At 42.2% G+C, this 144179-nt stretch overlaps 6 protein-coding genes across 8 annotated transcripts; 5 read left to right on the forward strand and 1 right to left on the reverse strand.

Annotated features, from left to right (window-relative positions):
• Positions 1–13205: 13205 nt before the first annotated feature.
• Positions 13206–75065, reverse strand: TACC1 (transforming acidic coiled-coil containing protein 1). 3 transcript variants are annotated; one of them, XM_069945214.1, is made up of 13 exons: positions 74943–75065; positions 64038–64133; positions 47819–47895; positions 34332–35145; positions 26545–26605; positions 23841–24000; positions 23709–23755; positions 19357–19433; positions 19235–19278; positions 18614–18774; positions 18415–18521; positions 17443–17563; positions 13206–16706 (listed from the first exon to the last, which is right to left on the reverse strand). In XM_069945214.1, the coding sequence occupies exons 1-13, from the start codon at positions 75011–75013 to the stop codon at positions 16638–16640; spliced, it is 1905 nt and encodes a 634-aa protein (XP_069801315.1). In that variant the 5' UTR covers positions 75014–75065; the 3' UTR covers positions 13206–16637. The 3 variants fall into 3 exon arrangements, with proteins under 3 accessions (XP_069801315.1, XP_069801332.1, XP_069801323.1); XM_069945231.1 differs by lacking the exon at positions 64038–64133; XM_069945222.1 differs by lacking the exons at positions 64038–64133; positions 74943–75065 and adding an exon at positions 56235–56536 and having other exon boundaries at positions 13207–16706.
• A 16252-nt stretch (positions 75066–91317) lies between these two features.
• Positions 91318–93103, forward strand: LOC138784097 (nodal homolog 3-A-like). Its single transcript, XM_069959615.1, has 3 exons — positions 91318–91549; positions 91789–92495; positions 92951–93103. Exons 1-3 carry the CDS (start codon positions 91318–91320, stop codon positions 93101–93103), a joined length of 1092 nt encoding a protein of 363 aa, XP_069815716.1.
• A 2936-nt stretch (positions 93104–96039) lies between these two features.
• Positions 96040–97594, forward strand: LOC138784104 (nodal homolog 3-A-like). Its single transcript, XM_069959622.1, has 3 exons — positions 96040–96280; positions 96505–97229; positions 97442–97594. The coding sequence occupies exons 1-3, from the start codon at positions 96040–96042 to the stop codon at positions 97592–97594; spliced, it is 1119 nt and encodes a 372-aa protein (XP_069815723.1).
• A 4079-nt stretch (positions 97595–101673) lies between these two features.
• LOC138784109 (nodal homolog 3-A-like) lies at positions 101674–103284 on the forward strand. The gene is made up of 3 exons (XM_069959627.1): positions 101674–101914; positions 102142–102869; positions 103132–103284. The coding sequence occupies exons 1-3, from the start codon at positions 101674–101676 to the stop codon at positions 103282–103284; spliced, it is 1122 nt and encodes a 373-aa protein (XP_069815728.1).
• A 17417-nt stretch (positions 103285–120701) lies between these two features.
• Positions 120702–122974, forward strand: LOC138784117 (nodal homolog 3-A-like). The gene is made up of 3 exons (XM_069959635.1): positions 120702–120930; positions 121883–122610; positions 122822–122974. Exons 1-3 carry the CDS (start codon positions 120702–120704, stop codon positions 122972–122974), a joined length of 1110 nt encoding a protein of 369 aa, XP_069815736.1.
• A 5704-nt stretch (positions 122975–128678) lies between these two features.
• Positions 128679–129857, forward strand: LOC138784126 (nodal homolog 3-A-like). Its single transcript, XM_069959640.1, has 2 exons — positions 128679–128922; positions 129199–129857. Exons 1-2 carry the CDS (start codon positions 128679–128681, stop codon positions 129855–129857), a joined length of 903 nt encoding a protein of 300 aa, XP_069815741.1.
• Positions 129858–144179: the final 14322 nt, after the last annotated feature.

The raw sequence follows: 144179 nt of genomic DNA on the forward strand, positions 1-144179 counted from the left end.
ACCTCTCACTTTAAAGGGGCACTCCAGCAAAATAGTTTTTCTTTCAAACCAACTGGTATCAGAAAGTTATACAGATTTGTAAAAACTCTCGTCTTCCAGTACTTATCAGCTGCTACATGTCCTGCAGGAAGTATTCTTTCCAGTCTGACACAGTGTTCTCTGCTGCCACCTCTGTCCATGTCAGGAACTGTCCAGAGCAGTAGCAAATCCCAAAATCTCTCCTGCTCTCCAAACTTGAAAGAATACCATTTCCTGCAGGACATACAGCAGCTGATAAGTACTGGAGCACTGGAGATTTTTTTATAGAAGCAAACTGAAAATCTCTGCCACTTTCTGGCACCAGTTGATTTGAGCTCGTTGAGTACCCCTTTAAACATGGCAACAGTTTTGATCGGTTAGTGTCTCTGATCACTAGAACGAGCGAGGAGAGAAGTGCACGGCTGAGCGCTTCTCTTTGTGTATGTGACTAAGGCAAACGGACAAAATCTGGCCTGTCTTAGTGATCAGTCGGGTCTGAACATGTCAAAAGTTTTTTTTTTTATAAGTGACAGTGCCCACTCCCCACCCCCAGAATTGATAGTGCTGTGAACCCCCATAGAGTACACGGATTGTCAGCATTGTCCACAGTGTGATACATTTATTAGTCGGATACAGGGAGTAGCCACACTGCTGGCTTTTCTCTATACTTTCAGTCATTTATAGACATAAAAATATGAATAAAAAAATCTCAATCATTTTTGTATTTTATAAGTCAGTCTAGTGACATCATACACATATATAGCGCTATACATACATATACTATACACACATATCACCAGACCATGAGCTACAAGCAGCAAGTAACAGCCTAAAGGCTTAGGTCACAAGAGGGCGACACTGCGGAAATCCTGGTACACTGTAACGAACACACAGCTTACTGGGCTCTATGGTATACACATTGAAGAAGAGGATCACAGGTTTGTAGAAATAACGTGCGCAATTTCTAGTGTTCAGATGTAGCAGAGCTGAGTGTGTTATTTTGCACTAGCAATGCAACCCCAAAGAGCACAATGACAAATTCAACTCTGCTACATCGGACACTGTGTATTCCTTCTATGATGGTGTTGTGGATTGTAACCTCATCCCCGCTGTGGTTCCACAAAACCTGTCGGTCACAAGGAGGAGTTCTCGGCGAGCTTCACAGCTTGACAACATTCCCATACTCGATCACAGGGGTCTCATGATCAGCAGAGCCGTAAATAAGAGGACGGGGGGCAATGCAGGGCAACTGGCAGAATTCTTCAGGCCGGAACTGTTGCCCTTGGGCGGGCCATTACAGTCATCTGTGAAACAGCATTCGACTGTAGCGCCATTTCCACTCTGCTGAGCGTGGTCACAGAATGACTTGTAGGAGCAGGACTTGATGATGCTGTCTGGAAAGAAAGGACAGGTCAGAATCATGGTATAGATTGGTCTATGTCATACCCAAAACCCAAGTGACAAGAGGATGTGGCTCGATCATATTGGTCCGATGGGTTATGATGGTTCTGTCCACTTTATCAAAATCTGTAGGGTTTCTTCCCTAAATTTGTAAGGTGTGTTGGGGTAATGTGGTTTACTGTGCCTTTAAGAATCTGCGATGCTGCGTGCAGGTTGTGCTGTTTTCTTTGCAGGAGTAGAGAAAGGGTATAACCAAAGGATAGAGAAGGGGTACAACCAAAGGGTAGGGAAAGGGTAGAACCAAAGGGTAGAGAAAGGGTATAACCAAAGGGTAGAGAAAAGGTATAACCAAAGGGTAGAGAAAAGGTATAACCAAAGGGTAAAGAAAAGGTATAACCAAAGGGTAGAGAAAGGGTACAACCAAAGGGTAGGAAAAGGGTACAACCAAAGGGTAGAGAAAGGGTATAACCAAAGGGTAGAGAAAACGTATAAACAAAGGACAGAGAAAGGATATAACCAAAGGATAGAGAAAGAGTACAACCAAAGGGTAGAGAAAGGGTATAACCAAAGGGTAGAGAAAAGGTATAACCAAAGGGTAGAGAAAAGGTATAACCAAAGGGTAAAGAAAAGGTATAACCAAAGGGTAGAGAAAGGGTACAACCAAAGGGTAGAGAAAAGGTATAACCAAAGGGTAGAGAAAGGGTATAATCAAAGGGTAGAGAAAAGGTATAAACAAAGGACAGAGAAAGGATATAACCAAAGGACAGAGAAAGAGTACAACCAAAGGGTAGAGAAAGGGTACAACCAAAGGGTAGAGAAAAGGTATAACCAAAGGGTAGAGAAAGGGTATAATCAAAGGGTAGAGAAAAGGTATAAACAAAGGGTAAAGAAAAGGTATAACCAAAGGGTAGAGAAAGGGTACAACCAAAGGGTAGAGAAAAGGTATAACCAAAGGGTAGAGAAAGGGTATAACCAAAGGGTAAAGAAAAGGTATAACCAAAGGGTAGAGAAAGGGTACAACCAAAGGGTAGAGAAAGGGTATAACCAAAGGGTAGAGAAAAGGTATAACCAAAGGGTAGAGAAAAGGTATAACCAAAGGGTAAAGAAAAGGTATAACCAAAGGGTAGAGAAAGGGTACAACCAAAGGGTAGAGAAAAGGTATAACCAAAGGGTAGAGAAAGGGTATAATCAAAGGGTAGAGAAAAGGTATAAACAAAGGACAGAGAAAGGATATAACCAAAGGACAGAGAAAGAGTACAACCAAAGGGTAGAGAAAGGGTACAACCAAAGGGTAGAGAAAAGGTATAACCAAAGGGTAGAGAAAGGGTATAATCAAAGGGTAGAGAAAAGGTATAAACAAAGGACAGAGAAAGGATATAACCAAAGGACAGAGAAAGAGTACAACCAAAGGGTAGAGAAAGGGTATAACCAAAGGGTAAAAAAAAAGGGTATAACCAAAGGATAGAGAAAAGGTATAACCAAAGGGTAGAGAGAGGGTATAACCAGAGGGTACAGAAAGGGTATAACCGTCCGTTTTATAGATGTATGTACAATGTATGATACATGTGTCCTTCACTATATTTTCAGTTACATAGTAAATTAGGTTGAAAAAAGACAACATTCCATCAACCTATAACCCTACTGTTTTGATCCAGAGGAAGGCAAACCCCCAATGAGGCAGATGCCAATTGCCCCATCACAGGGAGAAAATTCCTTCCCAACTCCAATGGTAATCAGAATAATCCCTGGATCAGCGTCCTATCACACGTAATCTAATGCCCCAAAGCGTCCAGGCCTCCCTTGAACTTATTTAAAGGGGTTGTCCACTTTATAGTAAAATAGTTCAGCATTCAGTATTAGTAAGTGTACGCACTGCATATACTGACAGCAGCTCCCTGTGTACCTCATAGAGCTAAAATCAGACTCCCCTCCTCCAGGCTGGACTGTCCTACTCTGTGGTGTTTCTGTTCATAAGATGGCTGACACGGAGGAGCATGTGACCATGCTCCACCCCCAGTGTATCCATTGGCTTATACAGGCTTAGTGGTGGACACTGGGGGTGGGGCATGGTCACATGCTCCTCCATGTCAGCCATCTTGTGGACAGACTCACCACAGAGCAGGACAGCACAGCCTGATTTTAGCCATATGGGGTACACAGAGAGCTGTTGTCAGTATATACAGTTAGTACAGTTACTAATACTGTACACTGAGCAATTTTACTATAAAGTAGCCCTATAGGAGACTATAGGTAAGAGGCACCATGGTTGCGCCACTGTATGTGGGGGGAGAGTCATTGACCCTATCATTGTGGTTGTTCAGCTTGTGGATTGTTGCTAAGATGTCAGACAGATGCAATTGACTGTAAGGACCCCTTTAAAGGACAAGTGCCATGAAAAGCTTTTTCCCAGTAATTGAAGCACATTACAAAGTTATATAACTGTGTAATATGCTTCAATCACCTATCTGCCTCCCTTCCCTGTCTTTTCCCCCCTCCATCCCCCCACCAGGAAGTGTCCTAACTCACACAGACCTGATTACTGTCGTCACCGTCACCAAGCTCTTCTCTCAGCTCCTTCTCCTGTTACACCAGCCTCCCCCCTCCCCTGCCTTGTCAGGTGACAGGCTTGCTCAGCTCCCATTGGCTGAACAACTGCAAGCCATCACTTGTCACATGTCACTTGCTTATCTTCCCTCTGACTGACTCCGGCACATAGGCAGCTCCCCCCTCTCCTCATACCCTCTCTCCTGCTGCCGTGGACTCAGTGAAGGAGTCATGTCACTAGAGAAGATAAGCTGAGCAAGCAGAGTCACCTGACAAGGAGGGGAGGGGGAGGCTGGTGTAACAGGAGCTAGAGCAGCCCTCCTGCTGATGACTCATCCTCACAAGAAGGAGCTGCCTGGTGACGGTGATGACAGTAATCAGGTCTGTGTGAGTTAGGACACTTCCTGGTGGGGGATGGAGGGGGGAAAAGACAGGGAAGGGAGGAAGATAGGTGATTGAAGCATATTACAGTTATATAACTTTGTAATGTGCTTCAATTACTGGGAAAAAGTTTTTCATGGCACTTGTCCTTTTTTTAATATAACTTTATTAAAGGAAAGGTAGTTTTATATATTTTTGCATATACACTACTTAGCAGCCAGGGGTGACAGGGGCTCTCTGCTGCCACTAAGGGCTGCAGCTCTAGTGATAGTGAGCCTCCCCTGATGTCTATTCTAATGCATGTTAGCATTACAATGGAGAGTACACCTGGGGAAGTTGTCTGTATCTGGAGCGCTGCAGTCACGGCACAGTGTAGTGCTATAGGTGCCATGACTGCAGCGCCACTGACTCAGACAGCTTCCCCAAGTGTAACCTCTATCCTAATGCTAACATGTATTATATAGATACTAGGGGAGGCTCAGTATCTGCATGCAGCAGCACAAGTGATATGTAACTGCAAAGAGACCAGGGCCCTGCAGTTCCTGACACAGCCATTGGTGGCAGCAGAGAGGCCATGTCACCACTTACTGCTGCCAGTCGATGTAAACATTTTATAAAATAAGTATATAGTTACCTTTTCTTAAATGAAGTTATAAGGTTATACTGTTGTTGTGTATTGTTAAACACTAATAGTTGAAAATGTTAATAATAAAATCTGATTAAAAAAAAAGTTTCACTACAAAGTTATAAAACTTTATTAACAAAAGAAAAATTCATAATTTTAGTTAGAAAGCAGGAAAGGTTTTCTATGGGGATTTGCTACTGCTCTGGACAGTTTCTGACATGGACAGAGGTGGCAGCAGAGAGCACTGTGTCAGACTGGAAAGAATACACCACTTCCTGCATGACATACAGCAGCTGATAAATACTAGAAAATTGGAGATTTTTTTTTTATAGAAGTAAATTACACATGTCCACCAATAGAAAGAGAATATTTTTCTGGCACTTTATGACACCAGTTGATTTAATTTTTTTTACTTGAGTACCCACTATGTTAACTGTTTAGAGATGTTTCTAGACTCGGACGTTCTTTTCGGCCAGGATGACAGATGTGAACACTTATTATTACACATTGTCTATTATCAGCAGAGCTTTCTGCATCTCATGATGGGTCTAAAAATACATGGCGTGGCCCCCAGCACCAGGAATGTATGGAATCTCCTAGATAAAGACACTTTGTACATCATGTGTCAATTACAGAATGTAGAAGAATCGCAATATTTCATGGAAAGAGGGATTGTGAATTCTGGGAACCCCCCCTGGAGCAGGGCTGGAGCAGTGGGTGGCAAACTGGGCATAGTCTAAGGAACTTCCAAGGTAGGGGCCCTCAGAGGTGACCTGAGAATAGAACATGTTATCCTTCTATGACCCGGACCGCCAGGGATTTAATCATTAAAGGGGTACTCCGGCAAAAATCTTTTTCTTTCAAATTAACTGGTTTCAGAAAGTTGTATAGATTTGTAATTTACTTTTATTTAAAAATCGTACTTATCAGCTGCTGTATGTCCTGCAGGAAGTGGTGTATTCTTTCCAGTCTGACACAGTGCTCTCTGCTGCCACCTCTGTCCATGTCAGGAACTGTTCAGAGCAGGAGAGGTTTTCTATGCGGATTTGCTGTTGCTCTGGACAGTTCCTGACATGGACAGAGGTGGCAGCAGAGAGCACTGTGTCAGACTGAAAAGAATACACCACTTCCTGCAGTACATACAGCAGCTTATAAGTATGGAAAGACTTGAGAATCTTAAATAGAAGCAAATTACAAATCTATATAACTTTGTGAAACCAGTTGATTTGGAAAAAAAATAAATCTTATTTTGCTGGAGTACCCCTTTAACCTCTTCACTATTTGGGAACCCCTCAGAGAGTTGGGACTTACTTGGTGTGGTGATGGTGGAGCAGACCTCTGCATACTGTGGACACACGTGGGAGCCCTGTCTGTAGCACTCCTCCTCGGTGGACGCCACGCAGCTGTGACATCTCAAGGTTTCACCTTTACAAAAGGAACACGAGAAAACAACTATTTTAACCATACAGCATTTTCTTGGGGTGGAGTCCTTTCACTGGTTGTAGAGTAAAAGGGTGTGGCAGCAGTGAAGAGCAACACAGCCGCTCTGCTGCCACCAATGGCTGTGTTGGGAACTGCAGGGTTGCTCATGCCTTGATCCTGGCACAGTTTGCTACTATTCACTACTTATAGAGGCTGCCGTCCAGATATTGCTGTCAATGCAGAGCCTTCCCCATGGTATTGTATATTCTAATGCTAACATACATTAGAAAATATAATACAATGGGATAGGCTCTTTATTGCTAACGCTGTGTGAGTAACTGTGTCGGATTCAGGCATGAGCAGCCCTGCAGTTCCTCCTTAAGGAGTTATGACTTACAGATTGCAGCGATGAAGAAGCAAAAAAAAAAGTTTGATGAAAATTAGATTAGACAAGAAGCGATGGAAATGGCCGCTATTCACACTTTTCAGGATTTTCCACCCATCTATGAAGGTTAACCCTAAGATTAACCCTGTCCCCTATGTACAGTGGTACCTTGGTTTAGAGTAACTGGGATTAAAAGCATTTTGCAAGAAGAGCTCACAGTTTTTCAAAATCGTAACTTGGTTTAAGAGCTCTCCGTACTGGGAGGGACTGTGCCCACATATAGCCTGCTAATTCCTTCATACTCCCTGCAGGCCTTGTGTTTCCCATCCTCTCCATTCCTGTTATACTCTACCTGCACTCACACTCAGCTGCTATACACACTGCTGCTATAATGTGCCTGCACTCACACTCATATATACACACTGCTGCTATACTGTGCCTGCACTTACACTCAGCTATACACACTGCTGCTATAATGTGCCTGCACTCACACTCAGCTATACACACTGCTACTATAATGTGCCTGCACTCGCACTCAGCTATACACACTGCTGTAGAAAAGTTTCTGTCACTGTTCTCCTGCACAGCTCTGTGATTCTCACTTCCTGATTGGTCCATGCTAAACACACTCCCCTCCCTATTGCTGCCATGTGACCACACAGACCTCTGAATTATGCTTGTAATCCAAGGCACCACTGTACATCCTACTAATGCAGATACTCCAAGATGGAATGTTTGTATATACATCAGTCTGTCTGGATACACATATAGCTGACCTGATAGGAATACAGGGATAACACGCACATATTTTACCAATTGTTTTCAGATGAAGAGATGTCCCCTTAGGTTTCTGGAGTGCTCAATGCCAATACCTTACACAGTCAGGCCGGGTTCACACTATGTAAGACACCGTGCGTTCTGTGACCCGGCCGTGTCAGTGACGTGTATAAACTTCCATTCTATTATGTGTATACACTATGGCCAGGATCCCATTGACTGCAGTGCAACGTAATTTTTGTATAAATCATGGCCGCTGTTGCAAATTGGCAACAACGGCCGCAATAAATACAAAACTTACGTCGTGTGAACATAGCCTAAGAATGTCTTGCTTCAGTATGCGGAATGGTAAAACGTCAGCAAGTCTCCATTATGTCTTGTTTATAGCTACCCCTATTGGTGACAAGGATAATGGCACTATATAATAGTCTATAGGGGATATGTGGTGTGGATTTAGAGGGTGTAGTAGAAAATATAGGATACAGTCACATGTGTGAGCATAGCCTTTCTGTTTTCAATCCACTCCTGGTTTTGGTTGCAAAATACTGAGCAAAAATACTGTGTGTGAACATAACCTAAAGGCCACGTTCGCACAATGTAGGACACCGCTAGTGTCAGTGAAGTTTATTACTGATTAATTTATTACGTGATTATTACGTGATTAATTACGTTTATTACGTGATTAATTTAATTTATATTGAATTGGGATGCATGCACATCCGTGTGCATCCGCATCCCAATTCACCATTGCACACAATGGAAAGTGCGGCCAGAGCCGCACTCTCCATTGTGTGACCTGTTAGGCTTGTGCAGCTGCTAGGGATCCTGGCCGGAGCGTATACTATATGTATACACTCCGGCCGTGATTCCATAGACTGCAGCACAATGTAAATTTTCTATTAATCTCGGCTGTTGTTGCGAATCAGCAACAACAGCTGTGATTGATAGAAAATTTGAACATGGCCTTACATTGTACTTTGGTCATTGTATCTGAATACACCGATCAGCCATAACATAAAATATTCTAGAAACATTATATTGTGCTGCCAGGACAGCTCTGACCCATCGAGACCTGGACTCCACAGGTGATCGATCAGATTGAGCTTTGAGGAATTTGGAGGCCAAGTCAAGGCCAAGTGTACTACATGCTGTAGCCAATTCTGCTTCATTTCGCCATGTTCCTTACTATTTTCTTAAATATGTGAACCCCACTATCAACACATAAAAATAAATTTATCAACATAATCTGCTGTGGATTTAATGTTGCATATTTATGTGTTTCTGCAGCATCAAACCCACAATGGATTAGGTATGTACGGCATAAAGGGAATCTGTGAGGTCTACACCAGGTAGAGAGCTGTAGAAAGGTGCGGGGGGAGATACAGTATAATTTACAGGACCTTTAGTCCGTTGTAAACTTTAATAATCCTCCTTTTCATTACCAGCTGAAGTGTCACAGAGGCGGAGCCGAGCCACAGCCGCACCTCCTGCTGTCGCCCCTTCCTGCTCTGACTGATTGACATACATGGCGGTGCTGCAGCTGTCATTGTGACACTTCAGCTGGTAATGAAAATGAGGATTAGAAATGAAGCGATTATAGTGCAATTACATCCAGTGACTCACAGGAGGCGTCTTCTGTTCTTTTCGGATTGTGCGGATGATAGTGATGTTTTGGCAGAAGATGGTGGCTATTTCCTGCTTGGCTCACATGAAGGCTTGCCCGACTGCTTGTCCGACTGAAACTCCTCTTTGCAGGATCTACTGGACAAACATTTTAGGCTCCTTGCTCCAGCATCATTCACATCTATATACAAACTGTATTGCTTTACACAGTAACCTTGCTTCCTCTGTGGCCCCCATTAGCAGTTCCACCTTTGAAACATCCCCATATAGATTACCCCCCTTGTAACATCCCCATATAGAATATGCACCCCCTTTGTAACATCCCCATCTAAAGGACCCCCTTGTAACATACCCATATAGAATAGTTGCCCCCCCACACCCTTTGGTAACATCATCCCCATATAGAATACCCCGCTTTGTAATATCCCCATATAAAAGCCCCCCTCTTTGTAACATAACCATATATAATAAATGCCCCCGTAACATCCCCATATAGAATACTTGTGTCTACTCCCCCTCCGGTAACATCCCCATAAGGATTTGGTACCTTTTTGTAAAATCCCATAAAGAATATGCACCCCCTTCTGCGCAGCCCCTGTGTGAAACAAAACCAAAGAAAAAGACAGCATGCTCACCTGTCACATCGCTCCCTAGTAGTGTTCTTTCGGCTCCTGTCATCAGCATTCTCTGCTGCTGCCGCTCGAGCAGTGTCTTCTCCTCTGCGGCGTGTCCAGAAGTGACTTCAGCCATCGGGGTGGGTTGTAGCAGATGTGCCTGCGCCCAGCATGTCTGCTAAACATAGGGGTATTGTAAAGAGGCAGAGCAGCCTCTAAGTGCTCTAGGCAATGGGTAGGCATGGGGGCCAGGGGCCATGGGCGCTGATATGGGAATATGCTGCCCATCCCAGCCTTGGAAGAGCTGCTGAGTGAACAGCGTGACGGCCGCCACGCTATTCCCTCAGCAGCTCTTCCAGGGTTGGGATGGGCGGCAAAATCCCAAGTCAGAGCGGCCGAGTGAATAGCGTGGCGGCCGGCCTCTCTGTTCTTGACCGCTGCATAGGGCCGCCGGTGCAAGTATGCAGCAGGACCAGCGGCCCATGGGCTGATAATCTTGGCGTCCCAGCGGGCATTTCCCTGACCACCAGATTACCAATCCAGGCCTGTTCCTGAACAATCCCTGCAGTGTGGCAGAAGCATTATCCTGCTGGCCGCTGCCATTAGGGGGGTCCTGCTGCCATGAAAGGAGTACTTGGTCTGTATAACGGTTAGGTAGGTGGCACGTTTCACAGTAACATCCACATGACGCCAAGGTCTCCAGCAGAACATTGCCCATCACACTTCCCCCTCGCCAGCTAGTCTTCTTCCCATTCTGGTGCCATCTCTTCCCCTGGTAATTGACGCTCCCGGCTGTCCCCATAATGTAAAAGACAATATGATTCCTCAGACCAGGCCACGTCCTTCAATTACTTCCAGTTCCGATGTTCATGACACATTGTAGACCATTGTTGTGGTGGACAGGGGTCAGCATGGGCACTCTGACCAGTCTGTGGCTATAGAGCACCATACACTGTAAGCAGTCATGTCCCAACACACATCAATGAGCCTTGGGAGTCCCTGGTTCACCAGTTTTCCCTTTCTTGGAGCACTTTGGTAGGTACTAACTACTACATACCAGGAACACACCACAAGACCTGCCGTTTTGGACATACTTTTACCCAGTTATTTAGTCATCACAATTTGGCCCAATCCTTTTTTTTCCTATTTTTTCTTGCTTCCCCCTCATCAGCTGATCACTTGCTGCTTAATTTATTCCACCCCTGATGGACACCATTGTCACTAAATAAACAATGTTATTCTCTTTACCAATCTTAATGATATGGCTGATCGGCCTACAATACAATTATAGATCCCCTTACTAAGGTAGCTGACCTTGGGCACAGCTCAATAGCTATAACTCAGCCCACAAACAGGGGCGTAGCTAGGATTCATGGGACCCCATAGCAAAAAATTGTATGGAGGGCCCCCCTCCTCTACGCACAACACAAAGCAATATATATATTATGTATATAAATATATATATATATATATATATATATAGGCTCAGTGATGTGGCTCTCTACTCTGACTGGCAGAGTAGAGAGCCAGTCGACTGTATTTGACTATAAGGGAGCCCTTATGGTTAAATACATAGGTGCAGGAGTAGATTACCTTATGTTTTACCCCTTAAGCACTGCTGCGTGTAAGTGACCCAAAGTTCACTTACATGCTACAACACTAAAAAGGGTTAAAAAGCAGAAGACAAGGAAATCTCTGCTTCACTCTGCTTCTCCAACCAGTGATTTTCCAGTTGTTCAGGCATGGTGGCAATTGAGTTATTTCAACAGATAGAGAGCTAGTGGTATAGATACACAGGTTAATAATCTATGGCTACCTTACTGATGCAGCACTTTGTCATATAGCCTATTGATACGTCCTGCTAGGACCGATGATAAACCTGCAGCAAATTAATAAATGCATCGCCAATAGGAAGTCCATGGTGTTATATCCAGGTAACTACAAATACATCCTCACGCTTATGGTTCCTTTTGTTCACAGCAATGAAAATTTCCTCAAAACCTGTAAAGAACACGAGGACAATACTTACTGTCCAGAGGTAGTGAGAGGACCAGGGCGAGGAAGAGCAGGGCCTTCATGGTGTCCCTCGGCTGCCGCAGGACGTTCTAGGAGAGGAACTGGAAGCCAGAATCCTGGTGTTAATGTCTTGTTATAGGATTAGACATCTGACCAGGACACGATTACATGACTAATACCAGCACTAAGAGGAGGACGAAGCAGCGGCCATCTGGGTGCTCAGAGAGTCTGCACCAGCGCAGTCCCTCATCCTGATTAACAAGTATTACATCCTCAATGTAATGTTCTGCAGAGAATTCTGATTGGACCAGCATGTTATTATATAGACTGGAGCCCTGGGCGTCCATTACCTCTGTAATTTACGTATATGCTGTGAGATAGGTGTCCTACATATTTTCCTACAGAGAGACAGATGGATATATACATGTACGCACTCCATGGAGGCTGCTTGTATGCATGTTTTAGTTGTTCCCATGACAGCTCTTAATAGTCAGGGAATATTCCCACTACGGAATACGGACAGAGACTTCAAGCGGACTCTGCCGTGCAGCTTCCGCTTGCAGTTCCGCCCGTCCCATAGACTCAATGATATTCACCAGCAAACTATGCCGTCCGCCCAAAGAGTTGACATTCCCCCCCAAAAATTCCTTTGGCCCTTGGGAGCTGGTGTTCCCTCCATGTTGTAGGTGCAGCTAACATAGCAGGCAGGACCATGGTACCCCCCCCCCCCCCCCCCCCAATACCTCCTTGGGTCAAAACGGCCACTATGTCACCACCGTTCCTAGATCCCAACCTGCCTTGAGCATAAACATGTGTCTTGTAGGCGCTCCTGAACCCTGAGGCATTTGGGGTACAGTGGGGCCTACAGACCTGTGAGTGCTACATTATGTCCCTGAACACATGGCTGTGTCAGTACAGTATTGTGAAGATTTAAAAAGATTTGGAGCTCCCGGCACCATGATGCAACATAATGCTGAAAGGTCCATGAATCCGGTCCGTAGCACATCTTCCATGCACGGACCATATTCACGGAACATGGGAATAAAGCCTTAAAGGGGTTATCCAGTGCTACAAAAACATGGCCACTTTCTTTCAGAGACAACACGACTCTTGTCTCCAGATCAGGTGCGGTTTACAATTGAGCTCCATTCACTTCAATGGAACTGAGCAGCAAAACCCCGCCCAATCTGAAAAAAAGAGTGGGGATGTCTCTGGAAGAAAGTGGCCATGTTTTTGTAGCACTGGATAACGCCTTTAAAAAGGGATGAATGTAGTGTGTTAAAAACTCAAATTCGATGACACATTAGTTTTTGGTACAATTTGCCTACTAAATCCCCCCGCCCCATCGAATTTACATACTGATGACGACAAAATAAAAACTCAGAGTCGTATCGGAAACACCATTTATACATACACAACAAACAAGGAAAATATATATATATATATGTCTTCATATATTAGTCAATGCTTCTTCTTGTTTGTGTGAGAATAGTCAATTATCTGCACATATATATATAAAAAAAAGATTTGCTGTATATAAAATATACTGCGGTTAAATATATATATGTATACGTTTTCGAAGCCAGATTGTGTTATTTCCGAAACAAGCTACAACTTGCAAAAAAAAAAAGCTAATGGCTATTTGGCTTCCACATCTGGAAAAATATATCCTTTAATATAGATTTTATTTTATTTTTTTGCAAACAAGGATAGCAGCAGAAAGTTCATGACCCTTAAAGGTCACCGTCACTCTTGAAGTAGGGCCGGTATGAGAAGGAAGGAACTTGAAGTTATCTTCTTCCAGAAACAGCGCCACTCATGTCCTCAGTTTGTGTGCAGTATTGCAGCTTAGTTCTACAGAAATGAATTGAGCTGTAATACCACTCACAACCTGAGGACAAGATTGTTTTTTGGAGAAAAAGAGCCAGTCTAATCCTAAATAACCCCTTTAAGGGACTTGTACAGGTTTAGGAAAAAAAGCATCTGGTGCCACTTATAGGATGTCCGATACTGCGGCTTTACCCCAATTATGTAATTAGGGATGGCCTGCAATACCATGCACCACCTATAGACATAAGTGGCACTATTTTAGAGGGGGGGGGGAGAGGGGAATAAAAAAAAAAAATCATACTCTACTCTATCCAAGATGGCCCCTTTACTATATGGTAAGGAACTCCTTTACACTAATGTCTAAGCTACAAAGGCAAAGATGAGATGAAAGATTGAGGGGTATGAGAAGTCTCCAGCCATAGAGGCTATTTATACTGTGTTTGCAGTGTATGTTGGATCTTGAAGGATGGCTCAGACGTTTGGCACTGTATAACTATATAATGGTATACCTGGCCGTAAACATGTTAGCCGCGGTATAGGTTTGTTTACTGGATGACTTTGTATGGAATCCCACTGCGGATTACAGTATTCTATACAAAAAAGTAATACGGACATATACCAGGAAACTCTTTTGCCGCGTTTTGCCTGACTGGGATTCTATGCCAACACGTAGGCCCATAGGAGCTTTAAAGGAATGGGAAATAAAAGAATAAGGCCCAATTCTCAACCACAATATCTTAAAGGAGTATTCCAGCCATTTTTATGCTTAAAAGTGCTTAGAAAAGAATAGTCTGTACTCACACCAGCCATGATCTGCCTTCCCATTGTTCCACAGGTGCCCGCTGCTCTCCACTTCAACACAAGGAAGTGCCCATCCAGCAAATTACAGGCCACAGCGGTGAGCCACCCAGTGACTGGCTAAGCAGACGAACACTTGGAAGTGGTGACTGGCAGGGACAGGGTTACCAGGGAAATGGGGCAGGGGATGGCAGGAGGTTACAGGCCTCAACACTTATAAATATCCTTTAAGTTAATGTCTTGTGTCATCTTGATAATCCATTTCTATACGCCCTACTAGAGTATGTGACATCATAGCCTGGGGTCCACCAGACTAGGTGGGTCTGTCCTGTTGGCTATTCGTCTGATTCTAATTATACATTTCCCCAACAGTGGCTGCTGTAGGGAAAATATAAGGAAAAAAAGGCAGTTTTTCCAAGAGATAAAACAGACTGAGGTTTCTGTGATCAGCCATCACTGGTATGGAAAATGGTTTATCTTAATGACAGAGACCAATGGGTCCAATCATGATGTTGAGGTTCTTTTGACCTACTTCCAACGGTTCCTGAGCCTGCATGGAGATGGTATCCTGATGCACCCAATCTACTGTCTAAATAAATATTTCCTCAGTTAGTTCAATTAACACACGGATGGGGGACCTCCGGCCCTCCAACTTTTACAGAGCCACAATTCCCATACGGTCCAGTAGAGATGAGCGCAGCTGCTTAAGTCCGATCATTCGTCATTTGATCAACAGTGGCTGAAAGAGTTGTAAGCATACCTAGGGAGTCCTGGAAAAATTGGATACAGCCTGTGGCTCCCTAAGGTGGCAACTTCTTCAGCCATCAGTATTCAATTGCCGAACAATCGGACTTGGGCATGCTCGAATTGTGCTCATCTCTACTTTCCAGGCATGATGGGAATTATAGTTTTGCATCAGCTGGAGGGCCGAAGGTTCCTTGTCCTGTCCTAATAGTGGATGGATAAAGACGACTCCAGTATTCGATGGAGGTTCCTAAAATGTGTGGTTGCAAAAAAAAAGCTGCTAAGAAATCCCTACAACCTCCACAATACTGATTTATAAGTAAGAAGAGTGGATATCAAGTCTATATGTACAAGATTTAAAAAAAAAAAAAAAAAAAAAAAAATGATGAGACTCATGGAGACGTAATGGGATTTGGCCTTATTCTGTGCAAAAATACTTCCTACAGTATAACTACTTGGCCTTCCACTTCTGAACTGCCCTTTTAACTCCGAAGCATCAATACATGGACTTCTCTTAGTACTGAAGAGAGTGCCACCAATAGAATTGGGAAGATCAAATGCATGGCTACGAAGGCATCTACTGCTTGCAACAAAATGGTAAAGAAGCCCATCGTAATCTGATCATCAGCCCTTCTCTGTCTGGTGTTGGATACAGTAGACCCTATAAGCGAAATTGCAACCCATTACTAGACTCAGCCCTTACTAGTTCGATCAAGTAGGTGGATCCCTTTAAAGATTATACACATTATTTGTCTTCAAGTTCAAAGTCTGTGCGTTCCCAGGTCTTCGACGAGACCCCAAACTGCACTTCAAGACGTCTATTGGACCAGCCAATATTGTATGATCATGGTTGTCAGCAAGTTGAGTGCACTGTCATGGCAGAATTTACATTACCCCTTGATGATGGCATGGACACTGCCCATAACAAACTGTTAGTTCCTCTTCTTATATACAGTAAGTACTTGCCAGGACCCTGTGGGTGGTAACATTATACTACAAGGAGCCTATTGGCAGTAGAGAGATTAATAACTGCATAGTACATGCCTTTTCCTGTAGATAGTGTTAATGTTGCTGCTTAAGAGGCTTTTACCTAGGTGGGCCTTAGCTACTGCTCATAGCGGGCACCTAATGGACTCCATGCTATGGCCACACAGCAGGTGTACCTGGGTTATTGGCAAGCACAGTATCAGCAGGACCTATTATTCTGATGCCAATATATGACAGTAGTGGCAAAGCCTGGTAACACAGGTTTGGTAGCAAAACAAGGAGGGTCCATTGATAAAAATAGAAATCTACACCGAGGATGCTCTTCCTGCTGGGATCAGAAGCCAGGAGCGATTGCTAGGTCTCGTAGGAAGAAAGAGTCCATAGTCTCTTACAGTTACAGGGCTCATGCTGCTTGGGAGCCACGTGACATGTAGTAGGTAGGGAAAGATAATGTGAGCCATCGCAAAGGAGATCAGTCGCTCTTTCCCATCTTGGCGATCAGCTCATCGCAGATCTTGGTCAGCTCTTCTATTTCTTGGTTCTGGAAAAGAAATGAACTCAATAACATTGTATAATCTGAATGGAAAAGGGACTCTCTAGTCATTGTCATTGTCCGCTCAGATTCTTTCTGGCCCTCGAAATAACAATTTTCAGGGTGTTCTGTGCACTATACTTTAGGTCCTAAACACAACTACCGCTCCATGTTACTGAAATGTACAGCAAAAGTTGACAGCATTTTGTCCTTTTCTCTTTGATATCACTTCCTGCTCTGCAGCTATTGGCTGAGGCTGTACCTCACAGACGTTCCTGCTCTGCAGCTATTGGCTGAGGCTGTACCTCACACACTTCCTGCTCTGCAGCTATTGGCTGAGGCTGTACCTCACAACTTCCTGCTCTGCAGCTATTGGCTGAGGCTGTAGCTCACAGACTTCCTGCTCTGCAGCTATTGGCTGAGGCTGTGCCTCACAGACTTCCTGCTCTGCAGCTATTGGCTGAGGCTGTAGCTCACAGACTTCCTTCTCTGCAGCTATTGGCTGAGGCTGTAGCTCACAGACTTCCTTCTCTGCAACTATTGGCTGAGGCTGTACCTCACAGACTTCCTTCTGTGCAGCTATTGGCTGAGGCTGTACCTCACAGACTTCCTGCTCTGCAGGCAATGATATCCCTCACATATACACACATCGCTGCCAGCAGGAATATAACCATTGCTGAATTTGGTCATGTCTATTCAATCAGTGGGTGTAAACAGAAGTGAACACTCGATATAGATTCGGCACCTTCTGTTGCAGCGCTCTCTCCAGAGACTCCACTTTCATCTGCTCCTTCCTTAATCCTGCTGTCAGCGCTGCACTCTCTGCTTTGGCCTTCGTGCGAACCTGTGCGATCTCCTCATTGGCTCTGAAAGAACAGGAAGAATCTGAATTAGCTCTGGGTGTGTGCAAAGTTTTTAAAGTATCCAGATAGCTAGAGGTATCGAAGTCTCACAAGGTCTCCGAACCTGAACATTTGACTCCCCGTATCTAAAGAGGTTGGAGCCCTGGAAAAATGGATACAGCCAACTTCTCCAGATGCCGGGAGTCATATGGCAAGTGTTCAGGCTTGCAGAATGTTGGCAAAGTTGAACAATTCGGCAAGTCTGCTCAACACTACTCCTGGCTCCCCCATAGACAGGCACATTTTGCACAGCCCTACACACATGTTCTCCATAAGGAAAGGATAATCAGACTGATTTATGCTGCCTTTAAACGTAATGATTATCGTGCGAATTTGCGCAATAACGATCAAATTCCAACGATAATCGTACGTGTAAACGCAGCGAACGATCAAACGACAAACGAGAAATCGTTCATTTTAATCTTTGAACATGTTCTCAAATCGTTGTTCGCAAAAAATTTGCAGATCGTTCCTTGTAAACAGTTGTTCGCCGATTTAACCAATGTGTGAGATAGGCTTAAGCGATCGCAAAATGATTTTCCGTACGATATAATGTACCGTTTAAATGCTGATCGTTATGAAAAAAAATCGTTACTCTGACATAGTTAATCGTACGATCGGGCCAATTATCGTTTCGTGTAAACGCAGCATTAATCTGTCTAATAGAACAGATTTAAGCCCCTATTACACAGGGCGATCACCGGGAGAAAGTGAGTGCTGACCTGTCAAGTCACCGCTCGCTTGCTCCTCGTAGTGCAGGTAGTAGTCATAAAGCCACACAAAGTGTTGTAAGAAGGAGGTGGTGGATCACTCACTTGTTCAGCTTCTCTTCCGCGTGCACTTTCAGGGCTTGGTACCGCTGCTCTTCTTGCTTTACTCTCGCCAAGTAATCTTGTGCACATTTCTTCAGAGCTTCTTCATTCTGGAGCGGTAAAATAATATTATCTTTGTTATCAACCAAAATCAAGTGGTACAATAACTAAACTGGATTTCATGAAAGTCAAGCGGAGTCACCTTCTTAAAGCCTTCCAGGACACCTTTGAGGTTCTCGTATCTCCTGAAGAGGTCAGACAGGGATCTTTCCACCGAGTTGAGGTCCGCGAGAGCTTGTTCCTTTTCTTGGGTGACCTGTTGTAGACTCTTCTGGGAAGCCATTTTGCCTCTCTGCTCATCTTCTATAATTTGTACAAAAGCAGAACATACAGAAAGCATGAGATAGAGACATTGCACAAGGATATAAAGAGTCAACATTGTGAGTGCTAAGAACTTCAAAACATAACTCCCATATCTAGAGAATGGGATGCCAGACATCCATATATCATGCCTTCGATGGTGTTCCCACCATGGCACTTGGACACTAAAATCAATAAAAACATTATAGGGACTGAACAATTTGGGGGGTTCGCTCCACAATAATATAGACAGACACATGGGGTAAAAACCCCATCAACCACCACCACAGAGACAGTATAACTTAAGGGTCCAAAGTAATGGCCAATATTACCAAAACGAGATACTGGGGAAGCCAACCACCATAACCCTTGTTCCCCGTGTGGTTGGTGAGATTAAGTTGTCCCAACATGGTATCCTGGCTACACCTCCATTCTATAGGGAGAGATCTATTACTTAACTCACCAATCATTTGGGCGATAGTTTTCTCATATTCAGCAACAATTTTCCTGAAAAACCACAAATATTTGAATCAATACAATGACTTATATCACCGGTCACATTATACACATGGACAGAGATGTCACCTCATCTCCAGCACCTCCGTATGGCTCTGCTCATACTTCATCTGCCAGTCCTTGGCTTCAATCTCCTTCATGATGATCTTTAGAGACAAATAGGAGTATTACCACCAGGTTAGACATATATAGAGATATACAAGTATTATATGATGAGCAAAACAGCAATTCCACATATTATATATGCAGTCAATCTGTGTTCTTTTGGAAAATGACACCTACCCCTAAAAAGATCTCAGACCACCCTATCATGGTTGCAGTAAAATGTTAAGAAGAAAGCCAGTGATCTACTAATATACCATAGTTACACGATTGGTAACGCTTATGATCTCATACTTCCACCGATAGTCAGAACCCGATGGCACTGGAAACCTGACACAATTGAGGTTCTGTTCACATTCTATCTTTTATGTACATTCAGAGTATAATTTAAGAGCACATCCTGATATATATGTCAATATGTCCCTAAACTATCATTGGCCAAAGAAATTCTGAAAGATTGTACAGCTAGAGACCATCTTTAAATATAGATGACATATTGTGCCGAGGAGTAGAATTAAGAAACATGGCTATATAGCCCTTTCATTCTAGAAATCAATGGTGGTCCAAGATCACAGATTTCACCAATGTGATCTCCTCCCATGATCAAAAGCCGACACCCCATGTCCCTTCAGTCCTGGATGCGGAATCGAAAACTGTACATCCTACAAAGGTCCCCATATCCAAGGAGACATGCACAACTTTAATGGAATTGCTGTTTCGGTCAATGCACAACATGGATGTGGTAATGGTCTACTCTAGTCGGAGAAAGCATGATAAGCAGACAGCATTGTACAGATGATGATCAATGGGACCATTACTACAGAAGAAAAGACCTCCTCTTTGAGAAGATCACTCCTTATTCCTGACCCAATTTCATGTGACGGATTTTCTGTCCACCATACATTATACATAGTGGTCAGGTTTTCTGGGAAGGCCACCCCCCATAGAAGACCACTTTTCAATACAATTTTGGGTCCTCTCTTGGTCTTCTCCAAGAGGTTTCATTGCATTATAAATATATTACAGAATGTAAGTAGTCACGACTAGAGATGAGCGCAACTTGAACATGCTCAAGTTGCACTCGTCTCTAATCACAACCTATAGGGCAGCCGTGTAAGCATGTACATAGAATAGAAGCCCACCATCTTTAGGGCACCGACTGACAAGACAGATCCCTTCTACTACATTCTGTGGTCATGTTATTAGAGTAGAAGAGACATTAGACGGAAAGTAGTAACAGATGACTGCAGGACCAGACTACGCCGGTTTTATTTGTAGTCTGTTACCATGGAGACACAGATTTATTTTTTCCCCCCCATGATTCACTATTAAATAGGACAGCCCCAGCCTTACAATGAAATGAATAAAGCAGTAAATGTGATTGCAAGACGATGACATTATTGTATCTTGGTATCCATGGGAGTAGCCACATTCTGATCAATGAAAGATGGCAGCTGAATGAGAACAGAAATGGGTCCATGTAGGCCTAGCTGCCAAAAGTTACCTCCTCCCGGATGAGAGTAAGCACCGCAGCTCGGTCACTCAGGTAAAAGGCATCCAGGGGATTGTGACTCCCCATACTGAGCGAGCTGCTGCACTGCAGAGACAGAAAACCCCCGGATCACTCCTTCTTGCAATACCTCTATGTAGTATAGGTGTTTTATTTTATTTATATAGTATATGTGTTTTATGCATTAATAAAATTGCATTTATTATTACACCTATAAAGACTATTTGGATCAGCGGGCTGAGACACAAGGTTGTATCCTGACATCATCAATAGCTTACAGTGCCTCTGTATTATAGTACGTCCCATAACCCTGTTTAGCATACTAACAGCAGGATGGTTGCTTAGCACTTTATAACATGTATTTATGCTGTTGTATTGAATAGGTTTACTTGTTTGATGCACAAGCACTTTATATTACTAGGATGAGGCCCAGGAGCATGGCCAAGTCTTGTTTTTATTGTATTTTGTGATGGTGTAACACTAAAGGTTTTGTATATTATTTCCATATTGATATTCTCTTTTATTTAGTTTTCAGGTACCAGATATTGTTTGTATGTGTAATAGCTCAGGGTTGAATATCATCTGTATCATATGTATAGTGACTGTTTCTAACTTTTGTGCCTTTTTTTCTTCACCAAGAAAGTCTGAGATCTGAAGCAAACTTTCCTTGAAAATATTGTTTGAAAACTGAGAGCAGTCTGAGAACCGAGGAATGTGTGTGTATAAATTATATATATATATATATATATATATATATATATATATATATATATATATATATATATATATATATGATAAACTTCACAACGGTGATGCCCAGGCTGTAGGATAAGCAATGTCCCCTAACAACCTTGAAGAGATCATCCTGGTTAAACGCATCCCTGATAATGCTGAGTCTTCTAATCTGTCCTAATCTGCATCTTAAAGACGCATACAGTATATATACAATCTGCCAGAGACATAGCAGGACCTCACTGCTGGGAATCCTGTGTATGTGAGGAGATGGCAGCTGATCTGATGGGGGTTGTTGTGTTACATGACACTCATCATATACATTGACTTTCCTTTTTAGTTCCCCTATTTAGGGTTTCCAATTCTATATGTCCTATTAGATCATATGGACGTCTAGTATCAGATACAAAGATGGGATCATGGAGAACATCATTAGGACTATGGCACTGTGTGTGTTATAAGAGAATTAGACATGTGATATCATTGCGCCCGCCGCCACAGTCATCATAGAGTCTAGCACACAGTCATTCTATTATTCCTGATATATGTCATGTATATAAGGGTAACTTTACACTTGTCTCTTCCTGACTCACAATACAATACGACACATATGAATAGTACAGACTATACGGTATGGTATAGATTTTCAAACCCACAGCATACCCTGTATATGAAGAAATTATTGTGCATTTAACCTTTTGACTTGCAGGAGGTTAACTGCACTGCAACCCTCAGTACTGGGCACCAGGCAGCATAAAGTGATATGTAGCTACTGCCACCTAGTGTTACATCATAGAACAACAGTGTATAAGTCAGGCAAAAAAACAAGAAATAAGGTCATATAGGTGTCCTAGAAGAAGGGGTCCCATACTTAGAACGCTCTATTATCCAGTGACGAGAATAATTCTTACTATTCCCTATATAATAGTACCTATGTAATAATGGTCATGTGGGGCTGGGGTGCTATGGAATAGGGTTGTTTTTTTAAAGGGGTTTATTCAGTTTACACAACATCTCTTCTGTTGCTAGCTCCGACAGCAACTAGCAAGCGGTAGGGTTGATGCAGAACTCCACTAAAATCAGGGGACTTTTTAGGGTTTTTATACTTTTATATAGGACATCACCATGACAGAACATATACACAAACTATTATGACATCACCACAATTATCTATTAACTATTATTATCTCCACAAAAGAGAACAAATTGTACACCTTATGCTCTACTATGACATCACACCAGAGAGCTGCCTATGGACACGCCCACCACAATGACATCATCACAATAACAGCCAACACAAACTACTATAAAACCAACACAAAGGGGTACAGACGGCACAGATACTATTATGACATCATCACAATAGAAGAGCCTGTAAAGACATATACAATGCACTGACATCATTACAATAATGCAGAGACTGTGCCCCTAATACAAGAGAGTGCAGTCTATAAACAATCACATGCTACTGTGACATCATCACAATAGTGCACACACACACTATAAGCGTGCAGAAGTGGGAGCGCAGCTCTGGAGTAATATTTATGTTGTGAAAAAAATGCGAACACAGCTCTGTAATAATATACACACTAATAATAATAATAATTATAATTATTATTATTATTTGTATAGCGGCAACAGATTCCGCAGTGTTTGTTTTTTTTTGTACACACACACTAAATCTAAATAATATACACACTAATGAGGTAAATAACGGCCGTTATTTGCCCTTATTTTTATATTGTAAGAACGTAGCCTAACTCTGCATTAGTATAAAAAGTGTAATTAATATAAATTATATACTAACTTCTGATGTTGGTTTTAAATGTAGCTGAATAAGCTTTCGTGTCAGCCATGAGTGCGATGTGCAGCCATTTCTGTCTTTTTGGATTGTGCGTATAAAAAGTGTAATATGCCACAGAATTGAAAAATGAATCAACTGCAATACTCTTTGTGCACACACATACTTTTTCAGCATTATGTTGTATGCCTTTTCTAAGAGATAGAAAAGCTTTTTCTCTAAAATAGAACTCGTATGGCCAATCTTATATAATATCACCCATCCATCAGTACTCACTTGAGGTGAAACTTCAGACGTCTCCAGACACGATTGCTTTCCTAACCCTAGAAGTGAACGGTGAGGTGGCATTACATATAGGCAAACACAGCGATAATATAACTAGACCTCAGCTACATCCACTATAAATACCTGAGCTAGAGTCATTGGGACACTCATAGAACTCCTGCTCCTCCTCTTGTTGGCTTCTGCCCCCAGAGCCCATTGGCTTTGGTGGTGGCACAGACGCCAGCTTCTCCTCATCTGTGGCGTGTCCTTCCCTCTTCTCAATGCTGGGAGAATCATCTTCTTGCTGTGAGCAAAAGCAACATTTTAGGGAAATATAAAAATGGAGTTTTATTCAAACTAAGATTGTATTTGCTTTCGCAGCTTCTGCCTGCCATTGACTATTGCTGGTTATCCTACTGGTAACCAGTAACCTGCAATTTTCTTTGCCTCCTTTTAAAGGGGTACTCCAGCAAAAAAACTGGTGTCAAGTTATACAGATTTGTAAATGCCGGTGTATTCCTAGTCACCAGCCCGCCCCCAGTGGGAGGAAACCCCAGCCCCCTGTGACGCGGCTCCATAGATTCAACATTCCGAAGCCAGTCTATTGATGTTAAAATCTGCTGGTACATTCACTTTAAAATTCTTCAAAGCCATGGCCATACTGTAACGCCGAGTTGTGTTTTTTGTTTTTACTAGGCCCATGTGCAGCAGGAGCCCCCCAAATGTTTTCATTTCTGCTGCATCAATCGGGGTCCACACCATGGGCCTAGCAAAAGAGGAGGAGGGCTTGTTGGCTAGAAATTGGTGCGTGTAAAAATTTGTTTGCACCACCATCAAATTTATAAGGTCATCAGAGAAATAGAGCTTGAAAAAGTCTATTTCTGTGAAGCCTAAGGGGTCAATTTGGATTTCTGGCCAGTCTATGAAACCAAAAATCTGTGGTTTAACATTTTGGGGGGCTAGGGTCCAAATGGGGTCACATGTCTGGGGGGCAGCCTGAGATTTCCTCCTGGAATGTCTATTTGGGTTCATCACTGGATGATGAGGAGGAAGAAGAAGAAGAATGGAGGAAAGAAGGTTTTTTTTTTTTTAGCAGGATTTGTAAATGGGATACGTGTAGTGTTTTTTTTTTTTTTTACCTTGTGTTTTTTAACTGTAAACTGCTAGGAAAAAAATGCATCCACAAAGGAATTGCTTATTTGAAAACAAAACAAAACAAAAAAAAAACACTGCCTGCACACTGGAAAACTGCTGATCAGGTGCAGTTTACAGAACAGCAGCTAGGGGGCAGCAGCAGCACACAGTCCAACCCACCTGTATTGGCGCTTGGACAGAAGAGCTCAGACGCAGCACAGAAGAAGCAGCAGCAGCTTCTCTCCTGGATGCATCCTGGCCCTGGACACCTCAGGGCGGCACACACCTGCTCTGCCCACCTAATCTAACTGACTGAGGTGTGCAGAGCCAGGATCAATATTTTGTATTGCCCGTGTTCACCCCGATTCGTTGGTTGACACGGTCCGGCCAATCACTTGTTCAAATCTTTACAACGGCGATTGGTGCTTTCTCATACAGCACCAACCGCACAGCAATCGAGTAAACCGTGGGCGTACATTTACGCCCGTTTGAGCGAAGGCTCAGGCTGCAGGGGTATAAATATAAGCCCGTGGTCTTCAAGGGGTTAAGCCGCTGCTAGGAAATCACTTACAATTAATTTGTAAAACATTGCTTTAATAAAGTTTTATTTAAAAGAGACAGCCCTACAGTTCCTGACACAAATTTGGAGGCAGCAGAGGGGGCTATGTTGCCCCTTACTGCTGCCAGTCAACAGAAGTGCAAATGTAAATAAAGAACTATATACTTTTTTTTTTTTTTTTAAGTGAATGTACCATCAGGTACAAGGATTTAAGGTTTTTACATCAATGGATCGGCAACGGCGCGGGGATGCCGGTGGAGTGGTCGTGGAGGTGGGCACGCCCGCCCCCAGTGTGACGAAACACCCTCCTCTCTGGGACGCGGCTCGACTGATCCCTGCCCCGGTGCCGATCCACTCATGTAAAAAAAAAAAAAAACTCAAAAGGAATGTTACACACGCTTTAATAACGTTATATTACAAAGTAATATAACTTTAATAAAGCAATAAAATCGCTCAATGACTCACTGAAATAGTCGTCTGCCTCCTGATGTGATATGAGGCATAAACAGATGCAACTTTACTCTGGGTGGAGTTTGCGGTTGGGTCTCTCCACCTTTAAAGTGTCACTGTCATTTAAATTTTTGCAGAAATCAATAGTACAGGCGATTTTAAAAAAAACTTTGTAATTGGGTTTATTAGCTGAAAAATGCATTTTTATCATGAAAAAGCAGTTTGAAGGGAGATGAGGCACCAAAACAGGACAACAAAGAGTTAATTTACAGTTCTGACCTCTGAATACCGTCTTTCACACAGGTCCCGCTGTGTAATCCTGTGTTCTCTGCTCTCTGCTGGCAACTAATCTCCCTCCTCCTCCCTCCATAGGTTACACAGGGCTCGACTGATGTAAAAGAGTAGAGATTTCCTAATAATGAGCAGTGAATAAGAGAGGGGGGGGGGGCTGACCTGGGGAAAATCTTTTTGAATGCAGATAATGGCATATTTGCCTGATAAACCCAATTACAAAGTTTCTTAAAATCGCCTGGACTATTGATGTCTGCAAAAAAAAATACGACAGTGACACTTCAATGTCAGACAGGAGGTGAAGTATGTCTGGACATCCCCTTTAAGAGATTCCCCCTCCAATGTAAAGGACCTTGCACTAACCAGTACATCATCATTGCCGGTAATTCATATAGTGCCTCACGCTTTACCCACCTGAGCACAAACATCCAGCACCAGACTTGCGCCTTCATAACTCTGCACTTTACAGCTGTTCCTAAAAATAAAGAAAGAGTCCCGTCATTAGAGAGTCCGGGGGGAACATTAGGAAACAGGATGACCCGACTGTGCTCATGCATGTACTCAGAGACATCCTGCCATGCTGGGAGATAAAAGGTTCAGCTCCACTGGGAAAAACTATGGAAGATTTATCCAGGAAAACTTGGCTCACCAGTATGGGAAGTAATACAGGATGGTTATGTAACACAGTACATAGGGGCGGCACATGGAATATAGGGACGGCACAGAGCCAACGTTCCAATGAAAACAGTTTCATGCTGGTCTGTTTTAAAGCTCATGCATTCCCTGCTAGGTGCGTTCCTGGCCGTCCACCATAGCTCTAGAGCTGCTTTATACATCCCTTGTTTCACTGCTGCCTCTTATTACCTCCATGTTTAAAGGGGTTCTTTGGAGAAAAAAAAGTAGTTTTTGAATCAGCTGGTATCAGAAAGTTATATAGATTTGTAAATGACTTCTATTTAAAAATCTCATGTCTTCCAGTAATTATCAGCTGCTGTATGCCCTGCAGGAAGTTGTGTATTCTCTGGAGAGAATACACCACTTCCTGCAGGGCATACAGCAGCTGATAAGTACTGAAAGACTGGAGATTTTTTAATAGAAGTAAATTACAAATTTGTATAACTTTCTGACACCAGTTGATTTAAAAAGAACTTATTTTCACTAGCATTCCCCTTCAACCTCCTCCGGCCACTCCACAGTAAATTAACTGCTGCAGTGATGTTAATTTACGATCCAGGATGACACAGGCGCTGGAGCTGCGCCTGTGTCATACGCAGTGGGTCCTGGCTATCAATGATAGTCGGGGACCCGCTGCAACTCTCAGCACCGGAGAGCAGCATCTATACGGCTCCTGACAGAGAATTCTCCCTGTAGAGAGGGAGAATTCTCTGCTGGTGTCCATTGGGGCTCTGCGAAGTGATCGCAGAACCCCGAAGGTAGCCATGGAAACCGGAATCCTTAGGCTTTCGGTTTCCTGGCTACGGAGGCCGGCGGGGGGAGGGAGGGAAGGCAGGGCGCGCGTCGGGCACACGGTCATGAGCTCTGCCCCCTCTCCTCTCTCCCCTGCCGCTGTCACAAGATTGTAACAGCGGCAGGGGACAGAGGAGAGGGGACAGACATAGGGACATCAGCTTATGGGATCATTATGATGCCATAAACTGATGTCCAAAAACGACCTGGGCATTGATGCATCAATGACCCCAGGTCATGAAAGGGTTAACATTCAGCTGATATCAATCAGTAGAACATGGGGAAGGAACAGCAAAACACAGCACGGCCTTTATACATCTGGGCTATTACCAAATAACTATCCACTAAGGAAAACAGCTCAATGTCAGGCAGCGGCTAGAAAGCTTAACAAAAATCATCCGCTCTGAGAAGAGGTTATGGAGGCAAAGGATATGTAATCCACATTCAGACCTGTATATTACAAAAAAAATCTCTACTGGTCTTCAGAAAAAAGTTCTGAAGACTTCATAAAAGACTTCAAAGGACGAGGATTTCCCATACGTCAGTCACGATCTAAGAGATTATAGGCTTCTCCCGGGAAGTCCAGAAGATTAGGAGGAGCTGGTTTGTGGAATTGATTATGTGTGAGATAAGCGTCCCATAAAGGAGATACTACATAGGCCTTAGAAGTAGAAGGGGGTCTGTACTTCTGTGTACTTTGAGAGCAAGTAAATAGAGAATGGGGCCAGGTAAGTTTCCCCACAGAAAGTATTTAGGAACTCAGACAGAAAGTGGAGGCCATGTAAGGTTACAGAGTGCTAGGGAGCATAGGGGGAGTTTTATCAAACATGGTGTAAAGTGAAACTGGCTCAGTTGCCCCTAGCAACCAATCAGATTCCACCTTTCAATCCTCACAGACTCTTTGGAAAATGAAAGGTGGAATCGGATTGGTTGCTAGGGGCAACTGAGCCAGTTTCACTTTACACCATGTTTGATAAATCTCCCCCATAGTGTATGAGGTCACCAATGCTCTGCTGACTCCATAGCTGCAGAGACCAAACCCCATCTGGCTGTAACATCAGCACAAAAACGGCCCCACTGGGAGCATCATGGCTGAGCAGCTGTGGTCCCTAAACATTCAAGCCTTAGGGCCCTATTACACAGAGCGATAATCGGCCAAATCCAGCCGATTTTCTCTCTGTGCGATGGAAACAACAATCAGCCGATAAAGCGTGATCGTTGGTCTAGGTTCGGACCTAGAATCATTGGGTGCCGACCAGGCATCAATACATATAATAGCGATGCACGGCAGACAGCTGACGATTGCCCAAACACCTGATACCTTACCTCTCCACGCTCCCGGTCTTCTCTCCTGTGCTCCGCGGCCTTCTGGCTGCAGCAGCGTCTGAGCGGCCTGTCAGCTGACAGGCTGCTCAGCCAATGACAAGACGGGAAGGCCACAGCCTGTGATTAGATGAGCCTATAATTAGCCCTTGCTGCCCGATTATCGGCGCTCGTTTACTAAAATGATCGGCCGTTGTCGGCCCATGTAATAGGACCCTTATATTACCAGCACAGAGCCAAGCGTTCGATGGGTAAAGGTGTAAAGCCACCACAACACTCTATACTATACAAATAAAACTGATTTGGAAAATCCATTGGCCTATACCTTCTTACAGAATGACTCCTCTTAGTTCCCACACACACACAGAATAGGGATCACCATTGTCGACATGATCTGCTCTATTACATCTCATAGGAGGAGGGGGGGGGGGCTTTGATGTGGAATCAATATACCAAACAAATAGCTGGAATGTCTGGCATGTTAATCTCCTGAGCTTCCCCTGGAGGAATCCGACATGTCACAGGCAGCGAGGCCGTCTCCTGGCTACACTTACATTACAGAGCGCCACCAAAGTCCACTAACTGTGAGAAGTTTACACAATCCTACGAGAACTTGTTTTACTTGAGAAGTTTGCAGATGTTTCTGTCTGACAAATGAGGAGTGAACCTCTTAATGCTTTCCTTTTCACACTTACAAGGTTGAGGATAGGCCATTAACATGTGATCGGTCATTGTTCAACACCTGTCAACAACTGTCTAACTGTTCGGGTTGGGCAACATTCTCAAAGGGCATCCAACAAACAGAAAAACTTGGAGCATAACACCATAGGAAATAGCAAACGACTAGGCCTAATATCCATCCACTTCTAATCCTTTAAAAAACAAAAACATAGTATACAAACCAAGGTTTATAGTCCACAGGCTAGCAATGGTTTTAGGATAGGTCACCAGTAAGTAGTGCTGAGTGAACCTGTCAAACTGTTTGGGTTCAGCAAGGTTCTCCAATCCCGAATGCTTGGCGTTTGATTCCCCGTGGCTACAGAAGTTGGATGCAGTCCTAGGGCTGCCAGAAAAACAAGGATACAACCTATAGCTCCCTAGGGAGGCATCCAACTTCTCCACCCATGGGGAATCAAACGCCAAGAATTTGGGTTCGGAGAACGTTGCCACACCCAAATAGTTTGGAAGGTCCACTCAACACTACTGGTGACCTCTCCTAAAACCATTACTAGCCTGTGGACTATAAACCTTGGTTTGTATACTATGTGGTTTCTTTAAAGTCCTAGAAGTGGATGGATCTGAGGCCTAGCCATGGGCAATTTCCTATGGTGTTATGCGCATATGTTTTTCCGTTTGGTGGATGCCTATATTGTAGCCCAATATGGTGCCAAAGAGGTTCCATTCCCAAATGCCATGCAGTGCTTATGTTTTGGGATTACACTAGTTAGTATTGATGAGCGGAGAGGCTAAACTGTTTGACTATGTTTTCCAGGACTTCCTAGTCAGCCAACTTGTGCAACTGTGGGTAGTCAAATGCTGAGCGTTCAGGTTCGGAGAACGTGGCATAACCCAAACAGTTCGGCCTTTCTGATCAACACTACAAGGGATCCCTGTGGTACAGTAAGATAGAAAGCTTTGCTTTTCGCATTACCAAGTAAGGGGGAGTATAACGTGGATAAAATGGACTTGTTGTGCACCAACAAGAAAGTGGGGAATTTACCCATACTGACATGCGCTGGTTCAGGGGCTGCAAATGTGCAAGGGGCACTGTGTCAGAGGAGAAGACTGTTTGGGCCTAGGCTATGAAGAAGCGGTGGGCCTTCTGGGTGCACCTGCTGTGAAGAAGAGAGCAATTGCCTAGAAGAACTGAGAAGAGCCTCCTTGTAGAGACGACAACTATATTACACGTAAAAGGTTTGCTTCTAAGAACTTAGCCTTGCTTCCCAAAAACCATATGGGTGACTGCCACCCAGTGGAGTTGATCTGTGTTCTGAGTAATTCCTGGGTCTGGACTTCCTTTACCCTCTGAAACATCATGGAGGACTTCACTTCTGTACCTCTTGCTTTATAGAGAATTCATTTGGTTCTTATACCATCCCAATGTTTATGACCCATCATTATATATTCCTAGAGAACCCTTTTTAAGGCCCTTCAGGATCTGGTTTAGTACCATTGTATACCACAACTCTCCAGAGCAGATTTTATAACCATTTGGTGACGCTGTTGTGCATTAAAGGAGAAATCAGGCCAGACCCATTTTTTAGCAAGTGCTTGGGAGGGGGAGGATGAAAGAAATAAAGTGCTCTTACTTCCCCGGCTCCAGCGAAGGTGGCCGCATACCGCAGCTCTGGTCAACGGTCCCCGGCCGCTTCTTGGTCTGAGCAGAGACCCGGGAAGTGATGTATGAGGTCCGCTCAGCCAGTCAGTGGCTGTTGTAGGGTTCCACCTCGGCCGCTTACTGACTGAGTGGACCTAACACATCACGACTCGGGGCCCCACTCAGACTAGGAAGCGGCCAGGGACAAGAAGACAGGAGCAGCGGTATGTGGCCACCAACGCCGAAGCCTGGGAGGTAAGAGCACTATTTCTTTTATCCTCCCCAGCACTTGCTAAAATTGGTCTGGCCACACTTCTCCTTTAACTCCTCCTCCTCTGGTTACAAATTTGAGGCCCTAACAATGTCATAAATAGAGATGAGCAAGCTTACAGTAAGTTTGGGTTTGCGTAATCCTGAACCCTCAGCATTTGACTCCCTGTGGCTGGAGAAGCTGGATGCAGCCCTAAGGAGTCCTATAGCTGTACCCATGTTTTCCAGAAATCCCTTGGGCTTCATCCATATTCTTTATCCACCGGGAATCAAATGCTGAGAGTTCAGATTAAGAGGAATCGGAACTTATTGCAAGTTTGATTATCTCTAGTCATAACAATAAGTAACATAAGAAAGAACAAAGAGCAGCCGAAGGTAACTTTGGGCCTCTTACACTTAGTATGCTGATCAGACTTGGTACTGCCGAGTGCAGCCTGCCACCCACAACAGCCCGGTCAGCATGCTAATCTGTCCTCTACTTCCATAGTCTTGCCAGTAGGAAGCATTAGTGTAGCTTAACAGCCAAGGACAGGAAGCCGCTTGGCTTTCAGTAAATATGCTGAGCTGCTTTTTGATCAAAAGAAGGAAAAACTGCAGAGCTGCTCTTGTTCTCCGTGATGTCATGGTGCCAGTCACAAAGGAGACATCCCAGTAATGTAGGCAGAGCGTTACCGTTTAAGCCAATAAAGCTGAACTTCTGCTTCCTGGGATATGGATATTGTAGCCATAACAGAGATCCTAAACACGTTGCTTGAGAATGGGACATCTATCTCTTTGAACCTACTTTATATGAACACGTATTATGGATGCGACACACGGCCTAGTATTGTTCTACTTTACCAACCTAATATTGCAGCAGATCTCTGTGGTTTAGCAGTTCCAAAGTGCCAGAAAGCCCCTTTAACATGACCACCTAAACTTGGAATGAAGAATGGTCTTCAAGAAAGGAGTCCTTTTAAAGAAAATATCTGGTAATATAGAATACATTTATGGATTCCCTATGGGAAGGGGGAAGCCACAGCCAGAAAGATCTGGCACGGGCCTATCCCTCCAAGAACAATAGGGTTGGGTGTTAAAAATCCATCCCACCCAACTTCTTTGTATGGGGGTGTCCTGATCTTCCACTGATGAACAATCAGTGGAGGGTCGGGATGCCCCATTAATTTTATACTGTTTACACTTTACACTGGTGGCAGGTTTGGCCAAATCTAGTATACTAGTGTATGGGTGCTTTTATGGTCAAACAGTGGGATTGTTTGGGGACTGAAAACAGAGTCCAACCCCACACCAAGAACTAACTAGTGGGGAGAAGATGAGTGCTTCTCTTCCGGTCTCCCTTCTCGCTGTAGAAGATGGTCCCAACCTACTATAGATGTCACAATGACAAAGCGCACTTCTCGTGGCTTGTTCTAGCAATCAATGGGGGTCTGTGTAATATTTGCCTTCCCTCATATACTGTATATATGGTGGGCTGTCTATAGGACCCTATATAGTTTTCTATTATGACGCATTCCTCCAAAAAAGAAACACTTGGGATGTATACATAATGTTCTCTCTTTAACTCCTCTAACAATACCATAAATCTCCACAAACCCCTTCCTATTACCCTATATAATTTCACCCTGTAATTCCTTCGGATACGTCATACAACCTCTTCCAACAATAATCCTCTGACACCATGTTACCTTCTCCAACGGCACAGATATGCTCTTGTCTGGTCCATGTCTACATGGAACATGCTTTGCATATGATTCTACAAGAATACTCCAATCTCATCACAAGATACAGATAATACTTACAACAGAAAACAGAGAAATTTCACTTGCTCAGAAGTCCTGAGGCAAACAAGGAAAAAAAAGAGAGGAGAGTTGAACCAGTAGAGACTGAAGAAGAATGGCGACATAGCAAGCACCAGCTTGGCGTCAATATGGTATTATTAGTAGATGTGGACTTAGGGGTGTAAAGGAGTTATAAGATTTTTGACCAATGTGATCTATACACAGAAAACCTTAAAATGCACCCACCCATAATACACACAATGGAGGAGGCCATGAGCAACTTTCCACTGGTATCAACCTACTAACTCTTCTTGCAACCCTTAGCTCGTAATATAATTTTCTTACTATAAAAACTCAACTTTCAAGATGGCCACCTCTATTGACCGAGTACATTTTAAGTTTATTACAGGATGAAATAAAAATGCAGAGAAGAGCAAACAATGAATTTCCAAGGAATAAGAGAAGGAGGTATAAAACCAGATGGTGTTTTTGAGAGGTTATATGAAGTAACAGAAGGGAGTAAAAAAGGAATTTTCATGAAGAACCCATGGAAAAAGAACACGTGTTCCAGTATAAGGTATATAGGAACAAGGTATGGAACCAAAACATTGTGGACCATTAAAGGGGTGGCACAATAATAATAATAAAAAAAAAAAACATGGTTGATGTCCTCAAAAAACAAACATGTCTACAGGTTGCAAATTGTATTGCAAGTCAGCGCAACCAACGTAAAAGCTGCACTACCATATATAATATATGAATAGTTATGGTAACATTTCTGATAGAAGGCAGCCATGTTTTTCTAGTCCTGTGCAGCCCGTTTAGTACATGGTTGTGAGGTTCCTATACCAGGATGTTTAACGTAATGACACAACCATTTTTTCCTGAAACTTCCAGCTGAAAACCTAAAATGCAGCAAGAAGCAAAATAGGCCACAAACACCTCCTAACAGTGGGCATGTGGTCCAAGGCAACATGTTTTACGTCCTCCTCGATATAAAAGAAAGGAGGCATTAAAAGATACTGTACAGGTATTGGCATACGTACGTAATCAGACGTGATCTTCCCAGCTTTGGAGATGATTGGGCACTTCCAGTTCCTTTTCCCGATTCCTGGGACAAATCTGTTTCACAGCCTGTCTTGCATGGCTTATGATAATCCAGAGAAGCATCATCCGAATCGTTGCTGAATCCAGTTGGTGCTTTAGTGACAGTAGGAGAGGGAGGCAAGGCTGGCTTTCCTCCAAATGGGTTAAAGTTTGGGTCATCCCATCGGCTGGGGTCAAAATTATAGGAAGATTTGGAAAGAGGGACGTCCTCAGGGTCGGTAGTGGTATCTGAGTTCTTGGATGTGGCTTTCTGAACATGGTCTTTCGATATCCTTGATGGAAGTTTACTGACTGATTTCCGAACTTTCTTTGGTGGATCTTTCTTGACCTCTTCGCATGATTCCATTGATGAGTTCTGGTCAACCTCTCTCTCAGAAGTATCCGCCGCTAAACCATTGTCTATCTGTAGAACATTATTATTATTATTCCTGAACTGTTCATTATCATCTTCTGAATGTTCTCCATCCACCATTTGTTGTCGAGTATCATTGTCATTTGGTGGAAACAGACATTTAACCACACAATCTTCTGGTGGCTGCACTAGAGCATTATCGGGAATGGGTTCTTGGATTGTACTTCCTGAGGTCTTCATTGTAGTACCATCATCATGGCAGACATCAGGAGCACTCGTAACATTGTCCACCTTGGTTTCAAGGTCCAGTTCTGGGGTTCCATTACTTGGTATATTGTTATTATCGTTTATAGATAATGCAGATAGGAGTTTGGTGACCTCTTTTTTTGTTTCTGTCAAGCCTACAAAACAGGAAAAAAAAAATCAATGATAAATTTGGTGTATTAACAAATCTCAAAAAATTGTGTGGTCATAGCACCATATCAACTCTACTATTCTTAAAAGAGATATACACAAAAAAGGCTCACTGGTGGATAAGACCCAAAAACCCTGTATAACTGTATAGGGCACAGAAATTTACCGCAACCCCGGGCGTCACTCCACCAAACAACCAGAACGACCCACCAACAGAATGGATACACAACAAAAACTATGGGCATAAAGTCTGAATAATATCAAAATTTATTTACCATGGTACATAACACAACATGATTAGAAATAAAAATTCCATAAAAATTATATATATACTTCTAAAATAACCACTCAATGATAAAATTTACATGTATATAAAAAAAACCCACATAAAATGAATAGTTTGCCAAGTTATGAGTGTGAAGACTTGTCTATTTACATGCCACCATATTAGTACAAGGACTGTATAATTATCTGCAGACAATACAAATCTTCAATAATGTCTAAAACTCACCCATATTCATTACGTGGGACAATCGTGACCCACGTAGTGAATATGGGTGAGTTTTATGGAATTTTTATTTCTAATCATGTTGTGTTATGTACCATGGTAAATAAATTTTGATATAATTCAGACTTTATGCCCATAGTTTTTGGTGTGTATCTATTCTTAAAAGAGATTGTCTGGTTTAGAAAACTCATACACTTTTAGGTAACTCAAAGTTAGTAGACAGGGCTCCACTGTTCACTGCCCTTATCTATAAGACCAGAGCAGAGAGTGGCTACAAGGAACCATTCTGCTCTGGAGGACCTGGCACACCTATGCATTACATAGACAGCCCATTGAGTTACATGTTAATTGTGTAATGCTTCATTTTGGCAAGGGTGGTGCTATAGGGAAAGATTTATTGCTAGGCTGTCCCATACATTATAACTGATGACTTATTCATTGCTAAACATTCATTTGATGACTATGGGGAAAAGTAAGCCACAGCCAGACAGATCTGGTGTCAACTAATCCCTCGGATATCATCTGTCGGAGAAGAGTCGAGGGGCCACTATACATCTTTTACTGGATTTTGCTGACTTAGGGTCTTATTACACGGGCCGACTATGGCCCGATCATTATAGTAAACAAGCGCCCATCTGCTAGATTGGTGCTCGTTTACTGGAACCATTAGACGGCCCAATCATCAGCAGCAAGGGTTGCATGGACATCGTAAGCGATGTCCATGCAGCCCTTGCCCAAACATCTGACACTTTACCTCTCCCAGGTCTGCTCTTCCAATTTGGCCGATTATCGCTCCATGTAATAGGGCCTATAGTATATAGGTGTATAGCCAATTTTACTCTGGAGGACCTGGTGTGTCCATAGATTACATGGACAGCCTATAAATCTCAAAGAATTGTGTAATATTCTCTTAACCCTGTGGGGGTGCTATAGTGAAACTGAAGATTCCCCCCCACAAATTACATCTAATGTGATAGGATAGGATATTCGCTTTTTATGGTGCGTTCACACCTACAGGATCTGCAGCAGATTTTCTGCAGCAGATTTCATTTAAATAACTGAACACAGCATCAAATCTGCTGCAGATCCAGTAGGTGTGAACGCACCCTTAGACTATAAATACTTAGATATGAGATATGGCAGATTTTCTAGGATTAGAAAAACATGGCTTATTTCTTCCTAAAATAGCGCCACACCTGTCCTCTGGCTGTATGTGGTATTACAACTTGGCTTCATTCACTTCAATGAAACTGAGCCACAATGTAACACATAACCTGAGGAAGAATGTGATGCTGTTTCCATAAGTAAGAGGCTGTTTTTTTCCAATCCTGGATAACCCCTTTAGGGTACGTTCACACAAACAGACTTGCAGCGGAAATCTCGCTACGAGTTAAGGTCCTGGCAGGTGCCTTGTCAATACATACTCGCAGTGGTCTGAAAGACCGCTGCGAGTATGTAATGCAGCCGCCCCCTTAACCCCTTCGGCTGGCGCTCGGCTCCCCCGCTTGTCTGTTATACATTACCTGTCTCCTTGCTGCACGGGGTCCCGGCGTCCTGCCCTCCCGCCCAGCCAATCAGTGTGTTGCCCAGCCGCAGCCATGTATGTATTGACAAGACACCTGCCAGGACCTTGACTCATAGCAGATCTCGCTGCAAAATTAGCAGCGAGATTTCCGCCGCGAGTCGGTATGTGTGAACGTACCCTTAAAGGATTTAGAAACCCATTTCTGAATACTGGGTTGGGGGGTAGGATCCATATCTTCTTTTATTAGACACAGTGGACTGAGGCTACAAAGCCGGCTGCTTTTAATAACAGCTGTGTAATACTCAGCTTCACCTGCAGGGGTGCTGCAGGAAGTTTGAACACCTGCTAGAAGGATTTACAAAACTCAAACCAATGGCAAAGGGGTTTGGTCAGTGCCAGCTCTAGGTGACCCATTTACCCGTCATAATCTTATAATGTACAAGATGATCCTAAGGTGTATTTACCCTTTAATGTTTTAAGAATCCATAATTCTTTTCCAGGGCAGTTTTGAAGCTGATCACTGATATGTCAATGTACAATCCCTACTACTGGTTTTTGGAGGACTCTTTGAACAAAGAACATATGGCACTAGAGTTTGCATATGGTCCTCGCTTTGGGGGTTATGGAAAGAGCCAAGGATTGCTAGCATGTTGTCTTTAAAAACACCAAGAAGAGGATGGCAGCGGAAAATTAGCAAACAGGGTCTTTTATTGTTCTGGAAGGTGAGGACACCATCACTGTGACCCTTTCCTATCAGTCTTGTATGACACGTCCACCCTCGACACAACAGAAAACAGGATATCCTAGAGAAGCGGTATTCATATTGTCATAAGAATTTAATATCACCACCATTTATTAATAAACATTAATACATGTACATATCCTGCCTATTGCCAAGTGGCCAGATGGTCCTCAAACTAAAGAAGAGCCATATCTCATATCTAAGTATTTATAGTCTAAGGGTACGTTCACACCTACAGGATCTGCAGCAGATCTGATGCTGTGTTCAGTTATTTAAATGAAATCTGCTGCAGAAAATCTGCTGCAGATCCTGTAGGTGTGAACGCACCATAAAAAGCGAATAAAATAACTAAAACTGCATTAAAGGGATAACAATAGGAACCTGCATCATAATTCACATTTTCTATAGTGATCTTACCAGCCCCCCCCCCCCCCCCCCCATCTGTAATATCTTACAATGACTTGGCTCCTTCCATACAAGCGTTCTGTGACAACGACTCCGGGAAGCCTCAGCCGATAATTACGTTACAAATACGCTGCTTTCATGTTAAGCCAAAAAATGGGATTGTTCTATGTAAAAGCTATAATCATGGCAATTAGGTATAAAAGAAGGTTATAAGTACCTTTAATCCTGAGGTCCGGGGGAAATCCTGTACCACCACCCCCCACCCTTCCCTCCAGTCTACCAGGTGTATTTAAGAACACTGGTGTCTTATATGGGTCGGTGGGCCCTCTAGGAACCAGCACAAAGATGTGACAGCTATCCATGCATCCCCTATAGCTATGAACCTGCTAATCCCATCATAGAATGGAAATATTGACTGTGGGAAAGGGTTATTACATTGAATTATTGTGGGCTGTACCCAGTTTAGTCAGGAGTCACCAACCATCTCATGTATGGCGGACTTCTATCTCCTGATAACGTCAAGGGAGAGATGGATCAGTTAGTTGCATTTTAACATGCCGAATCTAAGGTGTATGGCTATGAGCCTCTTTCTTCATAGTAGTCATAGATGGTCATCCTCAGGTCATGCAAAAAAAAAAAAAAATAGTCTGTGGAGCCTCATTTAAGAGAGTCTCGAAACACGGGACTAGCCAGATATCACCATGGGAAGGGCCCGGCCAAAGGGAAACCACCCCTAGGCTGGTCCTTCCCGGAGGGATGTCTGGTTAGTCCCTTGTTTCGAGACTCTTAAATGTTTTTTACACATTTGTGTTTCCCAGGGAGCAATGCACCTAGGATTTCACTGCATTGAGCGCATTACCCAGCAGCCAACAGTGTTATCTTTGGCTGGTCTCCCTGAGATCAGCAATCTGTTTCCCGTAAAAAACATAGCTGGGCCAATCCACAGGTTGTGTATGATATAGCAGCTCTACCTCATTCATCATCTGCATTCAACCAATAGATAGGTGTGGCACTGTTTACAGAAGAAAGCAGCAGTGTTCCTCTAATTCTGGACAACCCCCAGTAAAGTACCAGCAGAGTCACCTTTACTTGATCTACACACAGTATGTGGGATAGTTACTGCTGCTTCTCAAGAACCTTAGCGATGGGTGGTGCAGAAAACTGTGGTCAGAATCAATAGCTTTGTCTTCTCGGTGAGGATTTCCCCTTGTTCCTCCCACGTCTTAGACACTACTTGCATTGTTCATACGTCCTTTTTGAAATGGTCTCCTGATCTCACGTCACCCAGAAGCTTTAATGAATCCAACACATGTGGGTGATAATTTCACATGGAAACATTATGTTAAAGGCGTTCTCTAGGATTAGAAAAACATGGCTTATTTCTTCCTAAAATAGCGCCACACCTGTCCTCTGGCTGTATGTGGTATTACAACTTGGCTTCATTCACTTCAATGAAACTGAAGCCCCCCCGCTGTCTGTTATACATTACCTGTCTCCTTGCTGCACAGGGTCCCGGCGTCCTGCCCTCCTGCCCAGCCAATCAGTGTGTTGCCCAGCCGCAGCCATGTATGTATTGACAAGACACCTGCCAGGACCTTGACTCATAGCAGATCTCGCTGCAAAATTAGCAGCGAGATTTCCGCCGCGAGTCGGTATGTGTGAACGTACCCTTAAAGGATTTAGAAACCCATTTCTGAATACTGGGTTGGGGGGTAGGATCCATATCTTCTTTTATTAGACACAGTGGACTGAGGCTACAAAGCAGGCTGCTTTTAATAACAGCTGTGTAATACTCAGTTTCACCTGCAGGGGTGCTGCAGGAAGTTTGAACACCTGCTAGAAGGATTTACAAAACTCAAACCAATGGCAAAGGGGTTTGGTCAGTGCCAGCTCTAGGTGACCCATTTACCCGTCATAATCTTATAATGTACAAGATGATCCTAAGGTGTATTTACCCTTTAATGTTTTAAGAATCCATAATTCTTTTCCAGGGCAGTTTTGAAGCTGATCACTGATATGTCAATGTACAATCCCTACTACTGGCAGATCAGCTTGGGTCACACAGTGTAGGCAGTGGTGTAGCTACCATAGAGGCAGGGCAGGCAGCTGCTATGGGGCCTATGAAGGAGGGGGCCCCGGAGATGTACAGGGAAGATAATAACCATCCTGTGTCCTTCTGCTTAACCCCTTATATACTGCAGTGTGTTAGTGACCCAATATTCACTTACTTGCTGCAACACAAAAAAGGGTTAAAAGCAGAACACAAGGAGGTCTGTGCTTCACTGCTGTGATAACCTCTGACCTCTGCAGGCGCTCAGTTCAGGGGTTATCAGTGCAGGAGCAGAGATTTCCTTGTCTCCTGCTTTTTTGTGTTGCAGCATGTAAGTGAACTCTGGGTCACTTACACACTGCAGTATATAAGGGGTTAACCAGAAGGTAGACTGCTCTTGCACCTATGTATTTAACCATAAGGGCTCCTAATGAGCCCTTATAATTAAAAACAGTGGACTGACAGAGCAAGCAGCCATTGGCTCTCTGCTCTGCCAGTCACTCTTGTGGCTGCAGGCAGGATTCTGCCTGTGTGTGTATGTATATATACATACGCAGTGCTTTGTGTTGTGCGTGAGGGGGGGGGGGGGGGGGGCGTACAGTTCTATGCTATGGGTGTAGGGTAGTATAGCTCTCCAGTGGTTGTAGTTTTCAAACAACTAGAGAGCCACAGGTGTGGGAACACCGGTGTCAGGTATCTATTATCATCAGTTTCATGGGGAGATTACATACATCTACCAGGCAAAGGGTTAACCAGTCAGATGCTTTGTAAGGCAGCCATAGAAAAATGCCAGGAATCCTTCTAGCGGAGACTGTTTTTGACATTTATTTCCAGTGCGGGCTGGTATGTAGTCTGAGGACACACCGAATATTCAATGTAAACAAGACAGAAATAGGCCCAGAACATGAAAGAATGTGGAAGCGTCGCCAGAACCGTCATACTGGAGCCCAACATACTGGAGCCATCCATACAGCGGTGTAACAGGGAGATAGATAGATAGATAGGAGATAGATAGATGATAGATAGATAGATAGATAGATAGATAGATAGATAGATAGATAGGAGATAGATAGATAGATAGATAGGAGATAGATAGATAGATAGATAGATAGGAGATAGATAGATAGATAGATAGATAGATAGATAGATAGATAGATAGATAGGAGATAGATAGATAGAAGATAGATAGATAGATAGATAGAGATAGAAGATAGATAGGAGATAGATAGATAGAAGATAGATAGATAGATAGATAGATAGGAGATAGATAGATAGATAGAAGATAGATAGGAGATAGATAGATAGATAGATAGATAGATAGATAGATAGATAGAAGATAGATAGGAGATAGATAGATAGAAGATAGATAGATAGATAGATAGATAGATAGATAGATAGATAGGAGATAGATAGATAGATAGATAGGAGATAGATAGATAGATAGATAGATAGATAGGAGATAGATAGATAGAAGATAGATAGATAGATAGAGATAGAAGATAGATAGGAGATAGATAGATAGAAGATAGATAGATAGATAGATAGAAGATAGATAGGAGATAGATAGATAGAAGATAGATAGATAGATAGATAGATAGGAGATAGATAGATAGATAGGAGATAGATAGATAGGAGATAGATAGATAGGAGATAGATAGATAGAAGATAGATAGGAGATAGATGGATAGGAGATAGATAGATAGATAGATAGAAGATAGATAGGAGATAGATAGATAGATAGATAGATAGATAGATAGATAGATAGATAGAGATAGAAGATAGATAGGAGATAGATAGATAGAAGATAGATAGATAGATAGATAGATAGATAGATAGAAGATAGATAGGAGATAGATAGATAGAAGATAGATAGATAGATAGATAGATAGATAGGAGATAGATAGATAGGAGATAGATAGATAGGAGATAGATAGATAGAAGATAGATAGGAGATAGATGGATAGGAGATAGATAGATAGATAGATAGATAGATAGATAGATAGATAGAAGATAGATAGGAGATAGATAGATAGATAGATAGATAGATAGATAGATAGATAGATAGATAGGAGATAGATAGATAGATATATATAGATAGATAGGAGATAGATAGATATATATAGATAGATAGATAGATAGGAGATAGATAGATAGATAGATAGGAGATAGATAGATAGATAGGAGATAGATAGATAGATAGGAGATAGATAGATAGATAGATAGATAGATAGGAGATAGATAGATAGGAGATAGATAGATAGATAGATACATAGATAGATAGATAGATAGATAGATAGATAGATAGAATCCATGGACATCTGGCTGTTCAGCTGTTATTGTGCGGCATGGTGACTATATTTAGTTTCCTCTTTTCCTCTGACTCACTCACCCACATACTGTATATCTGAATCATAAACCAAAGAAAACAAGCTGTCAGGAAGCGTGAAAGCTTTTATGTTCTGGAGATGATCTGATCAGTCACGATACAGGGAATGGGGCATAAGAACATGAAATCACAGGCTCATGATGAGTACAGCACGGGGGCTATGTGGGCGCCACAACATAGAGATGTCCTACACCACTGGGGGAGGGGTAGAGTTTCTTTTTATGGTGACTGGCAGCTGGCTTAGGGGGAGAAAAGCATATATCGAAATAAGCTCTCCAGAAGGAATACTTATAGGCCAGGCAATGTTCTGTAGGAAAAAGTTATGCATAAAATGGAAGACCTATAGGCCAGGCAATGATCTGTGAAATATAGTGAGCAAAATAGCCCCCCATACCCCTCCAGAAAGAAGACTCACAGGCCAGGCAATGCTCTGAGGGAAAAATATATGTAAAATACCTCTCCTCCAGAAAAACCTGTATAGACCAGGCAATGCTCCCTTGGATAGTGTATGAAAAATAGCGCTCTCTCTCTCTTAAAATTAAAATAATGATGTCTTCCTTTAGAAGAAAGGCTTTATAGGCCCAGCAAAGCTCCATGAGAAAAAGTTTGCTGCATTTACACCTGGGTCCTAATGTCCACCAGAGGGGCCAAATGGCTCTTCTGCCAACATAAGACTATACTTGTAGTATAAACGGGACATAATAGTTGGGGGAAACTTTTATATGTTAAGCTTTAATGTTACTCCTCCAGCGACTACTTAAATCTGAGCACAACCAATACTACACCGAGGGTTACTCTCTATAGTGGAAATCTCTGTTTCGGTGCCAGGCACAATTTAACTCAAGCATTGGTTTCCATTGATTTCTATAGAGTAAGATAGTAACATGTGACCAGGGTGCTACAATGTCACTATGTAGCCCAGGATCCCATCCCCATGGTCCAACAAAGCTCCATTCACTCACTGAGAATAAAAGGTTGTCATGTCTTAGCTGACCCCGATTGTTACCCTTGGGGTGGGATGAGGGTAGAATACAGTTCCTTGTGGCTGATGGTACATCTTATACCACATAAGACCACATGTTCTTACGTCCATAAAGATTTTATCACTTCACATTTTACAACTTTCTGAAATTCTCCCAGTATCAATTCCTGCAAGTGTTTAAGATCTCTGCTTTCTGAGAAAGAATGAGAACCATCCTGAGGTGAAATACATACAATAGTGTCTCATCTACACCAAAACACCGCAAAGTAATCTGCCCTGTGTCCTAATAGTTTGGTACAATGTATCAGATTATCTAGACCCTGGGCTGTGTATCTCAGGACTGTCTGGACTGGATTCAACTGTAACAAACAGTCAGCTGGGAGATCTGTGGTTTCCCATTCACCGACATCAATCAGAGACTATGGTTTCATGGTGTATTGTCATACCACTGTGTGCATTATCGTATCCTTACTGTGACATCAATGTGTGTATTATCCCGGTACTGTGACATCACTGTGTGTATTATCCCTGTGCTGTGACATCACTGTGTGTGTTATCCCTGTACTGTGACATCACTGTGTGTATTATCCCTGTACTGTGACATCACTGTGTGTATTATCCCGGTACTGTGACATCACTGTGTGTATTATCCCGTTACTGTGACATCACTGTGTGTATTATCCCTGTACTGTGACATCACTGTGTGTATTATCCCGGTACTGTGACATCACTGTGTGTATTATCCCGGTACTGTGACGTCACTGTGTGTATTATCCCTGTACTGTGACATCACTGTGTGTATTATCCCTGTACTGTGACATCACTGTGCGTATTATCCCTGTACTGTGACATCACTGTGCGTATTATCCCTGTACTGTGACATCACTGTGTGTATTATCCCTGTGCTGTGACATTACTGTGTGTATTATCCCTGTACTGTGACGTCACTGTGTGTATTATTCCTGTACTGTGACATCACTGTGTGTATTATCCCTGTACTGTGACATCACTGTGTGTATTATCCCTGTTCTGTGACATCACTGTGTATTATCCCCCCTGTACTGTGACATCACTGTGTGTATTATCCCTGTATCAGTGGCGGATTAAATGTACCCTGGGCCCCGGGCTGTCCACCCAACCTGGGCCCCCCCCAGTCAATCCGCCTACATTATACTCCGGCACCTCCCCCCCTCCCCCCACGCTGTCCCCAATAAACACTGACTGCCTCCCCTCCCTGCTGGCCCCAATAAACATAATGTTTGGTCCCAGTTAGCATTGTCCACCCCACCTCCACTGCCCCCAATAAACATACTGAGAGGAGGGAGCTGATCTTATAGGGGAGGTCGCAGGGTCACAGCAGCACAGAGGATGTCAGGAGAAGAGGGTGCTAATCCTATAGGAGAGGTCCCAGCAGCACAGAGGATGTCAGGAGAGGAGGGTGCTAATGCTATAGGAGAGGTCCCAGCAGCACAGAGGATGTCAGGAGAGGGGGGTGCTGATCTATAGGAGAGGTCCGAGCAGCACAGAGGATGTCAGGAGAGGAGGGCGCTGATATAATAGGGGAGGGTCACAGCAGCACAAAGGATGTCAGGAGAGGAGGGCGCTGATCTTATATGGGACGTCACAGCAGCACAGAGGATGTCAGGAGAGGAGGGTGCTGATCTATAGGGGAGGTCACAGCAGCACAGAGGATGTCAGGAAAGGAGAGTGCTGATCTATAGGAGAGGTCTGAGCAGCACAGAGGATGTCAGGAGAGGAGGGGGCTGATCTTATAGGGGAGGTCGCAGTGTCCCAGCAGCACAGAGGATGTCAGGAGAGGAGGGTGCTAATCCTATAGGAGATGGTCCCCCTCTTCCCCCCTTATAGATGGTCACCCTCTTCCCTCCTTATAGATGGCCCCCCTCTTCCCCCCTCTTATAGATGGTCCCCCTCTCCCTTTCTCTTATAGATGGTCCCCCTCTTTCCCCCCCTCTTATAGATGGCCCCCCTCTCCTCCCCCCCTTATAGATGGTCCCCCTCTCCCCCCCCTCTTATAGATGGTCCCCCTCTCCCCCCCTCTTATAGATGGTCCCCCTCTTCCCCCCCTCTTATAGATGGTCCCCCTCTTTCCCCCCCTCTTATAGATGGTCCCCCTCTTCCCCCCCCCTCTTATAGATGGTCCCCCTCTTCCCCCCCCTCTTATAGATGGTCCCCCTCTTCCCCCCTTCCCTCTTATAGATGGTCCCCCTCTCCCCCCTCTTATAGATGGTCCCCCTCTTCCCCCCCCCTCTTATAGATGGTCCCCCTCTTTCCCCCCCTCTTATAGATGGCCCCCCTCTCCCCCCCCCCCTCTCCCCCCCCCCTCTTATAGATGGTCCCCCTCTTTCCCCCCCTCTTATAGATGGTCCCCCTCTCCCCCCCCCTCTTAGAGATGGTCCCCCTCTCCCCCCCCTCTTATAGATGGTCCCCCTCTTCCCCCCCCTCTTATAGATGGTCCCCCTCTTTCCCCCCCCCTCTTATAGATGGTCCCCCTCTTTCCCCCCCCCTCTTATAGATGGTCCCCCTCTTTCCCCCCCCCCCTTATAGATGGTCCCTTTTTTCCCCCCCCCTCTTATAGATGGTCCCCCTCTTCCCCCCCTTCCCTCTTATAGATGGTCCCCCTCTTTCCCCCCCCTTATAGATGGTCCCCCTCTTCCCCCCCTTCCCTCTTATAGACGGTCCCCCTCTTTTCCCCCCTCTTATAGATGGTCCCCCCTCCCCCCTCCGTGCAGGCAGATTTAAAAAATAAAAAAACTCACCTTACAACCCGTTCCCCTGTCGATCCTCTCCTCTCCTGCAGGCTCTGTCTGACCCCCGGCTGTTGCGCAGCTGCCAGAGGTGTCCCGTCCTATCCCCCCGGCAGCGCGCGCATCAGAGAGCTCCCTGTGCACCAGAAGTCACAGTCACAAGCGCACGGGGAGCTCTGTGATGCGCGCGCTGCCGGGGGGATAGGACGGGACACCTCCGGCAGCTGTGCAACAGCTGGGGGACAGTAAGAGCAGGACTCTTGTGACCGCAAGCAAAACAATGCTTGCGGTCACAAGAGCCTGCAGTGGCGAGGGGGGGCCGGGCCGCAGCAGCATTATTATGTGGGCGGCGTGGCATGGGCCCCCCGGAGCCCCGGGCGGCCGCCCAGACCGCCCACATTATAATCCGCCATTGCCCTGTACTGTGACATCACTGTGTGTATTATCCCTGTACTGTGACATCACTGTGTGTATTATCCTTGTACTGTGACATCACTGTGTGTATTATCCCTGTACTGTGACATCACTGTGTATTATCCCGGTACTGTGACATCACTGTGTGTATTATCCCGGTACTGTGACATCACTGTGTGTATTATCCCTGTACTGTGACGTCACTGTGTGCATTATCCCGGTACTGTGACATCACTGTGTATTATCCCGGTACTGTGACATCACTGTGTGTATTATCCCGGTACTGTGACGTCACTGTGTGTAATATAACTGTACTGTGACATCACTGTGTGTATTATCCCTGTACTGTGACATCACTGTGTGTATTATCCCTGTACTGTGACATCACTGTGTGTATTATCCCTGTACTGTGACATCACTGTGTGTATTATCCCTGTACTGTGACATCACTGTGTATTATCCCGGTACTGTGACATCACTGTGTGTATTATCCCGGTACTGTGACATCACTGTGTGCATTATCCCGGTACTGTGACATCACTGTGTGCATTATCCCTATACTGTGACATTACTGTGTACAGTATATTGTCCATATCCTGTGACATCACTGTGTAGCATTAGACATCTACTGTTACCTCACTTTATCCATTATCCCTCTACATTATGGAGACCAAAATCACAGGATGTTAAGATGCCAACCAAGGGCCTTAAAATGGCACAACCAGCATGGAGGCCTAATATATGCCAGTACATGCAGTAGGCTGGGTCCCCCCACCCCCCCACCCCCAGCAGTAACTTTCTCAGGCACCACGCTTAGCGAGACAAATCAGACAACCTGCACACCGAGGCTGTGGATAAGAATTACATCCGCACGGCCGATTACCTTGAGTTTGCTCCTTGACAGGTGACGGGATGGGAGTATCGTCTTCAGGAGTGTCAAAGTTTCCCTCGGAGTCTGAGCTGCGGAAGACAGTAAACCAGTTGTGTTAGATTCTTGTCATCGTTCCTCACTAGATAAACATCTGTTTGTGGAAAGAGCCATACGAGCCGTGTCCCCAATGGCAGCCGAGAGTTCATAGTCAAGAGTGAGAGAAGAAATGTGACCAGAAAATAGAATTCCTTGAGACGTCTTCTTCTAGCAAGTGGATAAAACTTCTGTTCAACTTATATTAGTTCTCTTTGGTTGGTGCCAACCAGTGAGTGGGTGCTACCCTGTATTCCTGAATGGCAAACCTGTCTCCACTGGCATATAATAATTCATCACTAGGGATGAGCCACCATGCTCTATAGAGTATAGTATTCGCTCGAGTATCGGGCTACTCAAAAATTCTCTATATTAGAGTACTGTGATATGAACAGCTTGTTGAGAGGCTGCTGAGCATAATGCATTGCCATAGCGTTACAGTATACCTGCCACAATCGGACCTTCCGGATCAGCGGGGAGATCTTCTGCTAATCCGGAAGGTCAGCTCCGTATCCATGGAGACTCCACCTCCCGGATCGGCAGAGGACCTCTATGCTGATCCGGAGGGTCTTATTTTGAAAGGTATAGTTTAAACCACATGGGGGGAGGTATACTTACCAGAGAGGTCTTCTGTCTATCGTTTTCCCAGAAACATATGGGAATGTATTAGACTAATAGCCCTATTTCACGGAACGATTATCGTTCATAGACTCGCTCCAATGACCGCTCGTTAACGAGCACTTAACGATTTTTTTCAGCGAACGATAACACATAATACGTGTGGGAACGTGAACGATATCTGTAGTGTAACGTTTTTTTTTGCGGTCGTTACATCGTTACATGGTCGTTTAAAACGTGGGGTAGACATTTCAAGGACGACTGAAAGATTTTTTATTCAATGAAAAGATTAGCGAATTATTGTTGAAAGACCAACGATTTTTTTTCGACATGTTGAAAAAAAATAGTGAACGACTCAACGACGATTTCGCTGTTGTCGTTCGCTCGTTTACAGCTATTCCACAGAACGAATATTGTTAACAAGCGGTCGTTTGAACGATTTTAAGAACGATAATCGTTCAAAAAAGTTCCGTGGAATAGGGCCTTAAGGCTAGTCATACACATGCACTGTTTTCGGCAGTCGACCATGGGGGAGGTTTATCAAACATGGTGTAAAGTGAAACTGGCTCAGTTGCCCCTAGCAACCAATCAGATTCCACCTTTCATTCCTCATAGACTCTTGGGAAAATGAAAGGTGGAATCTGATTGGTTGCTAGGGGCAACTGAGCTAGTTTCACTTTACACCATGTTTGATAAATCTCCCCCCATGTGTATAGGGGTCTCCTGACTGTCCCCTAATGGCAGATGAGATAAGGGTCGGTCATGTTGGATTCACAATGTCTGATCCTTTTGTTCTCTAGTAGATCACTAGGATTTGTATAGAAACACATGCACACCCAGATGAGCCAAGTGTGCATATACATGAAGTTATCAGGAGAGATATGAACTAGTCTTTCTGATAAAGCAGACAGAATAAGTCATCTTGATATAGATGCATTGTATCAGATTAAATTCTGAGCCAATTTTCCATTCAGTACCATGGGAAAGCTGAGTGACAACTTCAGGTGTGTGGGAGAGCTGGGTAACATGGGAGCTGTAACGTCCTGTCACCTGTACAGACCCGGCTGCACTGAATCTCTTCCCTACTTGCCCTCCGGTCCTCGGAGCGTATAGCAGACAGTTCCAGGATCACCATATGGTTCTAGTAATACAGCACAGTAAGCAATAACCCTATAAACCGTGCCAAGGACGTGAACATAAAACAACGTCTGCACAATGTAGAGCACATGGCTGAGGATACCCCGAGGTATCATGTACTAAAGTGAGGTGGATTAGCAGGATATGTGAAGCCATGGCCTCTCAGCTCTTGGATTGCAGCTGTTGTCTGACCTGACCTCGCCCTGTTGTCAGCAGGTGACTACACAAACAGTGACCCCACCAGCCCCGGGGGACTGACATGGAAGCACATGTGTCACCGGTCTCCATTACTTGCTAATATACCTGGTGTGTCAATTTCCAAGATCTCCGCTACTTAAAGGGGTTATCCAGCGAAAATCTTTTTCTTTTAAATCAACTGGTTTCAGAAAGTTATATAGATTCGTAATTTACTTCTATTTAAAAATCTAAAGTCTTCCTATACTTATCAGCTGCTTTATGTCCTGCAGGAAGTGGTGTATTCTTTCCAGTCTGACACAGTACTCTCTGCTGCCACCTCTGTCCAGAGCAGGAGAGGTTTTCTATGAGGATTTGCTGCTGCTCTGGACAGTTCCTGATATGGACAGAGGTGGCAGAAGAGAGCACTGTGTCAGACTGAAAAGAATACACCACTTCCTGCAGGACATACATCAGCTAATAAGTACCAGAAGACTGGAGATTTTAAAACAGAAGTAAATTATAAATCTACATACCTTTCTGAAACCAGCTGATTTGAAATTTTTTTTTCCGCTGGAGTACCCCTTTAAAGGCTGCAAATCCACCCGGATCCAGTTATATTTGTTATAATGTATCCGTTCTACAGAATACAAATGTATCAATATGTAGTTTATACTATGTATCTAAATTAAATATCACAATGTATCCTGTCTAAACAAGCTGGACTCTAAACTCTTATCACCGAACAATTCCTTTAAGTAAAGACCACAGAACTCTATGCCAACTAGCGGAGTCATACAGTCGGAGGCCCCAGGGTAGGGCGCCGTCCCAGCTCTATGTTACTGTACGGCCTCCTCCAGTATACATACTTGTGGTCAGTTCTCCTTCTCTATACATTTTGCCAAAAACAAGAACAGATCTTGGCAGAAAAAAACAACATATGAAGGAAATGCGGACTACAAGTATGTGCGTGTATGCCTTCCCCCGGCCCCCCTGACGGAGTCTGGACCCCCTCATAGTGTCACCACCACTGTCATCCATGCTACTATGAATGCGCAAGATGCACATGGGGGAGATTTATCAAACATGGTGTAAAGTGAAACTGGCCCAGTTGCCCCTAGCAACCAATCAGATTCCACCTTTCATTTTCCAAAGAGTCTGTGAGGAATGAGAAGTGGAATCTGATTGGTTGCTAGGGGCAAGTGATCCATTTTCATTTTACACCATGTTTGTAACTGGGCTCTGTAGGTTCTCTGAGTGCATGTAGTAAAACTGTATACAGAGGTGCAGAGGAGCCCCAGTGCAGTTAAGGACTGATACGGCCTCTTTGCTGCCACCAATGACTGTGTTCGGAACTGCAGGGCTACCCAAGCCTTGGTACATTTAAATATTGCGAACGCTGCTGCCTTAGTATCATTATCATTGCATACTACTGCACTAGTGATATAAAATAATTTACATTTTCTTTATTAAACTTTATTTCATAACTTTATTATAAGAAGTTTGAAAAAAAACATCCATATTTTTATTTGCCAGAATTTAAAAGTTGTTCGCCCAATTTTTATTTTTTTTTCTTTCAAATCAACTGGTGCCAAAAATTTCTAATTTACTTCTATTAACAAGTCTCCAGTCTTCCAGTATTTATGAGCTGCTGTATGTCCTGCAGGAAGTGGTGTAATCTTTCCAGTCTGACACAGTGCTCTCTGCCGCCACCTCTGTCCAGGTCAGGAACTGTCCAGAGTAGTAGCAAATCCCAATAGAAAACCACTACTGCTCTCCAGACTGGAAAGAATACACCACTTGCTGCAGGACATACAGCAGCTGATAAGTACTGGAATTTTCTTAATAGAAGTAAATTACAAATCTCTTGCCCTAGTTGATTTGAAAGAAAAAAAATGTTCTTTGGTGAACAACCCCTTTAATGCATTGATCGCAGCATGTGACCACAATCCTGCATCATCAATTCAATAAACTTTATTTAAAATACAGTGGAAACCTTTTGAAGACACACATCCTGGTGACACGCTATGTTCAAACCTATAAAAACAGCAGGGGAAACCTTCTCATTTCCTGACATGACGCCCCCCCCCCATGCAGTTCTACAGCTTTAAGGTTTCACAATGGAGCCGTTAGTGGTTAGCGACATTTCCTTCCTACTTTCTTGAGAGTCTCGGCCTTTCTGCAAGTGATGGAAACTTTCTTGATGCAGAAGAGATGGTGACTGAGAATAATAATGGAGATCACTTGTATGTGAGCAGTGATGGACATAGAGGACAAGGGCCATAGCAAAGGTCAAAATGGCCAAAGGGACAGAAGGGTCTGGTGCTTCTTTCACCCTCTAGGGCAAATTTTCTACCCCGAAAAATGCAGTTGGAGCAATGTTCTCCAACCTGTGGCTCTCCAGCAATTGCAAACTACAACTCCCAGCAGGCCCTGGCATGCTGGGAGTTGTAGTTTTGAAACTGCTGGAGGGCCACAGGTTGGAGAACATTGCTGTGGAGAAGGAAGCCCTGCTGCATCTAGTAGCAAAGGGGACAGGGCTGGCGTCAGCTCAGGGCCTACCTGGGCAAGTGCCAGAGCCCCAGTGCCTTCAGGGGCCCGGAGGGGGAGGGGGCCCAGTGTTCTGATGATCAGCCCCCTCACTGTAGTGCAGGATGAGCACTGAACATCAGAAGACAGAAAGAGCAGGGCCTGTGAGCATCCTCCAGAGAGAGAGAGGGGTAAAGGACCTGATCACATGACCTGCAGGTCCTCAATACTACAGTGTGGAGATCCGCCGGGCAGAGAGGAAGAGGGAAAAGATTGAGCTGTAAGTGCTGTGTGTACGTATGTGTGTCAGTCAGTCAGTCAGTAAGTTAGTCAATCATATGTATGTCATTAGGTGCACGTATTAGTAATGTGTGTTTGAGTATGTTAGTGGTGTCTCAAGTGATTGTGAACAGTGTGTAGGTGCTGGGGGCATAGTGCAAAGATGAGGGGCCCACTAACGGTACTATTACACGGAACGATAATAGGCCGATTATCGCTCCGTGTAATAAATACAATGATCAGCCGATGAAAACGTTCATCGGCTGGTGGTTGATATAGGTTTGAACCTATAATTGTTGGGCGCCGACCGCGCATCGCTACGTGTAATTGCGGTGCGCGGCCGGTGACTGACAATATACATTACCTATCCAGGCTGCAGGGCTCCTTTTGCGGTCTTCTTCTCCCTGGGTCCCCCGCGCTCCAGCTTCAGAGCGGCCTGTCTCAGCTGACAGGCTGCTCAGCCAATCACTGGCCGAGACCACCACGTCCAGTAATTGGCTGAGCGGCCTGTCAGCTGAGACAGGCCGCTCTGAAGCTGGAGCGCACGGGACCCGGGGAGAAGAAGACCGCAAGAGGAGCCCTGCAGCCTGGATAGGTAATGTATATTGTAAAGCAAGGGCTGCAAGGACATCGGTAACGATGTCCCTGCAGCCCTTGTTAAACGATAATAGTGTAATAGGCCCAGTAAGCGAGCGCCGATCTAGCAGAGCGGCGCTCGTTTACAGTTATTATCGGGCCCCCATCGGACCGTGTAATACCACCCTAAGGGCCCTATTACACCAACAGATTATCTGACAGATTTTTTGGAGCCAAGGCCAGGAATGGACTATAAACAGAGAACAGGTAATGAGGGAAAGACTGAGATTTCTTTAAGGCACTGCACTATTACCCCAAACATCAGCCATACAGCAAGGAAATCCCCATATAGTGCTGTATACTGTATATACGGCTCCATCACAGTCACTTCTCATGGAACAGCAATATTCTGCAGCACCGCAGCACGTTCACCTAGCAACACTAGCAGCATTTCCTCCAGCGATTGGCTGTACGGAAATTAATCTTCAGTCTCCACATTCATATCTGGCTGCTATCTACATACAAAGTATAATGGGCTATCTGCTTCTATTACCTGCGATTTACAGAGCACCATAGCAATGTATTATAGAGATTGCTGGGGGTTCATACTATAGACCAGGGATGGGGAACCTTCGGCCCTCCAGCTGTTGCACAACTACAATTCCCATCATGCCTGGACAGCCAAAGCTTCGCTTTGGCTGTCCAGGCATGATGGGAATTGTAGTTGTGCAACAGCTGGAGGGCCGAAGGTTCCCCATCCCTGCTATATACAATCTCATTTTATATGCCTTACAATATAGCTGGTTTCTATGCCAAAACAGCGCCACACCTGTCCACAGGTTATGTGTGGTATTGCCCCAGGTCAATGGAGCTGAGTTGTAATATTACTTTTGGTTCGATGTGGCGCTATTTCTATCTTGGATAACCTATCATTTTAACTGCAGGGAATGTGTAGTATTATAATGGGCCCATATGGACGACTGGGTAATACATAGTCACATTGAATCAGACCCACTTTGCATTTTTGGCTACAAGCTCCTGTGCACGGGATCCCCCTATATGGGAGCCATCTGCACTAGCAATTTCTTTAGATGGGTAAAAAATATTAAAGGAGTTCCTGAGCATAGAGGCCCTACTAGGCTGGGTTCATATACTGTATTGTCTATATTACTTATGCCATGCCTAATTTCACCCTATGGGGCACCAGATTGTCTATATTGATAGTGTCATCATACCCAGTGGCTGCCTCTGGTGCATTGCAACATTCATAGGTCTGGTGCCATGCCCAATTTCTGCCTATGGGGCACTATATTGGCTATATTACTAGTGCCATGCCCAATTCCTGCCTATGTTGCATTGGAACATTAATAGGTCTGGTGCAATGCCCAATTTCTGCCTATGGGGCACTATATCATCCATAGTTCTGTTGTCATGTCCAATTTAGGCCTATGGGACGCCAGATCATCCATAATACTAGTGCCATACCCAATTCCTGCCTATGGTGCATTGGATCATACATAGTACTGGTGCCATGTCCAATACCCACCCATGGGGCACCTGAATGTCCACATCTCTGATGCCATGGCCAATTGTTGCCTATGGGGCACCACATGGGAAGCTGGGTGCAATGCATCCAGCCTGTTGCATCTGGCGTTCCCAGGGTGTCTCCATAAATGATCTCAGTAACCTACTAATATAAAATTATATATTATTTCTGCCGCTGGGCCGTGCTGCAAAATCCACATGGCTTCATGTAAACAACACAACCATAAATAAAGGTCGAATATAAAGAGTCACGTCCAACAGTCACGGACATGCGTATAGAACCAGAGACCATGTGATCACATCCTGGATCTATCCTCCATAAATAGCCCATTTTTCACATTCTGGTAAAACCCCTTTAAGGCATAACATGTGAATAGAGGCGGGCTGACCTGGATTCCCCCTTTTACTGTCCACTCCAGCTCCCAGGTCTGGAGGACCACAGGCATCCATAGAGCTGACAGGTGACCCCCCTGGTCCCACTGCAAGAGCGGTTAGCATGTACCCCGCGGCATCCCCCGGGATAAGACACGATGTATGCGGCCCCCCCACCAGCAGACGATCTCTGGGGGGCTGGACCAGCAATGTCCTATAATTTCCATCAGGATGGAAAAATGGACACGCAGGCAAGTTATAGCCGGGATCAAATAACCTCATAGTATTCACGGCTCTGGATATATAGAAGTCTGATTATATAGGAGAACAGGACGGAGTTAACCCATTTGTATACAGGCAGGACACCGAATAATAGTGAATATATCACAGTATACAGTATATCCTGTTCAGTGCCAGGATTGCAGATTGGCTCCATAATCAGTACTATGCAGCATCAACAGATGTAGCAGGGCTAGGTATGTCACCTAATTCAGGGTAAATCTGCAGTCCTATGTAAGACTGCCTGTCACCTATTGGCAGGAGCATCATGAAAAATCCGCAGTTCTATGTAAGACTACCTCTGTCACCTATTGGCGAGAGCATCATGACAAATCTGCAGTCCTATGTAAAACTACCAACTGGATCTTTCATTTAATTATCAGCGGAAGAATTGCGACAAATTTGCAGTCCTAAGTAAAATTATCAACTGGATCTTTCATCTAATTATTAGAGGAAGAATCGTGATAAATCTGCAGTCCTATGTAAATCTACCTCTGTCACCTATTGACGGGAGCATCATGACAAATCCGCAGTCCTATGTAAAACTACCAACTGGATCTTTTATTTAATTATAAGAGGCAGAATCATGACACACCTGCAGTCCTATGTAAAACTACCTCTATCACCTATTGATGAGAGCATCATGACAAATCTGCAGTCTTATGTAAAACTACCTCTGTCACCTATTGGCGGGAGCATCATAACAAATCCGCAGTCCTATGTAAACCTACCAACTGGATCTTTCATCTGACGATTAGATGCAGCATGCCGATAAATCTGCAGTCCTATGTAAAACCACTCTTGCCATCTACCATGAAGTACTCACCCGGATTCCTGCTCCCCCTCGTCCTCCGTCGTCTCCCCTCCGGCACCTCTCACCGCTGACCAGGTCCATTTCGCCCACTGGACTGGTGACAGCATCTGCCAAGGGCTGAATGCCATGGTGCAGATGGCAGGGTGGGTGCAGATACCAGTGATGCCCCCCTGTCCTGGCAGCAGAGCTCAGTGCTGGGGGGTCAGGCTAGATAGCCCAGGTCCTAGGAGAAGCTCTGTGATCTTACATGGAGGATGCCTCTCCCCTGCTCTGAGTGTGGCTGGGAATCAGCTGTCTGGCATGTCTCTGCTATCCCTCCCCCTAGCAGACTGTACTACTGCACATAGCAGGGAGGAGGATCAAAGCCCACACAGATCTGCCAGTGCACACAGGTCCCATCCTCCTCCTCCTCTGCTCATCCATCACTATAACCAATGCACATGCCATCCCTGCCCCATATCCATATCCTTCTTCTTACTATTGTAACCACTCAACAGGTTTCATTGTTGCACAACCTTCCTGCTACATTGTATCAATCCCTCTGTATGCAAAGCAAGCAGCCTTAACCCTTTATGGTCAGATAAAAAGTAATATTGTTGCAACACCCCCCCACCCCCTTGCAGGGCATACTAAAAATGGGGGGAGTTCAACACCCACTGATCCAACAACAGATGAACAGAATACATGCCAGCTTTGTATCCACCCCTCCCCTAGAGTTGAATGGTTCAGTCCCAAATTGTAGGGGAATTAGTAGAACACAAAAAAAAAGTGATGGGAAACCTGCAAAGTAAAGTGGCTGGTGCAGCTGTTCAGCCCACAAAGCTCCTGGGCACCGCCAGGGGAAGGGCACCCAGCTGGGGCTCCCCGCTGCCGCACATTGTGGGATCTTTTTGTGTTTTTTTTTTTGTTTTTTTGGAGGAGCTTTTTGTTATTTCCTTTCTTTCTTATTTGCAACACAATGGGAAATATTGCAGAGAATCCTGGGAATGTGAAGAGCCCAAGGCTGGGGGGTGGAGGGTGGGAAAGCTTCATTGTTAGCAGAGGGGGGGCTCACATCCATCCTACCTCAGTCACTTGTTTTTAGTCTAGAATTTTTTGGACTGGTCACAAATTTATCAGACTGACCCATAAGAGGTAAAGGATCCTACAGAGAGTGCGGGCTCTGCTACAGTCATGGACCCCAAAGGTCCAGCAGAAGACCACCCATTTCCAGGTGATTGTGGAGCTGATTTGGACGTGACTCTTTATACTTGACCCTTATCTATAGTTGTGTCATTTACATGCAGCCATGCAGATTTTACAGCCCAGCAGAAGAATGATATATATATATATATATATAGATAGATATATATATATATATATATATATATATATATCAACTGGTGTCAGAAAGTTATACAGATTTGTAATTTACTTCTATTTAAAAATCTCAAATCTTCCCATACTTATCAGCTGCTGTGTGTCCTGCAGGAAGTGGTGTATTCTTTCCAGTCTGACACAGTGCTCTCTGCTGCCACCTCTGTCCATGACAGGAACTGTCCAGAGCAGTAGCAGATTCCCATTGAAAACCTCTCCTGCTTTGGACAGTTCCTGACATGGACAGAGGTGGCAGCAGAGAGCACTGTGTAAGACTGGAAAGAATACACCACTTCCTGCAGGGCATACAGCATCTGATAAGTATGGGAAGACTTGAGATTTTAAAATAGAAGTAAATTACAAATCTGTATAACTTTCTGAAACCAGTTAATTTAAAAGAAAAATATTTTCCCTTGATAGTTTTGAGATCACGTATGGCCGGTGATCCAGAGACACCCTGGGAACAACAGATGCAACAGGCTGAAGGTATAACACCCAGCATCCCACGTGGTGCCCCACAGGCTGAAATTGGGTATGGCAACAGCTGCGATGCCCTGAGTGATTTCCATCCTAGTCAGCAGGAACTTTTTCGGCAATATGCTTTACAGTAGCTCTACAATAAGCTTAGACCAGACAGGCTAACTACTACTCCCCCCACAAATCGATGAGCCTTGGGCACCCATGCCCTGTTACTGGTTACTGGTTGTCCTTCATTGGAGTATTAACCACTACATGCAGGGAAAACCCCATTTGGAAATGGTCTGACCTAACCATCTAGCCATCAAAGATTGTCCCAATGTCCTTCTGGCCCACGAGAGGACACAGCACTGACATGTCACAGTCACCGGGCCCCTTTGGAGTTTTTGCATTGAGGCCACGGTTGCTGTCTAAGGGCGGGTTCACACTACGGAATTCTCGCAGACAACCGCGGAATTCCGTCAGCTGTCCGCCCGCACATCTGGGCGCCTTTCCGCCAGCCCTATAGACACCATTCTATGGGCCAGCATATTCCGCTATACGCTGAAAGAAGTGTCATGTCACTTCTTTTAGCGGATCGCGGAAAACGCCGGCCCATAGAATGGTGTCTATGGAGCCGGCGGAAAAGCGCGTGCCCGTGCGGGCGGACAGCTGACGGAATTCCGCGGACATTGTCCGTGAGAATTACGTGGTGTGAACCCGCCCTAACACAGTGGCCTACTGTATTTTCCCCATGTCTGAGTGATAGGGGTCTAATGACTGTGGACACCTGCGAAGGGGCAGCCATGTCACAAAACTACCACGTCACTTGGTTCCTACCCAATCCTCTATGCTGGGATAGGCCATTATGGTCACTACCCAAAGGTGGATTGACACAACAGATTGCTAAAGCCGATGGCGATGGGAATGAAGAGCAAGATAGATCGGTGCTCGCTTGCTGTATATGGTTATTATCATTGGCATGATACCATGAAAAAGTGAAGCTTATCTCATCCCAGAATGGTGCTGGACTTCTCTGTAAGTTTATCATTGGCAGCATCCTTGAACTTCCATGAATGTGGGAGGGAAAAGTCTGTGGCAGGTGTGGGGAGCTGGACAATGAGGGCCCTATTATACCATCAGATTATCTGACAGATTTTTGCAGCCAAAGCCAGTAACGGACTATACACAGGGAACAGGTCATAAAGGAAACACTGAGATTTCTCTTCTTTTCAAATCAATTCCTGGCTTTGGCTGTAAAAATCTGTCAGATATCTGTTGGTGTAATAGGGCCCTGAGTTTGTTGATCAGGCCACCATTCAAATGAGGTTTGACGGGGTACAAGGCAATTCCGCACCATATCGCGCGGATTTTGATGCAGATTTCTAAGTTCATTAAAGTGCCTGGCGTTTAAAAAAGACGAAATCACATCATATAATATAATTTGGCCTCTATTACTTATAGAAGTACAAAGTATTTATAACTCGATGTAACATATCATCATAGATGAATGACACAGACACAGCTGCCATGTAATATTACATTCCCCCTGTACAGGCCGCTACTAAGAGCCTCAAATGATGTCAATGTATATTTCTCCTGCTGGTTTAGTGCCTTACTATGGAGACTATTGAGGAGACCCTGACCTGGGAAATGCCCTGACAGTAACCATCGTAAGGTGGTCTAGGGTAAACACCAGGGTTCTGTTAAACTGTGCACCCCACTATAGCTAACACCGATCATAAATTGCCTTTAGCTACTTACCACTTGTTTGTTCCCACCTGACTGACCTATGTAGATTCCATCTGCTGTATCCTTCCAGGCAACATCTGTCTGCTGCCTACCACTGTCTGGTGCCACTAGATTGACAGGCACTACAATACTTGTAGGGAATCAGTCAGCACCCGTACCATACCCAAGGTGCTGACGGTGTAGTGTAGGTGGCCCCTTGTGAGCACAGTACGTGTAGTAAATGCGTCGGTGCGGTAGATTCTATATAATCTTGGGTCTCGTACTGTAATCAAGAGTCAAAGAGGAGTAGTGGCTCAGAGTTTGTGCCGCAGTTTTGCACCCCTCACCACTACTTCCTCCTCTCTCTTTTTGATGAATATTTACTGCTGGCTGGCCTCCTGCTCGATGCTGTCATCATCGTAGTGTGCTGATCTCTCAAGCCGTGCACTCCTGACTCCGTGCACTCCTGACATCTCTCGCGCACTGAGCATCCCATCTAAGGGCATTGGCTTCAGTTCCTCGGTGGCTCATGCCAGCAGTGGCACATGCTCACACCACGATGATGACATCAAGGAGCAGGAGGCCGGCCAGCAGTAAATATGCAGCAGAAAGAGAAAGTAGTGGTGAGGCGTGCGATTGTGCGGCACAAACGCTGAGCCACTACCCCTCTCAAGCCACTACTGACTCTTGGTTACAGTGGGATACCCAAAGCATGGATGCATTTACTACAGGTACCATGCTCACAAGGGGCCAGCCATCTACACTGTCAGCACATTGGGTCTGGTCCGGGTGCTAACAGATTCCCTTTAAAGGGGTTTTCTTGCCAGAATAGACTGATAAGCAACCCACAGGATACTAATAAGTGATGGATGAGTCGATCGTGTGCTGGGCGAGGTTTTGCTGTACTCATCACCCAGTACCTACCAGCAAGCAGTAAAGGACACCCCAGCCTTCCACCCACCCATATGGTTGTGATTTTCTATATTTTATACTCTATATAATATTTTACGATATAATATTTTTTACGATATATCGTCCATCTGATTAAACAGCCACTACATGTCTCTGTGGAGGCGGGGATGATAAGCAAAAGGATCCAAGAAATGTAATTTTTATTTCATAAAATTGTAAAGAACATACTATATTGTATGTGGAGGAGAAGGGGTTACTAATGCATTGGTTTTGTAAGGCGCTATGTTAGAAGTAAGAAAAGAGCTTCATTTGTGGTCAGAGAGCTTTGATTTAACTTTAATGAGCAATGCGGATCATCCTCAGCAGGCAGACTGGCTCAGGCTGTCTATTCTGCACAGAGCACATGGTAAGCCCCTCCCCACTTCCTGTTATTTATTATGCTGTGTTATCCAGGAAGTGACATCACCATGTTATCCAGGAAGTGACATCACCATTTTATCCAGGAAGTAAAGCTTTGATGCAGTAGTAAGTGCAGGGAAAAAAGCACTTTATAAGCATCAGTGTATATTGGTGATTTGTATACCTTTTGGGGGGCAATACAATACTTTAATTTTCACCAGACCTCTCCTTTAATGGAGGGAAATTGCTGAAAACAGCAGACACCATCTATTGACCCATCGGTTCAAAACTATAGATGAAGTTTTCTTTTCCTTTCTTGGCGTCCGTCCCTGCACGTCCTTGTATTTTGTCTGTGCCCCCCATACCAGCAGCTCTGTCTGCCACAGCAGGTCTTGAGAATCTTGTTAGATATTTCATTAAATGGGAATGTTGACAACAAGAGACAGCTGTAGGGGCAATGACAGAGAGGGTGACCAGCACGCTGGATGACACATTCTGCACCATGGCAGCTGTTGGCGGTTCATCAAGTGGAATCTCTCATCCATTTAACGTTTGGTCTCAGGTTACTATAGTTTCTGAGTGTCCGGGTATTTACACAATTACATTATTAATGGAAAATGATGATGTTATCTGTGGAATGAATGAGTGTTCCAGGGAAATTGCAAAGCATAGGTTTGGACCACATCTCCTCCAACAAACCTACCCTACCAAAAACGGTACCATGTAGAGCGAATTTACAGTATTAACGAAGAGAAGTGCTGCGTTGGCTTGGCGGTCGGCTTGTCAACTGACTGCCTTTGAACTCAGTGTCTCTCCTTTTAGGGTGCCTGGAAAAGCTGGATCCGGTTCCTGGGAAACTTTCCTAGGACTGGATCCAGCTTTTCCAGGCACCAGGAGTGGAACGGCACTGAGTTCAAAGGCAGACAGTATACAAGCCAACCGCCAAGCCAACAAAGCGCTTCTCTCTAGTGCCTACTGTTTTCATGACACCACATTATTCTTGAATGCTTGTTTGTGCCTCTGTGTATGCATATCCAGGATGACATGTCTCACCTATTGTGCCACACCTATCGACAGAGTGTATGTGGTATTACCACTTGGCTTCATTCAATTCAATGTTGAGATGAGCTGTAATACCACACACAAACAGAGTAAAAGAGTGGTGCTGTTTCTGTAAGAAGGCAGATATGATTTTCTAAAATGCTGCAACATATCTGCAATCGATCTATCTTCTATTTATCTATCTATCTATCTGTGGTGTCCCACTGTTAAGTGCTTTAGGCACCTGTCGTGAAGTCCTCACTCCAGGTTAAGTGGTGATGAAGCTAGTATTCTGTAGTTTCGCCACTAGATGTCAGTGTTCTTTATACTCCTCTGTTCTTGGTTGCGCAGCTGAAGTTAGCGATGGGTTACTGTTGTTGTTTTAGTACCATGTGTTCAGTGCTGACCTAAAGGAGATGCTCTTTCTTCTTCGCCTATCCCTGCTCTCCACATACAGACACAGACACACACACACACAGCCCCTATGGGAGTAGTTAGTTAGCCCTGTGTGGGAGGAAGTCAGTTTAGTGTGTTCAGTGAGTTGAGTCTAAGACACATGTATGCAGATGCAACTAGAGACACTCCGCTTTTTCAGTATTCCTACTATATCTACTATGCAGTGCTAGACACTACAGAGGGAGAAGAGTCGGGATCATCCTAGCCTATGCTGTGAACCAGCCTAAAAGGTGCAGGGCAGTATCCTGATACAAAAGAGGAACTAGCCTGGACAGGACAAAGCTACCAGAAGGTCTACGTATCCTATTTCACAGTGCAGGTAACTGGAAAGGCTCGGAAGCTTAGCTTCATCCAGATAACCAAGGCTCAGGCTTGTATCACCCTATTAGGACGGGAAGCTCGACACGGTAGGGCACAAGGTGGTCAGATTATAGTCTACACACAAGTAAAATTCTGACTCTCCAGTATTCTCTCAAATTCCGGCAGAGTACATTTCTACATTGGGTTGGGACTCCTTTGACAAACTCCTCTCCTCTATGCTGCTCTACTCTACTCTCAATTTTTCAAGCACCACTACAACTACCTCTACTCTATTCTACTCTTTCAAGCATCTCCTCAGCACACAAAAGCACTACAGTCTGTATCTATTTGCTACAAAAGTGTTTTGTACTATCAAGAGACTGTACAGTAAAGCTGTTATATTTTTATATCACGAGGATTCAGTCATCCTTTTCTCCGCACCAGCAAGAATACACACTAGCCGCACACCTTGGGTTATATGCCCCCTCTCTGTGGGTAGCGGTACCGATAGTCCGGGTGGGTCAATTGCCACTCAGGACTACCGTGATAAGAGCCCAAGGGACCCATCACAACCCGGCAGGTCACCAACCATTTCTGGGGAATACAGTCAGCCACTACTCAAAGCAGGTACCAACATCACACCTGTGTGCTGGACTAGCACTGTCATCACGACACTTACATCTTTGGCTGAGCTGTCACAACCACCGGTCATATCATCATCTATCTATCTATCTATCTATCTATCTATCATCTATCTATCTCTAGCTATGAATGATAATATACCTCTAAATAACAGGCATACAGTTATAAATAATGCCGCCACACAACAAGCAGATATGTCATCATACTGTTGCAGAACAATATACTGAATAAGGAAAGTATACCAAGGCCAATATTATTTATAAGAAAGGGTCAAAAATTCTGCCACCACCTGATCACATACTATAACTACAAAAAATCTGCATATTACCACCATAGTGTTACCATATATTACCACCACACCATCACCATATATTACCACCATATCTTTCTCAAATAATACCTCCAAAATCGTAATTCATATTATCACCATATTATTAGCGCTGTGCACAGATCAATATTACCCTGATATAGTACCCATGTAGTGTATAAATGATTATAATACTGTTATATCTAGGGACTCACTGGTGAGGTGTTTTCTGATCAGAGTCCTTCACTTTCTCTTTTCTTCTCCATCCAGCTGAGACCGCCATGAAGAATTCATCCAGCCATGACTCGTCTCTGCAGAATTTGCCGCACAAACATCTTAATACCACCTCACTTTTTCAGTACTCTCTTCAGTACTTTCAGTACGCTCTTACCTTTTTCCCACTTCTATACACTCACAGTACCCCCCACTCACAATCAGCGGCAGGTTAACTTTACGATAGGCCCCGGGCTGTTCAGTAGGCCTGAGCCCCCCAGGAGCTCAGAGCCCCAGACTACCGCCCGGAACGGGCCTATTATAATCCACTACTGCTCACAATACCCCCTTGTGCGCTGAAACAGTAATAGAACCCTTTAGACTCCACACAGTAGTAAGCCCCCTCTTTGGGACCTCGCACAATAGTTAGGCCCAACTTTGTGTTTCCAAATAAAATATAGGACTTATTTTGTGCCCAGCTCTAGACAGGCGGACATTTGTTTCCCTAAGCCAGGGCTACTCAACAACTTTTAGTGAAGGTGCACTTACCGGGGTCTTTTGTCAGGTGAAGGTCCGAGCTGAACATCATTAGTAAACGTGTTGCACTCCCCCAGTAGTATATAGCCCCCTGTTGCTCCCCCAGTAGTATATAGACCCCTGTGCGCTTACCCAGTAGTATATAGATCCCTGTGCGCTCCCCCAGTAGCATATAGTCCCCTGTGCACTCCCTCAGTAGTATATAGCCCCCCTGTGTGCTCCCCCAGTAGTACATATTTAAAAAGTATTTAATTCCCTTGCAGCTCCTCCACAGGGGAAATGGAGTATTATATGATGCCAACTAAATAAATGCACTGTCTGTATAAAGCTTGGTCCTCCAGAGAGAGACACTCTTTATAGTTCTTTTCTATTTTGACCAGCTGTTGTAGGGGGTAAGTGGTGGACTTTTCTCCTAATAGGATTTTTGTGAAGGCAGTTAATCCATTAATTTAAAGAGATTATCCAGGAAAAGTTAACTGTCACCCGTAGCTCTATTCATTCCTATGGAGCCACCAGACAAAGCCGAGTAACATGGCATACCCATGGCTCTATTCATATCAAATAGTCTGGGGGCCCAATACAGAGATCGGCAGGGGGTACGGAGGTCGGACCCTCCATGAGCTCTTACTTCTCCCGTATCGTATGAATAGGGGAAAAGTGTATTTTTCCCGGACAACCTCTTTAAATGCAGTTGGGGAGATTTATTGATGTCCTTCTGACACTTTTGAGGTCTAAATGCATTAAATATCATTGCATTTTTTTTCCTAGAATATTTTGGCTCAAGGAGAATTCCGCACATTCCCCTCATACACATAGTCAACATTAAGGCCTAAGGTTATGAAGACTGATTGAGTTTAACTATTAAGTGACAGCGCGCCTGTAAGATTACATACAAGTCAATAGCCCAAATTTATCAATCTGTCAGTGTGTCTGATTCTTGTTTTAGATAGCCGCCCATCACAGCTCAGGGCTTGTTTCTCAGTATGAGCCGTGAATGGTTGCTGTCTGAGACCAAAATCAGCCAGATCTAGTGATCAGTGGGGGACTGAGTTATAATGGAGACTTATGGAACTTCCAGTAATGGCTGTACCGGACCGGAGGGCTCCATTATAATTCCGTCCACCACTACATTAGCAGTAAGAGCGGAGATGCAGAGGCAGAGCGTGCTGCTGAGTGCGTCTGTCCCTTCATTCTACCGATCGTCGGGAAGTCTCAGCACCCGACCCCGACCAATACGAACCTCTGACATGTCGCTATGACCTGTCAGAAGTTTGTTTAAATGATAGGTAACCTTTAAATGATGAAAGATAAAGAATGAATCATTAAAGGACAACTCCGGCAAAAAAAAATTTCCCTGGCAATTGAAACACATTACAAAGTTATATAACCTTGTAATGTGCTTTAATTTGCAGTATGGCCCCCTTCCCTATGTCCCCCCAAGCGTAAGCATTAAAACTAGAGATGAGCGAACCGGGTTCGGGCTCGAGTCCATCCGAACCAGATCGTTCAGCATTTGATTAGCGGGGGCTGCAGTACTTGGATAAAGCTCTAAGGTTGTCTGGAAAACATGGATACAGCCAATGACTATATCCATGTTTTCCACATAGCCTTAGGGCTTTATCCAACTTCAGCAGCCACCGCTAATCAAATGCCGAAAGTTCGGGTTCGGATGGACTCGAGCATGCTCCAGGTTCGCTCATCTCTAATTAAAACGTATCTTTATGTGATCCCTGTCGATCAGGGAATCTTCGGCCACCGCCATCTTGTGTCAACGACATCATCTGTGGTGTCACCAGATGGCTGACAGCTTTCTTAGCTCTGATTGGCTGAGCAAGCTGTAAGCCATGTGAGCTGCTGGACGGAGGGGCGAAGAAGACGGTGATCGGTGCACGGCGGGGTCCCGAGATGGATGAATTTCACCGGTGGCATACTCTCCACAGTATAAAAGTGGTGATAGTGGACCAACCCCTTCAATTGTTCAAAAGTCAAATAAAAAAAAAATCATAGAAACCATAGCTGGTATATTGAATCCATTATGATGAATGACGCCAGGGCTTATAATGTTTTTCCGGGTTAAAAAAAAAAAAAAAAAAAAAGAACAAAAGTAAATTTACTTAGAAGACACTGAAGCCCCTAATACATGGGGTGACTTGAGGAGCAAGCAACGCTGTCAGCGCTCGTTTGCTCCTTGTTCCCCGCTCGCTGCCGCTGCTATTATGTGCGGTGGCAGCAAGCGGGTGAGTACAGGGGGGGGGGGTGCGGGGAGTCGTGGTGGGGCTGCCTGGGTGATCGCTAGATCGTCCGGGCAGCCCATAGAGGATAGCAGCGATCTGCTGCCACCGCTTCTATTCCACGGAGCGACGGCAGCAGATCGCTGCTATCACAGTCGTTTGTCTTTAAAAATGTTGAAAGACAAACGACAGCAATGATCAGCCGACATTGTTCATGTCAGCTGATCGTTGCCTTCTATTGCACGGGGCGATTATCGGCCAAATATTATCAATAATCGTTCTGTGTAATGAGTTTTCTGGTAGATCTAGAAGATCAACTAAACTGTGACTATCTATGACTCATAGAATAAACAGCAGAAAATCACCTTATGTGGAGTTTTTACATCACATTGGCTCAGGCACCATCTAGTGGTGAGAAGTGGTATGACCATTGACTACAATGGATCTATATTCCACTTGGTTGACAAGAGATGGGCGCACAGCCAGGGCGCCATAAAGCAGCATTTATAGCTCTCTGATTAGTCACATTTCCCAGCTCGGGGTATTTCTTCCATTCTCTATTTAACTGCAGTAGACTAATCCCGTGGTATGCCTATGACGCCTCAGCTCCATGAAGACGATGGCTCTGGGATGGATTCAGCATTTATTGTGAATTAAAGGGGGAGATTTATCAAACATGGTGTAAAGTGAAACTGGCTCAGTTGCCCCTAGCAACCAATCAGATTCCACTTTTCATTTTCCAAAGAGTCTGTGAGGAATGAAAGGTGGAATCGGATTGGTTGCTAGGGGCAACTGAGCCAGTTTCACTTTACACCATGCTTGATAAATCTCCCCCAATGATCTGCTCAAACCTTTTCACGTTTCACTTTACTTTAAAGGGGTATTCCCATCTCAGCTAATATAGACTGCTCAAAAAATAAAGGGAACATTTAAAATAACACATCCAGGATCCGAATGAATGAAATATTCTCTTTGTTCTGTGCAAATTTGAATGTGCTGACAACAAAATCACACAAAGATCGTCCGTGGAAATCACTTTTATTAACCAGTGGAGGCCTGGATTTGGAGTCGCACACAAAAACACACTACAGGCTGATTACTTATTAGCTGCTGTATGTCCTGGTGTATTCTTTCCAGTGTGACACAGTGCTCTTTGCTGCCATCTCTGTCCATGACAGGAACTGTCCAGAGCAGTAGCAAATCCCCATAGAAAACCTCTCCTGCTCTGGACAGTTCCTGACATGGACAGAGATGGCAGCAAAGAGCACTGTGTCAGACTGAAAAGAAAACACCATTTCCTGCAGGACATACAGTAGCTGATAAGTATGGGAAGACAAGATTTTTCAATAGAAGTAAATTCCAAATCTAAATAATGTTCTAAAACGAGTTGATGTGAAAGAAAATGATTATTGCTGGATAACCCCTTTAAGCATTGTATGAAGGAGCAATGCAGCTGAGGCCTGTAAGGAATGTAGACCTCCCATGTTACATTTGACACACTTGGTGTGGAGGTGTATGAGTGTGCAGGTCTCCTGTGATACCTAGAGGTCACCATCTCTGTGTCCTGTCCACCGTCTGTTCTATAATGTACACGTGCCTAGGGGATAAGTCAGACGAACACTATGGTGTGTAGGTGAAGCAGGCCAAGGCCTCTATCTGTGTTTCACATGTAGTGCTGATCTGTGGGTCCGCTCCATATAGTCAGGGGGCTATGATGTCATATTCATCAGTGTAGAATGGTGACTCAACATTACAGCATTCAGCAATGCGGCATGTGTGCTAGTAAAAGTGGCCTGTAACCTCGGGAATATTGATGCACGTGAATGTATTCAGGATCAGGATAGTCCGTACAAACACCATACAGCATGCCCTATCACATAACATCCTCTATACCCCGCTGGGTTTTACCCTAGTGTCTGGTACCTGTCGCTTTCCAGCTGCTGCAAAACTATGATTCCCATCATGCCTGGACAGCTGAGGAAGGCTCATGCCAAGTCATGTGATGGAGGGAATAAAATTAACAACTTTGCACCTATATGTGAGTGCTGGGGTCTTCTTTCTGCTTTGTAGTAAAGGGGTTGTTGACAAAAAAAAAAAATCCTTTCAAATCAGCAGGTGCCAGAAATTAGTAATTTACTTCTATTAAAAAGTCTTCCAGTACTTATCAGCTGCTGTATGTCCTGCAGAAAGTGGTATATTCTTTCCAATCTGGAGAGCAGTAGAGGTTGTCTATGGGGATTTGCTACTGCCCTGGACAGTTTCTGACATGGAGAGAAGTGGCAGCAGAGAGCACTGTGTCAGACTGGAAACAATACGCCACTTTCTGCAGAACATACAGTAGCTGATAAGTACTGAAAGACTGGAGATTTTTTAATAGAAGTAAATTAAAAATCTCTGGCACTTTCTGGCACCAGCTGATTTGAAAGAAGAGATTTTTTTTGGTGAACTACCCCTTTAAGGGACATCCCCTCTACATGGTCTGGATGGAAGTGCTAATCTACCCGCCAAACATAGCAGTACCCAGACCCTGGAGCCTGAGGAGACCTAAACAACTCTTTTTCCCATGTGAGATGAACAACACTACAAAGTTGGGGGCTTCTATGCCTCTAATGTGCCCCTAGACCAGAGGTGGGGAACCTTGGCCCTCCAGCTGTTGTAAAACTACAATTCCCAACATGCCTGGACAGCCAAAGCGTTAGCATGATGGGACTGTGTATTCCAGCATGTCACCATCATAGTGAAATAAAGCAAGGGCTGTGTATTACAGTCAATCTTCTGGGGTCCCCTTTAATGGTTCTGATCACTTCCTAATGCCTCAATATACAATCCAGTACACACAGCCTATTATATGCAAATAATAGAAGGACAAGCAGATGATAGCACAATGACTGGCTCCTATAATCCCCATTATTCTCAGCAGGGAATCCAGCCTGTCGCTCATTGTCTATAGCAGATCCGGGTGTATGGGAGGCTGAGGACTCGCCGGACGTGTTTGTGGATAATGCAATAGGCCATACACATAATAAGTGAATGCCTCCTGTAATAGGTGTATATATGGGAACACCTCATCAGGAGAGGGGCCACGCCCGGCAGCCTGACACTGTCAGCGACTGTCAATAGAAAACACACAAGGGACAGGTGCACATCCTGCTCAGGGTGCGGCGACACATGGAAAGTCACAGCAAACAGCAGCCGTCCGTACTGTAACCCTTTGCTGGGCAGGAGAGAATGGGAAGGTCTCTGAACTACAGTGCAACTTTTTTTTAAAAAAAAATTGTGCATTCTCAATTTAGCCAGTAGGTGGCGTACAAGTCCACAGGGCAAAAAAAAAAAAATGCATAAAAAAAATGGTGTGAAATTCATGATATCTCACACAACTATGTGTCGGATGAATGGAATACATTCTGCCACAACGTCTTCCATGTGTGAAGCCAATGTCACACGGCAGTATTTTAGTCAGTATTGTGCGTCAGTATTAGGAGTGCAACCTACAGAGAGAACAACTATAATGGAAAGATTTGCATCCCCCTGTTTTGCATCCACTCCTTGACTCTGTACTGATGCAAAATGCTGCGATTTGGAAGTAGTGCAAAGGCCGAAGGCCCCATATATGTTGGACATGTGTTCACCGAACCAAATTAAAGGGATTATCCAGGATTAGAAAAACAGCTCCCCCTCAGGTTGTGTCTGGTATTACATCTCGGCACCATTCATTTCAATTGAAGAGAGAATTGGAGAGAAAAGCTGCTGTGAGAAGAGTCTGGTAGTGGCGTACCCCCCTATCTATATTCAGAACACATGGGGGATCAGGAGACATAGCTGTCAGCCAGATAAGTGTTTGGATGTCATGTGTATGGCTTCCTTTGGAGAGTGTAGGCCACACCCTATTGGCAAAGGAAGGGTAACAGCCAGTAGTCAGTGTATTCACGCACTTCCAGGAAGGCTGAGGCGTTCTCTTTAACAAGATCAGTGTAATATAATGAGATCATTTAGTCTTGTCTGGTTTAGGGAAGAAACTGCTTGCTCTGTACTGAGCTGACTATTTTTTTAATTTTTTTTTTTTTAAGTTGTTAAACAGCCAAAATTCAGGTGTGTTCAACCAAACATGGCTACCTTGGTGGTCTCTGCCCTAAACTATGGGCCAGATTATAGGGAGGAACAAAGTGACAAATGTGTTGGGATCTCCAGTATCCCTCTCAGGACAGCTCATAGCAGTGTCTTAAAAGGGTAGTTCAGCAATAAAAAAAAAAATTCTTTTAATCAGCTGGTGGCAAAAAAGTGCCAGAGATTTTTAATTTTCTTCTATTATCTGGAAGATTTCTGATCTCAAGCCTTCCAGCACTTATCAGCTGCTGTATGTGCTGCAGAAAGTGGTATATTTTTTCCAGTCTGGAGAGCAGGAGAGGTTTTTTTTATGAGGATTTGCTACTATTCTGGACAGTTCCTGACATGGACAGAGGTGGCTGCGGAGAGCCCTGTGTCACTGGATAGAATACACAACTTCCGTTCAGGACGTAAAGCAGCTGATAAGTACTGGAAGACTGGAGATTTTTTTTTTTAATGCAAGTAAAGTACAAATCTCTGGTAAATCATTCCAGACCCTGGAGTAAGGTAATTCAGAAAATGGAAAAAAAGATCCACAAAATCCAGTAGAAGAATTTGTACTTTATTATGGTAGGCACATACAACAGTTAAAGGTATCACCATCATCCAATGTGTTTCAGGTCTTTATGACCCTTAGTCATAGCTGGTATGACTAAAGGTCATAAAGGGCCAAAACACATTGGGCAATAGGGATCTTATATCCGCTGTATGTTGTAGACCTGACCATATCCTCCACCGGTGTTAGTTGCACATGATCACAATAGGTTTTCAGCCTCTGGATGTAGCAAAAATGTCTGATAACTGAAGTGTTTGCTCTACTAAGAGTATGAACCCTTCACACAGAGAGTCTGGGATTCTGTCCATGGAAATCTTGACACAATTCTTGTACTGGTGAAATCAAACATTCCTATTCTCGACAATTCAATTGGTAATTGTTGAGTGTTAGGACTAATAGTCCACGCTGGTTCCCCTTTAACCCCATGGTTGCTCATCAGTGATGGCTCCAGGCCTTTTGTCTGTGGATGAGGCCGCCATGATGTGGTCTCTTTGTCACCTCTCACTATCAATCCATTCACTTTATCATCAGAGTCCAAAAAGAGAACATACAACAAAGGAACTTCTCTTTTCCAGATGTGATGATACCAAAGGCCGTCGCCCTGCTGATGACTGGAGGGAAACAAGCACAAGGCAGGGCGTGTGTGGAGTTCTGGTATCAGAGCCGGGATTGTATATTTTATTAGATTATTACTGTAGTTCCTCACTGCAGATTATAATGCCGCATTGTCCGATCTCAAGGGCAGCTACAGTTACATAGATCCCAAAATATCCCCTCTGTATAACTTGTGACTGAAAGTAGCCACTTCAGCTCCTTGTGTCAAATTCCTGCCGTACTCCGAGAAGCCACTCCATCTTTGTATGTGTAGAAGAGGGCAGGGAAAAATATCCTGAGAGTGAGGTCGGAGAACCAATATTTACATTCTCACCAACCATAATAACCAGGGGCGAATTAAAGGTACCCTGGGCGGGAACCTAGAGCGGCAAACTTCTCTCTCATCAGTGTGCATCACCCTAGAGTAAATGACCCCCCTGTGTAGTGACCCTTGGCTAGTCCCCCTTCAGTAGATGTCCCCCCTGTGTTGTCCCCCTTTATTCTATGTCCCCTTTATTTCATGTTCACCTGTATTGTCCCCCTTTAGTCCATGTCCCCCTGTGTAGTCCCCCCCCTTTTTAGTCCATGTCCCCCTGTTTAGTTACCGTTAGTTCATGGACCTCTGTGTAGTCACCTGCTTAGTCCATTGTCCCTTGTGTAGTTACCCCCTTAGTCCATGGCCCCCTGTGTAGTCACCCTCTTAGTCCATGGCCCCTTGTGTAGTCACCCTCTTAGGGCCCTATTCCACCGGACGATTATCGTTTCCATAATCATTAACGATTAACGATCTCAAACGACCGCTATTGCGAAAGACCTGAAAACGTTCACTCATTTCCATGGAACAATAATCGTTACTTATGATCGTATTTGCGATAGTTTTTTCTTCGATATTTCTTGACTATTGCGTTGGTATCTACTGCGAACGACCGAGCGATGTCTTATCCAATGCGAACGATTTGTGAACGAGCAACGATAAAAATAGGTCCAGGTCTTATGGGCCCTATTCCACCGGACGATTATCGTTCGCATAATCGTTAACGATTAACAATCTCAAACGACCGCTATTGCGAAAGACCTGAAAACGTTCACGCATTTCCATGGAACGATAATCGTTACTCATGATCGTATTTGCAAAAGTTTTCTCTTTGCTATTGCGTTCGTATCTACAGCGAACGACCGAACGATGTCTTATTTAATGCAAACGATTTGCGAACGTTTTGCGAACGAGCAACGATAAACATAGGTTCAGGTCTTATAAAGCGATCAACGATTTCTCATTCAGTCGTTAACTGCATTTCAACCGAACGATTATCATTTAGATTCGAATGATTTAACGATAATCTGAACGATAATCGTCCGGTGGAATAGGGCCCTTAGTCCATGACTCTGTGTAGTGATTCTCTTAGTCCATTGCCCTCTGTGCAGCTTCCCTAAAGGCGATAAATAGGAAGAATACAAAAAAAAAACAAGAAAAAAAAAAAACCTCCCATGCTACAGCGGGCCCCTGAGGGATCTGCACTGTGGGAAATGTATTGTGCTTGGTATGCAAAAAAAAGGCATGGCTGTTTTATTTTGGGCTTGCTAAATTTTTCAAGTGGGTGATGGTATTTTTCTTACTTTTATCCTCAGTGCCGTTTAATTGAAATCCTCAGTTTAATTAATATATGAATAAGGGGTTTGGTGCATTGGAGGCAGTGCACTCATCTGCTCGCCCCCCTTCATGAATATTTAGGTGGCACTCTGCAGTCACGTCACTCCGGTTGCCTGATTATTCATGAAGAGGGGTGGGCAGATCGGTGCAACAAGGGCTGTACTACCGCCCCCTGTGCACCAAATCACCTAATTACATAACAAATCTCATTACAAACAGTGCTGAGGATGAAGGTAAACACATAGGGGGAGATTTATCAAACATGGTATAAAGTGAAACTGTTCCATGTTTTTTTTTTAAGTCAGAAATAATAAATATTTTTAAAACCCTACCCAAGCTAAGGCACTACCCCAACTTCCATCATAGAAGCAAAACTGGGGAGCAAGGCAAAAAAAAGAAGAAAAAAACAAGCTAATTGATGTATGTGAAATTCCACAATATATTGCAGCTGTATGCTGGATCTACGCACCAGGTTATTAGGCTTTCTGGAATATTGGATGTCTGAGAATAGGAATGTATACGTGAGGTTTCCTTTGGAGTGTCAGTACTGCTCACATAGGCAAACTGAACAATTTATTACATTATCTATCTCCTATCCATCCATCTATTTATCTATCCACACTATATATCTCTTATTGATCCTAATGATTGATATAACAGACAATAAACTGACGTGTCACGTCTTTTCTGCGCAGTCCCTTTGTAATCAATAGGAGCTTCACACCAGGAAGTCACGGTGCTGACTACAGCTTTAAGAGGACCTGCACATGGAGGAGATTTTTGCCTGTGTACACACAGCCTAAGGCTTTAAGGAACACTACTGTACATTATGTTTACGAGCATTACAGAACAATGCCTATACAAGTGCAGCAGAGCTGAGTTTGTTATTTGCCTTAATGTGCTGTCATATCCCAACGCCAAATGACCTGTAATGATCCTACAAACTAAAGTGATAGTTTTGAATAAGTTGAAAACGAGTTAATTCCTGAAACGCGTCAGCCCGCCGAGTATCTTATATGACTACTATACACTTGGTATAACGTACGATTATCCTATCTTGCATAATGTTAAGTACTTAGATTGTCAGCTCTTCTGGTCTAGTAACCAATGTCAAAAGCTGTCGTACAAAAAAGTATTATGTATATACCAGCATGCGAGGATCTGTACAGAAGTCCATGACTCTGCATAGTGTGCAGCCAGTTTGGGATGTAGAAGAATATAGGGTATTACTCACCCAGAGCTGGGCTTGGGCTGCTGGGGCGTCTCAGGCTGAGCCTTCTTCTTCTGGGACAGTGCTCCCCCCATAGTGATGTCAGGGGGTCTTCCCTGCCTGTAATTCCCTGGAGCTCTCCTGTAGGAGCTTAGAGCTGCAGTGAGGATGTGGCTGCATTGCAGGGAGGGTGAGCAGACGAGACTGCCAGATACACTGATCCACCAATGGCAGGGCTCCCTGCCCTAACCTGGGAGCTTAACCCCTGGTGCACTCAGCCAGCCTGCCCCAGGTGCACTGTGCCCCCTCCTCATCCTCATACAGTGCAGGTACCACATCCTCCTCTAAGCACACAATCTATATCCTCAATGCAGCTCTATAAAGTTCTACATCCGAATGACAGAACACTCCCATAGGATTGCTGTACACTGAACCCTATGTTCAGGAGTAGTGAATAGGGGGACCTGCACCCACATCCTCTCTGTAGGTGACAGCTTATGGATCTTATTCTTATGGATATGCCAAAAATGCCCACAATAAGAAGATCACATTAAAGTAGTTTTCTGTATGTAAAAAAAAAAAAAAAAAAAAAAAAAAAGATACTCATCATAAAGTATAATGAAAGATTTCTGCTGCCTTCTAATATTCTAATCTTTATGTCAGTGAATGGAAAACTATTTTACTTAAATAATTTATTTTTATTTATTTTATTTAGTTTCTACATTTTACTGTACCATGAGTGGCAGCAGTTAAGGGTGGCACTACCCTTCTGCTGCCACCTATGGCTGTGTCAGGAACTGCAGGGCTGCTCAAGATCTGCTCCCGACTCAGTTACAAATGATTGGCAGTTAACCCCGCTCACACTGCCTCACTGTGCTGCGGCTGCAGCGCTACTGGCACAGACAGCTTCTTCAAGTGTAATTTCCATTCTAATGATAACATGTTATCGATTAGGCTAGGTTCACACTGCGTTTTCAGCATCCGTTTAACGCATCCGTTTTTTGCAAAAAACGCATGAAAAACGGATTGCAAAAAACGGATTCATTTGTGTGCATCCGTTTTTCCATTGACTTCCATTATAAAAAAAAACGGATCCGTTTTTTTTGGCGGACCAAAACGGACCAAAAAACGTTGCTGACCCTATTTTTCTGGACGTTAAAAAAAACGGATCCGTTAAACGGATGCTGAAAACGCAGTGTGAACCTAGCCTTAGACATCGGGGAGGCTCAGTATTGGTAATGCTGCATACAGCAGTGCTAGTGATATATAAATGTACCACGACCAGGGCTTGTGCAGCCCTGTAGTTCCCAACACAGCCATTGGGGGCAGTAGAGGGGCTACCTCACCCCTTACTGCTGCCACTCAGAAAGTAAAAAAAATATTTCATGTTCCATAATAACATTAGATTACAAATTTATATAATGTTATTAAAGAAATGTAAAAAGTTAGAGTTTTTCTGCTATTTGGAAAAAACATACAAAGCATATACTTACCCTCCCTTCACCATTCTCCTGGAGCTGGTCCCATTGCATAGTGCTGGCTGTTTTGGGGGTCAGTGCATACACTACCACCTCAGTCAAGCAACAGCTGAGATGGGACCCCACTTTGGGTGCACATTGGCTGAGTGGGCAATTTTGATCACATGACATGACGATCACAATGTCACATTGCGACATTGCATATAACAATTTTTCAAAGAGGTTTCAGTATAATGCGACTTTGACACAACAGTCACAGAAAATTGAACCTTGGCTCTGGCTGCACACAACATTGCCAGCACTGACCTTAAAGCGGTACTCCAGCAAAAATCTTTTTCTTTCAAATCAACTAGTTTTAGAAATTTATATAGATTTGTAATTTACTTCCATTTAAAAATCTCAATTCTTCCCATACTCTTCAGCTGCTGTATGTCCTGCAAGAAGTGGTATATTCTTTCCAGTCTGACAAATTGTTATCTGCTGCCACCTCTGGCTATAACAGGAACTGTCCAGAGCTGTAGCAAATGCCCATAGGAAACCTCCCCTGCTCTGGACAGTTTCTGAAACCAGTTGATTTGAAAGAAAAAAAAATTGTTGTGTGATCATAGCCTCCTATTACACAGGGCATCAGCAGTAGGAACATATATAGCCGTATGGCTGATATGAAAGGGGTCAAAGCGGTTGCCCAGGCTTAGAAAAACATGACCACTGTCTTCCAGTAACAGAACCACTTTTGTCTTCAGTTTGGGTGTGGTTTTAGTTCCATTAACTCCTTGACAACACATGTTGTACCCGTACATTATGGTGCCGTTAGAGGGGTCTAAAGAGGAGTCACGCCATGACCCCACTCTGAATCACGCAGTTCCCTAGATAAGGATCGTGTGTATTATGCCTGCACAATTTACTATTTAAATGCCCTTGTCAAAGCTGACAGCTGCATTTAAATGGCCTAAAAAACCCTCACCTTGTGGTCTAGTGGTGGGATTGCCCATCCTCCCCCCTCCGTGCGATGCAATCACGGAGAGGCAATCCCTGCTTCTGGCCGGGCCACGGCTCTGTGCCGCAATGACGCTGATCCTGGCTCGGCAATCGTTTACTATGGGCTCCGGCACTGGTCTCATTGATCAATGCAGTACATATGCATCTCTATGAGAGATCAGTGCAGTCATCATATGGTGTAAACACAAACCCTCCGAAATTTTTTGTTTATTTTATGTATTTGAATTTTACAAAATTATTTGTTTTACTCATGCAGTTAATTTGTATTTTTGTTTTATGAAATTGTAAATTTCCAATGCTACTGGCTATTAATGTAGCAGAGCTGAACTCTGTCTTCTGTGCACCATGACAACATGAAGTAAAAGCATAGCTAACATATACAGTAGTTACAAGCTCAGCTCTGCTACATCTACACACTGGTTTATAACCATATCATGCATGATTTTGCTAGCAATACTAGCAGCATCACACAGCTATTGACCACCATGATGTACAGGCATGAATTTGTCTGCATACTGCAGCCACTATATATATATATATATATATATATATATATCACATGACCTACTAACTTGATATCTTTAAAACTTTAAGGCACTTGGAAATTCCAATCTGTAAACCCCAAAACCAGAATGTTTAAGATCAGCGATCAGATATTGATGTTCTTCACACTCATTCTATTTAGCTGCATTGGGGTGCAGTATACAGCCTATATCTGACCAATCATAGCAGCCACTGAGGCTATGAAGCATTTAATATGGAATATTTTGCTGCAAACTGAGCAATCATGGTAAAAAAGTGCTATTCTTGAAGCAATTCTGTCAAAATCTTGTGCAACACGCAATTCGTAGCAATATAGCGCTAATTAAGGCTAATTGAAAGCTATGTGTGAACATAGCCTAATATGTGCTCTGTTAAAAGGGTCCTCCAGCAAAAAAAAATAAAATAAATAAAATTAACTGGTGTCAGAAAGTTGTATAGATTTGTAATTTACTTATGTTTTAAAAATCTCCAGTCTTCCAGTACTTATCAGCTGCTGTATGTCCTGCAGGAAGTGGTGTATTCTTTCCAGTCTGACACTGTCAATGTCAAGAATTGTCCAGAGCAATAGAGGTTTTCTATAGGGATTTGAGATTTTTAAAACATAAGTAAATAAAACATTTATATAACTTTCTAACACCAGTTGATTTGAAAGATTTTTTTTTTTTTTGCCGAAGTATCCCTTTAAGTGATGTATATTAATTTATGAAGTAATTTATATATTAATAGGAAAAATGTGCTACAGCATACATATAATGAATTACGTTAACATTCTGTTACACGGCCGATTATTGGCCAGAAGTGTTGCCAGAAACTAGTATATGTAACGTCCGCTATTATGCACAGATCACTGCTGACAACTAGTGGTGAAAGAACATATTGCAGTCTGTTCCTCTAACTTTTTTGATGGGAAAATGCAGCTAGCACAATGATACCTTTTTGTTGTTGTTGTTGTGTTTTTTTTAATCTACATATCTATAAAGTCTATTGCTTTGTTCTCTATTTACAACCAAAATGAAAATAAAATTCTCCTGGGTCTCCCTGCAGTGCAGATAAGCTGGTCTTTTTCTATTTGTCCCTGCAGGTTGCTCTACGATGTCTTAGTTCTCCTTCACATGCAGGGTGACATTACTCAGGCTGTCATACAGGGAGATTTCTGTTGTTGCCCACAGCAACCAATCACAGCTCAGCTTTCATTTTTCAGCTTTCTGGTAAAGTGAACGCTGAGCTGTGATTGGTTGCTATAGGCAAAAAAGAGAATCTTACTAGACAGCTTGAGGCTATGTTCACACAACGTATATTTTCGTAAAACCACGGCCGTGATTATTACGAAAATATATGTTACCTTGCTGTCTATGGGATCCCGGCCGGAGCGTATACACAAAGTATACGCTCCGGCCGGGATCCCTAGCGGCACCACAAACAACTGTAATGTCAGTTTTCTGTGGCCGCTATTTATTGAATAGCGGCCGCAGAAAACCCTGTCAGTGCACACTGTGGAGCGAGCAGCTCCGGCCGCACGCTCCATAGTGTGTAGTGGGGAGTTTTGATGCTGGCGCGCACGGATGCCCCCGCATCTGAACTCTGCGGCTGCAAAGATCATCCGACCGGTGCTGCAGTAACGGCCGGGATGATCTTTTCAGAGACCGGCCGCTCCGTGACCCAGCCAGGTCAAGTAACGGCCGGTCTCTTACATAGTCTGAACATAGGCTGACAATGGATGCCTACAAGACAGCTTAAGAATGGATGCCTACAGAGAAAAGGTTGTGATAATGGCTGATAACAGAGAACAATAGTAAGCAAGGACAGGACTTGCTGAACCCTTCGCAGACACTGGCTATACTTATGTGCCAGATTGTGGGCCAAAAGAGATATTTATTGCACAGTCCTATAATGAAATTCCCATTGTTGCCTATAGCAACCAATCACAGCTCAGCTTTCATTCCTCATATTGTGCTGGTAAAATGAAAGCTGAGCTGTGATTGGTTGCTATGGGCAACAAAGAAAATCTCACTATAATACAGTGCGATGACTCTCCCCTAAACTGTTTAGGCATTTGGATGCCTATAGACCAGAGGCTGTGATAGTAGCTGATAACAGAGAACCACAATAATTACGTCTGACAAGGTCAGGACCTTTACACAAACCTTCCCGGATACCCATAGTACCTAAATGCTAAATTTGGAGTCAAATGGTTTGGTGCATTTAGATACCTATAGAGAACAGACAGGTGGACAGACAGAAATTAACCTTTATAACATAGATCATGTACTGTTAGGCCATGTTCACACAACGTATAACACTGGCCATTCTGTGACGCAGCCCAGCCAGGTCACAGAACTGCCGGTGTTACTGAAGACCATCCCAGCCGGTACTGCAGTGCCGGACAAATTATTTTCATTTCTGAGGAATTGGGATGCAGGCGCATCAGTGTGCGCCTGCATCCGAATTCTCCGCTGCACACAATGGAATGTGCAACCGGAGCCACATGCTCCATTGTGTGAACTGACAGGTTCTCTGGCACGCTATTCAATGAATAGCGGCCACATAAAACTGACACGTCAGTTTTTTGCGGCACAGCTAGCGATCCCGGCTGGAGTGTATATTTTTGGGGGGATTTACGAAGCTTACGCCAGAGGCGTACGCCAGGGAGAAGGAGCAAATTTGGCCCTTCTCCCTGGTGTACGCCCCCCGCTCGCTCAAGGGGCTGGAAGCAGTTGTAGATTTCGTACACCGGGCGCAGGTTTGGGCGTCCTGCCGGCCGGACTCACTAAGAGGCGTGCGTCTCTTAGTGTATCCTGCCAGGGAGAAAGGGGGCGGGGCCTAATATAAGACCGTACTTGTAATCCTCCCCCCATGTGTATACACTCCGGCATACAACGTGTGTGTTATATAAATCACACCTGTTGCAAATTGCAACAACGGTCGTGATTTCTACAACACATACTTTGTGTGAACATGGCCTTATACCGTATAAAGTCACTGATATCCTATATATACACTCACTGGCCACTTTATTAGGTACACTGCACGTTACCACTTAATTTCTAATCAGCCAATCACATGGCGGCAACTCAGTGCATTTAGACATGTAGACATGGTCAAGACAATCTCCTGCAGTTCAAACCGAGCATCAGTATGGGGAAGAAAGGTGATTTGAGGGCCTTTGAACGTGGCATGGTTGTTGGTGCCAGAAGGGCTGGTCTGAGTATTTCAGAAACTGCTGATCTACTGGGATTTTCACGCACAACCATCTCTAGGGTTTACAGAGAATGGTCTGAAAAATAAAAAACATCCAGTGAGCGGCAGTTCTGTGGGCGGAAATGCCTTGTTGATGCCAGAGGTCAGAGGAGAATGGGCAGACTGGTTCGAGCTGATAGAAAGGCAACAGTGACTCAAATAGCCAATCGTTACAACCAAGGTAGGCAGAAGAGCATCTCTGAACGCACAGTACGTCCAACTTTGAGGCAGATGGGCTACAGCAGCAGAAGACCACACCGGGTGCCACTCCTTTCAGCTAAGAACAGGAAACTGAGGCTACAATTTGCACAAGCTCATCGAAATTGGACAGTAGAAGATTGGAAAAACGTTGCCTGGTCTGATGAGTCTCGATTTCTCCTGCGACATTCGGATGGTAGGGTCAGAATTTGGCGTCAACAATATGAAAGCATGGATCCATCCTGCCTTGTATCAACGGTTCAGGCTGGTGGTGTCATGGTGTGGGGAATATTTTCTTGGCACTCTTTGGGCCCTTTGGTACCAATTGAGCATCGTTGCAACGCCACAGCCTACCTGAGTATTGTTGCTGACCATGTCCATCCCTTTATGACCACAATGTACCCAACATCTGATGGCTACTTTCAGCAGGATAATGCGCCAGGTCATAAAGCTAGAATCATCTCAGACTGGTTTCTTGAACATGACAATGAGTTCACTGTACTCAAATGGCCTCCACAGTCACCAGATCTCAATCCAATAGAGCATCTTTGGGATGTGGTGGAACGGGAGATTCGCATCATGGATTCATGGATGTGCAGCCGACAAATCTGCGGCAACTGTGTGATGCCATCATGTCAATATGGACCAAAATCTCTGAGGAACGCTTCCAGCACCTTGTTGTATCTATGCCACAAAGAATTGAGGCAGTTCTGAAGGCAAAAGGGGGTCCAACCCGTTACTAGCATGGTGTACCTAATAAAGTGGCCCGTGAGTGTGTATCCTGTATCTATATCTATACAGTACACACCAAATGGGGGGTTAAGAGGATTAGAGGGAGGTTCTCTGCATACAATACAGTGGCTGCTTCTACTACAGGATGCAGAGTCTCAGAGGTAACTAGGTTGCCAGTATTCCCTCCCTTCCATTAGTAATCTCTGTTCCTCAGATTACCTCGGTTACCCTTTTTCCAGGCCCTAAGTGATATTCTATATTAGGATGCATCGGCGGACCTGACAAGCACAGTGAACTGGAAAGTAAATGTAAATTCTGTCCATTATTCTTTTTTATGTTACATTTTATTTAGTTTATTCGTGTCTTGTGAGGATTTGTGGAGAAGAAAATGCTGAATTCTACTACATACAGTATAGTGCGAGCATGCACCTACAAAAAAAAAAAAAAATCGGCTGAACTGTCAAAATAAACAGGTTGTATTTTTGCATGCATTGGGGTTCAGGTATAAGAAAATCTCTTGGGACCCAATACACTACAAAGGCCCCGATAACCCCAACCACCACCACCTACCTTTTGCCGTTTACTTTTGTCCCCTTTTGCCATCCTTAGTTTATAGCTCACAGAAGTGACTGATACCTCTGCACCCCCCATACTTGCTGAGTCTCCCAAAAGGTTCAGGAGACTCTTAAAAAAGAATGGGGATCTCCAAGACTCCTGGAAGAACCACTAAATCTCCATGCAGTCCCAGATACTCACCTCTCCCTGTTTCTCTCGCTGCAGACAATATCTTTACACTAAGCAGTGGGAAGTACAGGAATAGGGAAAGTTTAGTAGCTAATAGAGATGAGCGAACCGGGTTCGGGTTCGAGTCCATCAGAACCCGAATGTTCGGCATATGATTAGCTGGGGCTGCTGAACTTGGATAAAGCTCTAAGGTTGTCTGGGAAACATGGATACAGCCAATGACTATATCCATGATTTCCACATAGCCTTAGGGCTTTATCCAACTTCAGCAGCCACTGCTAATCAAATGCAAAAAGTTCGGGTTCGGATCGACTCGAGCATGCTCCAGGTTCGCTCATCTCTAGTAGCTATATATCTAGTCCAGGGATGGGCAACTGTGGCCCTCCAGCTGTTGTACTACTAAATTTCCCATCATGCCTGAAGAGTCAATGGGGATTGTAGTTCTGCAACAGCTGGAGGGCCTCAGTTGCTCATCTCTGATCTAGTCTGATGTCTTAAAAAAGAAAAATCTGGAGTTTGTAAATGAGGGGAGTGTGGCCAATGGTCTGGAAACAGGGGTGTTGGCTGCTTCTTTCTAATAAAATTTGACAAAAAATCAGATGATAATATAAAACCCCTACAATTACCTTCCTTTCTCCCCCACTGTCATGGAGCTTCGGTTCTGATGCATGGCACCTCTGGCTCTGGGATCAGGGTCATCATAAGATATTTTCTGTTCAGCCAACCAGTAGCTGAGATGGGACACCATTATGGCCTATGTTTGAGCAGACAAAGTCTTGTGCCAACCCCAATCCTGGAAGTGCTGTGCATCAGGACCAGGGCTTCATGACAGCGGTGGTGGTGGTGGTTTGGTGGTGGTGGTGGAGTTAGTAGGAAATAATAGTTGCTTTGTTTTTTTACTTTGTGTAACTTGAATTAACGTTAGTGTTCCTCCTTTAGTATATTGAGAAGTTAAATAAATGCAGATCTTCCATACAACAGAGAGCCCATATAATATTACTAGATAGCAGAAAGTATATAACCTGATAATCTTTACCAAAAGTAATAACTGCACTAGAATGGACATCTTAAAGAAGTTTTCCACTTGCCCACGGGATAGGGGACAAGTAATAGATTGCGGGAGGTCCGACCTCCATACCCCCAGTGATCTCCAGATCAACCCTGGCTCCTTTGTTGTGAATACAGCCGCGGGTACAGCATGTGACCCGCGGTTCTATTCAGTGTTTATAGAACTGCCGTAAAGAATGCTCGCCAGAGAGAGCTGAGTACAGCACTAAAGTCAGCAAATCAACTGGAGCTGATGTTGCCACCAGGGCATTGCTAGAACAAAAAGAGAGAAGTGCGCTGCCAAGTGCTCCTCTCTCTTACTCACTGCAGACAATGAGCTCCATAGACTTTCTTTAGAATCTGTCCCCTGGGGAGCCGGGAGAACAGATGCTAAGCAAAGTACTTCTCCTGATAGGTTAACAACCATAGGGATCCCACCGAGCAAACTATAACCATTCCTCTATGACATAAAAAGTTTTTTAAATGACAACGCTGTTATTGTTCCTGTATGTGGACTATCGGCTGTGTCTGCTCAGTAACCCACAACATTTCACTCAACCTACCGATTGTGAAGAACTATATAGAAATTTCAAGTGCAGAGGTAACAGATATATAGGCCCATTATCTGAAATGTTCCTTACCTTGTAAGAATCTTCTACAAACACTCTGAAACCCGGATTCACACCCTCTTACCATCCACACATGGAACGTTCATAGTCATCACTCAGCTTGAGGATCCTAAAGTTAAATTTTCCACTATCATCGACACGGTGATAACTGTAACTCAAGTCTATGAAAGGGAGAGTTCTTCTGCGCTTGAAAAAAAATCCTTATACTGAACAAGCTTCTTTGTTTTTGATCCACCCAAGAGTTGTCATGGATATCTGGAATCAGGGGAGAAACATCTGGTTTTCACGTGGATTAGTAGTTACAGCAGCTATGGGGAGTGTAAGAAAGAAGCAAATGACAGTTCTATGGTTGTACTATTATATATCTGCACGTCTGAGAGTCAGTATAGCTATAGAGAGTGAATATTATGGGTAATTTTCTCATTTACAACTCTACAATTCCCTATGCCTTGCCTTGCCTTGACTCTCACTTCAATGCCAGGGAAAATGAGGGGTTTCTATAGGGGTGGATAGGTTAAAGTCACAGCCATTCCCGAAGCTTGACAGTGCCCAGTGGTCCTTCTATAACATATGAAGTAACTAGTATATTGTTGGAGTTATCTCTACCCAGGGGCCGAGAATCGGGAGCAATATAAAAAATAACTTATACTCACCCACCAACACGCCTCCAGTACTGTCACTGCTCCAGAGTCTCCCAGTAGAATTGATCCAATTACATCCCCATAGACTGAGCACTGCAGCACAAAATCTGATGCAACATCATGTGCCCATCGTAAGGAAATGTCATTGGGTCACTTCAGTAGAATGGCACTGAAACAGGAAAATAAAAAAATGATTGCTTTGGGTATACATAAAAACTAAATCTATCAAGAGCTTAGCACCTGTTTTTAGGTAAATAATTGGATTTTTACCCTTTTTTTTATTCTAAGTTCAATTCATAAACCAGTTTTTGACGTGTGAATATTTTTAGATGCAATTTTTTGAAATCTCCTTGTTTTCAGTATTCACCCCAAGATTTGAGGCCAATTTATTATTTGCACATTTTTAAAAAGTTACAAAAACTGGTGCAGACCTATACCTGGTCACTACCAGATAAGGCCAGGTTCACACGGCATAAGAGACCAGCTGTTCTGTGACCCGGACGGGTCACGGAGTGGCTGGTCTCTGAAAAGATCATCCCGGCCGGTACTGCAGAACTCTTTTGGCCCGCAGAGTTCTGATGCAGGCACATCCATGTGGGCCCGCATCAGAACTCCCCACTGCACGCTATGAAGCTTGCGGCCGCTCGCTTCATAGTTTGCACTGATATGGTTCTCTACAGCCACTATTCAGTGAATAGCGGCCGCAGAAAACTGACATGTCAGTTGTTTGCAGCGCTGCTAGGGGTCCCGGACGGAGCGTATACTATGTGACACTTGGCTAACGTATTTTCTCTTATTAACTATGGCCGTTGTTGCAATCGGCAACAACAGCCATAGAAATAAAAAAAAAAACGTGTGAACATGGCCTAAATTTGTTTGCACAATTTTTTGTGAATATTCTGAAAATATTCTATTCACGAATTTATGATTAGTTTATTAAATTAGTCCTATTGGGCTGGGTAAAAAAACAGACAAATACTCTGCCAAAAAAATTCACATTTTAGACTCAATAGTAAATGCCACCTCTATTTTCTTACCATGAAATATGCTATCATTGTGCACAATTAGCAGAACATAAAACGGCCTATACATCTATTATCATATCACCATAATTTTTTTAATATTGTTGGGGTACTATCACACTAAGCAATTGTCGTCTGTTCTTGGCCCATTAGTGGTTGTTCCAAATGATAATCATTTCGTGTAATAGCTCATGTTGAAAGACAACGATCAGCCAGACATTCTGCAGCTCTTTGCATACTGTGGAACAAGGAGCAAGCAAGCACTGACCCGACAGGTTGGCGCTCGCTTGCTCCTAAATATGGGCAGTCATCAAGGAGTTATTCTGTTGGATAACTGGGGTTCTCCAGGTCCATTATATAGTTTTATTTTTCTCTGCTCGACATTCTTTTTATAAAACATTGGCCATTAAAATGTTTGGATAAAGATTTTGTGCTCCACTACAATGAAACGCTTCTCAAAGAACAATTTGTTTGCTACAAACATGTTGATTGAAATGGGTGCAATTGTTTTGGACAATCCCTCCTAGCTGAGAAGGTGATTGTTTCATTAAACCTGATTGGTCTTATTGTGTATTTCTCTGTGATTGGTAGCAGGCTTAAAACTTTGAGAAACATCAGTTTCACTCAACAGTAATTCCTTATTTTTTACGTAAAGTGCACCTGTCAATATGTTGCCTTTCTATGATTGGTGTCCAGTTGGAGCAGACGCTGAAAAATTGGGTGCCATAGATATGTCCCTTGTCAGGCGAGTTACGTGTATGAACCCTATTCTAATTAATAGGGCTTGTGCACGGAATTCAACTAGTGTGGGATGTATAAAGAGCAACCCAATCTTTCAGCATTGGCTATGACAGTCGGACGATCAGGGAAAAGCATCATGGTGACAGGTACGCTTTAAATTTGTTGGAAAATATAGAATACGGTGGTGTGATGGAAATAAACTGATACCTGTCAACTGTGGTAGTTGCCAATTATGAGGAAATTAAAAGGTCAGACATGTTGAAAACCAACATGTATCATCGTCTTTTCCCTTGATATCTTTCGAACCTTCCCTATTATATTACACTGGTGGCTAATCCCAACGAAAACGATAAGTTTGACTGGCTACGGGCTCATTCACAAGATCCGTGCCGTGACCCCTTCCCCCCCGATCCGCGCCGCAATGACCGCAGGAGAATTGTGGCCCCCCGCTGCCCGACAGCAAAGATGACAGAAGCACAGATGCCAACTACACACCTCTACTACACATGTCTAACATGTTCACTGGCACGGGGGGAGTAGGCGAGTAGTTGTCTTCTGAGCTCTTGTCATCTCTGATCCGTGTAGCGATCCGTAGGTCATGTCCTAGTTTTTCATAGTGCGGATCGTGTTGGGGGTCACGGCACGGATCAGGTCAATGGCTGCATTTATTTGAATGGTTCCCAAAATTGTCAGTGGTCGAAGATCCTCAAGTGGGCTCAGGCTCTGATGCAATGATAAGCCCCAAAAGTGAAGCAGAAGATCCCCAGCAGCCACTAATATCATAATTTTTATAAACAGATGATTCACCAATCACCTATTACATTGATGTTGATTAGATATTGATAATATGTCCTATATGACAACACAAATGACACGTGTTCTGTATAGATAAACAGTAGGAGGTCAGAATAATTTCCTCTGAAGTAATTCCAACCTAACATTGAGATTATGGGATACATTTTGTCTTAGGGACATAGTCGAAGGTGATTGATCCAGTCCAGTGGGACTGGAGTGTGTATCAGATCATCAATTTGACACTTGTTTTTGTAAGTTTTCTCACGCGTCACAGGAAACTCTTTGATAGGCCATGGACTTCCTGTGTATACAGAAACCCTAATTAGCGGATATGTATTACCACATATCAACCCAGTCTGCCTGCACCAAACATCAGGTTCAAGACAATATAAAATAACAATATTGGTTTCTATGAACTCAACCCTACTTTGTGTGTGTTTAAATTATATCAGAGGTATAAAGAGATATAATGGGACCCCAAGACTGTTATGGGTTCCATACATGAGTGTTCTATTGATGCTCCTTACAAATCAGACGTTGATCAGAGGCGCAATGTACATAAACCCTGACCTGACAAATACTGTAAGATATTTCTATTAAACATACATACAAAAATATTATAATATTGTCAAGAAATTTCTACATTTTTGTCGTATTAGAATTAGGATATACAAAATGACCTAACGGTAACAGAATTGAGCTGCTAACAGAGATGAACTAATAATAAATGTAATTATATACAGTATGTGAATATTAAGTTGAGAACAGAATATCATAGACAGGAGAGACAATTTTTTCCCATTTTTGTATTATTTTTAGTAAAATCTGCTATTTGCATTGTTTAATAAGCCTCTAACCATACAAGATCATCACAGATTTGAGGGATATGAAACTGAGACGGGATCTGACAAGATCACATATAGGAATGATATTTTGCTTATTTTGTTGCCCAAATTTTTTAGAACATTTTTGCCAATTTTGTTTATTCCTGCTCTATAATGAGGTAGAAGCAAAGTTTAAAAGGTCCACACCATTTAATGCTCCGTTGACTATTTTAGGGGACCTCTCCAATACCAAGAAAAATGAGAAGGAAATATTAAAATTGTTATTTCATGCTTGGTTAAGGTGGTACCTGTCATGATGTATGCTGATCCGATTAGTGTGCAATCCATTCTGCCGCTGAAAGTACGGATATTGATACATAAGACCACACCAGGTAAGTTCTGTGCACGAGCCCCATTCTGATTGATAAGAGCCTGTGCACAGAACCGACCTGGTGTGGTCATATCCATAGATATCCGAACGATGGTTTAGTAAAGATTGTTAAGAAAGGTAATTAAATGGTAAAACTAAATGGCGTAACAGATAAACTATTACATATGAATAAAATATTTATTAGAGTATTAAAATTAAAAAAAAAATCTATTTATTTATATTATATATATTTGTTTGTATGTTGTAGTTATTAAGTTCAATCAAGAACTGTATTTCTATGTGCTAGAAACCAACATAGGGTCTACTGAGAGAACATTTCCACTTCACACTATTTTAAGGGATGAAACGATCTCTCTCTTTACATTTGTGTAAGTGATTTTAATTGAGAATCAAAGTACAAATCCTAATATACATCATCCCATCAAAGCCTTATGCCTGAACCTCATTTACAATGACATTTTACAGTTTAGTATAGCATAAAGTGATACCAGTACAGTGCAGTGATACCAGATCAAACAACATATGATCAATACTATCCAAAAGTACTATAAAGTAAAAAACATTGAATTGTTTTTTCTACTGTTTAGATATTTGTTTTATAATAAAACAGAACAGTCATACAATGTATTTACTCTTAATATTTTATCAATGTTATATAAAATATGTAAAAATAAGTATTAAAAAGTTAAACAGAAATTGCCAGAAAGTTTATTGTAACTATAGTGTTCTTCAGATTTGAATGTATGTAACATGTAAAATTATAGGTATATTCCTAAATATTTATACAATACTTACTAGTTTTAGTAGATCGCATAATTTATGTCACAAATTAGCAAATATTATGGATACAATCTTTATTATCTTATGGCTGGCCCAGATTTCAGTCTAGTGTTCTGATTGGCCCTCATTTTCAGCCTCAAAGCGGCCATGTAAAATGACCCTAAAACCAGCAATCTTTTTTTTAGGACTGGTTTGTGAAAATAAATTCCTGTTTTTATTAAAGTCTTTTAGAATAGGTTTATAGCTATGTTCCTACAACGTCCTTTTTGGTAAAATAATGGTCATAAATAATTATTATGATCATTATTAACGGCCGTCATTATCAAACACCCATTTTTTCACCTAAAAAGACATTGTGGGAATGCAGCCTTAGGCTTGGTTCACACTACATATATTTCAGTCAGTATTGTGGTCCTCATATTGTAACCAAAACTAGGAGTGGATTAAAAACACAGAAAGGCTCTGTCCACACAATGTTGAAATTGAGTGGATGGCCGCCATATAACAGTAAATAACGGCCATTATTTCAATACAACAGCCGTTGTTTTTAAAATAACAGCAAATATTTGCCATTAAATGGCGGCCATCCACTCAATTTCAACATTGTGTGAACAGAGCCTTTCTGTGTTTTCAATCCACTCCTGGTTTTGGTTGCAATATGAGGACCACAATACTGACTGAAATATACGTAGTGTGAACCCAGCCTTAAGCTTCAAATTATTTGGATATGTTACAGTAGTATTAATATCGTGTAGGTGAGGTTCCCAGAACTGGACACAGAATTCCAGATGGGATGTCACTACATCTCTATATAGCGGAATCACAATCTCCCTCTTCCTACCGGTTATTTTTCTATATATCCAATAAATTGATCAACACTATAATCAAGTAGAGAAACAATTAATCTTTATTTAGGGTTTCTAGTTATACAGCCAAGCAATACAATTGTTTTCCATACTGCTTGACCACATGGTTGAGTAATTAGGCTCTTCATAGTCAATAATATAAAACGTTATGTGAGTGCATAGCCATAAACAACCCTACTTACAATATTACAACAATACATTACATACTAATAAGTCTAATTCTCCTTTTTTATCTCTTTCTTCTGATACTTAATTATTTACCTTTAGGCCCTTAAGTAAAAGAAAAGACTCAGTTAACATTATTCTTAGACATAGAAAATAAAGTAATTCCAAACTAAAGTAAAGTGTAAAGACTGATTACATATACATATAATTCTTTAAAGTTTAAACAGAAAGCAAAAAAAACAGAAGCCTAAAAACAAGGTATTTGATATTCATCCAAGCAGAAACATCAGGAATTACCATGATTAATGTCAAATCCACATCAATCATTGTACTACCAGCCAAATTAGCATAAGAAAAATACAGATGATTGATCTCAAGTAGGTGATTATTCTTTTGATTGTTGTGTCAAAGGGCTTGAAAGAGTCCTAGGTGTGAAGACATCAGATACCTTCACCACTATTTAAGGGTAAGGATTACTGAAATGGTTAGTTCAGTCTCTCAAGACCACTTCAGCAAGCAGAAGACTCTGAGCTAACAAGACATTGAGGGAAGGAAGTCTACTTTAAGATGGTTCTGAAGATCACCCTCTATATTCTTTTCATCTCCATGGTCTCCGGGAAGCCTTTTCTACCACCAAAAGCTCTTCCAAGAGCTAGCAGCCATGGAGGTCATGCAGTCAAGATCCCTCTCTATATGATGAATCTTTATCATACTCTCATGGGAAATAATAAGGATCTTAAAAGACCAGAAATTGAAGTCCTGGAGGAGTCTGATACTGTCCAGAGTATTATGGCAAAAGGTGAGTAAAACATTTCTTTACAGTCCTATATCTTCTGGTTCTTTGTATCTTTATTATTATTATTGATTTCATTTTACTGCTTTGTTCCTCCTAAATAAGTATGAAAGTTATTGTCTTTACTGATAATATATTGAATAATAATACATTGATATATAGTATTAGTAAGGGTATGTTTGATTATGATATTGTAAAAAATATATAACATTGGCAGTGATAGTAATTTTCAATTTTCTTTTTAGATTTCACAGTGGAAGAAGATCGGTGGTCATTGACTTTTGACTTCTCAACGATCTCAAGAACTGATGAACTACGAATGGTGGAACTCCGAGTTCATCTTCCACCATTCACAAAATCTAGCAACGTAACGGTAGACATCTACCACCTCAACAACGGACAACACAAAGTCTTCTTAGGATCAGTCATGACAAATATACCCGATGTTAAAATAACTTCCTGGACAACTTTCAATGTGACCAAAATGATGGAAAATAGCCTCCTGTGGGGAAGAAGACCTACCAACCATGGAGATGAAGACATGAAATCAGCAGACATGGGCATGGCAAGGATAAAGAAGCGCGATGTTTCTGTACCAGAAATCACCACAGATCAAGCCATCATTGTGTTTTTTACTAAGCATAGCCCATTTTCCAAACCTGGCACTCCAAGCCTCATCAAAAAATTGGCCGTGAACACTATGAAGATGGCTGCCTTTCGTAGACACAAGAGGACCAAGAGTGAAGGCCAACAAGGAAATCCAAGCAGTCCTATTGTTCTGGAACAGCACAAATCATCCTGTAAAAGAGTGGACATGATGGTAGACTTTAAAGAAATTGGTTGGGACAAATGGGTTATCTACCCCAAAAAATACAATGCTTATCGGTGTGAGGGAATCTGTCATTCACCACTGAAGGAGGCCTCAAAGATAACAAACCATGACTACATTAAGGTAAGAATAAAATTTCAGTTAAATATACATAAAACATGTTTTTTATTTTTTTAAAAATTTATTTGTACATTAACATTTACCAGTATCGTCCTTTCGTAAGTCACATTTAATACTTGGAGGTTTATTATGTCTAGTACCATAACTTTATCTAAAAAAGTATTTGCTAAATATGTCATATATTGTCAACTACAGTTATTGGGGTTGCCTTATGTAATAATGTGCTACATTAAAGTCTATGGGAAAACAGCTGTATGTAAATACACTGTAAATATTTTTTGCAATGTGTGCACAGACTGACATTTTTACATAGACTTAACTGTAGCACATTATTACATTAACAATATGGTCTTGTATAGCCATTTTTCAGCCATATTTTGCTTTTATTTTACTATGTGTGAACCAAGCCTTATAAATATCATACACTCACATCAAACTTATTTCTTTTCTCCTTGCAGAGTATTATGAAGCTGAAGGATTCCGAGAGAACAGAATGCTCATCGTGTGTTCCCATCAAGATGCAGCCATTGTCCATGATGTTTCACGAGAATCGACACCTTGTTGTAAGACACCATGACGACATGATCATTGAAGAGTGCGGCTTTCAATGAATATAAGGACTTTTAGAATATTTTATGCTTATTTTGTTAATTAGCACAATGGATAAAGATAGAATTTAATTTATATTAAGACTAAATAAAATATAAATTATGTATTGAATATTTCCTCATGTTGAGGTACAATAGATACTTTCTCCTAATGCAATGTACAGATTTATTGATATATACTGCATGTGTAAAAAATGCTTTCTTATAGTCAAATTGTTGCCCTCAGCAACCATTCAGAGCTTAGCTTTCATTTTACCCGAACAATGAAAGAAATGAAAGCTGAGCTGTGATTGGCTATCACAAAGCATGATAAATATCCCCCTTTGTATTACTTAAAATTCTGTAAGAATTTTTTTGTTTTTTATTACATTCAATTTACAGAATATTGTGGTAATATTGTTTGTTTGCATTTTTAATTACACATAAATAAACTTTTAAAAAAATGTTACTTAGACTATGTTTATTCTGTTTTATTGTGGGGTTGAGGTCAACATTATATACTTAGTTTATGACATCTATGATAATAATGAAGCAAAAAAAAAAAAACATCTAAACATTTAAAACAAAGTTTTATTTAATATATTGTATTGCTTTTTAAACCATATTTTTTTATGGTTGGTTGGTTGATTTATTTTCACTCACTTGGCAATAACACATGGTAAATTAAAAGAGATGAGCGAATTGCTGATCTTAACAAAACGTTTTGTTTGAGCTGCGCTCCGCTCATAAAGCCGCTGGCCTTTCAGCTCTGCCCCACTCTCTGCCACTCCTCCCAGGATCCCAGGAAAAGCTGTATCAAATTCTTGGAAGTGTCTCCCATTTTTCCAGAAGTGGATCCAGCTTTTCCCCGGCATTCGAGGTGGAACAACAGGGAGCGGAGCAGCGCTCAAACAAGGCGATTGGCTTCATTTAGATCAGTAATTTGTGCATCTCTATAAACTCCCCATTACTAAAAGAATAAAACTAATTTTTATCATATTGGGGGCTGAATTTAAAGGTCTGTTTCCATCCAACATCTTGCTACTGCGCTGGAAGGAAACTGAAATTAACGTGATAAATATAAAGATGATTGATTTGTAGCGTGTGACTGTCCTTTGATGTAAGAGTCAAAAGTTTTCACCATTATAAAAGGGCAGAAAATACTGAAAATTTTAGTTCAGTCTTTCAAAATCGCATTAGCAATAAGATAAGCTGACTAGGACTTTGTGGGAAGGATGGCTTCTTTTAAGGCTATGAATATCGTCTTATATATTGTGTATCTCCTTGGTTTTTGCTGGAAGACCCTTTCTACCATCAAGAACACCTCTAAGAGGTATCAACCATGGTTAAAGGAAGGCAGTAATTAAAATCAGGTGGCCTCTGGACCGCCACCAGAAGGCATTTACCCGAGTTGTGATGATGTTATGATTTGGGGGGAAAAGGGCTGTCCTGGCTGATGGACTGGCCGCTCAGCCAATCAGCTCAGCGGCTGAGTGGCTGAGCTGCCAGTCCATCAGCCAGGCCGTGACTTGTCAGCGCCAGAAATCCCGGAGCCTGGCGGGGGTCCTGAGGCTTGTCCCACTGGTCATCGCTGGCTCAGGGAGATATAAGTCCGTACTTGTAATGACCTCCCAGCTGCCTGATTTTATAAATAGCCGGACTTCTCCTTTAAGGAGTCAAGATTCCACTGTACACGATGAACCTCTATCTTACTCTCATGGGAAATAATAATGATTTAAAAAACCAGGGACAAGGAGATACAATCCAGAGTCTTACTACAAGAGGTGAATACAACAATTTATTGCAGTCCTATAGTATATGTTCTACCTTCTTCATATCTACAACTTATTGTTTGTTAATTAAATTTTACCACATACAACCTAATAAAACTAGTTTTTACATTTATAGACACAATTAAGTTGAAATATGATAAAAACTGTCATAGAAACATGGCAGAAAAAAAACATCTGGTCCACATAGTCTGCATTTTTCCCCCATTTTAGGATAAGTATACAGTGGTGCCTTGCATTACGAGCATTAGTCATTCTGGGTCCGTGCTTGTAATCCAAATCCACTCTTAAACCACTTCAAAGAAATTGGTTGGGACAAATAGGTTATCTACACCCCAAAATATAATGCTTATAAGACTTTTGACTCACCCTGTATAAATATTTTAATATGATTGGGTAATTTATTTTTAAGTTGCCTAGCAATAATAAATGGTAAACTATCCACTGCTAAATGAATAAAACATTTTTTTTTTTTTCAAATTGATTCAAGAAATGTGGAACACTGCAAAACTTACCATAAGAAAACCTTTCCTTAAAGCAAAATTCCAAGGGGCAAAAAAAAATATGTTATCTAATGAAGACACCACGTGATTTAGTGAGTTACCCATGTTGCAGTTTAAGTATCTCCATATGGGTCTGTACATACAGCACTCCCATGGGCATAAGGCCTCAGATATACAACATAAAACCTTATTTTAGTCTAAGGATTAAATTATTAGTACGGACTTATTAAAGGCAATTCATAAATCTGTTCTCTGTGGAAATCAACTCTGCATATGTTTCTATTGTATTACATGTATGTGATCCCTCAAGGCTTTATATTTTATAAACTTTGAAATTCATTTAGCAGAAACCAAAAGGTCAACAAATATATTTCACACTCATCCAACAAAAACAAACTACAAACACCATATTTGATAAATCCACATCACCCATACTACTACTACTACCAGTCTAATTACCATGATAAATAGAAAGATGATTGATCTCTAGCAGGTGAATAATCCTTTGATGTGGGGGTGACAAGAAAAAGGGTGTGAAAATCCAAGACACCTCAGTTCTCACCACTATATAAGAACAGGGACTACAGAATGTTTTACTCCAGTCTTCCAGGAGCACATCAGCAGTCAGAACTCCCAGAACTAAGCTGACTAGGACTTTGTGGGAAGGATGGCGACTTCCAAAGTTCTGAAGATTCTCTTATATATTCTGTTCATCTCCTTGGTTTCTGGGAGACCCTTTCTACCACCAAGTGCTCTTCCAAGAGCTGATCACCATGGGCAAGGAGTCAAGATTCCACTATATATGATGAACCTCTATCACACTCTAATGGGAAACAATAAGGATTTAAAAAGACCAGAGATTCAGGTTCTGGAGGAGTCCGATACCATCCAGAGTCTTACTGCAAAAGGTGAGTACAATAGTCTATTACTGTCTAGTATCTTCTGGCTAATTTATATGCATTGATTATTATTAATTATATTTTTACTACATTGATAAAACTAGTTATTACATTCACATATGAATCTGTTGGCGCTATACAAATAAATATATTATTATTATTAATTATTAACCACTAAAAGTAAAATCTTTCTTGTGAATTACAGAGATAGTAATTTTCTATTTTGTTTTCAGATTTCACAGTGGAGGATCATCGGTGGTCACTGACTTTTGACTTTACTTCTGTTTCAAGAACTGATGAACTACGAATGGTGGAACTCCGAGTTCATATTCCACCATTTACAACATCCAGCAGCATAACAGTAGACATCTACCACATCAACAATGGACAACACAAACTCTTCTTGGGATCAGTCACGACAAATATTCCCAATATTGGAAATAACTCTTGGGCAACTTTTAATGTCACCAAGGTAATAGAAAATAGTCTTTGGGGAAAGAGGCTGACCGACCATGGAGATAGAGATGTGACATCAGTACACATGCCTGATAAAAATGTATTCAAGAATACAAGAAGGATCAGTAAGCGTGATGTCTCTCTACCCGAAATCACAGATCAAGCCATCATTGTGTTCTTTACTAAGCATAACCCATTTTCCAAACCCAACACCCCAAGCCTTATCCGAAAATTGGCAATGAACACCATGAAGGTTGGATTTCGTAGACACAAGAGAACAAAGAGTGAAAGCCAAGTAGGAAATCTAAGAAGTATCTACTCTGCTGTAGAAGAACAACCCAAACCATCATGTAGAAAAGTGGACATGGTGGTGGACTTCAAAGAAATTGGTTGGGACAAATGGGTTATCTACCCCAAAAAGTATAATGCTTACCGGTGTGAGGGAACCTGTCATTCACCACTAAAGGAAACTTCAAAGACGACAAACCATGACTACATAAAGGTAAGAAGATGTTTTTCTATTGTATGCAAATGAATTTTAAAAGTATTAAATAGTTGTTTAAGTTTTAAAGGGCTTACTTGTACTAATAGAAAGATATGTTTTTAACATATTATTCTTTTTGACAACTACATGGCCTTTATGAAACAACCTCTTTTAATATCACTTATTGAAACCATATAATGTTAATATTCTTTTGTTATTTTGTTTTGCAGAGTTTAATCAATTTGAAGGATTTTGAAACAAATGAATGTTCTTTATGTGTTCCTATCAAGATGCAGCCCTTGTCCATGATGTTTCATGAGGATAGACACCTTGTTGTAAGACACCATGATGATATGATCATTGAAGAGTGCGGCTCTCAATGAACTTAAGGACTTTGATTTCAGATGATTTTATGCTAAGAAATGACATAATAGAGATAGAATTAATTTTTATTTTGCATAAATTACAAATTACAGAATGAACAATTCCTCATGTTGAGGTATGACTGATATTTTTACTTATTACAATGTTTGAATGTATTGATATTATGAAACAATTTATATTATGTAAAATTTTATATAAATTTAAAATGCCATTTTAAATGATCAGACTTATTGCAAATTACCCAAATTTTGGGGTAATTCTGTTCCTTTGTGGAAACTTTTTGTAGCTGTAAATATGAATAAATATTTTTTCTTTTTTTAAACTACTCTGTTTTTCCTATAAGGCCGGGTTTACACATAAGCGGCGGTGCGGTGGCGTTTCCCTCTGGCGCAGGAGAAAAGCGCTGAAACGCATCATTGAACTGATCCCATTGTTTTCAATAGGACTGTTCAAAACATGCAGCAGGGAAATAGTGCCCGTCGTATTGCCGGACCGTCGGTGTGTCAGGACATATCTTGCAGCGTCCTAACGCACCGCTGCTCCGCACCCATTTAAACAAATAGAGCGCCAGAGGCCTCGCCGGGCAGGACGCATGCCGTTCGCTCTGGCTTCCGGCGTTCAGCCAAAGAGCTACATAGTATACAGACACATACATATCTCTCCCGTGTGTTCTCCCCCTCCCATATAGCCCCCCCTGTTGGTTGCTCCCCAGTAGTATATAGCCCCCCTGTGCGCTCTCCCCCGGAATATATAACCCCATTGTGTGCTCTCCCCCAGTAGTATATAGCCCCACTGTGAGCTCCCCCAATTAGTATATAGCCCCCCTGTGCGCTCTCCCCCTTTAGTATATTTCCCCCGGCTGCCACTATACTCACAGCGTGATGACAATAAGCAAATCCCATCGTAAATGACAGGCCGTTGTTTTGAAATAACGGCTTTTATTTGCCATAAATGGCGTAATAGAGATAGAGGGGGAGATTTATCAAACTGGTGTAAAGTGAAACTGGCTTAGTTGCCCCTAGCAACCAATCAGATTCCACCATTCCACCTCATGGACTCTTTGTAAAATAAAAGGTGGAATCTGATTGGTTGCTAGGGACAATTCTACTTTATACCAGTTTGATAAATATTTATATTTGGAATAAATTACAAATTACAGAATGAACAATTCCTCTTGTTAAGGTATGACCGATACTTTTACTTATTAGGCTATGTTCACACAATGTGAACATCCGGCCGCTCCGTGACCCCGGCCGGGTCACGGAACGGCCGGTCTCTGCCCGGATCATCGCGGTTGGTACTTAAGTACCGGCCGGATGATCTTCCCCCTGCACACTATGCAGCGAGCGGCCGAAGCCGCACGCTTTATTGTGTGAACTGACAGGGTTTCCTACGGCCGCAATTCATTGAATTGCAGCCGCAGAAAACTGAAATGTTAGTTATTTGTGGGGCCGCACGGGATCCCGGCCGGAGCGTATACGATGTGTATACGCTCCGACCGGGATCCCATTGAAACTAAGGCATTGTTCCACCTCTCAAAAACTACGGCCGTAGTTTTACGTAGTGTGAACATAGTCTTTACGATGTATGGGTTTATCCCTATATTTTAGAAATTAACATCTTATACGAATTTAGCTAGTTATTTTGATTGAATAGACTTACTACTGTCCCAAATTTAATAGGTAATTTATTTCCTTTATGTAAATTCTTTTTCTAAATGTACTGTATACATAAATAAATATTTTTATAAAATAGTTTACTTTTTTTTACTGTATTGTAAGTTATTGTATTGGTGGGTTTATCAGTTTACATCATAGATGCACATACGGTTATTTTATGGCTCTGCTTAACGTCCAAATTGTATAGAGCCATAAAAATGAATCCTTATCAATCTATAGGCTTATCCTGTACTTCTGTGGGCTTCTGATATTGCAAATGGAAGGAAAATAAAATTGTGGCGTACTCTGTCAAATGCTGCCAATGTGACAAGGGACTAATTGGAACAAAATTATGAAAAATCACCAGAGCTACTCTCCCTTAGAAACACTGTTCTATAATAGAGTGCCATATGGAGTGCTAAATCTGAGCATATATACAAGATAGCTGTTGTTTAACAGCTTGCTCGGCTGACAGCTATCTTTCTATATCCAAACATACACAGATCTGATCAGCCTGGCTAAGCATATATATGTTCTGAACGAGGAGAGGGAAGAAATCACTACACGATTCCTCTGTCAGCTGCTTATATGCAAGGAAATAAATAGTATGGCTCAAATCCAACATGCCCAAAGATCTTCTCCCAACATCTGTCGGTGAAAGTCAGGAGGCCCTCATACACATTAGATAGTAGGCTGATATGACTAAATTTGGTGGGTTCAGCTGACACATGTAATATGTATATGCAGTTTAAATGGGTTATCTAGGATTAGAACACAGCTGCTTTACTCCACCACACCAGTCCTTAGTTGGCTCCATTCACTTTCATGTGAAATTACATACAAATGTAGGATAGGAGTGGCGCTTTTTGAAGAAAAAAAGGTATCGTATTTTCCGGCGTATAAGGCGACTGGGCGTATAATTAGATTGTCAGATTAATCAGATTTTCAGGGGTTCGCCTTATACACTGGAAAATGTTAACCCCTGCCTGACCGCAGCGCTGCTACGATCAGGCAGAGGTTAACTGCAGCTAAATGAATAAAATAACAAACAGTTTACTTACCCGGGCTGGTTCCCGGCCTCCGCACGTCTTCTTCTCTGCTTCCGTTCCCCGGTGCAGGCAGTGTGACGTACACTGGCTGCGCCGGGGATGCCCGAATCCCTCCCGAGGAGCTGAGCGTCTAATTGGGGACGCTCGGCTGCTCGGAAGAGCTTCGGAAGAATGACAGAGGCTTCGGGTACTTCCACAGCCTTCCGAAGCCTCTGTGATTCTTCAGAAGCTCTCCTGAGCAGCCGAGCGTCTCCAATTAGACGCTCAGCTGCTCGGGAGGGCTTCGGGCATCCCTGGCGTAGCCAGTGTACGTCACACTGTCTGCGCAGGGGAACGGGAGCGGAGAAGAAGACGCGCAGAGGCCGGGAACGGGCCCGGGTGAGTTAACTGTTTTTTTTTTTTAAAATGATCGCTCCATACGGTGGGGATGCGGCAAATTTTGAGCCCCCCCACCTTATGGGGCGACCATACCCAGCGTATAAGACGACCCCCGAATTCTGACAAGATTTTTCGGGGTTAAAAAGTCGTCTTATACGCCGGAAAATACGGTATATTTTTTAAGGAATAGGAGCTTTAGATGTCTCTATAAAGGTTCTATATCCACAACCATGGGGTGTCACAAGAACTTAGTGTCTAATGGGAAAGTGGCAAACTAAAGAAAACTTGCCCTTTATCCAATATAGCTCAAAATTTCAGAATGGCGGCCATGTTTCAGACATAGCTCAAAAGATAGACCCCTTATTCACTACTTTCTGGGGTATTGAGATATGAAATAGTCCTTTCATTTCTGAAATAAAGGGTGTTCCAAAAGTCTTGACTATCCAATGTTAAAATAATTAAACAGATCTATTTTAACATTAATGCAAAAACGTGGTACACTGCAAAACTACCATATGCCAATATTTCCTAATAGCAAAATTCAAAGGGGGAAGAAGAAGAAGAATCATAAATCTGTTCTCTGTAGAAACCAATTTTGCATACATTTCTATTGTTTACATGTATGTGATCTATTTGTATTTTACCAACTTTGTAATTCATTCAGCAGAAACTAAAAAACAAAAACAAGAAATATATTTACACTCATCCAACAAAAACAAACTACAAACACCATATTTGATAAATCCACATCACCCATACTACTACTACTACCAGTCTAATTACCATGATAAATAGAAAGATGATTGATCTCTAGTAGGTGAATAATCCTTTCATGTGGGGGTGAAAAGAATAAAGGGGTGTGAAAATCCAAGCCACCTCGGTTTTCCCCACTATATAAGAACAGGGACTACAGAATGTTTTACTTCAGTCTTCCAGGAGCACATCAGCAGTCAGAACTCCCTGAACTAAGCTGACAAGGACTTTGTGGGAACGATGGCGACTTCCAAAGCTATGAAGATTCTCTTATATATTCTGCTCATCTCCTTGGTTTCTGGGAGACCCTTTCTACCACCAAGTGCTCTTCCAAGAGCTGATCACCATGGGCAAGGAGTCAAGATTCCACTATATATGATGAACCTCTATCACACTCTCATGGGAAACAATAAGGATTTAAAAAGACCAGAGATTCAGGTTCTGGAGGAGTCCGATACCATCCAGAGTCTTACTGCAAAAGGTGAGTACAATAGTCTATTACTGTCTTATATCTTCTGGCTAATTTATATGCATTTTTATTAGTATTATTGTTAATTACATTTTACTACATTGTTTCTTGTATACTAGTCTGAATTCCCAATATCATTTTGTTGATAAATGATGATGAATGTCAACCAGTAATTTTTGAGTTAAAGTAAAATGTATCTTATCAATTACAAAGAAAGTAATTCTCACATTTGTTTTCAGATTTCACAGTGGAAGAGAATCGGTGGTCATTGACTTTTGACTTCTCTTCTGTTTCAAGAACTGATGAACTACGAATGGTGGAACTCCGAGTTTATCTTCCACCATTCACAACATCCAGTAGCATAACAGTAGACATCTACCACATAACCAATGGACAACACAAACTCTTCTTGGGATCAGTCACAACAAATATACCTGATATTGAAAATACTTCTTGGACAACATTCAATGTCACCAAACTGATGGAAAATAGTCTGTGGAGAAAGAGACTGACCGACCATGGAGATGGAGATGTGACATCAGTACATATGTCTGATAAAAATGTACCTCAGAATGCAAGAAAGATCAAGAAGCGTGATGTCTCTTTAACCGAAATCACCACAGATCAAGCCATCATTGTGTTCTTTACTAAACATAACCCATTTTCCAAACCCAACACCCCAAGCCTCATCCGAAAATTGGCAATGAACACTATGAAGGTTGGGCTACGTAGACACACGAGGACCAAGAGTGAAAGCCAGCTAGGAAATCCAAGACGTATCTACCCTGCTGTGGTAGAACAACACAAACCATCATGTAGAAAAGTGGACATGGTGGTGGACTTCAAAGAAATTGGTTGGGACAAATGGGTTATCTACCCCAAAAAGTATAATGCTTACCGATGTGAGGAAACCTGTCATTCACCACTAAAGGAGACTTCAAAGACAACAAACCATGACTACATAAAGGTAAGAAGATGCTCTAGTTTTGTATGCAAATGAAGTTTAAAAGAATGAATGTTAAATTATTGTTTAGGATTTAAAGAGTTTATATGTAATAACTGGAAGTTTATTACATCTACTATGACTTTAGGTATAGTTTACTTTTTATTTTCTTACCTTTTCGTTATTTTTTTTGACAACTACATGACCTTCATGAAACAACCATTTTAAAATATCATTCATTTACTTATTTAGACCATATAATATTAATATTTTTTTTGTTTTACAGAGTTTAATGAATTTGAAGGATTCTGAAAGAATGGAATGTTCATCGTGTGTTCCTATCAAGATGCAGCCATTGTCCATGATGTTTCATGAGGATAGACACCTTGTTGTAAGACACCATAACGACATGATCATTGAAGAGTGCGGCTTTCAATGAGTTTACCGACTTTGATTTCATATGATGCTTATTAGAGATGAGCGAACCTGGAGCATGCTCGAATCCATCCGAACCCGATCGTTCGGCACTTGATTAGCGGTGGCTGCTGAACTTGGATAAAGCCCTAAGGCTATGTGGAAAACATGGGTATAGTCATTGGCTGTATCCATGTTTTCCAGACAACCTTAGAGCTTTATCCAACTTCAGCAGCCCAGCTAATCAAATACCGAACGTTCAGGTTCGGCTGGACTCGAGCATGCTGGAGGTTCGCTCATCTCTAATGCTTATAAATAACATGATAGAGAGAGAATTTATTTATATTTAGAATAAATTACAGAATAAACAATTCCTCATGTTGAGGTATGACTGATACTTTTACTTGTTACAATGTATGGATATATTGATATGTTTTAGAAATAACTTTGTATTACTCAACAATTTATATGAATTTAGCATGTTATTTTACATTACTACTACCCTCCCCAACTTATTAAGATTTTTAAGTCATTTATTTGCTTTTTAGAAATACTTTTTGTAAATGTATAGATAAATAAATATTTTTCTAAACTATTTCATGTTTTTACTGGATTTTATTATATTGGTGGGGTTATTAGTTTACATTTTAGACTTAAACATGGCTGTTTTATGGCTGTGCTTATCTCCCAAATTGTGCACAGCCATAAAAATTAACCTACTAAGTCAAAGAGCTTAGGGTATGTGTACACTATGGAATCCTGGCATATCGCCCGCCGCAGATTTCGCAGCTCGCACCTGCTAGTGGATGCTGAAGGCCGAGTGCATCTCTTCTGCTCCTATAGGCTTTATTCTATGATTTGCCAGAGTTCGCTGGCCGCCTAAAGTATGAACCCGCTCATTCTTTGGGCGGATGGCAGAATCTGGCAAACCATACAATGAAGCCTATAGGTGCAGCGGAGATGTGTGCTGTCGCTAGCGCCCATGAGCGGGTGCAAGCTGCAGAATCCACCCCAAGTGGGAGGAAACCCCTGGCCCTCTATGATGCAGCTCCATTGAAAACTGTTGCAATGTGATCCACTCCCGCTCTGTGTTAAAATCTTTCTATATCCAAACATACACATATCTGATCAGCCTGGCTAAGCATATATATGTTCTGAACGAGGAGAGGGAAGAAATCACTACACGATTCCTCTGTCAGCTGCTTATATGCAAGGAAATAAATAGTATGGCTCAAATCCAACATGCCCAAAGATCTTCTCCCAACATCTGTCGGTGAAAGTCAGGAGGCCCTCATACACATTAGATAGTGGGCTGATATGACTAAATTTGGTGGGTTCAGCTGTCACATGTAATATGTACACTACCGATCAAAAGTTTGGGGTCACATTAAAATGTCCTTATTTTTGAAGAAAAAGCACTGTACTTTTCAATGAAGATAACTTTAAACTAGTCCTAACTTTAAACAAATACACTCTATACATTGCTAATGTGGTAAATGACTATTCTAGCTGCAAATGTCTGGTTTTTGGTGCAATATCTACATAGGTGTATAGAGGCCCATTTCCAGCAACTATCACTCCAGTGTTCTAATGGTACAATGTGTTTGCTCATTGGCTCAGAAGGCTAATTGATGATTAGAAAACCCTTGTGCAATCATGTTCACACATCTGAAAACAGTCTAGCTCGTTACAGAAGCTACAAAACTGACCTTCCTTTGAGCAGATTGTGTTTCTGGAGCATCACATTTGTGGGGTCAATTAAACGCTCAAAATGGCCAGAAAAAGAGAACTTTCATCTGAAACTCGACAGTCTATTCTTGTTCTTAGAAATGAAGGCTATTCCATGCGAGAAATTGCTAAGAAATTGAAGATTTCCTACAACGTGTGTACTACTCCCTTCAGAGGACAGCACAAACAGACTCTAACCAGAGTAGAAAAAGAAGTGGGAGGCTGCGTTGTACAACTAAGCAAGAAGATAAGCACATTAGAGTCTCTAGTTTGAGAAAAAGACGCCTCACAGGTCCCCAACTGGCATCTTCATTAAATAGTACCCGCAAAACACCAGTGTCAACATCTACAGTGAAGAGGCGGCTGCGGGATTTTGGGCTTCAGGGCAGAGTGGCAAAGAAAAAGCCATATCTGAGACTGGCCAATAAAAGAAAAAGATTAAGATGGGCAAAAGAACACAGACATTGGACAGAGGAAGACTGGAAAAAAGTGTTGTGGACGGACGAATCCAAGTTTAATGGTGTTTGGATCACAAAGAAGAACGTTTGTGAGATGCAGAACAAATGAAAAGATGCTGGAAGAATGCCTGACGCCATCTGTTAAGCATGGTGGAGGTAATGTGATGGTCTGGGGTTGCTGGTAAGGGGGGAGATTTGTACAGGGTAAAAGGGATTCTGAATAAGGAAGGCTATCACTCTGCACCGCCATGCCATACCCAGTGGACAGCGCTTGATTGGAGCCAATTTCATCCTACAACAGGACAATGACCCTAAACACACCTCCAAATTGTGCAAGAACTATTTACAGCAGAAGCAGACAGCTGGTATTCTATCATAGGTAATGGAGTGGCCAGCGCAGTCACCAGATCTGAACCCCATTGAGCTGTTGTGGGAGCAGCTTGACCGTATGGTACGCCAGAAGTGCCCATCCAACCAATCCAACTTGTGGGAGCTGCTTCTAGAAGCGTGGGGGGCAATTTCTCCAGCTTACCTCAACAGATTAACAGCTAGAATGCCAAAGGTGTGCAATGCTGGAATTGCTGCAAAAGGAGGATTCTTTGACGAAAGCAAAGTTTGATGTAAAAACAATGTTATTTCAAATACAAATGTCAGGAACAGACAAACACAACCAGACAGTGGGCCCTGATCTGAACCCACCCACTGTCCCTGCCTAATTGCCTCAGTCGACCCTAGGCGGTCGCGGACAACCACGAAGACATTCCCTGCACTGAGTACGTGGGACACAAAACACGACAGACAAAACACAATAAAGAGTAGTAAACAAGCTAGGTCAAACCACACGGGCAACTCGGTACAAAATCGGCACACAAAGAATAGTCACAGGTCAGACGGGAGGTCAGGAACACGAGTAAGCAGGCAGAAGGGAATTAGGACGGGAAACGCAGGAAAAGACTGGGGAGAGCTGGGACCAGGGGTTACCTAATAGCCAGAGATTTCATACTGGCAATGATTAGACTTTATACTGGACCAGGAGCCCGGACCAAAGGCTGATTGGTCCGGCCTCCTGAGTCCAGTCTCACTGCAGCTGGTGCACTGCAGGCTGAGTGGCCGGGCAACCTGTCACTCAGCCTGAGTGTAAGACACTGCAGCTGCGTGCTGGGCGGCTGACAGTCACGTGAGACCACGGTTGCTAGGGACGCCGTCGGGTCTCTGTGACGTCACTCGGCTCCGGCGGGCGGAGCAACAGCGTGCTCCTGAGCCGACCGCCGGAGCCGAGCTGGAAGGAGACGCCGCTGGAGCCAGGCAAGGTAAGTTCCTGACAACAAATCATTATTTCTAACCTTGTCAATGTCTTGACTCTATTTTCTATTCATTTCACAACGTATGGTGGTGAATAAGTGTGACTTTTCATGGAAAACACAAAATTGTTTGGGTGACCCCAAACTTTTGAACGGTAGTGTATATATATATATATATATATATATATATATATATTGTAAGACAGCAGCTGGGAAGGTATATAATGGGGTATATATTCCAGCTAGGTTCTCTACATACATGTTACCGAGGTATCGGGCCTTGGTAAAGTAAGAACCGATAATTCAGCTGTGTTAGCTGCAGTAAGTGGTTGACACCTTTTTATAGTTAGTATAGCTGTTTGTAGACAGCTGATCCGGGACGGTTCTTACTGGGAGTAGTGAGTGTTGGGTGGGTGACGACTCCCCATGTTCCAGGCCACAGTTTGTCCAGCCTATATAGAGCCAGCTAGTCAGCTGGATGGGGGGTGTGGCTGCTACACAAGGACAAGTGTTTGTCTGCTGAGCTGCACACAGAAGGTACCTGTGTCTCCTGCAAGGTTTTGTGTTTGTTTGCTATAGTGCTAGTGAGGGAACTAACACTGTTTAGGTAGTGCTCAGACGAGCAGGTTTTTATTTTACTGTTTATGTTATTTTGTACCTGTTTCCATTGCACCTCCACTGCTGCCAATAAAACTACGGAGGTTACTGCATTTAGACTGCAACCTTGTCTGTGTCTCTTCATGAATGGACTTTGCCCCAGATCCCAGGGCTGAAAACATTACAATATATATATATATATATATATATATTTTTTTTTTTTTGCTAAGTGCATTGAATCCAGCATCTCTGTTGCCTCTTGATGTAGATTCAAATGGTGCAAAGAAAATGTTAAAAAACACCGGTATAGTGACTCCAGCGCTGCTACTGTAAGACCATCACGGGACTCCAATAGTTAAGATTAAAAGGGTTTATTTAGAAAACATAGCATGAGGTTAACATGTTTCGGGAAAAAAACTATCCCTTCCTCAGAACCAGTATGCATCTGGTTCTGAGGAAGGGATAGTTTTTTTTCCGAAACATGTTAACCTCATGCTATGTTTTCTAAATAAACCCTTTTAATCTTAACTATTGGAGTCCCGTGATGGTCTTACAGTAGCAGCGCTGGAGTCACTATACCGGTGTTTTTTAACATTTTCTTTGCAATATTCCTATACGGGCCCCCGGTGGGAGCATCCCGTCCGCTGGTACGTCTAGCTTAGCAGCTACTGGGATCTCGACAGTTCTACACTTCGCTACCCTCTTTGGGTGATACGCATTAAGCCCAAGTGGCTTTTAGGTGAGTGCAATACCTCCCTACCCACTATCTCTTTTATCCTAAGGTGTTACACGAGGCACCGGTGCCTGTGTTTTTTTGCTCTATTTCTTTTAGATTCAAAGGGGGAGGGGATAGAGGTAAATGGGAGTAGCCCATTTAGATTTAAAAAAAAAAAATTTTAAACACCGTATAAACTTTTTATTTTTAAATAAAGATGTTTTCGTTACTTATTGTGTTTGATATTTTAAATCTGAAGGATGAAAATGTAATTGAAAGCCAAAATATTAATGAAAGTTTAAAAGTTTTAATTGTAGATTATCCCAGACTTTTCAAAGATGGATGACACAAGACGCAAGGATATATGGTGACCGCCATGCAGCGTGACGTTCCACTGCAGAAACCGCTCCTGCCATAAGCTGGAGGTGAGGACAATCACTGAGACATGTAAAATGGTTGGAGGTAACTGTGCAGATGTCTATATGAAGCCCACTATTATGGGTTAATTGGCAAATGAGAGATTTGTTGGGTCCCTGGGCTTAATAATATGTAACACTGTTCAAAGAAGAAGAGCTGCCATAGAGTGGCTGACGCAACGTTCATGCAGGCAAACCCTGATGCCAAAAAGGGTGACGGATGATAGACAAAGCTGCCGATGCTGTAGTTTCCGTGGTCTTCTCAAGGTAACTGCATACAAAGTGTACAAGGGAATGGGGAGATGTTTCCGGTCTCTTCCTGAGGTAACCGTACATAGTGTACAGGTGGATGGGGAGAGAACAAAGCCAATGTCTGAGTTGATACTAGTGGCCTTAAAGAGGACCTGTCACCCCCCGTGCCGGGGTGACAGGCTCCCGACCCCCGTTAGATCCCCCTATATTTATCTCATTGCGCCGGTCGGTTGACTGAGATTTCAGCGCCCGAAGCCCGGCGTGCACGCTCACAGGAGAGTCAGATGCTCATAGAGAATGAATGGTGAGTCCGATGCTCCGTTATTCTCTATGGGCATCGGACACTGCTGTGAGCGCGTGCGCTGGGTGCTGAAATCTCAGTCACCCGACCGGCTCAGGAAGCGGGACCCGGCGCGATGAGGTAAGTATAGGGGGATCTAACGGGGGGTCAGGAGCCTGTCACTCGGGCACGGGGGGTGACAGGTTTCCTTTAAAAGAAGCTATATAACTGAGGCCAAGAGTCCCAGTGTCTGTAAAGAGGCCTGTCAGTCAAAAGATAGGTTTAAGGATCCATACCAATGTTATTAACTATTACAAAAAGGATCATATGGTATATTTAAAAAAAAAAAAAAAAAAAGTTTGAAACCTTAGATGATGTGTAGTATATACTTTGCTTTGATTTCTATGGTGGTTATTTTATCTTTATAATAAAAATCAAAGTCTGTCTGTCTGTCTGTCCCAAATAGACTTCCAAACGCCTGAACCGTTTGACCCCAAATTTGGCACACAGATACTTTGGGTCCCCGGGAAGGTTTTAGCGAAGGTTCCGTCCCCGCCAGATGTACAGGAGGGGAGGGGGAGGGGGAAGAGCGGCGCCCCATAGAGATGAATGGCAAAATCTCCTCACTGCAAACACAGGTAATATAATTAGCTGCAGCAGACACGGCAGTTGGAGCCTTAGCAACCAATAGGATTACTGCTTTCATTTTCACAGGGAGCAATGGTTGCTAGGGAAGCTGCCACACAACATCCACAGTAATAACTGGTAGACCCCCTACTCCATCTATACAGTACATGTATATACAGGGTCCCCTACTCCATCTATACAGTACATGTATATACAGGACCCCCTACTCCATCTATACAGTACATGTATATACAGGACCCCCTACTCCATCTATACAGTACATGTATATACAGGACCCCCTACTCCATCTATACAGTACATGTATATACAGGGCCCCCTACTCCATCTATACAGTACATGTATATACAGGGCCCCCTACTCCATCTATACAGTACATGTATATACAGGGCAGTACAGGTATACCAAACTGTGACTGGATAGCACTGCCACACCAGACCTGACCAATACCGCCATACTGTGACTGGATAAGACTGCCATACCAGACCTGACCAATACCGCCATACTGTGACTGGATAACACCGCTATACCAGACCTGACCAATACCACCATACCATGACTGGATAACATCGCCACACCAGACCTGACCAATACTACCATACTGTGACTGGGTAACACTGTCATAACACACCTGACCAATACCACCATACTATGACTGAAAAAAACTGCTATACCAGACCTGACCAATACCGCCATACTGTAACTGGATAATACTGTCATACCACACCTGACCAATACCGCCATACTGTGACTGGATAACACTGCCATACCAGACCTGACCAATACCGCCACATTGTGACGCTATACCAGACCTGACCAATACCGCCATACCCCCCTCGAAAAGACACCAGATTTTCTGGCATGTCTCAATGGGAGGGTACTGCCCCTCTGCAAGGTGCTACCCTACGCACCAGACCATGGGTGCCTAATGGTAAATACGACCCTGCAGGTATACAGGACACTACAGGTATACAGGACCCCAAAACTATACACTACAGGTGCACGGGACCTCCACCAACTATATACTACAGGTATACAGGACCTCCACCAACTATATACTACAGGTATACAGGACCCCAAACTATACACTACAGGTATACAGGAACTCCACCAACTATATACTACAGGTATACAGCACCTTCACCAACTCTATACTACAGGTATACAGGACCCCAAACTTTACACTACAGGTATACAGGACCCCAAAACTATAGACTACAGGTATACAGGACCTCCACCAACTATATACTTCAGGTATACAGGACTTCCACTAACTATATACTACAGGTATACAGGACCCCAAACTATACACTACAGGTATACAGGAACTCCACCAACTATATACTACAGGTATACAGCACCTTCACCAACTCTATACTACAGGTATACAGGACCCCAAAGCTATATACAACAGGTATACAGGAACTCCACCAACTATATACTACAGGTATATAGTACCCCAAACTATACACTACAGGTATACAGGACCTCCGCCAACTCTATACTACAGTTATACAGGACCTTCAAACTATGCATTACAGGTATACAGGACCCCCGAACTATATACTACAGGTATACAAGACCTCCACCAATTATACACTACAGGTATCCACGACCCTCAAACTATAAACTACAGGTATACAAGACCTCCACCAACTATACATTACAGGTATACAGCACCAACTATATACTACAGGTATACAGGACCCCCGAACTATACAGTACAGGTATACAGGACCTTCACCAACTGTACACTGCAGGTATACAGGACCTCCCTCAACTATACACTACAGGTATACAGCCCCCCCAACTACACACTACAGGTATACAGGACCCCCCCAACTATACACTATAGGTATACAGCCCCCCCAACTATGCACTACAGATATGCGAGACCCCTAAAAACTATACATTGTGGGTATACAGAACCCCTCCAACTATGCACTACAGGTATACACTAATTTCACTGATTAACTCAGATGAAACAATACCTTTAGCTTGGCCTCCTAGGCACCTTAGAACAAATCTAATTAACACACTGACACTTTATACCTGGGCAGCGCTGGGTACATTTTCTAGTGTGTAATATGTGATGATCTCAGTGAAACAAGAGACAATTCAGTAGGATCAAAACATTATATCGGTAATAAGTGCCCAGTTACTTCATATTATTGGTGTATGTATTACAGTATATGATTATTTACAGGAAGAGATGTGACCAGTCATTAGACCTGTGTGATCTAATCATAAAGACGTTTTCTAGGTACAAAATGAAGTAAACAGACTAAAAAGAAGTGGAATAATTTTGAGAATCCCATACTGAAGATTGTGAATTCACTAATTGGTTATTATAAGTGAATCTAGTGGTTACATAGTAGGTCACATTGTAGAGATTTTATTGCATTTGTCTGTTAAGCTGTTTTTGGTTTATGTATCAATCAACTTTTTATTTTTGCTTTTGCCATTAGATAAGATTTGCTCACATCTAAACTTTTCCTTTTTAGAAACTTTTTAAAGTTAGTTGTTGTGACTTTCCAATACCCACATGATGCCTGTATTGGACGTTTACATATTTCTTATGAATACACTACGCATGAGTAGTACCGCCCCATATTCTGTCTATAAAATGTGATTACCATAATAAAACTTAGCCATTATCCAGGCTTATAATCCTGACACATTGTCTTATCTGTGTCTGTGATTTATAAGGGACGAGTTGGTAATACTGCAGGTTACAGCTCTAGATAAACTTGAAACCATCCTATACCTGGGTAGTTGACTTTTTTCCATAAAGACGGGTTAACATCTAAATTTAGACTTATCAGAGGGTTTCACTATTAGGATACGCTTGAAAAAGGAGGAACCACCTGGCCTCCCAGCTGCAATGGAGGACTCTTAAAGGAATACTTGGACTTGGACCAGCGCCCAAGCTGTACGCAAAGACGGAACCCCACTAAAAATGTCCTCACTCACAGGTGTTGATGTAATGGACCTAATCTATTAACCTAAGTCTAAGGGCTCATTCTATACTTTTGTATTTTTTTGATTTTGTAAACTGAAGGAAAAAAAATTTGTGACATGCTCTGTCAAATGCTGCCAACAAAATAGGAATTGTGAATAAGCAACAGAGCTTCTCTACGTTAAAAACACTCTTCCATAATAGAATGCCATATGGAGTGCTAGATCTGGGCATTTATACAAGATAGTTCTTAGACGCTTGTTTGGCTGACAACTATCTCTCTTTATCCTCCAATAAACATATCTTACCAGATTGGCTGAGCATATATGTATTGTGACTGAGAGGCGAAAATGTCACTACCAGATTACTCTGTTGGCAGCTTATATTCAAGGGACCAAATGGATCAGGCAGTTAAAATCCAACATGCCCAATGCTCCTCTACATTGATATCTGTGAGTGGAAAAGACCCTCATACACATTAGATAGTGGGCCAATGTTATTAAAATTTGTGGTTTCAGCTACTATTTATATCTAGCTTAAAGGGGTTATAATGTCCCTTTGATGTTGTGCGGTGATATGCTGAGGGGTTGTGTTGCTGGGTGGTGTAGTGCAACCTTAGGGCTCACCTTCTGAAACCTTCCTGTCACGATGGGGTCTGAGGGTGCTGGGGCCCTTGTCTTCAGCATACACACAGGGACATATAATTTTTTTTAAAAGTATTCACACAATAGCGGTGAAAGTATATTAAGACTTCACTTGAAGGATAACTATGTACAATCCAATACAGGGGCATCTGATGACGGTAAACTGTTGGCTTGATCCTTAACTTCAGGGGGAGCGTTACCTTGGTTACTATAGCTTACTGACAGATATGGATAATGAACTTACCGATATGGATGCTAAACTACAAGCATTTTACACTATGCCGGACTATGCCCAGATGATGGAGGCTACCAACAGATTTCTTGCCGATACGGAAAACACCATCATAGAAGGAAAAAGGACCAAGTTTGATAGAGATCTTAAGGATTACTCAGCCGATATGGTTTATACATGGTGGGAGTTCAGGCGAAAGCAACGCCAAGCTGCGTCCATTTTGAAAAATCCCAATGTTGTTGCGGGACACCCGAAAACGGTGTCTTTTGCCAACTCCGAGGAAGACACCACGGACACCCAGACGGACTATTCCGAACAGGAGGACTCTGAGACATCAGCTAACTTCAGAGGTAACGTCCCCCCCCAGTGGTGCCCGTCGCAAAAATAAAAATAGAAACTTTCCTCGTGATCCCCCGATTACACGCTCACAGGCTGTAGCTGGTACGGGACAATCAAAAAACGATCCAGGCCCAGGCGTGCAGGGAGGAAACATCAGAGGGGGAGGGGGAGGTTACAGAGGGTGGGGAGGCCACAGGAGGAGATACTGAGCTCCACTAGTCTTGATGTGATCAATCTCTCTGCATGTTGTTTGTCAGATGATCAAGAGAATGTTTTGTCACTAGGACTTTCTTTTGTACCGAGCAAAAGGTTTAATCTGTTTAATACAATCCAAGATGTAAACAAATTCATGAGACTGGTTACTATTAAAAGACATTTTTTGGCGGATGCCCCAGAAACATCCCCTGTTGATGGGTCCTCCGCCAACAGATGTGTGTCGGGTCCTTCCATACTGGACCTTAATCCTGTAGGTCTAGGGTCTACCCCGTTGGATCTATTGTTTACAGAACAGAGCTGCATACAATCTTTACTTGATTTACAGTTTGACACTATGTCTCTGTCGAATCCGCTGACGGACACAGGTAATCGCCTCACCATACCCAACCCTACGTATTACCCTATACAGTCCAGGATACCGGCTATGGATGTGTTTCAGCACAGGGTCGAAGAAGCTCTCACAGAGCTGAGTAATAGACCCGGTGTTGACGCACATCCCAATAAAGATAACCTCACTAAAAAAGAAAGAGCCGCTCTAAAAGACCTTGCGGATAACCCCCACATTGTCGTAAGAAAATCAGATAAAGGGGGATCGGTAGTTGTCCTAGATAGAGAGCTTTACATCAGGGAAGTTAAAAGTATATTGGATGACCGTACCACATACAGGTGTATATCCACTGACCCTACCGATGCAGTGAGACTCCGCCTTATTGATATACTAGACACTGGCGTAGAGGTGGGGGTTTTGAATGACAAACAACGACAATATTTATTGCCTCCCTTTCCTGTAGTGCCCATTTTCCATGCTTTACCAAAAACCCACAAGAATCAGTTTCCACCACCTCTACGCCCCATTGTCTCTGGCATAGGTTCTCTCTTAGAAAGATTATGCATTTGGTTGAATGACCTGCTCCAACCTCTTGCAGTAAGAACGATGGGATATGTCAGAGACAGCAAAAGCTTGCTTGCCAGTGTGGAAACGCTACCTACTATGGAGAACGCGTCATGGCTTTCTTGTGACGTTGTAGCTCTCTACTCTAATATTCCTCATGACATGGCCATCCAGGCCCTGGCTTTCCACATTGGCAAGTATAGCAACTACGGCAGGGAGTTATCGGATTATATCCTCACTGTTACACGTTTTCTTTTGACCAACAATTTTTTTCAATTCCTTGATGATTTTTACCTGCAGATACTTGGTTGCCCGATGGGCGCTAGTTTTTCACCTTCCCTGGCCAATTTATATATGGCCTACTGGGAGGAGGTCGTTCTGTATAGTGTCCATAACCCTTATTTAGGTGTCATCACCTGGTATGGGCGCTATATAGATGACCTCCTCCTGGTTTGGCAAGGGTCAGAGAGTCAAGCCACAGATTTGGTGCGTTATCTTAATGCCAATACTCTTAATTTAAAATTCACGGCACAATTTGAGCCAAAGTCCATTTCCTTTCTGGATGTTAAACTGCACTTTAAGGATGGTAAAATTGCCAATGACTTGTACCGCAAGCCCACTGCGGGTAATGGTTTGCTGCATGCCAGAAGCAGTCATCCCCCCCCATGTCACCAGGAATCTCCCAATCGGGGAATTTATTAGACTTATCCGCACATGTTCAGATCGTGCGGTTTACCTAATGGGTGCACAACATCTGGAGTTGAGACTCCAGGCCAGGGGATATAAAAATCATGTCATTAAGAGGGCTCGTCACATAGCGGAACAGAAGGATAGGGAGTACCATCTACAAGATAGAGGTGATAACTCACACACGTGCGAGACTAAAAATGTTAATGATAAATGTGACATTACTTTCTCAACGAATTATAGTCCACAATACAATGATATACGGAATATTTTAAAAAAATACTTACCATTACTTTTTTGTGATCCTAAGTGTGAACAGATCCTAAGCAACGGGGTAAGATACGTTGCACGTAGAGGTCAAACTCTGGGTAATTTGTTGTCTCCAAGCGACATTGGAAACGGTTCACAGCCATATATACAAAATTGGCTTAAAACCACGGGCTTTTTTCCATGTGCGGTACCGCGATGCGGTATGTGCCGCTACGCGATTAAAAAGCCGACAGTGGTGTCATCCAGTACGGGCCGCGATTTCAGGATCCGATCCTTTCTCAACTGCAATTCCTCCCACACCGTGTATGTTGCACACTTGTGACTTGCAGTACGTGGGGTCTAGTATCAGGAAACTCAAAACCCGTATTGGAGAACACCTATCTGATATTAAAATGTCCATTTCATCCCATAATACTCGCTCACTCTCAGGCCTTGCTAGACACTATGTTGAGTGTCACGCAGGGGACACGAGCAGTCTAAAAGTTTCCGCGATTGAAAGGGTCAATAGACCAAAACGCGGGAGTGATTGGACACGCATGGTTAGGAAAAGGGAGGCGCTGTGGATCCTTAATCTCAATACCAGGTTCCCGAAAGGGTTAAACTATAGAACTGACTTATACTACATTTATTGAACTAACATGTTTGTTTGTTACACTTTTGAGTTTATGCTTGTTTAATATGTCTTTGTTAAAAAAAATTTTTTTATGTGTGTTGTAAACAGTCATGTGACTTACCTGGGACGGACGTTCAGGTGTATGTAGCCTTTTGGTGGGCGGTCCATTTCGGTTCAACGTCACATCCGATCTGTATTTAAATCAGTTGTAACCTTGCTATGATTGCCATGATTAAGGGGTTCTCACCCTGCAACCTGTCGGCGTGTCTTTTAACTACTTTGTTATTTTATGTTTTGTGACGATGAATAAAGCTACTGAATTTTATGAAGCTGCGGATGCACACATTTTTTTCCTAACTATAGCTTAGACTTGGTGGATAAATAGGGTTTCAAGTAGACAGACCTGTTCCAGGGACTTTGCGGTTTTCCAGCCTTTATAAGGTACGTGTGAATAGGTACTTGAAGTTACTGAAGAGACTTGACGCTGTCAACGCTCGCTATCATGTAGGAGGAAGATGCATGGACCCACTGACTTGGAAGCCAGGAAGATGTGGACGGTGAATGGGAGACCCTCTATCACTTCACCAATCCAACAGTAGGCACTAATAAATACAGAGGATGTCCTGCTGAGACTTTGAAGACACGTATTAGTCCTTATGGCTGACTGGAAACAGGTTAGGGGGATGAAGATGGAGTCTGACAGGATTACTGAGGTGACGTAGGGAGGTTAGATGTGACACACAGCCCTTCTGGGGAAAAAGGTGGGTGGAGCCAGCTTTCCCCTGGCCAATCACTAGAGTGTGATAGGTTGCAGGGGAGGAGCACTGATCAAGCTCAACACTTGTATTATTAGCGATTAATACATAACATATTGAATAAATATGACAGAAAACACTATCTCCATAAGAGAGTTAGGAAAAAGCAGCAAATACATAGGTCCCAATACAGACTGTCTAAGGTTGCCAATAGCAACAATACATCTCCAGACGCCTGACAATAAATACCTTTCTGGGCCATTACAGGGTTATCTAGGATTGAATAAAAACATAGCTGCTCTCTTCCAGAAACAATGCCACCCTTGTCCTGAGTTTATGCACGATATTACATCTCTGCTCTTTTTATTTCAATACAAAATTACACACAAACGAAGGGCAGGAGTGATGCTGTGAGGATTGAAAAGTGGAATCTGATTGGTTGCTAGGGGCAACTGAGACAATTTCACTTTACACCATGTTTGATAAATGTCCCCCTTAGTGTCTAATGTCTGATGGGGGGCACTTTCCAATTGGAAAACTGGATTTTTAATCCAATATGGTAGATTTAAGGATGGCGGCCGTGCTCCACAAATAGCTTAAAAGATAGGCCGCCTTAATTTTTTTAGATGCTGGGATATTCACATATGTCATTTTCCCTTTTGTTTTTAAAATAAAAGGGTCTCCTGAGACTTCTGACTCTTCCTGTATACATTTTTTTATTATGGTTGGTTGATATATATGTCACCTAGCAATAATAAATGGTAAATGATCCATTACTAAAAACACATATTTTTTCACATTGATGCAGAACAATGTGGTACACTGCAATACTACCATATGACAATCTTTCCAAACAACTAAATTTTAAGGGGCAAAAAAATGTCATGGAAACAACACATGACTAAGTGAGATACCTTTCATGTGGTTCCATATAGGTCTGTACATACAGAACTACCAGGGGCATGAGGACTAAGATATACAACATACATTTGTAGTAGTAGTTTGGTCTAAGCATCAAACTCCTAATTACAGACTTTTTAATTAACCCTAGAATGCATACCTGGGGCCTCGCAGGCCCGCTCTGTTAATTGTTTTCTATTTACTGCAAGATTATTTTAGTTAGAATTCCGAAACTCTAGGTATTCCTCAGGTATATAGTTGTTAGTCATTTCCAGTTGTTCATATATTTTTATGTTACAAGCATTTCGGTATAACAACTCTTTTTTGTGAATACCCCATATTCACATACCTGGGGCCTTTTAGGCCCGTACTAGGTTTACATGATCCTACTTCTTTTTGTCTTTACTGTTGCCCCCATTAGCTACATCTGGAATCTTTTTATCAAGAACTGTACAAAGCATTACCATTCTAGTGAAAATGTGACAGTGGATGAGCAACTTCTTGCATTTAGGGGACGTTGCGAATTTATTCAGTATATGCCCAGCAAACCTGCTAAATATGGTATTAAATTTTTCTGGATGTGTGATGCTGAAAGCTGTTATGGAATGAATGGTCTGATTTACTGTGGCAAAGATGTTGATGCTCCAGTTAAGGCTGCCGGAATGCCCAGATTTTACCAGCCTTAGCTGGGGTCACCAGGAGGTCAGTTCCATTACAGATCCCCTCCTGGCAGACACCAGCACTAGTGGGAATGCATCATTACTTTGCAATTTTAAAATAAACTTTGAAAAGTATTTTTATTTGAGTTATTCCATGCTATTTGCACACGGGCCTAAAAGGCCCCAGGTATGTGAAAGTGTAGATTTTTATGGTTATGCATTCTAGGGTTAAAAAGCTAATTATAAATCTGTTCTCTGTAGAAACCAATTTTGCATACATTTCTATTGTCTTACATTTATGTGATACATCAGGGCTTTATATATTATAAACTTTGAATTCATTTAGAAGAAACAAAAAAAAACATTAGATAGTGGGCCGATATTACTTAAATTGGTGGGTTTAGCTGACACTTCCAATTTGTGCATCTAGCCTAAATGGGTTATCCGGATTAGAACACAGCTGCTTTTCTCCACCACACCTGTCCACAGTTTATGCATGATATTACAACTCAGCTCCATTCACTTCAATATGAAACTACATACAAACCGAGGACAGGAGTGGTGCTTTCTGAAGGAAAACAGGTATGTTTTTTAAGGAATAGGAGTCTAGATGGCTCCATAGAGGTTCTATACCCCAAACCATAGGGTGTCACAAGCACTTAGGGCCACATGTATCATCCGGCGAACGGATGATTTTCGGCGGAAAGTGACGATTTGCGTATTTTTTATATGCAAATGGCCAATCTGCGAATAAAATATTCTCAAATCGGCACTTTCCGCCTAGTACGCCAGGGGGGCGGAAAGGTGGCGTGTAGTGGGCGGAACGGAGGGCGCGCGATTTACCATACGTTCCGCCCAAATGTACGCCGAAAACCTACTCCAGTCCTCAGCTGGCGTAGGTTTTCGGCGGTGCGCACCGGCGCGCACCGGATTTATGTAGAGGCAGTCCGCCTCTACATAAATCCCCGTAGCGCCTGAGCTGCGGGGGCATTTATAAGTCCGGCGTAAAAAACGCCGGACTTAATAAATGCCCCCCTTAGTGTTTAATATGGGCCCCCTAAAACAAAAAAGAAAAACTGCCCTTGATCCATTATGGCAACTTTCAAAATGGCGGCCATGTTCCAGACATAGTTTAAAAGATAGGCCTCCTCAATCATTACGTTCTGGGGTATTGAGATGTCATTTTTCTTTCATTTCTGAAATAAAGGGTGTCCTGAGAGTTTTGACTACCCATTGCTAAAATAATGAAACATATATATTTTCCCATTGATGCAAAAATATGGTACAATACAAAACTACTATATTACAGTCTTTCCTAATAGCAAAATTCAAAGAGGCTAATAAATTATCTCGTGAAGACAGCACATGACTCTGTGATATACCCATACTGCCCTACTCCACATATATATGGGTCGGTACATGCAGCACTACCATGGGCATAAGGCCTATACAACATACAAAAGTAGTTTGGTCTAAGGATAAAACTCCAGAATACAAACTTTTCAATTAAAAGCCTGATCATAAATGTGTTCTCTGAAGAAACCAATTCTACATACATTTCTATTGTTAAAAAAGCAAAAACAAGAAATATATTTCACACTTCCCAAACAAAAAGAAACTACAAACACCATATTTGATAAATCCACATCACCCATACTACTACTACCACCAGTCTAATTACCATGATAAATATAAAGATGATTGATCTCTAACAGGTGAATAATCCTTTGATGTCAAAAGAATCAAAGGTGTGAAAATCCAAGTAACCTAAGTTCTCACCACTATATAAGAACAGGGACTACAGAATGTTTTACGCCAGTCTTCCAGGAGCACATCAGCAGTCAGAACTCCCAGAACTAAGCTGACAAGGACTTTGTGGGAAGGATGGCGACTTCCAAAGCTATGAAGATTGTCTTATATATTTTGCTCATCTCCTTGGTTTCTGGGAGACCCTTTCTACCACCAAGAGCTGATCACCATGGGCAAGGAGTCAAGATTCCACTATATAAGATGAACCTCTATCACTCTCTTATGGGAAACAATAAGGATTTTAAAAGACCTGAGGTTCAAGTTCTGGAGGAGTCCGATACCATCCAGAGCCATACTGCAAAAGGTGAGTGACACAGGTTATTACAGTCTAATAGATTTTAGCTTCTTCATATATTTTAATTATTAATTATATTTTAACTGTCAGGAACCGGTGACACCAGACACACAGAGACAGTGCACCCTAAGCTCAGCCCCGCCCACTGACTCTACCTACTTGCCCCCCTAGGCTAAACCCTAGGGCAGCAACTGGGCGGCGGTCCCTGTACTGGCTTGGTGGGACACAAAGACAAGACAGACAGACAAAACACAAAGAATGGTCGACAGTCCGGGTCACAACAATCGGGCAGCGCAGTACAAAAACACAATCCAACAAGCAAGGTCAATAAACAGGCAATATGGTCAGGGGCAGGCAGCAAGCAGGGATAGTCAGAATACAAGGCAAAAATAGTCAGAATCAACAGAGCAAGAATAGCAAACACAGAACCAGGCAGAAACAAGCTCAATATCCGGCCAAGATATCCCAGACTGAGGTAGTTATATAGGAGGTCAGGGTTCTGATCCAGAACATAATTGGACCATCCCCCTGAACTCCAAGCACAGACAGCTGAGAACAAAACAGATCCACTGGCAGGAAGACCTGTCAGTCACAGCAGAACCAAAACACAGATTAACCCTGACATGGCCAGACAGAACTCAGCAGGTAAAGTCGGGCGTGTCTCTCAAGGTGAGCAAATAACCAGTGTTCGCACACTACAAAACAAAACACAGAAACAGAATGCAAGAAAATCAGCACCTTCTCGGCCGCACAGCATGAGCAGAGGGACGCATGACGCTCCGCAAAGATACCATCCTGACATTAACTACATTTTTTTTTTAACACAACCAGATATACTAGTCTGCATTCACAGATATCATTTTGTTGATAAACGATGACGAATGTCAACCAGTTATTTTTGAGTTAAAGTAAAATGTATCTTATCAATTACAAAGAAAGTAATTCTTACATTTGTTTTCAGATTTCACAGTGGAAGAGAATCGGTGGTCATTGACTTTTGACTTCTCTTCTGTTTCAAGAACTGATGAACTTCGAATGGTGGAACTCCGCGTTCATCTTCCACCATTCACAACATCCAGAAGCATAACAGTAGACATCTACCACATCAAAAATGGACAACACAAACTCTTCTTGGGATCAGTCACAACAAACATACCTCATGTTGAAAATACTTCATGGACAACATTCAATGTCACAAAACTGATGGAAAATAGTCTGTGGGGAAAGAGACTGACCGACCATGGAGATGGAGATGTGACATCAGTACACATGCCTGATAAAAATGTACCTCAGAACGCAAGAAAGATCAAGAAGCGTGAAGTCTCTCTACCCGAAATCAGCACAGATCAAGCCATCATCGTGTTCTTTACTGAACATAACCCATTTTCCAAACCCAACACCCCAAGCCTCATCCGAAAATTTGCAATGAACACTATGAAGGTTGGCTTACGTAGTAACAAGAGGACCAAGAGTGAAAGCCAGCTAGGAAATCTAAGACGTATGTACCCTGCTGTGGTAGAACAACACAAACCATCTTGTAGAAAAGTGGACATGGTGGTGGACTTCAAAGAAATTGGTTGGGACAGATGGGTTATGTACCCCAAAAAGTATAATGCTTACCGATGTGAGGGAACCTGTCATTCACCACTAAAGGAAACTTCAAAGACGACAAACCATGACTACGTAAAGGTAAAAATATAATTTAGTTTTTTATGCAAATTAATTTGAAGTATAAGTATAATATTGAAATTATTTTAAAGTGCTTACATGTAACAGTTAAAAGTTTATTACATCTACTATGACTTTAGGTTTTAAAATATTTTCCTACATATCCTTTTTTACAACTACATGACCTTATTGAAACCTTATAATGATATTATTTCTGTTTTTTATTTTACAGAGTTTAATGAATTTGAAGGCTTCTGAAAGAATGGAATGTTCATCATGTGTTCCCATCAAGATGCAGCCATTGTCCATGATGTTTCATGAGGATAGACACCTTGTTGTAAGACACCATAACGACATGATCATTGAAGAGTGCGTCTTTCAATGAATTTAAAGCAGAGATGGGGAACCTTTGGCCCTCCACCTGTTGCAAAACTACAATTCCCATCATGCCTGGACAGCCGAAGCTACGCTTCGGCTGTCTAGGCATGATGGGAATTGTAGTTTTGCAACAGCTGGAGGGCCAGAGGTTCCCCATCCTTGATTTAAAGACTTTGATTTCAGATAATTTTATGCTTATAAATGAGATAGAATTTATTTAAATTCAGAATAAATTACAAATTATACAATAAACGATGTTGAGGTGTAACTGATTCTCTCACTTTCTACTCAGTATTAGGGATGGTCCGAAGGTTCTGCCGAGGTTCGGGTTCGTATGAACCCAAACTCTCGGCATCAGATTCCCGCTGTCTGCCCGCTCCGTGCAGCGGGTGGATGCAGAGGGAGGACCGCCTGGAAAACAGGGATACAGCCTATGGCTATGGCTGTATCCCAGTTTTCCAGGAGGTCCTCCTGCTGTATCCACCCTCTCCACGGAGCAGGCAGACAGTGGGAATCATTGCCGAGAGTTCGGGTTCGTACGAACCCGAACCTCGGCCGGTTCGGACCATCCCTACTCAGTATGGATTTATTAAGATATATTGGAAAAGACTGTATTATTGATCATTTTATATGAATGTATATGAATTATGAATTGTTTTACTTACTGCTGTCCCAAATTAAATTATGGGTAAATTAGTTTATTTCTAGAAATTCTTTTTGTAAATTTATACATGAATAAATATTTTTCTAGTTAACAAGCCTATGTTATTATATTGGTGGGGTTATCATTCTACATTATAGGCTCATACATATGTCTGTTTTATCGCTCTGTGCAACCTTCAAATTTCGAAGAACCATAAAAAATGAATTAAAAAGTTATGGGCTCATCCTGTGTAAAATTTTGTAAAAATTTTAAAATATGGTGTTCTCTGTCAGCTGCTTATATCCCAGGGAACAAAGGGATTAGACAGCTCAAATTCAACATGCCCCTCCCCCTTACAGCTGTCAGTGGAAGTCAGGAGGCACTGATACACATTAGATTATGGGCCTATTTTACTCAAATTGGTGGGTGCAGCTGACACACCTACTATGTATATCTAGTTGAAAGGGGTTCTCCAGAAATAGAAAACATGACTGCTCTCTTCTAGGAACAATGCCACACCTGTCCTCAGTTCATGATTGTATTACAACCCCACTTCAATGCAATATCATACACAAACAGGGAAAAAGAGCGGCACTGTTTCTGAAGAAAAACAGATAAGTTTTTGAAGGCAATGGTGCACTGGATGGCTCCATACAGGTTATGTGCCCACAACCATGATTTGTTACAAGATCTTAGTGTCTATATATATATAGCGCCAACATATTTCTTAGCAATTTAAATTTTGTTGCTACTTAAACTTGTCCCTGTTCCCAAAGCTCACAATCTAAATTTGCATAGCTGTACGTTGTTGGAGTAAACACACACAAACACATACAAACTCCTTGTAAATGTTGTCCTTAGTGGGATGTGAACCCAGCACCTCAGCGTTGGAAAATACCATGGTGGTTTAAAACTCAATGGTGGAGTGTAGGTAACGACTGTATGTGGATGGAGATACGGGATTTAAACAAAAATGAAACATAACATAAAGCATAATAAAACCTAATGTAGTTCTAGTATGTGTGTTGTCATCTCAACTTACTTGTGTCCTCAACATCTTGTTCTCAATGGATAGCGTGTAATCTCCTGTACTGTAAATCCTTTGAAGTGTCACTGTCATTACAACTTTAATTTAAATCAACAGTAGATGTCAAATAGAGCAATTTTGCAATTTACATTTTTTTTAGTTATCATGGAAAACATGACACTTCCTGTGTTTAGAATCTTTTTTTTCCAGAGTCTAAACACAGGAGGTTCCGTGTTTCCCAGGCCATCTGAGCGCTCACAGAGCAGGCAGTCATGTGATTGATGGACATATTGAGCCATGACTCTCTGTACTGGCCAGACTTCATGTTTAGTCGCTTTTTTTTCAACCAGCACAAGACTAAAAAGCTGCTTTTCAGGAGACAAAGTTCAGCTTTGTTTTACCCCTTAACGACGCATGACAGGTATACCCTTCATGCGGCCATTAAGGGTAAGCAGAGAGGGTTCCCGGCATGCGCCTTCTCTGCAGCCCACGGTCTCCGGTTGCTATGTGCAGCTGGGGACCGCGGGTATTAGCCGACGTGGTTGATCGCCGCTGCAGGCTAATTTACTATTTAAATGCAGCTGTTACAGCTGACAGCTGCATTTAAATAGTAGTTTTCCCCCTCTTCCTGGTGTTTAGTGGGGGGATCTTCCCCCACAATGTGATTGTGGAGGGGAAGTCCCTTGTACTGAGCCGGCCAGGACTCAGCGGCGGAATAACGCTGATCCCGCCTCTGCATTCTTGTATCTGGTCTGCTGCAGTATAACAGAGCACTGATCTGATGGATAATTGCTCTATTATATACACAGTATTGATTTCAATGGGAGATATATATAGAAGTCCCCCAGGGGGATTCTAATTAATGTATGTGGGGGAAAAAAGTGTTTTTATTAATAAAAAAATCCCCTCCCCTAATAAGTTTAAATCACCCCCCTTTTCCCATTTTATAAATAAAAATAAATAAATAAACATGTTTGGTATGGCCGTGTGCGTAATCGCCAAACTATCAAATTATCATATTCCTGATCTTGCACGGTAAATGGCGCAAGCGCAAAACCCCGCCAGATAGCAAAATTGCACATTTTTGTTTACATCAAATCCAGAAAAAGTGTTATAAAAAGTGATCAAAAAGTCACATATAAGCAAACAAGGTACCAAAAGAAAGAACAGATCGAGGCGCAAAAAATAAATTCTCACATAGCCCCATAGACCAAACATTAAAAGCGTTGTAAGGATGGCAATAGAGCAATTTTAAACCCCTTTTTTAAAGGTTTTCATTTTTTAAAAGCCATCAAATAATATAAAAGTTATACAAGTTACATATCAAAGTAATCATACTGACTTAAGGAACATAGATAACATGTCAGTTTTACCATAGGGTGAACGGCGTAAACACAAAACCCCTCAAAATAAAAGGAATTGCAACTTTTTTCCAATTTCACTGAACATATAATTTTTTTCTGGTTTTGCTGCATATTTTATAGAAAAATTATGGGGGAGATTTATCAAACATGGTGTAAAGTGCCCCTAGCAACCAATGAGATTCCACCTTTCATTTTCAAAAGACTCTGTGAGGAATGAAAGGTGGAATCTGATTGGTTGCTAGGGACAACTGAGCCAGCTCTACTTTACACCATGTTTGATAAAACTCCCCCTAAGTCTGTATTTGCAAAGTATAATTAATGTCACAAAAAATAAGGGGCTAATTTGGGTCTGTAGGGGGAAATATGCAAGCGCAGTGGCCTTTCTAACATGAGGAGGAAAAAATGAAAGCACAAAAATTAAACTGTCTCCGTCCTTAAAGGGTTAAAGAATTGATAACAACAACAAAAAAATAATAATGAATGTAAATTGCAAGCTTGCTTTATATCACATCCCTGCTATTTAGATTTTGAAAGTTATAACGACAGTGACACTTTAATCCAGAGAGTAATTGTCAGGGCAGGAAGGTAGAAACACAATTAGACAGTGGGCCCTAGGTCTGGACCCACCCACTGTCCCTGCCTACTTGCCTAAGTCGGCCATGAAGACGTTACCTACGCTAAGTATGTGGCACACTAAACAAGACACACAGATAAAACACAATAGAGAGTAGTGAACAGGCCTAGTCGAACCACACGGGCAACGCAGTACAGAATCAGCAATACAATAGGATAGTCACAGTTCAGGCAGGAGGTCAGATCACAAGTCGAGCAGTAAGAGGGAATTAGGACGGGGTACGCAGGAATAGACACAGGAAAGCTGGGACCAGGAGTTCACCTAATAGCCAGCAATAAGATGCTGGTTCTGACTACTATTTATACTGGATCAGGAGCCCGGATCAAAGGCTGATTGGTCCGGCCTCCTGATTCCAGCTACACTACAGCTGCGTCACTGCAGGCTGAGTGGCAGAGCGATCCGTCACTCTGCCTGAGCAGAGAAGCCGCTCAGCTGTGTTGCCAGCCGGCGCCTGTCACGTGAGCCCGTGGCATCCATGACGTCACTCGGCTCCGACAGGCAGCTCCTGTCCCGGCCGCCGAAGCCAAGTCAGAGGAGGACGCCGCAGGACCCTGGTAAGGTAAGTTCCTGACAGTATCGGAATGTTCACTGAGAGCGTGCCCAGGCTGGAGGCAATGCTATTACCAACTTGCAGCATTCCGTGTGTACCTAGTGATTTCACTTGCTGGAACTACAGATACTCATGAGGGTCTATACAGATCCTACACTTTTTGCCTTTGTAAGGGCCCTATTACACAATCACAAATTATTACACAGGATCACAAATTATGGCTGAAATATGTGGTGAGTGTCGCTAATTTCTTAAGTAAATATTTGTTGCAAAAGATCCCATTGGGTATTGCTATGTTTTCCTGTGGATCTATCACATGAGAATAGGTTAAATTAGAGGTATGTTATGGCAACAAACTAATCAACAATTTACAGATAATGGGAGACAAAACTAGTTTCATACCTTACACTTTACAGATCAAGTTCCCAACCATATGCCTCATCATAATTTTTAAATCAATCCCACTTCAAAACCATAAAGTGTCTGTCCACTTATAAACCCATAATTCAAACTACATTCACAGAATCATGATATAACATCAAAAATAGGTTTCACCATTGGCTATCAGTATTAATACAGTGTATACAAACAGTACACATGGAACGATAAAGATAAGGATTAGAGATGAGCGAACCTGGTTCAGGTTCGAGTCGATCCGAACCCGATCGTTCAGCATTTGATTAGCTGGGGCTGCTGGACTTGGATAAAGCTCTAAGGTTGTCTGGAAAACATGGATACAGCCAATGACTATATCCATGATTTCCACATAGCCTTAGGGCTTTATCCAACTTCAGCAGCCGCCGCTAATCAAATGCCGAAAGTTCGGGTTCGGATGGACTGAAGCATGTTTGAGGTTAGCTCATCTCTAATAAGGATGTAGCTAAATAGATATGAGATATGTTTACAAATAATATTAAAAACATAGATATTGATAAGGATAAATATGATAAATAGATATAGACAGATAGATATTTAAAATCATAAATAGATAACAAACTTTAAAAAAATAATACTAATAAAATATATATATATATATATATATATATAGCTCTGATTACATGACCTATAACATATTATTTTATATTATATTATCATTTGAACCATTTATAGCATCTAGAAAATAGATACAGTTAACAAAAGCAAATAAGATTCTAAAACATTTCCTACTGATATACAGACAAATACCATTGATCAATCACAACCAGAAACCAAAAGTAATCAACATGATATCATGGTTCTCTTATAGAAACCAGTTGTATAACATCAATCAGGGTCCTATCGGTGTAATTAGCATGATAATCATAAAGATGATTGATTTCCGCTCATGTATCTATTGATGTGTGGATTTAACTCTTCAAAGAGTCAGAAGTGTGAGGATCCCATACAGTCCATTCTGGATCCATATATAAAGTCAGGGGTTACTGCAGATATCACTTCAGTCTTCCTGAGCTACTACAGGAATCACAGCTACCTGACCAAGACATTGGGAGAAGATGTCTTCTTCTGAGATGGTTATGAAGATCTTCTCCTATTTGATGCTCATCTCCTTGATATCAGCGAGACCTTTCCATCCACCAAGGTCTCATCCAAGAGCTGGCAACCATCCTCATGGAGCTAAGATCCCTTTATACATGATGCATCTCTATCATACTCTTATGGGAAATAATAAGGAGGATAACAAGCCGGAAAAACAGATCTTGGAGGAGTCGGATACTGTCCAGAGTCTTACTGCAAAAGGTGAGTAGAAGATTTACTATAGTCTTGTATTTTATGCCTTTTGTTTTTATCATTTATAATTATTTGTCAGATAGTTACTGATTATATTTTATAAAAATAATTGGCGTTCATGTTGACATTTAGTAATATTTAGTGGATGGTAATCTTACTGTTTTGGGGCAGACTTACCCCTAACTAAATAACTAATTTATTAATATTTTTGAAGTGTAGTTATAATCGGTTGAGAGTGTAAAAACAGAATTGTAGATATTACTAATGTCTCAATTTCCTTTACAGATTTCATTGTGGAGGATAATCGGTGGTCAGTGACTTTTGACCTTTCCACAGTCCCCAGAAATGATGAGCTACGAATGGTCAAGCTTCAGGTTCATCTTCCACCTTTCACAAAATCGGGCAATGTTACAGTGGACATCTACCATGCCAACCGTGGTGGCAACAAACTCTTCTTAGGATCCGTCATGACAAGTATATCAAACAATATGGATTCTTCCTGGGCGACATTCAATGTAACTGAGATGATACAGAAAAGTCTTCTAGAGGAAGAGAAACTGACCAACCATGGAGATGTGAAGTCGGTGGACATGTCCCATCACAAGCACTCAAGAAAGATCAAGAAGCGAGATGTTTCCCTCCATGAAATCAGCACAGATCAAGCCATCATTGTGCTCTTCATTAAGCATAAGCCATTTTCTCAACCTAAAACTTCCAGCTTCATCAAAAAGTTGGCAGTGAACACCATGAAGATGATTGCATTTCGGAGACACATGAGGGCCAGAAATGATATACAGACAGATACTCCAATTAACGTCTACCCCATGACAGAGGAAGAGCACAGACCTTCACAGAGACAAGTGGACAGAATGGTGGACTCCAAGGATGTGTTACCAAAATATGGACTGCACTCTAGTGGGAAGGGACCCGTCTTGCTCTACTAACGGAAACTACAAAGACTAAACCACGACTAAAGGTAAAAATAATTTTAACTACGTATCCTTAAAATTTATTTTATTGATGTATTCTTTACAAAATATCTGTATCTATATATTTTATGTATCAATTAGAGATGAGCGAACCAGGTTCGGGTTCGAGTCGATCCAAACCCGAACGTTCGGTATTTGATTAGCTGGGGCTGCTGAACTTGGATAAAGCTCTAAGGTTGTCTGGAAAACATGGATACAGCCAATGACTATATCCATGATTTCCACATAGCCTTAGAGCTTTATCCAACTTCAGCAGCCACCGCTAATCAAATGCCGAACGTTCGGGTTCGGATCGACTCGAGCATGCTCGAAGTTCGCTCCTCTCTAGCATCTATCCATCTCAATGGTCACAGAGATATTGAATAAAATCACCCTTTAGATGTTATTTCACTTGTGCGCCAGAAGTAACTATATTTGCACTAATTGATTGTATTATTGTTTTGTTTTAGACCTAATCAATTGGAGGAATTGCATAGAAGCGTATGCAATGAAAATAAAGACACCGTTAAGACATGAGATGAAGACTAGATTTTATCTTGCCTTTTTTATTATTATTATTTATGGCATATTATAGTTTTTATTTATATGTTAAATATAAAAATAGAAATACTAACAGATGGTTTCGCAAGTTGAGATTAGATTTAAGTACTTTCTTGAAATTGAATGTTTTTGGAATGGATTTTAATAAACAATGGAAAATTGTAGAAAGTTTTTGTGAGTTTTTTTTTGTATAACCTGATCATTTTTTTCTAGTTTTGGAGCATCTTCTTAATCAGGAATAGATGGAATCAAAACATTTTATAAAATTGCTTGTTATAATGAGTCTTACCAATGCTGGTTTTGGGAGAGATAGTTACTACCGAAAGTGGTGCCATATATCCTGATGGTTTTTGTCTTTTAAATTAATAGGTGTCAGAAAATTATATAGATTTTTAATTAACTTTTATTTAAAAATCTCCAGTCTTCCAGTACTTATCAGCTGCTGTATGTATTGCAGAAAGTGGTGTATTCTTTCCTGCTGCCACTTCTGTCTTTGTCAGGAACTGTCCAAAGCAGTAGTAAACCCCCATAGAAATTCTTTCTTGCTCTGGACAGTTCCTATCACGGACAGAGGGGGCAGCCTGTCAGACTGGAAACATCCTGTAGGGCAAAACAAATAAATTACAAACCTTTAAAGGGAAACTATTAGTACATGAATCTAATCTCTATTAGGTTACATGAATCTAACGTGCTGATAGCCCCCTATAGCACTGGGAACGCTGAGAAAGAAGTTATGTGTCTTACCTTCCTCCTCAACCGCTATTAGTTGGGTAAACTCCGCTATGGAGCACCGTTAGGAGCACTGCCACGTCATCTTACATCACTGGGCTCACTGCCACACTGTCCAACTGCACATTCACCACAGGGATCACAGCAAAGGAGTCTTGTCTTTATTACTGGTACAATACTAGCTTTTAACCCTTTGAGGAGCAAGCCCAAAATGACCCAGTGGACCACACCAATTTAAATTTTTGCGTTTTTTGTTTTTGCCTCCTCCCCTTCTAAGAGCTCTAGCACTTTAATTTTTCTATCTACAAGGCCATGTGAGGGCTTGTTTTTTTTTTCAGGAGTAGTTGTACTTTGTAATGGCATCTTTCATTCTACCATAACATGTATGATGGAACCCTAAAAATATCATTTATGAAAATATAAATTGGTGAAATCGTAAAAAAGAATGCAATACGGTAACTTTTGGGGGCTTCTTATGTCTACGTAATGCACTATACAGTAAAAGTGACATGATACCATTATTCTATAGGTCAGTTCGAAAACAACCATATGCAGGTTACACAGATTCTCTTATGATTTTTTTTATGAAAATCTTTTTTTTTGCAATTAATTATTAATAAAATGGTCCTATTGTGACACTTATAACGGCTTTAGTTTTTTTACCTACCGGGCTGTGTAGGGTGTCATTTTTTTGTGCCATGAACTCTAGTTTTTATTAATACCATATTTGTGTAGATCGGACATTTTGTTCACTTCATTCCCTCTTTTGGTTTAAGATGAAGATTGTTATATTTTAATAGATCGGACAATTACACATGCTACGGTATATAATATGTTTATTCATTTAAGTATTTTTATATGTTTTATTTTTAATATGGAATAGGGGGTGATTTTAATTTTTATTGGGGGAGGGGCTTTGGGGTATTTTCTAAAACCATTTAAACTTTTTTTTTTTTACACACATTTTAAGTTCCCCTGGGGGACTTTTACATGCAATCATTAGATTGCATAACATTGATCAGTGTTTCAGGCGCTCTGCTCATTGAGCCTGCCTGTGGCAGCCTAAATCACCAGAGCGCCGATCGAACTGCGCGGAGGAAGGTAAGAGACCTCTGGCGGTCTGTGAAAGCGTTCAGGGCCACCACAGTCACACTGCAGGGGTCCCGATCGGTAAGTCACTTACACTTAAATGCTGCGTTTAAGGGGTTAATAACAGGCTGCAGCGCGATCGGTGCAGCCTGTCATTAATGGTGAGGGCCCCCTACTGCTACGAAGTGCGTTCCACTCCGGAGTGCTCTTCATAGCTCCTTAGAGACCCAGGACATACCGTTACATCCAGGGTCGTCTGGTGACAGACAACCATGATGTAACTGTAAGTCCAGGGTTGTCTAGGGGTTAAAAAAAAAAAACACAGAGTAGAATACATGTATTAAAATCTATCCAGCAGTACCAAGATATCTATGGAAATGGGAAGGTAGATGGGTTCAGATATAAATTCTCTCTCTCTCTCTCTCTCTCTATATATATATATATTGTTCCTCTTTACCTTCCAAAGGGCCGGTTCACACTGAGCAAACACAGCGCAATTCCTTGGCGGAGCTCTCTGCTGCGGAATCCCGTCATGCTCAGTGTTCTGCTTTGAGTGAATGGGAAAGCGCGCGCCTGTCTGCTCCCTCTCCTCTCCGCTCAAAGAATGAACATGTTCATTCTTTGAGCGCAGAGCGGCGGCAGCCGACAGGCGCGCCCTCCCATTCACTCAAAGCAGCACACTGAGCATGGCGGGATTCCGCCGCGGAATTGCGCCGTGTTTGCTCAGTGTGAACCAGCCCTAAAAGCTATATTTCTTGTATTTTTCTATTTTCAGAGCTATATGAGTACTTATTTTTTCTAGGCAGAATTGTACTTTGTAATGACACCCTTTACTTTCTCTGTCTGGCATCTGATGGACGAGTGTGGGTGAGACTATGATTAAGATCACGTGGTGATCAAAAGGCGCCAGTCTGCTGTTTTCGGTGTATATTATATGTGAAGCCTGAACACAGAAAAGAAGTTGGATTTTACCTACAAGTGTGGGTTTAGTACATGTTGGGAGAATGTTACCTGCCTGATTGCAGTGTTTCGGCTGTTATGACTGGTGGAGAATGGATAATACCATTTGGTAGTTATTTAAAGGTCAGCCTAAGCCCCTTAGTTCTAGTAAAGGGAAATCTTGATGGTCACCATACTAAGACATTTTGAACATTTGCCTTCTTGTCTTCTTTTTTACTCCACCACGACTGTGTACACAGCAAGGTCCAAAAAGGCAATGAGGGGAAGTCTGGATGGAAGAACATAACTAACCAAACAGAGCCATGACTTCAACCAAATATAACACCTTTGGGATGACTTATAATGGAGAATGTGAACCAGAACCTCTCATTCATCAGTGTCTGACCTCACAAATGCTCTTCTAGATAAATGGGCAAAAACCCAAACAAAATCCTCAAAATCTTAGCATGTAGAGTGTACGTTGTAATACCTGCAAAAGAGGGACTGACTCCACATTAATGTTTAATGGATGAAGAATGCAATGTCTTACAGGCCTTGTCCGGCATCTGCCCGATGTCCACACTGCACTTGTTTTTTTATGTTTGCCACAGTGCATAAATAAAGAAGCCTATGAAGACGTTCATGGTGAGGGCGGTTTCCTCTTTTTCATTATGATTATACTGAACTGGATACTATTTCTACTTTCTACTTGAACTCCTCCTATTGCGGACATTCACCTGTGTTAGGAGAAGTGCAGTGCCAACCCGTTTCTTGTTATAATGAAACTAGTTTCATACCTAGAACTTTATAGATCAATTTAATAATAATTCTCAAGCCAACCCAACTTCACAAACATAAAGGAGTTGTCTGGTTACAAACCACAATTTAAACCATTTACAAAATCTGGTTCTAATATTACAAATAGGTGTCATCATTATATACCAGTACATATGACACCTTTACAAATAGTGATATGAAGATATAGATAAATAGATATTGAAAAGATAGATATTTATAAGGATAGAAAGATATTATATAGATAAGATGATATATAGATATATATGATGTAGATATGATAATATATAGGTATGATGTACATATATACATAGAGATAGATAGATAGATAGATAGATAGATAGGAGATAGATAGATATATATAGATAGGAGATAGATAGATATATATAGATAGGAGATAGATAGATAGATAGATAGATAGATAGATAGATAGATAGATAGATAGATAGATATAGATAGGAGATAGATAGTTAGATAGATAGGAGATAGATAGATAGATAGGAGATAGATAGGAGATAGATAGATAGGAGATAGATGATAGATAGATAGATAGATGATAGATAGATAGATAGATAGATAGATAGGAGATAGATAGATGCTTTACTAATAATGATGTCAAAATGCTAAATGGATAGATATGAGATAGATTATTAGATTATTAGATAGATAGATAATAGATAGATAGATAGATAGGAGATAGATAGATAGATGCTTTACTAATAATGATGTCAAAATGCTAGATGGATAGATATGAGATAGATTATTAGATAGATAGAGATAGATAGATGGATAAATATATAGATAGATAAATAAATAGATAGGAGATAGATAAATAGATGGTTGATTGATAGATAGATAGATAGATAGATATGACAGATACATAGATACAAACCTTTATAAATATATACATGCAGATCTTATTACATACATTATAACATTATTTACTACATTTATTTCATAAATCCTCTATAAAATAGATAGATAGATAGGATACAAGAAGATTCTACAACATTTCCTACAGGTACATAGACAAATACACAACCATCACAACCAGAAACCAAAAGTAATCAACATGATATCATGGTTCTCTTATAGAAACCAGTTGTATAACATCAATCAGGTTCCTACCAGGGTAATTAGCATGATAATCATAAAGATGATTGATTTCCGCTCATGTATCTATTGATGTGTGGATTCAACTCTTCAAAGAGTCAGAAGTGTGAGGATCCCATACAGTCCATTCTGGATCCATATATAAAGTCAGGGGTTACTGCAGATATCACTTCAGTCTTCCTGAACTACTACAGGAATCACAGCTACCTGACCAAGACATTGGGGGGAAGATGTCTTCTTCTGAGATGGTTATGAAGATCTTCTCCTATTTGATGCTCATCTCCTTGATATCAGCGAGACCTTTCCATCCACCAAGGTCTCATCCAAGAGCTGGCAACCATCCTCATGGAGCTAAGATCCCTTTATACATGATGAATCTCTATCATACTCTTATGGGAAATAATGAGGATAACAAGCCGGAAAAACAGATCTTGGAGGAGTCGGATACTGTCCAGAGTCTTACTGCAAAGGGTCAGTACAGGATTTACTATAGTTCTGTATTATTGTATGCCTTTTGTTTCTATCATTTGTAATAATTTGTCAAGTTGCTCTGACTTTGTATCTTTTTACATATAATAATAGTTACTGACTTACCATAATTTATAAAGATAATTGGGGTTTATGTTGATGTCATCATATTTAATAGATGGTAATCTTACTGTTTTTGGTCACAATATAGGACAAGTTTGAGGTGTAGAAATAATAAGTAGATAGGTAAAAAATAGATTTGTAGATGTTACTAACGTCTCAATTTTCTTTACAGATTTCATTGTGGAGGATAATCGGTGGTCAGTGACTTTTGACCTTTCCACAGTCCCCAGAAATGATGAGCTACGAATGGTCAAGCTTCAGGTTCATCTTCCACCTTTAACAAAATCGGGCAATGTTACAGTGGACATCTACCATGCCGACAGTGATGACAACAAACTCTTCTTAGGATCCGTCACAACAAGTATATCCAATATGGATTCTTCCTGGGCGACATTCAATGTGACTGAGATGATACAGAAAAATCTTCTAGGGGGAAAGAAACTGACCAACCATAGAGATGTGAAGTCGATGGACATTTCTGATCACTCTGAGCACTCAGGAAAAATCAAGAAGCGAGATGTTTCCCTTCATGAAATCAGCACAGATCAAGCCATCATTGTGTTCTTCATTAAGCACAAGACATTTTCTCAACCTGACACTTCCAGCTTCATCAAAAAGTTGGCGGCAAACACTATGAAGATGGCGGCATTTCGTAGACACAAGAGGACAAGAAGTGAAATACAGCTAGATACTTCAAGGAACATCTACCCCATTACAGAGGAAGAGCACAGACCTTCACACATGGACAGAATGGTGGACTCCAAGGATGTGTTACCAAAATATAGACGGCACTCTAGTGTGAAGGGACCCGTCCTGCTCTACTAACGGAAACTGCAAAACTACAACTAAAGGTAAAAATTATTTTAACTACATATTCTTGAAATGTATTTTAATGTACTGATGTATTGCATTGATGTACTGTTTAAGAAAAGTTCAGTCTGCTGTAGCCCCCCCCCAAAAAATGTAACACCTAATCTAATGCTAAATTTGAAATCATTTTCTGGGTTTAGAATTAAAAACTTTATGCAAAGTCGCAAAGTTGATATATAAATATAGTGCGCACCATGAATTGTGACTTTTTTAACACAGAAAATGGCACAGAGCTATTGAAAAAAAAATCAACTGTTAAATATATCACCTGTGCACCATATGTGACTGTATTTCTACTTAATTATATTGTTGTTTTGTTTTAGACTTAATCAATTGGAGGAATCGCAGAGAATAAAATCCACGTCGCATGCAATGCAAATTAAGACACCATGGAGACATGAGAAGACAAGACTGGCCTTTATTTTATTTATTTTTTTTGTTATTTATAGCTAATTATAGTGATAGTTTTAATGTTTATGTTAAATTTAAAAATATGAATAACAATAGATGATTTGACGTGTTGAGATTTGATATGTAATTTCTATAATTAGTATGTATGGATTTTAATAAACAATGCAAAACTTTAGAAATTGTTCTTAAGTCTTCTGGTATACCCTGATTATCTCTTGTAAACCAGAGATAGATAATTTAAGTCTTACCAATGCTAGTTTTATGAGGGACTGTTTCTACCAAAGGAGATGCCATATGTCCTGATGGTTTGCACTTTAGAGGGTACTTTTGAGATTAGAAAAATAGTTTTCAAATCAACTGGTGCTTGAAAGTTGATTTGTAATTTACGTCTATTAAAAAAAAAAATCTCCCAAAAAAATCAGCTGCTGTATGTCCTGCAGGAAGTGGTGTATTCTCTCCAGTCTGACACAGTGCTCTCTGCTGCCACCTCTGTCTATGCCAGGAACTGTCCAGAGCAGTAGCAAATCCCGATAGAAAACCTCTCCTGCTCTGAACAGTTCCTGTCACAGAAAGAGTGGTCAGCAGCGATTACTGTGTGATAATGAAAACAATACATTACTTATTGCAGGACATACAGCAGCTGATAAGTACAATAAGACTTGAGTTTTTTTAATAGTAAAAGTAATTTTACTGCATAACTTTCTAACACCAGTTGATTAAAAAAAAACCTCTGGTGTTCCCCTTTAAGATTCCATACCTATTGCACTAAATTCCGTAGCTTCTTGATGTTATAAAGATTTTAAGCAATGTCTGGCAGTGTCATTTAACCCCTTCATGTTCACAATATGTATAAATACGTTCCTACTGCACATGCCCCGTGCAGTAGGAATGTTTACATGCTATCCTGAACAGAAGTGGCTTTAAATGTGAGCAGGGCCGCTCCAGTGCGCTGGAGCCAGGCATAATGACAGGCAGTTGCGATCACACAGCTGCCTGTCATTAATCTCTTAACCCCTTAACGACGCATGACGGCCCGTCATGCGGCCATTAAGGGGAAGCAGAGAGGGCTCCCAGCGTGAGCCCTCTCTGCAGCCCGCGGTCCCCGGTTGCTATGTGCAGCCAGGGACCGCGGCCGATCGCCGTGGCCGGCTAGTTAATTATTCAAATGCAGCTGTCAAAGCTGATAGCTGCATTTGAATACTGTATGTGGCCCCTGTCCCTGGTTTCTAGTGGCGGATCTCCCCCCGCGATGCGATCGCGGAGAGGAGATCCAATCAAATGAGCCGGCCGGGGCTCAGCGTTGGAATGACGCTGATCCCGGCTCAGCACTCCATGTAGATGGTCTGCAGCAGACCATTATAATAGAGCACTGATCTGATGGATCTGTGCTCTGTTATATACACAGCATTGATCTCAATGGGAGATCAGTGCTGTGTATATATAGAAGTCCCCCATGGGGGCTTCTAATGACTGTATGTAAAAAAAGAATAAAGTGTTTTTATTAATAAAAAGCCCCCTCCCCTAATAAAAGTCCAAATCACCCCCCTTTTCTCATTTTATAAATAAAAATAAAGAAATAAATAAACAAACATGTTTGGTATCGCCGCGTGCGTAATCGCCCAAAATATTAATTTATTTAATTCATGATCCCTTAGGGTAAACGGCGTAAGCGCCAAAAAATTCCAAAGTGCATAATTGCGCATTTTAGGTCACATCAAATCCAGAAATAAATAAATAATAAATAAAATAAAATAATAAAATAAATAAATAAAAGCGCTATAAGCATAGGAATAGTGATTTTAAAGAACGTTTATTTTCTGTAAAAGTGTAAAAAATAAAAAGTTTCAAAAATATTTTAAAAACCCTTTATAAAATAAACCCCCAAAACCCCCAATAAAATTTTAAATTACTTCCTTGCCTATTATAAAAAAAGGAAAATGTAAAAAAAAATAGAAAGTAAAGAAAGTAAAGTAAATGAACATATTATGTATTGTAGTGTGGAATTGTCAAATTTATTAAAAGGTCACAATATTTTCCTGCACGGTATAAGGTGTAAACGAAAAGACAAAAAAAAAAATTACCAGAATTGCTGACTTTTAAATATCTGTAAATTTTTTTTTAACCCAATACCATAATAATAAAAACTAGAGATCGTGGTACAAAAAATATCCCTCAACCAGCTCTGTAGGTGGAAAAATAAATGCATTATGGCTCTTAAAAGGCAAGAAGGCAACACTGTTAATTACCTTATTTGGATATTACATCACCCACAAAACAAATAAAAATATGTAAAATAAATAAATAAAATAAACCGATTTGGTATTGTAATGTGCGGATCTATCCAATCTATAAAAATATGACAATATTGTTCCTAAAAAAAATTCCAAGGAAAAATTCTAGAAAAAGTGATCAGAAATTCCCATTTACACCCACATGGTACAAATAAAAAAAAACAAATATAGATCATAGCACAAAACATTAGCCCCATAGAGCCCTGTAGGTGGAAAAATAAAAGAAAATGGGGGTCTGTCAGCCAGCAATTGTGGGAGCAAAAATCTGGTCATAACCTGTTGAAAACAAAGCAAAATGAAAAATATAGGGTTACTGTTAATGGTGGTGGTGGGGGGGGGGTCTCTGTTACTGTTTACACTTTTTTATGTAGGGACAGTATTAATGTGTAGAGGGAGCAAAGGGGAAATTATCATAATTAGGGAAACTATTATTGGGCAGTTTGCATAGAGGGGGAATAGATAGACAGGGCGCTGAAGCTTTTTGTCTGCCAAAAGGCCACGTTCAAAAGCTGTATTTTTCATTAACCCCTTCACGACCCAGGACATAACTGTACATCTTGGGTCAGGTAGGGGAGTTCAGAGGGGGGCCGTGCGGCGAACTCCGCTCTGAACTGCCGCGATCCTTGCTGCTATTAATAGTCCGGGACAGCGGCAGTTAACGGGCGTGGTCCGATTGCTGCGCCCGCAGATGAGCCATTTAGACGCAGCTGTCTAAGCTGACAGCTGTGTTTAAATGGCTATTTCTCCCCCTCCGTGGTGGTCTAGTGGATGGATCCCCCTCTCCCTCACGCTATGCGGTCTCGGAGGCGCAATCTGTTCAACTTACCCGGCCAGGCTTCAGCGTCATAATGGCGCTGATCCCGGCTTGGTAATCGATTGATCTGGTCTGCAGCAGACCAGACCAATAGAGCACCGATCTAATGTATCAGTGCTCTATTATATACACAGTATTGATCTCAATGGGAGATCAATGCTGTGTATGTTTAGGCCCCCCATGGGACTTCTAATTAATGTGTAAAAAAAATTAATAAAAATCCCATCCCCTAATAAAAATTTAAATCCCCCCTTTTCCCATTTTATAAATAAAAATAAATAAACATATTTGCTATTGCTGCATGCTCAATCACCTGAACTATTAAATTATCATATTCCTGATCTCACACAGTAAATGGCATAAGCGCAAAAACCCGCTAAAGTGCAAAATTGCAAATTAACACCTCACTCACTGTATATACTGACAGCAGCTGCCTCCTGGATGTGCTGCCCTGCTCTGTAGTGTTTTGGTCCATAAGATTGCTTACATGGAGAAGCATGTGACCATGCCCCGCCCCCCAGTGTCCACCACTGAGCCTGTATATGTCTATGGAGGACACAGGGCAAAGGGCATGGTCACATGCTCCTCCATGTCGGCTATTTTATGGACTGAAACAAAACAGAGCATGGCAGCCAAGCCTGGTGAAGGGGAGTCTGATTTTGGCTATATGAGGTACACAGGGAGCTGCTGTCAGTATATACAGTGAGTACACTTACTAATACTTTGTACTGACCTATTTTACTATAAAGTGGCCAACCCCTTTAAGTCTGTCATTGCAAAGTACAATAAGTGCTGAAGGGGTTAAATAACAGATGTTATTGCAGGTTGCAACTCCCATCATGCCCTGGCAGCTATAGACCTTCAGAAACTGCTGGGCGTTGTAGTTCTCCCTACAAAACACAGAAGTATGTATTTTATTGTGACAAATCCCAACAGTTCATGAAGGTCTATAGCTGCTAGCGCATGATCAGAGTTCCTAATCTATGGGGATAGGCGTTACATAGTTCTGGGGTATTCATTTTACATGGAAAAAAAAAAATGTAAAACCCAACCACATAGATTATAAAATACAACTCCCAGCATGCCCAAACAGCTATAGACCTTCAGGAACTGCTGAGAATTGTAGTTCTCCCTACAAAATACATTAACATACTAGGCTGGGTTTACACAGCTTTATTGCTGTGAAAACTCAGCTTATCATTTTACCAGCGTACATGATGCATTGATGGAATTCAAGGAAGCGTCATAGACTGCTTTGTAACAGGGCAGTATGGGACACCATGATCTCTTTTTTTATTAGTATCATATTGATGTAGATTGGAATTGTTGATTGCTTTTTATTAATTGTCCCCACAAGAAGTGCCTTGGCACTACTCATACAGAGGAACCAGACCTGAGGCCGGGAGGAAGCACACACGTTAGCGCCTGAAACAGACTGTTGCCTATTTACTCATCCATGTCCTTGTTACCTGCTTTGATGTGAATACACCGTTTTGCTATTTAAAGTTTACAAATTGGTGAGTGGCTCATCTTTATGTGATCTCATGGCAACTTTTTAGAGTTTGTTCTTCTTCTTAGCAAGTATAATGTTTGCCTACAAGAACATGTCAGTGACTGTATAGCAAAAAGCAAGACAACGCATTTAAGAGGGACGGGCAGAGGCTCATTAATAACACTGCTCTGCAAAACAACAGTTAATAAAGTAATCAAAGCAATTCGACAGCTCATTCAGGAAACAGTTGCTGGTGAGGTTAGGAAAGCTGGAATGTTCTCAGTGCAAATAGATAAAACACAGGATATCAGGTCAAAAGACCAATGTTCAATTATTGTTAAATATGTAACAGACTGCATCCATGAGAAGCTACTTGCTATAGTAGATTGTCAATCATCTACTGGGGAGGGCTTGCTACATTTGCTGATGCAAGTTCTGCAGTCATGCACAATTGACCTAAATTTTTTTTATTGGCAGTCCAACAGATGGTGTTGCAAACATGCAAGGCCAATACTGAGGCTTTTCTGCATGGCTTTCGAAAGAGTCACCAGGACAAATACATGTGTGGTGTTATGCTCATGTATTGAATTTAGTGCTAGCAGATGCCACAGAGGTTGTACTTCCAAGTGCATCACTGTTTAACTTAATAAATGATGGGGCTGTGTTTATTCGGGAGTCATATCAACGCATGAATACATGGCTAAATGTTAGTCAGGATCCTCATCATTCTAATTTCTGAAACTCGCTGGTGGTCTAAGTGTAGCGCTTAAAAAAAATTTGGGTCATTTCGAAAACCAGATCTTATTTTGACGTTACAAAAAATTCAAGAGAACCCAAGGTCTCAGCCTGAAGTGTGCATAAAAGCACAGGCATATATTGAATTGTTGCTTAAATATGAAACTGTTCTTACAGCTCAAATATTTATGCGTATATTTGAATTGACATCACCATTGTCAAAGTATCTACAAACAAGTGGATTGGATATCTTGGCAGCCTTCCACATGGTGTCTGGAACACAGGAACAGTTAAAAAAAGCTCTCAAGAGATGTTGATGCAGTGAAGAAAAGTACAGATGACTTTGTTAAGTGGGCGAATGAAAAACTGCAGGAAATTGATTGTGAACTTGAAGTACAGGTCACCCTTCCTCAGAAGACTAGAAGAATTAAGCAAACATTTAATTAAATTTGAAGAGAAAGCCATAGCTGACAATGTACGCTGTGAATTAACTAGTCTTGCTTTACATTGGGACAAACTTAAAACATCAGCACTAGAGGTGTACAGTGTCCGGAGAGCAAAAGAAGTATCTGTTGAGGAGCAGGAAAGAATCGAGGACTTAGAAATGGAGCTGGTAAATAAACAATGTGCGTCATGTAAGAACTGTGCTATTTGTTTCTATTTAATTCTCAGAAGATATAAGTTATTAACGGATTCATACAATGTGATTGGGCTGGCCTACAAATTCCTCTTGACTCTGTCCTTCACACAAGTTGCCTGCGTAAGAAGTTTCTTCAACTTGAAGTTTATTAAAAATCGTCTGAGGAATTCATGTTAATGGCAACAAAGAAAGACATTTTTATGAGTCTTGATTTAGGCCCCGTTCCCACTGAGGAAAGGTAGCGGAATTCCGCGACGGAATTGTCCGCCGCGGAATGCCGTTAGCCTCCCGCTCATAATGGGAGTCTATGGGAGGTGCGCGCTCCTGCTCTGTACGCGCTGAAGAATGAACATTCCGCTACCTTTCCTCAGTGGGAACGGGGCCTTAGATGGGGTAATCAACAAAGTTGCAGAAAAGAGCAAAGTCCTACTGAACGTGAGGTGAGATCTTTAATTTATATAACTTCTGCCCCCTTACTGTCCCACAGCGCCACAAGGATCACAGCAATGGGGTCCTGTCATTAATGTCACTATAAAAGCGCAGACAAGATTACATTTATTAAAAGCTATCCAGCACTACCTAAATCTCCATAGGAATAGAGGGGGCATAACCATAAGACCACAGATATTGTTTGCTTCTGAGTGTTTGTTACTCTTCACCTTCTAAAAGCCATAATTCTTTCATTTTTCTATATACAGGGCTATTTGAGGGCTTTATTTTTCCATTTCCAATTGTACCTTGTAAAGACATTCTTCACTTTCTCTCTATGTGGCATCTTATGGATTTGGTAAATGTCAGAAGAATGTTACCTCCATGACCTCCATGCCCATGTCGGTACGTGATCCATGGCTTTATTCTTTCTCTATGGAGCAGCTGGAAAGAGCCGAGTGCTCTAACCAAGACATTGGGAATATGATGACTTCTTCTGAGATAGGTATAAAGATCATTCATATTTAATACTCAGCACCTTGATATTGGCAAGAACTTTTAATACACCAAAAGCTCATCCAAGAGCTGGCAGCTATCCTCATGGAGTTAAAATGTAACTCTTATGGATAACAAAAAGGATAATAACAAGCCAGAAGAACAGATCTGGGGAAACTCACTGTCCAGAACTTTACTGGAAAGAGTGAGTATAGTTCTGTATCTTTAAAAAAAAAAAAGATAATAAGTTACTAATTTATTATAATTTACACAACTATTTAGACTTAGGTAGAAAGTGTATATT

Source organism: Dendropsophus ebraccatus, chromosome 1 (assembly GCF_027789765.1).
Source record: "Dendropsophus ebraccatus isolate aDenEbr1 chromosome 1, aDenEbr1.pat, whole genome shotgun sequence".
In the NCBI taxonomy this organism is placed as follows: domain Eukaryota; kingdom Metazoa; phylum Chordata; class Amphibia; order Anura; family Hylidae; genus Dendropsophus; species Dendropsophus ebraccatus.

What these genes read in the sequence shown, in the direction of transcription:
- TACC1 (XM_069945214.1), bottom strand. Translation starts at nt 75,013, where the DNA reads ATGGGGGGAGCACTGTCCCAGAAGAAGAAGGCTCAGCCTGAGACGCCC. An exon ending in GATCAGAAAACACCTCACCA is followed by an intron (nt 47,896 to 64,037) that starts GTGAGTCCCTAG and finishes TGTCTTCCGCAG; the next exon opens with CTCAGACTCCGAGGGAAACT. An exon ending in TCCCAATGACTCTAGCTCAG is followed by an intron (nt 23,756 to 23,840) that starts GTATTTATAGTG and finishes GTTCACTTCTAG; the next exon opens with GGTTAGGAAAGCAATCGTGT.
- LOC138784097 (XM_069959615.1), top strand. Translation starts at nt 91,318, where the DNA reads ATGGTTCTGAAGATCACCCTCTATATTCTTTTCATCTCCATGGTCTCC. An exon ending in CCAGAGTATTATGGCAAAAG is followed by an intron (nt 91,550 to 91,788) that starts GTGAGTAAAACA and finishes TTTTCTTTTTAG; the next exon opens with ATTTCACAGTGGAAGAAGAT. An exon ending in CAAACCATGACTACATTAAG is followed by an intron (nt 92,496 to 92,950) that starts GTAAGAATAAAA and finishes TTCTCCTTGCAG; the next exon opens with AGTATTATGAAGCTGAAGGA.
- LOC138784104 (XM_069959622.1), top strand. Translation starts at nt 96,040, where the DNA reads ATGGCGACTTCCAAAGTTCTGAAGATTCTCTTATATATTCTGTTCATC. An exon ending in CCAGAGTCTTACTGCAAAAG is followed by an intron (nt 96,281 to 96,504) that starts GTGAGTACAATA and finishes TTTTGTTTTCAG; the next exon opens with ATTTCACAGTGGAGGATCAT. An exon ending in CAAACCATGACTACATAAAG is followed by an intron (nt 97,230 to 97,441) that starts GTAAGAAGATGT and finishes TTTGTTTTGCAG; the next exon opens with AGTTTAATCAATTTGAAGGA.
- LOC138784109 (XM_069959627.1), top strand. Translation starts at nt 101,674, where the DNA reads ATGGCGACTTCCAAAGCTATGAAGATTCTCTTATATATTCTGCTCATC. An exon ending in CCAGAGTCTTACTGCAAAAG is followed by an intron (nt 101,915 to 102,141) that starts GTGAGTACAATA and finishes ATTTGTTTTCAG; the next exon opens with ATTTCACAGTGGAAGAGAAT. An exon ending in CAAACCATGACTACATAAAG is followed by an intron (nt 102,870 to 103,131) that starts GTAAGAAGATGC and finishes TTTGTTTTACAG; the next exon opens with AGTTTAATGAATTTGAAGGA.
- LOC138784117 (XM_069959635.1), top strand. Translation starts at nt 120,702, where the DNA reads ATGGCGACTTCCAAAGCTATGAAGATTGTCTTATATATTTTGCTCATC. An exon ending in CCAGAGCCATACTGCAAAAG is followed by an intron (nt 120,931 to 121,882) that starts GTGAGTGACACA and finishes ATTTGTTTTCAG; the next exon opens with ATTTCACAGTGGAAGAGAAT. An exon ending in CAAACCATGACTACGTAAAG is followed by an intron (nt 122,611 to 122,821) that starts GTAAAAATATAA and finishes TTTATTTTACAG; the next exon opens with AGTTTAATGAATTTGAAGGC.
- LOC138784126 (XM_069959640.1), top strand. Translation starts at nt 128,679, where the DNA reads ATGTCTTCTTCTGAGATGGTTATGAAGATCTTCTCCTATTTGATGCTC. An exon ending in CCAGAGTCTTACTGCAAAAG is followed by an intron (nt 128,923 to 129,198) that starts GTGAGTAGAAGA and finishes TTTCCTTTACAG; the next exon opens with ATTTCATTGTGGAGGATAAT.